Below are 143,636 nucleotides of genomic sequence, written 5' to 3' on the forward strand. Positions count from 1 at the left end.
ATTTTTAATCGTATTCTATAAAATCTTTTCCAACAATGTGAACTTCTTTTCCAAGTGAGTATTCTTTTTTATCATATAAGACAAGTATTCTGCCAGGCATGGTGGCTCACATCAGTAACCACAGCTCTCAGGAGGCTGAGACATAAGCTCCTTGAGTTTGATGCCAGCCTGAGCCACATAGTGAGTTCTAGGACAGCCTGGGGTGAGTGAGGCTATTTCAACAAGCAAAATGAACTAAAAACGCAAGTAAGTAATCTTCAAGTGCCCCTTTCAAGATGCAGGCATTCTGTTCTGTCCATGCTTCTAGCTTCCATTCGTCTTTTTAAATTTTTCTGTTTGTGTGTGTGCAAGTTTACATGCCTGTGTGTATTAGAGGGCTACAACTTTAGGTGTCATCCTTAGGAATGCCGAGACAGGATCTCTGATTGACCTGGAGGCACTAATTAGGTTAGATTGGCTGGACAGCAAACCCTTAGGCTCCTCATCTCTACCTCTCCAGCATCAGGACCACAAATGCACGCCACCATCCCAGACGTCTTTGCATGGGTCTGGAGATTGAACTCAGGTCCTCATGCTCGTGAAGTAGCACTTCACCATTGAGCCAGCCTCCTCATTCTATTGGAAACCATCTGATTTCTTGTTTCTTTGGTTTTGGGGAAATAATTGCAGGCCCATGCTAGCTTAACTCAGATCCTCCTGCTTCAGCTTTCAGAGTTCTGGGTTACAGACATGCCACCAAACTCAGACCTGATTCTGGTGACTGGTTCCAGAATCCATTTCGAGTATCAGCATCCACAGATGCTCCCTGTGCTGGCTCCAGTGTTCTCACATCATCTGTGGTCTACTTGTAATCCCTAATAGTATAAATGCTATGTAGTCATACTGTGTTAAGTACTAGTGACAGGAAAAGCCTACGTTAGGTGCAAATGAAAACTTTACCCAAATATTTTCAGCCCACAGGCATTGAACCCACAGACATGGATGAGTGGGTTCTGAATAGCAATTTAAATAAACTGATGTTCATTCTAGAGAAATTCTTCAAAGAAACTAAAATGAAATGACATAAATTTAATGGCAGCATAAAATAACTTAATCACTGTCTTGACAATTCTATAGTATGGAAGAAAATTATAGTTTAAGCAAATCTTCAAAAAAAATGAGCTGAGTTTCTCGGAACTGTCCTAGATTAGTGCCTACATAGACTTCCCAGAAACCAACACTAAATGCACAAATGGATTTATTTCATATTTAAAAAAAATAGTTAAATTTGCCACCTCTGATTACAGTCCCTTCATCTTGGCAGATGCTCCTTTAAAATTCCACTGCAGACCCTGTGTGAATGTTTTCTCTTCTGTAGGACTATAAGACCTACCTGGACTTTGTTCTTGCCTTAGAAAACAGAAAGGAGCCTGCAGCTCTGCAGTATATTTTCAAACTGCTGGACATTGAGAACAAGGGATATCTGAATGTCTTCTCCCTCAATTATTTCTTTAGGGTAAGTATGGTTTGGGCACAGGAGCATTGTTATCCTAAGATACATTAAACTATTTGGTTTAAATTACTTATTGACAGTTTTACCTAGCTTGATTATAAATTTAAAAGGATTCCTATAATAAATAGATTTAAAGTGGAAATCAAGTCTGTTTGTTTTGTTCCTTCTATGTTTAGGAAATATATAATAGTAAAGTCAAGCTGACTTTCTTACACATCTTTTCAGTATTCTCTTTTGGAAACAAATGTGAGGGCTGAGCTAGCCTTGGAAAATAGAAACTGCAGCCTGCAGCCTTAACCCTCCTTCCTCTGCCAAGTTCTCGATAGCTCGGTGTAAGCGTAGAAAGGGCCAGGGGTGTGTTGCCCCGTTACAGGCTGGAAGTGGAGCAGTCGGAGAGACGCTGAAGCTGAGACTTACAGTGTGGGACTGTGCAGGAACCGGGGGAGAAGGGGTGGGAATTATGGACTTCACTTTTCATTTATGGATTTATTTCCGTTAAATATAGGCCATACAAGAACTAATGAAAATCCATGGACAGGATCCTGTTTCATTTCAAGATGTCAAGGTTAGTCTTTTATTTATTTATATAACATCAGATAATATAACCATAATAATACTAAGTCATGTTTTATCCAGTTTTATATGAAAGTAATTTATGAACTAGGAAACACTATTCCAAGTCAGATTTTTGCTGTCACTTGTTTGGAACTGATTCTTAAATCATCAGAAATAGAGACAAATTTGGATTTACTGATTGATATAGTTGATAATTTCACTGTCCGTCTTGTGTTCTCATGGAAACATGCATTCATTTTATTTGAAGAGTGTCAGCTTGCATCCTTGAGCTCCTTTTCATTGTCCTCCACATCAACTGGAGGACTATTCAGATTCAAGACCTTTAGGTGCGCTGCCTCAAAGAGCCTGCATGCTTTGATCCATTCGATTTAAAGAAACGTCCACTTGCGATATGAAAACTCGGTACTGGGGCTGGAAGGCCGGCAAAGCCGTGAGAGCACCAGAGCCCTGCATTTTATCCCAGCACTCTGCAGGCCGATGCCGGCCGGTCACGACCATCTGTAACTCAGCTCCAGGGACCCGAGGCCCACACGGAGCATTCACACAGATACATAAACAGAGATCAGGAAAACCACCGTTACGTGAAACCCACACTGCTCCCTGGCACTTAGTCAGCAGTTCACCAGTTAGGAAGAAACATCCAGCAGGACCTTTTTGGTTTAGTTGAGTAACATAATAAAATACCCTAACCAATTTAACCAAGAGTAAGCCTGAAGGGACTGTTCTGAGACAGCACATGGGGGAAATTCCAAACTTTGTAACATGAATGTAAGAACCAACACTTGAATCTTCAACTAATCTGGAAAGAAGAATGCTCAGTTTAAAAGTTTATATTTTATGAACCTGAGTTACTCTATAAATTTGTTTAATGTAACTGTTTATAATGCTAACTACTAAATATTCTTGAGTAATTTTACGACACAGGATTAGAAAATGCCTGGTGGTGGTGGTGCACGCCTTTAATCCCAGCACTTGGGAGGCAGAGGCAGGCGGACCTCTGAGTTCGAGGCCAGCCTGGGCTACAAAGCAAGTTCCAGGACAGCCAGGGCTACACAGAGAAACCCTGTCTTAAGAAAAGAAAAAAAAATTAGAAAACATAGGTTATTGCCTTGCAAATATTTCTACTGTATATTTCATACCATAGACGAGGTTCTTCCATGAACTCTAGTTAAGTCTTGGCACAGTTTTGTTATTTTGCATGACTAATTTTTAATACGGATTTCCATTCTCCCCATACTGGGACTAGAGTAAAGGTGCTATGATTATTGAAGTGAAGTTTTGTCACTGTCTCTGAACCACTGGAATTTTTAATATGTAGCTCAGCTCTTACTTAAAAGGTGTGGTGACATAACTTAGTGGCAGAGTGCTTGCCTGGAGGGACATCTTAGGTTTGATTCCCAGCACGGGGGTGAGAAGGTTTTGCCCAGACTTTGCCCCACCATTAGAAGGCAATAAAAAGTAGAGCAGTTGGTTGCACTCAAAGAATACTGTAGTAGACGGCTCTGCCATTAACTAGCTGTGAGCTTGGATTCCACTCTGAGCCTGTTTTCGTCATCTCTGAAATGAGAGATAATTATCAGACAGCTAAGGAATTGCCCAAGAAAAGTCTGTGTTAAGGAGATGCCTATCAAGTGAAAAGACTGGAATAACAGTTGTACAAGAATTCAAAGTCCACCCTGAATTTTACATCACTGTGTGACAGAAATCACTTTGCCCAGCTTTTATTATCGCTTTCTCTTACAGGATGAAATCTTTGACATGGTAAAACCACAGGATCCTCTGAAAATCTCGCTTCAGGATTTAATCAACAGTAATCAAGGAGACACAGTCACTACCATTCTAATTGATCTGAATGGCTTCTGGACTTACGAGAACAGAGAAGCCCTTGTTGCAAATGACAATGAGAACTCTTCAGATCTCGATGACACATGAGCTCTGGAAGACTAGACCACCTTCCTAAAGATGCCTGAATGCTGCATGCAAAACCTTTGCCGCAGAATCCTTAGAAACATTCTAAATAAAACTCATCACATGCCTGTACGACACAGCAAACAGCTTGCTTACTAGAGTTTTGGTTGCAATGGGAACACTTTCCAGTTACTAGGACCAACTGCTTTTTTTTCTTTTCTTTCTTTTTTTATTTTTTTAAATGAAGTGGTAAGTTCTAGTTCTATTTAGCTCAGAAACAGAAAGGTTTGCTGTAGGTCGTTGTTGAGTTTATGGACTATTTCTGGTATTCATATAGGATTATAGTATTTGTTCTTCATGAATATCAAGGACTTTTCCATTAGAGTATCATTAGAGCAAACCCCTGCATTTCTGGATTCAAAAGCTTTAGATGTGACTTTTTTTAGACATGGTCCACTATGCAGCCCTGACTGACCTGGAATTTGCTTTGTGGACTAGATTGGCCTTGAACCTTGAACTCAGAGAGAGCCATCGCCTCTACCTCCCAAGTGCTGAGTTTAAAGGTGAGTGCCACCATGCCTTTTTTACGATTTCATTTATGTCCTGTGTGTGAACACCAGAGCACACATGGAGGTCAGTGGATTGGAGTCAAGTCTCTCCTTCCCCCACGGGGATTCCAGAGCTCAAAGTCAGGGTGTCAAGGTCGCCTGCAGCCACTGGACCCACTGTCATCCCCCCACCCAGTTCTTTTTTGTTAAGATGGTGCTTCAAAAAAAAAAGTATTCAAGCAAATATTTTGTTTTCATTAAAATCACAAGTATGAAATTTTGTCTAATTTTATTAACCATTATCAAGTTACATTTACAAAACTGTACCTTTTATTAAAGGTTTTTGTTAGAGAATTACTAATTTCTTATACTAACTCATGTGTTTATGGTTTTTTTGTTGAAGTATAAGGGTCTTGATCTGTAGTCTAGGCCAGCCTCCAACTCATGACCCTGCCTCAGCCTCCCTAGTGCTGGGAGTACAGACATGCTCCACCACACCTGCCTTGTGTTCAGTTTTCATGGAGATGAGAAGAAAGAAGAACGTCGTGGACTGTGATGCAGAGGGGAAAAGAATTCTACTGGGACTGGAAAGTAGGAAGAGGTGAGAGAGGCTGAAAAGAGACCGAAACATTTACCCCATTTATGATCATTTTATAGCTGCATAAACCAAAGCATACAAATGTAAGGCACAGTGAATCATAAATTAGCACACAAACCCAGCTGCCCGACAAGCAGGAAGTAAGCTGGGCAACCGCGGGGCTTTGCAGGTGCTCCCCTCCTTCTGCAATCAGAGGCTGTGGTCAAGTCTGAGGTGCAGCGCGTCGGGAGAGATGCCTCAGACCACCTGCCTTCACCTCCCAACAAGTTAGGGTCTGAGGTGGTGGCATGGTCTCAAAGTTTGTTAAAAACAAGCCAAGAGGCAGAGGTCAGGCCATATCAACTGAGACTGGTTTAGGAAGCTAACTGATGGTGTCACTAGTTACACAATCTCTAAGAACTAAGTCACATCATATGCAACCATGAAGGGAGCCACCTCACCAGCCCACGACTCCAAGGAAGACTCCATACTTGCTGAGCCTTACAAATTTCAGTCCAGCTGAAACTGACTCAAACTTTGAATATTCAGTTAAAAATCCAGCTTTCCGTTGAACTTACTGAGAGGTCCACTGGCAAGTCTCTACAATTATGCTCACCTGTCCATGTTTGAAATGTACACATTGAAGATGGAAAACGTCATGCTACTTAGAAGGCCAGTTTATAAGTGTTAATTTCTAAAAGCTATGAGAAGGCTTTTAAAAAAAAGATCAGCATCTAAAACATTGTCCACATTTCTCTTTATCCACATTTGGTTATAAATCAGAGTTATACATATAAAAGGTTCTGAACACATATGTAGGAATATTTCTCAAAATTTGCTTCATATTACACAACTTTGTAAAGGAATAACCTAGTAGAGAGAGGACCAAACCTGGTTCGCGTCAACTGCCCAGCTTACCACCGTGACTTCAGAACGGTGAACAAAAGTAGACGGAGCGGTTCATCCCCAGCGACCCTGCCTGATGCAGAGGACTGAGTGAGTCACACCCAAGGTGCCAGCCACGTGGGGGTCACGAGGGCCCAACACCTGAGGGAACTACAATTCACTCGGTAACTAGTGCTACTCTGTGACCAGAGCAAGTTATTAACTACTGAAAAATACAAGAGTGGCTTGTGGTGAAAATGAAACCCATCTTAAGATTCAGAGTAGCACATTCAACACTTCCCATAAAACCGTCTCAACAAAGGAAATCCAGTGCCTCCATCTTGCTCCCTTATCGCACACTCTGAACCATCCTAGTGGGAAATTAATGGGCAGGTATGTTAAATGCAAGGAAGGATTGCATGAGGCAATGTAGGGCACTTTAGTCTGAGGCTGTTAGGATTATTAGCTCCAAAGACAATTAGTCAATACTTACCCTTTTTTTTAAACAAATGCCCCAAAACCAGAAATCTCAAGGAACAAATTAACTCCCCTTTTAATGTGGAACACCTTTATTTTTTGGTTTTTTTGAGACAGGGTCTCATGGGCTAGGCTGGAGCTCATTATGTTGACCAGGTGGGCCTTGAACTCACACAGAACCACCAGCCCCTGCCTCTGTGTGCTAGGATTAAAGGTGTGTGTGATCCTGCCATGCTAAATGATGTCTTACCAAAGCACTGGGCTTAGCACTGGTCAGTGTATGTGAAAGAAGGGGGAGGGTGCAGGGCTAATTTAACTCATAATAAAAACATCCCAACTTCAGATCTGACTGTGATAGACAAAGCATAAGAACGAAGAAAGATTTCCCCTAATAATTTAAAATATAAATAGTTGTTTCAAGCCCCACTAAACAAGATGTCAAGAGTTCCTGATTGAGCTTTAGGGTGGCACTCTCTACACAGTCCTTTCGTTCTACGGTGGGACAGAGGCCGCCTGCTCTTTGCTCTCCTGGAGTCCTCCACAGCCCTCCTCCATTTCAAAGTTGATGTTCACAAACGAGCTGGCCACCACCGTCTCCGGTTGATCTGTCTGTACAGTGCAATCAGCCTGCATCTTGTTCTGCTGGTACTGTCTTTCTGCTTCTTCAGACATCCTATTTTCTTCCTCCTCCTCCTCCTCCTAAAAAAATGGGAAATGTCGGGAGTTAAAATACTAATGGCCACAAGGGAACAAATACTTCTCGCAGTAGCATCTTTTTCTTCACAAGCCAAACTTGAGTGTCATGTCTAATGTACACACTTCTGGGGGGGGGTGGCTCAGTGCACCCCTAACGTATATGAGGATCTAGGTTTGATCCCTAGTACCACACACGGGGCCAGAGGGGGTTGAGAGAGAGAACTACCACCCCCCAAACAAGCCTGTCCTCTCCCCTGTTCACAAAGTAAAATGGTTACTTTCAGAGGTGGACAGCCCAGCGCTCCTTCGCTTGGCTACCTTCACTTACCCAATAAAGTAATACATGAGCTACTGTGACCCTTTAATTATACGGTGTCATCCTGGTTAGTTAACAGGTTGGTTCATTCATTAAATGGTATAGCATGGTTAGTTTTTCCCTAAGCACCTAATCAAGGTGCAGATCATCGGGTTCCTGCCCTCAAGAACTCTGCAGTCTAGCAGGAAGCTGACGTAGAGAGGGTGATACAGAAGGCCGCCCTACGGAGCCAGCCAACCCTGGTTCAGACCTGTGCAGTTCTAGAGGAGGTGGCTCTGTATCTGGACCGAGACACAAGTCAGTACAGGAGTGACCTCTCGCGAGGATCATCTCATCTGAGGTGGGACGGACTTGAGAAGCTACTGAAGAGGGCTGACGGAGCTCAGGAGCCTCGAACATGGCTCGCGGTGTTTGCTTGTTTGTCTTTGGTTTTTAAAACCATGCGTGGAGCCACACGACAGAATAAAGGTGATCCTCCAAGGCTGGCCTCCGGGTTCAGCCTCCAAGAACAAAGCTGGTGGCCGTTCACTGGACCCACACCCTGTGTTCACGCCGCCTCTGGCTGTTCCTCCCCTGCTGCTCTTGAGTCACTTGAAGGGGAGTAATACACTCTGGTTTACTGTGTGCTTCCCGGTGTACACGAGGCGCTGTTCTGAGCATTTTATACACTAACCCTAAGGGAGATGCGGTTCTCATGCTGACAGGGACTTGAGGCTGGGGGGCTCGGTAACTACCTCACTACTTACACAGGCTGGCTGGTGTGTCTTCATTTTTAAATTAAAGCGAAAATACCAAAAGGTATCTAAAGATCAAATTAATACACACGAAACTACTCACTTAGCACTGGCAGACGAAACCTAGCTTAAGTTTTGTTGTTTTTTCGAGACAGGGTTTCTCTGTGTAGCTTTGGAACCTGTCCTGGATCTCACTTGGTAGCCCAGGCTGGCCCCGAACTCACAGAGATCCACCTGGCTCTGCCTCCCGAGTGCTGGGATTAAAGGCCTGCACCTCCACCGCCCAGCAATAAGTTTTACACATTTACCTTAGGAAATCTGAATTTTGAAGAATTCTAAAATATGTTAATTTAACAAACTAAATAAGCTATCTTCAGTGGTCGAGCCCTTGTCTGGGATGTGTAAGGTCCTGTGTTTGATGTCTGCCACTGCAAAGACCACAGGAGCTATCTTTTTGGCTCCCGGAGCATCCACACACTCATTATGGAGCTCATCAAGCCTCGGGCAAACCATCAATAAAGTGAAAAAAGGAGACACACCTCCTTCTTCATCCGGTAATACTCATCAATGGCATATTGGTATTTGGGGGTGCTGATGCCCAAAACAGATGCAATCTTCTCTCCAAGAAAGTCACACACTAAAGATACAAAAATTAAGAGACATACAATTCATAAACATCTCTTGAGCATTTTATGTAATACTAAGAATACAAGAGTTACTGTTTTATCCTTAAACCCAATAAATGTATTGCCCTGTCTCCTCACGTCTGTCCTGGACACCCAGTCTGCTCACATTCCTATTTGGGCATGTTTGTTTTGAGAACAGTCTCACTATGTAGCAAGTGTATTCAGAGTATTTAGTCAACGACCCCCGACCAGCCTCCACAGTGCTGGATCAGATGTGTGCTGGGCCAGCCACTGTTCGGCCTCACAGTTCTCACCAGGCACTGTAGTTATCAGTGAGGAGAAAAGGGAGGACGGTCCTGCCGCGGCCTCCCTCGGCTGTGAGAGCCAGAACAAGCCCCTCAGCTGCTTTTGCTGCGTGTTCTGCCCCACCAAGGTCAGCACCTAATACAGAAGGCTCCGGCAGGCAATGAGAGGTCAGGCTTACAAGACGTAAAGAAGTCGCCAAAGCAGATACAAGAGCTAACATTCTAATACAGAGCTGTATGTACCGCTTGTACTCTTCTGTCGCCAGCCATGACCACAATACATGCTCAGTAAATGTTAGCTCAAATACCAGCCACGATTTGCTCTAATAAGAGCAATTGACAGACGTTATCATGCAGTTAATTGGAAACAGTAAGCTTTAAAGATTTTTATTTATTTATTATGTATACAGTGTTCTGTCTGCATGTATGCTTGCAGGCCAGAAGAGGGCACCAGATCTCATTACAGATGGTTGTGAGCCACCATGGGGTTGCCAGGAATTGAACTCAAAACCTCTGGAAGAGCAGCCAGTGCGCTTAACCTCTGAGCCATCTCTCCAGCCCCAGAAACAGTTACATTTTATGGTTTAAAATTATTTGCATAATTGCATAAATTGATAATTTACTTCCTTCAAATATCGGTTACATTTCCATTTAAGAAGTGAAATATTGCTGGGACATAGCTCAGTGGAAGAGTTTTTGCCTAGGATGTACAGGGTAGGTTCAATCCTCAGCACCATAAAAAAAATTACATGGAGGAAACCATGAATCCCCATAGCTACATAACAAAGAATAAAATGGTAAGATGCTAGGAAGAAATTAAATTCTAATAAAAATTAAAATATGAATGGTTTATAATAAGGCTTTAGAATCAGCGAGGGACACAATGGGATTAACAGCAGTAGGAAACCAAATGGTGAGGTAACGGAATGGACGGTGACAAGGCTCAAAATACAACATCCTGTCCACGTTAACGGTGCCATGGTCCAGGGTAGTTTTTATTACTATACTCAGGGGGCCAAAACGGAGGTCAGAGGACAACTCGGTAGGAACGAGCTCTTCCTGATGGGGTTCCAGGGATCAAATCTGCTGGTCAGTTTGGTGGCAAGCACCTCTGCCTGCCTGGGCCAACTTGCTGGCCCTTGTTCATTTTTAACACAACTATAAACCGAAGAACATTTGTACAGGTAGAGTAATGGTTTCCAATGCTAGCTGGACACCTGGGGAGGGCAAAGTGGTTCCCTATCTTGTTTCTTCTTCAGTGGGGACATCCTGTTTGGGAACGTTCCTGTGTGCAGAACTTTCTAGAGCAATCATACACTAGTCAAACAGAAGAGCAATACCTGAGAGGGTTGACGTGGCAGCCCGGAGCATGTAAAACCACAAGTAGGGGCCCCAGGGAAGTTTTGTCTGCAACAAGAAGTCAGGTTAGCAACGTTCTTCTGATAGTCACTCTCTTCAGACCAGAGTAACTGGTCAAATTATTAGTACGCACAGAAGGCATTCCATAGGGAAGAATCCAGTCAGATAAAAACGTAAATACTGACGTCCAAATTCCACAAACACTTCATCTTATTCCATGTAATTACCACCACCTTTACCCATGGAAGGACCAAAACCAGAACAACAGAATGGCACTGTAACTCGGTCTCTGCTACCCACCACTTCTACAGCCTGCGTCCTGTCTTGCTTTTTTGTCTTCATAAGGACATCAAAGAAGGAGCACCATTAACAGAGAGAATGCTGTGGATATGCCTAGCCAATATATCCACAGGTTCTCAGGGTCCTGAAACTCACTCTGTAGACCAGGTTGGCCTCGAACTCAGAGAGATCCCCCTGCCTCTGCCTCCCGAGTGCTGGGACTAAAGGCGTGCGACATCAAGGCTGGATGCTTTGTTCTCTTAAAGGATAGAAATGGGATGAGTGTACACACCCAAGATCGTTCAGTGCATTTGGCAAGGAGCGCTGGCAGAATGCTCCCTGCGCAAACTAATCTTGGTTCTTGCTTGTGTGAAGGTTGCCTAAGATAACTGTGCTTTTATTGATAGAATTGACACTACAGGCATGCTTCACTGGATCAATATTTTTGTTTATATAGAGCCTGCATTTGGATACATTAATACTTGCTTTTAAATTTCTTTCAAGAAGAAAGAAAAATTTGTTTTCTTTTTTTGCAGATATATTCGTGATTTTTTTGTTTTGTTTTGTTTTGTTTTTCGAGACAGGGTTTCTCTGTTATAGTTTTGGTACCTATCCTGGATCTCGCCTTGTAGACCAGGCTGGCCTCGAACTCACAGAGATCCACATGGCTCTGCCTCCAGAGTGCTGGGATTAAAGGTGTGCGCCACCACCGCCCGGCTGATATATTCATGATTATAAAGGCATTAAAAAGCCAACCAGAACATCTATAAAGACTGAGTAAGCCAGATGTGCATACATATAATTTTAGCCCAGCACTTGGAAGGCACTGCAAGAATAATTACACTTTAAGTTTGAGGCAAGCCTAGTCTATCTATCAAGTTCCAAGCCAGCCTGAGCTACACAGAAGATGCCGTCTCCAAAAAGACTGAGTAGAGTCCATCTTGTGATGAAAAGTAGGTCTGCTGGGGTTGAGGAGATAACGCAGCTTGTGAAGTGCTCGCCATGCAAGCTGAGGACCTGAGTTCGATTCCCAGACCCCATGAAAGCAGCTCGGCCCAGTGGCCCGCACTTGTAATCCCAGTGATGGGGAGGGAGGCAGGAAGACTTCTGGGGCTCGCTGGCCAGCCAGCCTACCCTAGGTGGCAAGCTCCAGGTCCAGGGAGAAACCTTGACTCCTGAGAACAACACTGGAGGCTGATCTCCGGCCGCCGCCACCGCCGCCGCGTCCCCTCCCCCCATATGTTTACAAATGAGTTAACCCCGCCCCCACCCCACACAGAGTGTGCCAAGCACTGTGCTGGTTCAGATAAAAAACCCAAGGAGTCAGTGATGTTCTCACTCGGCTCTCCTGCAGTTGTTTCTAGAGACAGTAACTGCCAACACTAAAGCGAGGATTACCCAAGAACCCTGCTCCGGCTGAGGAGGCCGACCGTACCCGTCGTCACCCACAGTTACGTAGAAGGCCCTTAGCCAGCCCGTTATTTGGACACGGATACTGCTGACCCCAAATCACAGGGCCATGTCACCAAACCCAGCATCACTGCCGCCAACCGCCATCTAAAAGTACCCTCTGGGGCTGCACTGCGGGTCTTCAAGGATTTTTAGCTTACAGGTAAAACCCCAAAATTTCTTTTCTTCCAAAAATGTGTCTCTAGTCTTCCCTGTCAAGACTTTGATTTTAAAACAACTCTGTGGATAATAGTATGGCCATACTCCCTAAATCAGTGGCTCTCAACCTCCCTAATGCTGGGACCCTTTAATACAGTTCTTCGTGTTACAGTTGTGATCCCCAACCACAGAGTTATCTCATTGCTTCCCCCAACTGTAACTTGCTCATGTTATGAATCATAATATAAATAGCTAATATGTGACCCTTGTGAGGTTTACAATCTACAGGTTGAGAACCACTGCCCTCAACAGACCTAGAGATTCAACACAATGTCCACTACCTCCTCTTCAGAAATTGACAATCTAATTCTAAAAGTCACACAGTATTTAAAGGACCTAGAACAGTCGAAACAATCTAGAAAAGAGGAAAATACAAACAGGCCCAGGACTCAGATTTTCAAAATCTTCCAAATCTACAGGAGAACACACCTGTGCCCAGTGCTCCAGACATAGGAGAGCACACCTGTACTCAGGGCTCCAGGCACAAGAGAACACACCTGTGCCCAGTGCTCCAGACATATGAGAGCACACCTGTGCCCAGTGCTCTGGGCACGGGAGAACACACCTGTGCTCAGTGCTCTGGGCACGGGAGAACACACCTGTGCCCAGTGCTCCAGACATAGGAGAGCACACCTGTGCCCAGTGCTCTGGGCACGGGAGAACACACCTGTGCTCAGGGCTCCAGAAGATGAGAGGTGAGGAAGGGCCCTGGCACAAGAACAGATTCACAGACCTGGTGGAGGACTAAGTCCGGAATAAAACCAAATTCGATAGGCAAAGGACTCAACAAGGGCCCTGAGACCACGGGTGGCGGTTTGAACGAGAACGGCCCCCACAGGTCACAGATGTGAAGGCCTGGTCACCAGGGAGTGGCGCTATTTGAAAGAATTGGGAGGTGTCACCTTGATGGAGGAAGTGTGTCACTGGAGGTGAGCTCTGAGGTTTCAAAAGTCCAGTGTGAGTGAGTGAGTGAGTGAGTGTGTGTGTGTGTGTGTGTGTGTGTGTGTGTGTGTGTGTGTGTCTACCATCAGTTCAGGATGTAGCTCTCAGCTAATCCTCCAGCACCATGTCTGCCTATGAGCCGCCATGCTTCTCACCATGATTACAACGGACTAACCCTCTAAAACTAAAAGCAAGGCCTCAAATGAACGCTTTCCTTTGTAAGAGTTGCCATGGGAGTGCCCATCCTGGCCTGGATTGTTTCACTGGCCTTTTATTCTGCGAGAGGAATAACCCTAGCTAGGGAGTGGTCATGCACACGAAACCTCAACTCTCAGGAAGGAGAATCCTAAGTCTGAGGTCAGCCTGGTCTACATAGTAAGTTCCAGGGTAGTCAAGGCTACATAGTGAGACCCTGTCAAAAACAAAAAAAAAAAAAGGAAAAAGACAATAGATTCAGGTCTTCCAACTGTTAAAAAGTATGCTAAGGGGGTGGAGAGATAGCTCAGTGGTTAAGAGCACTGGCTGCTCTTCCAGAGGTCCTGAGTTCCCGGCACCCACATGGAGACTCAACACTGCCTGTAATTCTAGTTCCAGGAGTTCCTAGGCACTCATGTATGCATACTCCCACATAAGACAACATACACAATTAAAAAATAATACAAGTAATTTTTTTTTTGTTTTTCGAAACAGGGTTTCTCTGTGTAGCTTTTGCGCCTTTCCTGGAACTCACTTGGTAGCCCAGGCTGGCTCAAGTAAATATTTAAAAAAAAAAGAAAAAAAGAGTTGCCATGGTCATGGTGTCTCCTCACAGCACTGGGGCTAAGCCACCACTCAAGGCAGAAAGTCGACTTTACACTGTGAAGTCTGGAAATTCACATGGCGAGGTAGGAAGTGTGACCTGACCCACATCATACAGAAAACTAACTCAGAACAGACGTGGCTGCTTGCGACTGAGCACACTGTCATCTCGGCACTTAAGAGGCTAAGACGGGAGGACTCTTGGATTCTGGACAAGCCTGGGCTACAGGCTATCTCAAAACAAACACAGAACCAAGACCTGAATGTACAAACTCTACGCAGAACGCTTCACTATGCAGCCCGGGCTGGACTGAACCTCACTGTGGCCCCTAAGCTGGCCTTGAACTTGGGGCTTTCCTTGCCCAGGCTGATACTATAAAACTTTAAAAATAAACAGAAGAATTAAATCTCTAGCCAAGTGTGGTGGCAAACACCTTAAATCCCAGCACTCAGGAGACACCATGCACACATGGTACTTGAACATACATGCAGGCAGGCAAAACACCCGTCCATACAAAACAAAAATAAAAGTTAAAAAAAAAAATCAAGGGGCAGGAGCCATGGCTCAGAGGTTAAGAGCACTGACTGTTCTTCCAGAGGTCCTGAGTTCAATTCTCAGCACCCACATGGTGGCTCACAATCATCTGTAATGATACCTGATGTCCACGTCTAACATGCAGGTAAACATGCAGATAGAACACTGTATACATAATAAATAAATCTAAAAAAGAAAATTCTAAAAAGAATGAGAAATGGTGCAGCCATCATGAAAAGTGACTGGACAAAGTTCCTCAAATGTAACAGTTAACAAATCTACTCCTGGCTACAGACCCCAGACATAAAAATCACAGTGACACAAAAGCCTGTATTCATAGCGCAATAATCATATGAGCCAAATGGCATAAACAACCAGAGTTTCCATTAACCAACACAGGAATGAAAAAAATGCCGTGTATTCACACAATAGGGTATTATTTGGATACTGTGTAATATAATGCTACTATAAAAAGGAACAGAGTACCAACACATGCTATAACATGAATGAACCTTGAAAACATCACGCTAAATGAAAGAAGACAGTCAGAAAGAACACACGTCTGTTCATGATAGGGAAGCCTCTGTACGGACAGAAAGATGAGTGGCTGCTAGGAATGAGGTAGGACATGGAGGGAGAAAGTGAACTAAAGCTTTTCAAGACGACATAAACGTGCAAAAACTGACTGTGGCGGTGCATACCTGAGAACATGCTAACCACGACTACACTACACGGGTGGATTTGGGTGGTGTAGAGGCAGGGCGTTCAAGAAGCCCTTTTAAAGCCGGGCGGTGGTGGCGCACGCCTTTAATCCCAGCACTCGGGAGGCAGAGCCAGGTGGATCTCTGTGAGTTCGAGGCCAGCCTGGGCTACCAAGTGAGTCCCAGGAAAGGCGCAAAGCTACACAGAGAAACCCTGTCTCGAAAAACAAAAAAAAAAAAAAAAAAAAAAAAAAAAAAAGAAGCCCTTTTAAAAAGACTCAATCCACGGGTGCTAAGAATTATTCATGCTTTCTTTCTTTTTGGCTTTTTGAGACAGGGTTTCTCCATAAAACAGCCCTGGCTGTCCTGGAACTCGCTCTGTAAACCAGAGTGGTAATCCCAGCCCTCGGGAGGCAGAGACAGGTGTATCTCTGTGAGTTTGAGACCAGCCTGGTCTACAGAGCGAGATCCAGGACAGGCTCCAAAGCTACACAGAGAAACCCTGTCGGGGGGGGGGGGGGGGATATATATTCATGCTTTCTATGACAATGTACCACTCTTGTTTCTACAGATTAACTTTTGAGACAATGTTTTTTTGTTTTCCTCCTTTGAGACAGGGTCTTATGTAGCCCAGAACAGCCTCAAACTTGCTATGTAGCTGGTGGGACTGGTCCTGAACTCCTGATCCTCCTGCCTGTACCTCCTGCCACACCAGCTGACAATGACTTTTAAAAACATGGATATATACAAACATTTTAAAAGACAACTATAATCCCTTCAGAGTACTGGAAAAGGAAAACATTTATCCAAACAATCCTTCCACTAGATGAGGACCACTAATATTCAACATGCCTGGCTACTCTGATATTGTACAATCCTTTGAATATTTTCTGTACTAGAGATGTGGAATTTGGGGGCGTGGGTTGGGAGGATTTGAGACAGGGTTTCTCTGTGTAGCCTTGCCTGTCCTGGAACTCACTCTGTAGCCCAGACTGGCCTTGAATTCACAGAGATCCGCCTGCCTCTGCTTCTCAAGTGCCGGGATTAAGGGCGTGCACCACCACCACCCAGCTGGAATTGATTTTTTTTTAATAGCTGAAAAATTACTGAGCTAAACCTTATAAAAATTAGTATGTCTTAAATATAATTTTAATTCTCTAATTTGTTTCTACGTTTTATTTTATTTATAGCACTTTTGAGAGCCTGGTTAACCATAAAACATTTATTGGTTTATTGCCTATACCGCCATTAGCATATAGCTTATACAAGCCACTGCCCCATGACCAACCAGCATCTAAACCAGAACTTCTCGGGGGTGCCATTGTAAACACGGGACCAATGGACCTTGTTACCTTGAAGAACACTCCTTTAGGAACGGGAAGGGACTAGGATTCGAACACTGATAAAGAACGCTGATACGAAAGGAGCAGAACTGGTCTGGGCTATGGAAATGTTGGAAATATTTCCATCCATATTTGTAAAAAATAATGTTTTCTACCAGATGATAAGGAATGTGGTTGATTTAAGCTTCAAATGGTCCTTTCCACGCAGTGTGCAAGGAGCAAAAACTCACCAAGCCAAGCCAGCCCTCAGCACCCACGTACCGGGTCCACAGTGGGCAGCACCTCTTTCTTCTCCAGGCCGTCCACTTCGTCCTCATCGGTGCTGTACTCTTCCATGGTCTCGCCACTGACGAAGTGGATGACCCGCCTTGGAACTTTCTTCTTCTTGCCGATGACTCCCAGCTCGACATTCTCAAAGCCTCTTTCATTACTCATCTATTTGAATGAAAAATTAAGAAAACGAGTTTCGAGTGAGTCTTTCTCTCATTGCAAAGCTAACAGACATTTGCTTTATTTTTTAATTATTTATTTTTTATTTTATGTGCATTGGTGTTTTGCCTGCATGTATGTCTGTGTGAGGGTGTCGGATCTTGGAGTTACAGACAGTTATGAGCTGCCACGTGGGTGCTGGGAATTGAACCCGGTTCCGCTAGAAGGGCAGTCAGGGCTCTTAACCGCTGAGCCATCTCTCCAGCCCGTTTGCTTTATTTTAAAGACCAAAGAAACTAGACAAATCCTTCAGCAATTAAAAAAAAAAATGAGGCCGGGCAGTGGTGGCGCACGCCTTTAATCCCAGCACTGGGGAGGCAGAGCCAGGTGGATCTCTGTGAGTTCGAGGCCAGCCTGGTCTACCAAGTGAGTTCCAGGAAAGGCGCAAAGCTACAGAGAAACCCTGTCTTGAAAAACCAAAAAAATAAAAATTAAAAATTAAAAAATAAAAAAAATAAAAATAAATGATACAAACTTCAGGAATCCTAAATCCTTTTAAGGCCAAGAAGGTGCCAAATTCAGTAAGTCTCTACAGAGACGAAGGCTGCTGTGGAGAAGGCATTTATAATGGGGGAAACGTCTTTTTTAGACTTATTTTTATGTATATGAGTGTTTTGCCTGCATAATATGTATGTGCACTACATGTATGCCTGGCCCACACTGGACGCCCTGAACCGGGAGTTATGGATGGTTGTGAGCCACCATGTGGGTGCTATAACCAAATCCATGTTCTTTCTCCAGGAGCAACAAGCATTCCTAACTGCTAGCCATCCCTCCAGCCTTGGGGATTAGGGAGAATTTTAAACACTATGCAAATAAAATCTGAAAAGCCTTCAGTGTTCTATACCCGAATTTTCAGATAACTTAGTCATTAGTATATATGTGGCAACAGTTTTTTAACAAAGAGATCTACAAATTTCAAAACTACTTATAGGAGACTGGTGTGGCGGCGCATGCCTTTAATCTCAGCACTCTGGAGGTAGAGGCAGGAGGATCTCTATGAGTTCTGAGGCCAGTCTGGTCTACATAATGAGTTCCAGGATAGCCAGGGCTACATAGACCCTGTCTCAGAAACAAAATATAATACAAACAAACAAAAACTACTTATGTATGGAATTCTAAACACATCCAAGTTTCATTCTGAGGGAATTATTTACTCAGGTTTTGTTTTTGTTTTGTGTGTTTGGTCTGGGCTAATCTTGGACTTGTCATGTAGCTGAGTATAACTATGAACTTCTGATCCTTCTTTGTCTATCAACCAAATATTGGGATTATTCACAGTTTGGGAAATGCAGGGTGTGTGAGTGTGTGTGTGTGTGAGTGTGTGTGTGTGTGTGTGTGTGTGTGTGTGTGTGTGTGTGTGTGTGTCTGTGTTGGGGGTGGGGGTGATATATGTGTTTGGCACGAGGAACCAGAAGGTGTCATCCATCATTGTTATTTTTTAAGACAGGGTCTCTCATTGGCTCTGAACTCTCCAAGGAGGGCAGACTGGCCAGCAAGCCCTGTACCCAGCCGCCTCTGCCTCCCCAGAGCTGGGATTACAAGCTATTTTTAAAAGTATGCTCCAGAGATGGAGCTTAAGTTGTCATACTTGTCCTATCTAAGTCATAAGAACTAGCCCAAAATTTGTTAATCCTGACTTTTGCCAATTTTTAAAATCTACAAAAGAAAGCCTGAAACATGATTCACAAAGTTGTTTTGTTGTTTTTTGCAGTACCCAAAATACGAAAGTATAAAACCAAATTTTGAGTAACATTCTTGGTATGTAATGATTTTCAGTGGCATTGGACTTGTTCTAATGATCTCATTTCATATAAAAGATTTAGGACAGCTGTGGTAGTTAGTGCAAGCCTATAATCTCAATATTTTGGAGGGAGAGCCAGGAGGATCAGGAGTTCCGGGTCGGCCTCCACTACACAGTAACTCTGAGGCCAGCCTGAGCTACATGAGAGCCTATCTTACAGATCAGACAAAAGAGGAACATGGAGATGGCTCAACACTTGCTGCTCTTAAGAGGTTCTGGGTACACACATGAACTCCAGATCCCAGGACTCTGACACCCTCTTCTGGGCTCTCGGCAGCAAGCACACAGACATGCATTCAGGCAAAACACCCACACATGTAATAAAAATTAACCATTGTTTTTGACAAAGGAAATTGCAAATTTCAGGCCTATCATTTTAAGCAAACTTAAAGGCCAAGTAGTCAATGTCTTACGTTTTGCAGACCAGCTAGTGTCTTTCATAAGTGAACTCTGCAAAGCAGGCAAGAGGAAGCCACTCGTATGGACACTATATAATGGTCATGGCTGGATTCCAAAAACACTTATCACGGAAAGGAGGAGGGCCTGGATCTGGCTCCTGGCCTATGGCTCGTGAACCAGACTAGAAAGTAACAAGCCTATGAGAGACAATTCCTGACATGAGTGTGCTTCCAACCTGAACTTGGGGAGTGGGGTGGTGAAGGGAGGCATGACCAGGAAAAACCAGCCAAAAAATAACTTGGTACAAAATGTTCAGCAATTATAAATAAAAACTATTTTCTGACGATTGCAGACGTTTCATTTTTACAGATTCTAAACCTGCATAGGAGAATATTTTACTGGGGAGTGGGGGCAGGCTGGATCAACAGCTCGGCAAGGAAGAGCACGTGCTGTTCTTACACAGGGTCCACAGCATGCCTGACAACCCCCCATATCTCGACTCCCAGCACACATGTGGCACACATACATACATAAAGGCAAGACATTTATGCACATAGAATAAACCTTAACAAACATTTTACTGTCAGTTATACGAATTTCAAATTTCATTTTCAAACCATCCGAAGATCTGAAAACACAATTTTCTAACACGTCCATTAACCATACTTTATGGTTAACTAGACCGTAATCCTGAGTCTCAGGAGCTGTGGGGGGTTTTGTTGTTTTGTATTTAAGACAGAGTCGGTCAGTTGTCCTGGCTCTCCTGGAACTCCCTCTGTAGACCAGGCTGACTTCAACTCACAGAGAGAGCCCCTCAGGCCTCTGCATCCTGGTTACTGAGATTAAAGGCATGTGCCACCACACCTGGCCACAAGACCTGTTTCTAATAGAAATTGTCTTTTTGTAGATGCCCATAACACTCAGGCCTTCTTTTAAATAAATACAACACCTGGAATGACTCCATCCCCTTCCTCAACCAGGTTATTTAGCAACACAGGGCAGGCTCCATATCCTCTGGCCAACAAGCGTCCCTGGCGCACAGTAACAGCCGAGGCTCTGCCCAGTAACAGAGGCGCTAAATAAATGAAGGGCTGAAACCTGAGCTCCTCGGTAGCACTGAGGCTGAGATTCTGCTAAAAGTCTATTCAGAACAGAGTCTGTATAAAATGTCACATCAGATCCTAGGTGGCCTGGCCAACGCCTAACTGAGAACACTGAGGGAGTCTATGGTTTCTACTCCTGGCCGGCGTCATACTTCAGGCTGGCCTTTTCCTTTCTTTCTCTTTGGAGACAGGGTCTCACCCTGTAGCCAAGGCTACTCTACAATTCATTATGTAGACTGAGCTGGCCTCAGCTTCATAGCGATCCTTCAGCCTCAGACTCCCAAATGTGAGCATTGCAGGTTATGAATCCCCAGGCCGGGATGGAGTTTCTCTCCTGTGACAGCATGAGAAGGAAATATAAGAAAGATGTCGGCATCTTCCTCCTCCCGGCTCCCCACTGACCTCTTCCTCAAACTGGGCAAACCCCTGGACTTCCCAGAGGTGTTTTTACTTCAGGAATGTGAGTAAGATAAGGAAAAAAAAAAAAAAAACCCTGGTAAATTCCAGGAGTCTCTGTCCATGATGTGGGTCTATGTCAGCAAGGAAGCAGCGCAGTGCGTACACAGAAATACTTTCCTCATGTGTGGAGTGGTAACTTGAAGAAAAGCCTCAGGGGTATTCCTGTGAGGTTCGCCTTTTTCTCTACAGCCCTTACTGTTTAAATTATTATTATTATTATTATTATTATTATTATTATTATTATTTTGTTTTTCGAGACAGGGTTTCTCTGTGTAGCTTTGTACCTTTCCTGGATCTCACTTTGTAGCCCAGACTGGCCTCGAACTCACAGAGATCCGCCTGGCTCTGCCTCCCAAGTGCTGGGATTAAAGGTGTGCGCCACCATGGCCTGGCCTTTTTTTTTTTTTTTTTAAATTGAGACCATGAAAACTGGGGCTAGAGAGACAGACGGCTCAGCAGTTAAGAGCACTTGCACTCTTCAAAGGACCTGAGTTCAGTTCCCATCAACCATGTCAGGTGGCCCACCACTGCCTGAAACTCCAACACCAGGCATTCGACTCTACCTGGCCTCCTCAGGGACCCAAACACATGTGCATACACACACATATGAAAACACTGTGGTCTGGCACTTTTTTCCTCTGATGGTAACCAGATGCCATTTTGGAATGATGCTTAGCCCCAGCAACTAAAGAATAATACAGGGGTGGCCAGGTCAATGGATCTGTTGAAGGGAGGGTTGGGAAACCCTTAGCTAGAATTTCAGCTATCATTCTGTTCTCCCAGCGACCAAGTAATTCTGGGAGATTCAAGACTACACAGAAATAAAAGGTTGATTAAATGAGGGACTCCAAGAGATCACCACCCATGATGGGGTGGGACGTGATGGTGATGCAGCCGTCTGGGGTCACCCATGCTCCTGTGAGTAACCCATCCGTACTCTGTAAGAAAGCCCAATAAACTCATGGCCTCACCAAGATGGACCGTGGTGAACTTGTATTTCAGGGTGTCCTTGGTCACAATCTGGGGTGGTTGGAGGAGTGATTGTGCCTCCCCAGGAAAAGTTAGCACAACTTAGTATTCCTAAACCAAGCAGGAAGCCGCCCTGAAGTAACAGGCAAGTGGTCTGAGTATTGACAGGCTCCCTCTGCCACTGTGTGAGAGCAGCCGCGAAAGCAGGAGGGCAGCGGGATGCGCATCTGGACTGCACTCCTGAAGGGGGCAGTTCAAGCCAGCCGGGCAACAGTTCGAGTCTCCCCTCAACCATCATCAATCGCACTCTCATCACCGCAGCCCAGCCAGGTTGGCCTCACACAGGCACAATCCTCCTAAGTGTCCTACCGTTTCCAGCCGGAACTCTTCACCTGTTGCACCTTCCACATAGCGAGAAGGGGTGGAGTAAGACTCCACGGGAACGGCTCTGTAGAGCCGATTTTGTTAGCATGTTAAAACACAGAGTGACAAAGTCACAGTCGGACCACACTTCAGCAACCTGTAGTTTCGGAGAAGCGTCTGGCCAACATTCAAGTGCTTATTTTCAAAAATGAAGCTACCGGAAAAGCACCTTTCTTACATGAAGTAGAAGCAATTCAAAGTTTTGACTAGCCACCAGATACATACTCCCGAAGGAGGTTTTAAAGCCATCTCTTCTAAACCAGTGCTGAGTGAGACAACCACCACCAGTGGCTGATTTGCATTTACAGTGTGGCCAATCACAACTGTCCTCTGGACTTGGGACACTATGAAGAGAGGGATGGCTGCAGGAACTGCATTTGGCGCAACTGGCTGAGCGCCTCACACCCAATCATAAATAAAATTTAAAAAGAATGCAAAACACTTCATTAGTAATTTTTATACTTACATGGTGAAATGCTCTATACAAAGGATTAAATGTATTAAATACGACTGTCTTAAGGTAGCCGCCGACAAACTCTCCTTGGGATTCACAATTGCTGTTAGTTCACGTCTGTGTTGGGCTGTGCAGGTCGTCTCATCCGTGAACTGGGGCTAACACCCATCTCCAGACGTTAATGAGTGGATTAGGTGGAACTGAAGACTAGAAGTCTCAGCGAGGGGTTGTCCAGATCAGGCTACCTTAACTGATGCCCGAGAGTGAGCAGACGGCACAGTTTCCCCGAGTCTGGGCCCTGGGCTGGGTAAGAGTAGACAGAGCTAGCTCAACAGTGCACGCTCACAGAGCATCTGCTATTCACTAATCCCGGGTCCCTGGCCACGGCCAGGCCGACCCCGCAGCCCGAGCAGCCCAGGGTTGCCGCCCCTGAATTTCGGCGACTTTAAGGGCAGCCTTTCCGGGACACGCCTGTTTTCTCTCGCTCGCAACCGGTGGCAAGGAGCGTCACCCCGGAAAGCCCTGGCAGCGGAGGCCGCGGCGCCCCTCCTGGGCAGCCGCTCCCGGTCCGAGCAAAATGGGGACCCCGAGAAGAACCCCGGAACGTCCAGCGGAGGTCTGCACCGGAGGCAGCGGCTGCCGCTCGCCGCCAACCTACCTGCCGCGTCGCGTCTCCGAACGCCGCGGCGGCCGCCGCCTCCGTTTCTCCCGCCGCCGCCGCCGCCGCGCGGCCCGGCTCTCGGTCCATCGTCACGCCGGCCCGGGCAGCGGCCACACGGGGGGTGATCGGAGGGACGCTCCCCACCGCCCGCACGGAGGCTCGCACCGGTGCCCGCCGGGCCCGCAGCACACAGCCCACCCTCCCGGCGAAGGCGCGCCTGGACTGCGGGCCCGGGGCGGGGCCTCCGCCGCTTCCGCGGGCCCGGGGGCGGGGCCACCGCGGGGCGCCGCCCTACCTGCGCTGGCGGCGATCACCCCGGCCGCTGGCGGCAGCTGGCGCCCTGCAGCCGGGTACCGGGCGGAGACCAGACACACCGGTTTCTGAGCTGGTCACACCAGAAGTGCGTGCGTGCGTGAGATAGCTGAGGGGTGCGGGCTCTCGGGCTGTAAAAACGCACAGCTCGTGTTCCATCCCTCACGAAATGTACTTGAAATAAAAGCCCCCACGGGTGAATTACAGTATGCTGGAGAAGAGGGGTATTTTAATTAGAGGGCTGTGTTGTGTAAAGAGGTGCGGCGGACCCCCAAACTTTATTTTCCCTAGTGTCTAACCAAATTAAAGAAACCGTAATTGCAATAATTACTACAAGACCTCGTGTTTTTGCTTGCTCGTTTTTTTTATTTCTATTTTTTATTTTTTGGTTTTTTTCGAGACAGGGTTTCTCTGTGTAGTTTTGGAACCTGTCCTGGATCTCCCTCTGTAGACCAAGCTGGCCTCGAACTCACCGAGATCCGCCTGGCTCTGCCTCTGGAGTGCTGGGATTAAAGGCGTGCGCCACCACCGCCGGGTGTGGTTTTCTTTTTCTTTTTGAGACAAGGTCTCATGTAGCTCAGTCAGGCTGGCATCGAACTCCCTACATTGAGGGTGAACTTGAATTTACAATTCTAACCACGGGTCTTCACATGTAGCAAGAGCAGCTCTTTTAGCCACACCTCCTTCTCAGCTTTCGACACGCACTGGTTTTTTTCAAATGTCGCTCAGGCTGGCCTCAAACCCAGTATCTTCCCGTCTCTCAGCCTTGGGATTACAAACCTGGCTCATTTGATAGTTTTAAATTGTATTTTCAGCCGGGCGGTGGTGGCGCACGCCTTTAATCCCAGCACTTGGGAGGCAGAGGCAGGCGGATCTCTGTGAGTTCGAGGCCAGCCTGGGCTACCAAGTGAGTTCCAGGAAAGGCGCAAAGCTACACAGAGAAACCCTATCTCGAAAAACCAAAAAAAAAAAAAAAAAAAAAAAAAAAAAAAAAAAAAATAAATTGTATTTTCATGCCAGTCACAGTTCAGAAATATCCCCCGAAGTTATGGCCTGTCTGCTCCTCAGAACGGTAGCAGCAGGCCCCGAGGGCCAAACAGCCTCACGGGATAGTTCTCTACAGTGCACTCAATCTTCTTTCTCACGCTGCCTAATATTCTCCCCCTCTGTCAAAGGTGGGTCAACAATGTGCCCCCTTCATCCACTCCAGGGTTAATTGTGATGCTGTCCTCACAATTAATCCTGGATATAGTTGACTCTATCTAAAAACAGTGACAAAAACCTTTAAGCACAAAGCAATTCCTTAAATCTTCACTGAAACACTGGTTATAAATACAGCCAAACTAACTTGAAGTAAACAAGTTATTGCATGACCTGATTCGATATGGTGGCATAAACAAGGGACTGAAACCACTCAAAACATCAAAACAAAACTGTGACCAACTGGAAATAAGAGCCAATTGTTCCGTTCTGTGAATGACCTTATAAACAACACAGTTCTACACTGCGTGTATCCAAAATCTCTTCCCTATTACCGGCAAGAACCATGTTTACTGAAAATTCAAAATGAAAGTTATATTTCGATAAACTGGAAATATTTCCTTCAAATGGCAGATTTTTAACACACACAACTGAAGAGCAATTTAGTATAAATCAACGACGCAAAGCAACAGGAAATTGAAGAAATCCCAGTAGTTTATTTTGAGCATTTATAGTCATTTCCAAACTGTCATAGCTCAACAAAATGAAAGCAGGCAATGAAGCCACATGCCAAAATAGTTCTCCTTTCACACTGCCGTTTAAGGAAGCTGTAGCATAGATCAAAAAAACATACTTGTTCTTCAAACTTGGTGCACATAGAGCTATAAAGGTAAATTTGGACCAATCACTGTGTGAAACCAGGAAAATAAAGCTGAACAAAAACTGTAAACCAGGAATATTCATCAAACCCAATCTTCCTATGGCTTTGCACAGCTGTGTGTATGCATATGCTGTGTGTATGTGTGCATGTATATGTACATGTGTATGTATATGCATGTTTATATTAGCTGTGTGTATGTATATGTATATGCACGCTTATATTAGCTGTGTGAATGTATATGCATATGTTTACATTAGTTGGGGCTCTTTTTTCAGGTTATCCTATCCCTTAAGTAGAATTTTTTCTTAAGGTGGGTATGTTTTCATCAAATATAATATACAAGGTGGAGGGACATAGCTCGGTGGTAGAGCGCTTGCCTAGCATATGTCTGGGTTTAATCCCCAGCCCTACCACTGATAATGGAGGGGATGAAGCCCAAGAGAAACAGGACAACACATTTCTGCTGGTTTTTAGGCATAAAGAAAATCATTAAATAAATGCAGTGATTTCATTGTGGAGGCCAATATATCAGGAGCCCTGTTAAGGTCTTTTCCTGCAGCAATGCTTTTTTCTTAGAGAAACTCTGAAGCAGTACCTCATCCCCTTTGACAGATGAGAACAGATGACGCAGGTTAATTTTCTCAACAGCACAAGTGGTAAAGAGCAGACCAGGCACATGGCGCCCATCTATAGCGCCAGCTATGTAGAAGGATGAGGCAGGAGGGTCTTTTCAGTCTAGGAGTTCAAGACCAGTCTGGCAACATAGCAAGATCTTCTCTCTCAAAAACAGAATTCTTTCAAGGATTCTATTATTGATCTTTAAAAATCATAATCCAAAAGTCTTCTTGCTTCAGGGCAAGCTCATACACCATTTCTGTAACTACCATATATTATAAAATCAAGCATACATATCAACTAATGGAGCTCATTCTCCAATCTCCTATCATATGAAGTATCAAAAATGTGCAACTGTTTCTTGTAGCATTTCAGTAACAACTGAGATTACTACCCCTTAACAAAGTAAAGGCTAAAATCATATCTAACAATAATTCTCAATTCCTTTGTGTCTTTTAAGGAGCATGCCTCCTTTTCTACTTTTTGATATGACAATTTTTAAAGATTTATTTATTTATTATGTATACAATATTCTGCCTGCATATATCCCTGCAGGCCGGAAGAGGGCGCCAGATCTCATTACAGATGGTTGTGAGTCACCATGTGGTTGCTGGGAATTGAACTCAGGACCTTTGGAAGAGTAAGCAGTGCTCTTAACCTCTGAGCCATCTCTCCAGCCCAACCTTTTCTACTTTTTGAGACAGGATCTCACTATATAGCCTTGGCTGACCTGGAACTACGTAGACCAGACTGGCCTCAAATTCCGAGTTTCACTTGTCTCTGATTCCTGAGCGCTTCCATTAAAAGGCGTGCACCATTACACCCTAGCACTTAATACTAATGAAAGCTTAACAAGCAAGCATGCATAACTCTTAGAATGTGAAATTAGCAATCACTATACGTTTTCCTCACTTGACGCAGACCTGAGTTTATCTCTGGAAAACGGCGTATCTGAGGTGGGAGAGGTGGATCCATAGTTAAGGGCACATGCTGCTCTCCCAGAGGCCTGTTTCCAACAGCCACGGCCTGTAAATCTAGCGCCAGGTGATCCAATGCTCCTGGCCTTAGCAGGCACTGGTACTTACATACACAGACACAAACGTATGATGTAAGGGGGAAAAAGTATCTGGCTTAATAAAAATACACTGGGCTGAAGAAATGTCTCAGCTGCCTGGTGGTGGCGCACGCCTTTAATCCCAGCACTTGGGAGGCAGAGGCAGGCGGATCTCTGTGAGTTCAAGGCCAGCCTGATCTACAGAGCGAGATCCAGGACAGGCTCCAAAGCTACACAGAGAAACCCTGTCTCGAAAAAAACAAAACCATAACACCAAAAGTGTCAGGAATGTCAATTCTTTGTAATATTATTTAGTGTGTACGGGTGTCATGGCTGCATGTATTGTGGGCAGAAGAGGAGGTTAGATCCCCTAGAACTAGGGTTATGATGGTAGATAGCTGCCATGGGGTGGGAACTGAATCCAGAGCCCTTCAAAGAGCACTCGTTATTTTAACTGCTGACCCATCTCTTCGCCCTGATGGGGTATTGCTTTTTTTCTTTTCTTTCTTCCTTCCTCTTTTTTTTTTTTTTTAGTTTTTCGAGACAGGGTTTCTCTGTCTAGGTAGTCCTGGCTGTCCTGGAACTTGCTCCATAGCCCAGGCTGGCCTTGAACTCACAGAGATCTGCCTGCTTCTGCCTCCCCAGTGCTGGGATTAAAGGTGTGCGCCACCACCGCCCGGCTTTCTTTCTTTCCTTTTTCCGAGGTCTGATAACTTGTTATTCTTTACTTATTTTTGACTAAATCAGACTTAGACGTTCTCATGGAGGACAGCCTACATCTCTTGGCAGTCTGTTTCTGTTGATTCTTTTCCATCCTTCATTCTCTTGGTCAAAAGTTGAGCATAGTCCACAGCTTACTCATATCTCTTAGTGTTTTGAAGTACTACAATAGTGTTTGTGCTCACAGGACAAGTGAAGGAACAAGATGCTGAATCGTAAGTGCTCTGGGCACTTCTTAATGCCAGGCAAACCTCAATTATCCCTCTTAGCAGCAGGCACTACATGCAATTTCTTTTTTTTTTTTTAAAGATTTATTTATTTATTATGTATACAGAAGAGGGTGCCAGATCTCATTACAGATGGTTGTGAGCCACCATGTGGGTGCTGGGAATTGAACTCAGGACCTCTGGAAGAGCAGTCGGTGTTCTTAACCTCTGAGCCATCTCTCCAGCCCCCACTACATGCAATTTCTTAACTTTTATTTTTAATATTTATGATCCAACTAATACTAATAATTTCATTGTTTTAGGTTAATAAGACTCTCTTAAGCGAAATGAAGCTAAAATATATATTTAACTGGAGGAAAAGAAATGAGAATTGTCAAATATAAAATAGACATGTCAGCAGAATGCTACACACCTTTAATCCCAGCACTCAGGAGGCAGAATCAGGCAGATCTCTGTGAGTTTGAGGCCAATCTGGTCTACATAGTGAGTTCAAGAACAGCCAGGGCTACACCTACATAGTGAGGCCCTGTTTCAATAAAGAAAAAAAAAAATGCCCAAAAGAACTTACATGATAGGCTCATAGCAATAAAATATTAATAATTATAAATGCCTGATAAGGTGTAGTTTCACTCTAAAAACATAAAATTACCTAGATATCAATTCCCTGCTACAATGTAATAAGATATTTTCTGTCCCATCAGCCAGCTCCCAAATAATGACAAAGAAACTTTTTAATTGTGAAAGCTCGGCCTATAGCTTGGATTTGTTCCTAACTAGCTCTTACAGCTTAAATCAACCCATTTCTAGTAATCAATGTTTTACTATGTAGCCTTTACCTTTCTTTCATTCTGTATGTTGGACTCCACATGTCTAGTTGGTATCCCTCCTGAGCCAAGATTACCCCTCCTATACCTCCTGCCTAGCTATTGGCCGTTCAGATCTTTATTAAACTAATCACAGCAATATATCTTCATACAGTGTACAAATATCCCACAACACTACAGACTATATATAAGTCATTGCAGGGAATTAGCTTAAGCCCATAAGTGTGCAAGTACTCAACAGTAAGCATAGGTAAATGTCCTTCCTCCTTGCAAAACTTTGGGAGAATCCAGCACAAAACATTTACATACATCACCTAACTACTACAATAACATGCCACAGACTAGACAACTTAGTTAGAGGTAAAGTTTAAGCTAATTTCTTAGCAACTGAGATGCAAATTAACCACACCAATAACTTTCATTCCCAAAGCAGAGGACATTAAAATGACATTTGATAAAATATTATAATGGTCAAAATACTGTAATTGGAATTTAAAGCAAAATTGTAAGAAAATTAATTTGGGGACTGGAGAAAGGCCAGGGTTAAGGGGACTTGCTGCTCTTCAGTAAGACCACCTGGGTTTGGTTCTCCAGAAGTTTGAATGAGAAAGGCCCTCACAGGCTCATAAGCTTGAACACCTGGTCTGTTGATGGAACTGTTTGGGAAGGACCAGGTGGTATGGCCTTATTGAGATGATGTGCCTCTAGGGGCAGGCTTTGAGGTTTCAAAATCCTCTTCCCATTCCCAGTGTGTCTCTCTTTCTGCCTCCGACTTGCAGATAAAGATGTGAGCTCTCTGCTGCTCCCGCCATCACCTTTGCTCCACTGTACATGGATCCACGTGTATGTGGCACACGTACACTGGGGATAACCAACAGTTCTCTAATGGACTGGAAATTATGCCTGCTGTGGCTAGTGAAGTCACACATCTCGGAGGAGAACCTGCAACTACCATGTCACTAAACCGGCCTAACTCCTAACTACATCCTAAACATCTGTCCTATACCCACAGATAAACAGTCCTCATCCCCCATCAAAGAAACTTCTCCATGCAACAGATAGACCACTACAGAAAACAACGATCAATCAAAATGCGAAGTTGTGGACCACTGGCATTCCAGCCTACTTTTCCACGATTCCAGGATATACAGAGGACCAGCTGAGCAACTACGAGATTCTTGGACTTTCCATTCAGATAGACTGCAGCCTGTAAGTCATTCCAATAAATCTATATATACATACACACACATACATACATATATATATATATATATATATATATATATATATATATATATATATATATATATATATATGTAAGTTCTGTCACTCTAGAGAACATCACTAATATACTGACCCAGGGGCACCCTGAGCTTTAACTGTTCTTTTACCACTGTTTAGTTTTTGAAAAATAAATTAGAATCAGACAGAAAAATACCAAAACCCATGCAGAAGGAATTCAGCATGTTATGGCCAAAAGCTCATCTCATTTACCTTTATTTAATCAAAACAAAATACCCAGAAAACAGAAATCACTAACATGCACACCCAAAAAAGGTAGTGTGCAATTTAACTAGCATTTTCTCTAGTTTCAGATGTCTATAGCTACACCTTGCTGTGCCGATTCTGAAGAACACCAAATGTGTAATTTCTCTAGGATACGGTGCCCAGTTGGGAAATCCTGGTCCTCTACTGAACAATAATTATCTGTACCTAAGCACAACACAGAATCAGTTGCATTCTTTTTGTGACATTTTCGGTTTTTGAGACATGGTCTACATAATTTAGGTTGACCTCCAACTCACAATCTTCCTGCCTCACCTCCTAAATATTAGGATTTGCTAAGCACTACCAATCCCAGCTGAACTGCCTTCTTTATGAGAATACTTTTCAAAGAATGGTGATTTACTATAATTACTGCAATCCAAGGGCTGAAGCAGAAGACTTGGCACTGAGTTCCAGACCAGCCTTAGCCTTTCCCCCCAAACCAACCACAGGTAGACACAGTAGTAATGTAGTTCCATCCAGCACTTCTGCAGCAAAATGGAAGGTGGACACTAGAGAATCCCCAGAAGCTTGAAAGCCAAATAACCTGGCTACACAGAAACAAACAGGAGAGCCCTCTCAAACAGTGGAGAAGGCTAGGACTAGCACCTCACGTTGTTCTGACTTCCAATAATGTGTACCCTGGCCTGTGCACACATCAACTTGAACACACACACACACACACACACACACACACACACACACACACACACACAGGGGCCTACGACATGGCTCTGTGGGTGAAGGCACTTGGTTCCAAGTGTGACTGACCTGAGTTCAATCCCTAGACCCACATGGTGAAATGAGAACTGACTTCTGCCAAGTTGTCCTCTGAAGCCTAGTGTGGTGACTCATACCTTTAATTCCAGCACTGGGAAGGCAGAGGCAGGGGATCTCTGTGTGTTTGAGGCCAGCCTGGGCTACATAGTGAGTTCCAGAACAGCCAGAGCTACATAGTAAGACCCTGTGTCCAAAAAAAAAAAAAGGCCAGGCAGTGGAGGCACATGACTTTAATCCCAGTACTTGGGAGGCAGAGACAGGCGGATCTTTGTGAGTTCAAGGCCAGCCTAGTCTACAAAGCGAGATCCAGGACAGGCACCAAAACTACATAGAGAAACCCTGTCTCGACACACCGCAGGGTAAAAAAAAAGGTTGCCCTCTCAGCTCCACACATGGGCTACACCACAAGAGCACCCACACAGACACATGCAGCCATAGTTAGCAACAATCCAACCAACTCTGTCATGGCCTTATTTTTTTTTTAATATACAAAACCGTAGCCTAATAATTTAATATTACTTGCCCATTAGAAAATTTATGTATTATCTATTATCAAAACATATAATTTTTCAATAGTATATAAGAAACATAAAAATGGCTTTAAAAATAGTCAAAGACTACAGGACTCCAAAAAACATGTAAAAAATTGGATACATATGTTATGAACTGTAACCAAATTCTTGATTTCAATTTAAATAGCAAAGCGGAGGGGATTTTTTTGTAATAAAGTTATTTTATCCTAAAGTAAATAATATTTCCTAATAGTCATGAATAAATGATTCTCCCATATCTCCCTTTAAATGTACCTGGCTTTTTGTCTACTAACTGAGCATGTTAAACCATAAAGAAAGTTAACGACCCTTTAACTTATCACTTGAAGTTTATTTTGCAGCACTTTCCTTCAATATCATGTAATTTACTGATCGGGACTGTTTATAAATGTGACGCTTGGCTTTTGAGACGATTAAAAATCTTTAAGTACTAAAATTTTACATCATGATTTGTTTAACTTAGGAAGTGTTATGACGGTCAAACTACAGAAGATCTGAAGCAGAAATAGGATGACTTCTGAAACACCAGCCACTCCTTCCTCCCATCAGAAGAGAAGGCAGACAAAAGGAAATAGGCAGGACTAGAGAATGAGAGGGGACAGGCAAGAAACGTCTCCCCACTTGCAAAGGGGGAGACACTGAGGCCTAAGGAGGTAAGATAACCATCCACGTCAGTCTATAGGAAGGCGTCTTCTTCACATGTTATTGAATCCCATCATGCCTTTCATGTTGCCGGCAGCACCCTGTTGAAACTGTCTCATCATGGACTGAAGTCCTGCCATGCCCCCTAGAGAGAGACCAGAGGAAAACAGGTCATGACCACGCGGCCTCGAAGTGGTTATTGCTTTCACCTAACAAGTACTTTAACCTCTAAAAAGCAGTGCTTTGACAGCAATTTCGTCAGTAGCCAATTAAAATGTGTTATTGCTTTATTTTCATCTAAAAAAGAAAATGGAAAATGTGCTTCATGAAGTTACCAAGGGGAATAAGGTAAAACACAAAAAGATCTTGGAATAGATCTGTCCACAATCAAGAAGTCTAAAGAGAGCATTTTCTATGTCAAGACTAAGTCTTTTAGTAACGAGAATTAGTTTTATAAAAACTGGTCAATTCGGGATAGGAGCTATGTTTCAAAGGACTTACAGAAAAAAAGAATTTACCATTTGTTAAGCACTTACTATACGGCCAGAACTACACTAAATGCTTCCACACACATTTGCTCATCTATTTGTCACAGTCTCCTGATGAGGTATTATGTAAGATTCAACCAGCCAGGATTCAGAGGGTCCTCTTCCTTCCACACACAGGCTTTCATATACACCACAGATTGTCATAATCACTACAAAAGGCTTACCATTCAACTACAGCTTTATAAATGTAACTGTATGTTACAGTTGGCCAAGGATTTTATATTTACCCATGTGATGAAGAACTCGGGGATCCATCATTTTGGCCATTTGTTGATTCAATTTTGCCATCTGTGACTGACTCACATTCTTAGACATATCACCCCCTGATAAAACAAAAATTTTTAGTTAGTATATGGTGTGGTATAGAATATCACACAGCTTACTAATGCTTTTCTCAATTACATTTTTTGAGGACAAACACAAGAAATTCTATATATAGGATCATTGTTGTTCCATTGTTGTTCCTGCATTTGCCCTGGCTACACTAGAGTTTACTATGTAAGCCAGTAAGGGGATCAAAGGCATGACCCACCATGCCTAGCTACAAGTTTTTCTGTGGGGTTTTTTTCTTTCTTTTTTTTTTTTTTTTTTTTTTTTGAGACAGGGTTTCTCTGTGTAGCTTTGGTGCCTGACCTGGATCTCACTTTGTAGACCAGGCTGGCCTCGAACTCACAGAGATTCTCCTGGCTCTGCCTCCCAAGTGCTGGGATCAAAGGCAGAGGCACCATACAAGTATTTCTTAAAGCTACGATTTTGATTTTCCCCCTAATATAACTAGGCAGCCCCTGCTAGGGAGCCTGATGAGATAGACAGGAAGCTGGGAGGACCACCACAAGGAGAGAACCAAAGGACACAGCAAGGCAGCTTTGCCTGTGCTGGCATATGCTCAGAGAACTCCAAAAGACCAAACAGGGCATGGTGCTCCTGGAATGCCCTGGGTGTGTCCTTGACCATTCTGGAAAGAAATATCAATCTCCTCAAATAACACAGGAGACACAAAATCTTCACTAATCATGTGGTACTTGAAGTGGATATCTATGTAGTGTTTGTTTGCCAGAAGTAATTTCATTAAAAAATAATAGCTTAAAATTAAAAATATGGCTGTGGCTAGAGCTCAGTGGTCCACTGACTGCCTAGCACACAGGAGGCCCTAGCTCCAATACCCAGCATGGGGGAGGGCGCAGAACAGTGACAGAAGAGGCTGAACAAAAAGTTGGAGTTACTGATAAGGACTAACTGGGGGAGACTGAATAACTGTTAAATGAACATGCAAACCAGGATTTCTCTGTGCAACCCTGGTTGTCCTGGAACTCAGGACTGTCTCTGCTTCCCAGGTGCTGAGATCAAAGGACTTTGCTATCACCACCTGGCATATGATCTCAAAGATGTTTGTTGTATGTCCTTTTTTTTTTTTTTTTTTTTTTTGAGAAAGAGTATTACTGTGTAGCTGTCCTGAGATTCATTATGCAGACCAGACTAACCTCAAACTCATAGCTATCTACCTGCCTCTGCCTCCCAAGTGCTGGAATTAAAGGAGTGCACCACCACTGCATAGTTCAGTTTAAGTGTTTTTACATTATAGAAACTAAATCAAAAGAAGGCTTTTGAATAAATTCTTCAGAAAAACAATATATTTTATACTATACATAGCAAAATAAATTCCAGCAGGAATAAAAAGACAGAAAATAAATCTGGCCAAGTGATAAAGCTTGGTGGTATAGAGCCTACGCAGCATGCGTGAGATTCTGAGTTGGATCCCAGTCCCACCAAACCAATCAAATGAAAATGAGGAGGAGGAGAAGACACTCAGCTGGTTACTGTGGTCTCAACCCGGGGAAGGCCGCCAGAGTGAAGATCAAAGGAAAAGACCAACAATAAACAGGTGTGGCTTACAGAAAAACGGTTTTGTTTGATTGATCGATTGACTGAGACAGGGTCTCTATGTAACTTTGGCTGTCCTAGAACTCTCTTTATAAACCAGACTGGCCTCTGCCACCCTGAGTGCTGGGATCAAAGGGGGCACCACTACTCCAGCTGTGTATTACTTTTTGAGGTAAGGTCTTACTACGTAGCCCTAGCTGGTGTTGAACTTGAGGATATCCTCTGCCTCCTAAATGCTGGGATTATAGACACTGTGCCCACTTGAAACTTTGGAGAGGGGTTGGTGGACTATGGATCAAACTCAGAGCCTCAAGCATGCAAGCCAAGCATTCTACCTCTGAGTTACACCTCCAGCCCTAAAACTAGAAATAAAGTAAAATGAAAAGCTTGGGACAGTCTGCAAATGAAAAGCAAGGCTGTTAAGACGTTATTACAGAGCAATGGGGAGAAACATTGAGGGGTGACCCACGACCGAACTCCAATCAGTAGATACACATTAGAAAACTTACTCAGTGTCTACTATATTTCTAACCAAAGAGGAAAACGGACTCCATGGAACTGCCTAGAAGCTGACTGGACCAACAGCAGACGAGTCAGCTAAGATCTAGACACAAGCAGGGCTGAAACAGGAGGAGGCAATGATGAGATAGAGAGAAAGAGTCTTGAGTTTTGCTGGGGTTCTGACACCAGGTCTAGCTTTTAAGGAATCGCAGGGGATCAGGCCGGCAATGCCCTGCTGCTTTTCTTGTCTCAAAAAAGCCGGGAGTGTAAGCATGTGATACCCATCTGGTAATATGGAAAAATAATCAGCAGTTTTATCGACTTTTGTCTCCACAGGATTTGTGGGATTCTCTGAGGGATGAAAGAGAGTTCAATTTTTTATACTCTTACATTCTCTAAATATTCTCTAAATAGTATGTATGTTGATAGAAATAAAGTCATTTTCAATATTAATGTCTACAATCTGGATTCTAAAAACAGGTAAATCGTGTATCACATGATAAATCCTGGTGGACTTGACTGTAACATTAAGTTCAGACTGTCTCTCTTCTTCAGTGCTGGGACGAAACCAGGGACTCGGACAGGCCCTACCACTGAGCAGAGCCCCAGGCCCCACAACATGAAATACAGCAGCGCCTTTTCCAGTCATGTTTCGTCTCTTCACGTCATTCTTTGCCTCACCTTTGAAAAGTCCTTTGATGCCTCCCATCTTCTTGACCATCTGCGCAAACTTGGTGTACTGCGTCAGAAGTTCCTGCACATCTCTTGTGGACACACCTGAGCCCCGGGCGACTCTCTGGATCCTGCCTGGCTGCTTACTAAAGACCTTGGCGCCGTCTGTGCTGTCCAGTTCTGCAGACAAGGACCAAATGACATCATTTACATCAGAGCATCACTCACTATCACAGGAGCCCAGCACTCGGCCTCGGAGTTACACCTCCAGGCCTAAAATGGAAATGCATTTATTAGGGGAAAAGGGGCGGGGGCGGGATTAGAGAGATGGCTCAGCAGTTAAAAACAGGACTGCTCTTCCAGGACTCAGGTTCAATTCCCAGCACCCACATGGCAGCTAACAACTGTCTCTAACTCCAAAATCTGGCACCCTCACACAGACATACATGCAGGCAAAATACCAATGTAAATGAAATAAAAAGAAATAAATTATAAAAAAGAAAACAGAAATAAAGCCAAATGAAAAACTTGGACCTGAACAAGGAAGAAGTGAACACAGAGGAAATTCAAATCAGCAATATATAACCCTCAGAGGGTTGTACAGATACGTTTTTATTTTTCAGAGACAGGGTCTCATGCATCCCTAGTTAGCCTCAAAATCTCTATGAAGGCTAGGATGACCTTGAATTTTTTTTTTCCTGCTTCCATTTCTTGAGTGCTGGGATTACAGTGTTTGATACCACATCTGGTTTACTGGGTCCTAACAGAGGGATGCCTGTAGGCTAGGCAAGCACCCCACCAACCCTCAGATGGGGAGGAGGGTGTGTGTTTGTGTACTGACGTGCATGTGTGTACAAATGAGTCCTCTCCCAAATTATCTGTCTGACAGAGGGTCTCTCGGTGAACCTACAGCTTGCTGTTTTGAGTAGGCTCTGGTTGTCTCCACTCCTCAGCACCAGAGTCAGAGGGATGGAGAGCCATGCATGGCTTCTGACCATGGCTTCTGGGGGGCTGGAATCCAGGCCTCACAGTGAGTGCTGTCACCTCTGAGCCACTCCCCACCTTGTGTCTCCACAGAGAGAAAATGTCACTGCTCTGTCTGTATACTATAAAATATCTATCTCATACACAGAACAAGACATGCAGAGGTCAAACCACAAAACAGATTGAATAAATGTTACTGTTTGTCGTGTTTGCTTCTAACTTAAAATCTTAAAGTAGAATATAATAAAAATATTTATAGCATTAGAGTAAAAAGAACAAAGCAAACATATGTATACTCTATCTACAATTTAAACAGAACATTCTGAGAACAAACAGGCATGGTGGCATATACCTTTAACCCCAGGACCCAGGAGGCAGAAGCAGGAGGATCTCTGTAAGTCTGAGGCCAGTGTGGTCTACAGAGCAAGTTCCAGACCAGCTAGGACTAAATGTAAGACCTGGCTTCAAAAGGAAAAAAGAAAAATCTGAGGACTTCTGAAACTCTGTATCTATCACTCTGTATTTCACATATCCATCCTTTCTATGTCCTCCACAAATCACAATATGGTGTATTTCAAAAACAACAGAAGCACTCACCTTGATTCTACTCTATTAAACAGCTGTTAAGTTCTAATCCACAAATTTAGATCTCCTAAGCAAGAAGACATTTTTAAAAATGTCATAAAAAAAGAAGGGAGGAAAAAGAAAAAAACTCTATAATGTAACTGTCTCAAAACAATACAAAACAGAAACAAAGTAAAACAAACAGCGCCAGAATGCAGACATAAGAGAAAATACCTCTCAGTCTCTTTTTCACTGTATCTCGGGCTGAGCTCAAACTTGTGATCTTCTTGTCTTGGCCTCTTGAGCGACAGGATTACAGGGATATAATATGCCTAGACCAACATTCTCTTTATAACATCCCGCTTGTTGCCAAGCCTGATAACCTGAATTCAATCCCTGAAATTCTCATAGTAGAATTTCCCCCAATTGTCCTCTGACCTCTACACACCTATACCAAGTCCTCCCACACCCCTAGCAATAAGTAACTAAAGTTTTTATAAAAGGGAGTGTGGGTGGGGGCTGGGTGGTGGTGGCATATAGCTTTAATCATAGCACACAGGAGGCAAAGGCAGAGAATCTATGACTCTGAAGCCAGCCTGGTCTACAGAGCAAGTTTCAGTATAGCCAGGGCTACATAGAGAAACCTTGCCTCCAAAATAAATAAATAAGTAAGTAAGTGAGTGAGTGAGTGAGTGAGTGAGTGAGTGAGTGAATGAATGAATGAATGAACGAACAAACAAATAAGAAATAAACAAATAAATAAATGAAAATGATAAAAAATGAATGAAATAAAATGGGAGTAGGAGTACCTCCATGGTTAAGAGCACTGGCTGATCTTCCAGAAAATTGGGGTTTGCTTCCCAGCACCACACAGTGGTTCTCACCTGTCTGTAACTCCAGTTTCAAAGAACCCCACGCCCTCTGACCTCCCCAGGCACAGCACACACATTCTGAACAGACATACATGCAGACAAAACACCCATACACGTAAAGTAATAATTTAAAAAATCAGTTTCCTTTATTAGAAACATAGGTGGCCTCAGTCTTAGCGACCCCAGTGATTGGCTAACAGCACAGGAAATATAAGATTGCAGTTTCTAGAATCAGTCCAAGTACAGAATGATCCAGGCCTGGTGGCACATGCTTTTGATCCTAGCACTCAGAGGCAGAAACAGATCTCTTTTGAATTTGAAGCCAGTTTGGTCTACATAACAAGTTACAGGTCAGCTGAGTCTCCCTAGTGAGACTGTCTCAAAAAACAACCAACACTACGGAACAGATGCACAAAGTCGAAAAACCGAATCTAGCAGAACAAATGCAGCCCTGTAAACACTGGTTTCTGCAAAGAACGGCAGCAAAGACCATCAAGTCAGACTGTCCTCACTAGACACAGCTGGGTCAGCTGTCTCCTCCAGACACAAACTCTCACTTACTGATGCAGGAATGCAAACAAGCAGGAAGGTTTCTAGAAGACAGCAGTCAGAGTATCTTAGGACTCTGGGGGGGACTTTGTCTTGAGATTCAGTTACATCAGACATCTCAACTTCTCAAAATGTTTTGGCTAACCTTGAGCTTTTCCTATTTTAGACTGTTTTTGCTTAGTCTGAAACCAAGAGCTGCTACTCAGCTGTTGTTGGCCTTGTACTTGCTCCATCACCAGGCCAGCCTCCAGCTCACTCATGGTACTCCTGCCTCAGTGCTAGGATTACATGCTGTGTTTATATATCTGCCCAGTCTTGGCATTTTCCATCTTGATTAAGTTTCAGAATCACTATTACCATTGCTACAAACATGAAAAGGAAGATTTTTATTTAGACTTTTATTTATTTATTAGTATTTTTTGTTTTTTGATTGTTTCATGTAGCTCAATCTGGCTTCAACCTTGCCTTAATGCTCAAGAATGACCTTGAATTCCTGTTCCTCGTGCCTCCACCTCCCAAGTAGGGATCATAAGTGTGCATGGACTTGCCTAGAGACTGGGATTTTATTGAAACTATAAATAAACTTGTGGGAACTGAATAACTATGTAAGGAAGTATGTCATTCGGCTATAACTCCAACTACAGAATTTTTGTTGCCTAGCATTTCCATATATACACCCCTGCCAGGCATAAAAAGAAGAGTTTCGATAACAAACAGATAAACAAATAAATACAAACATGATTTCAAAAGAAAAAAAAAAAAAGAAGGCTTTCAGATGTGGGAGAGCCATCATGTACCCTACAGAGAGACTGAGGACAGACTCCCAAGAAAAATGTTTAGGTTGGACCCCGCCTCTCTACTGTCCAGTGACCTTGAATATCTTTACTCAGTATGATTATACCTCAGTTTTTTTCACCCAGAAAAGATAGATAATAGTGAACTACCTCCCTTAAGAACTATGATGATTAAATGGTTTATATTTGAAAGGTACACATTAAGTATTGAAGAGACAATAAAAGAAACACTGAATTTACTTGATTATTAATTTATAAATAGCTTCTCTTTTATTTAAAAATTTACTTATTTCTGTACTTTATGTATATGGGTGTTTTATCTGTATGTACAGTTGCACACCAGAAGAGGACATCAGATCCCATGGTACTACAGTTATAAATGGTTGTGAGGCACCATGTAGACTGGGAATTGAACTCAGAACCTCTGGAAGAACAGCCAGTGCTCTTAACTGCTGAGCCATCCCTCCAGCCCCTGATTATTTATATTGAGACAGGATCTCACCATGTATCTCTGACTAGCCTGGAACTTGCTATGTAGACCAGGCTGGCTTCAAACTCAGAGATCCACCTGCCTCTGCCTCTCAAATGCCTGGATTAAAGGAGTGCACCAACATACCCAGCCAACATTTAATTTTTTTAAACCCAGGATTCTCAACACTAACTATAATTTTCCCCATTCATTTCTATCAACTTGATGAAAACATACAATTCTTTCTTTAGAGCTCATTTAGAGAAGTGTTATACATGAAACTCAAAACTTGCTGCTATCCAGAATATTGGCCCTCAGTCAAGTCACTTGCTCTCTTACCTTGATCATTCATACTATCCATTATTGTCATCAGCTTCTTGAGCCTTGCCATTGACTCCTGTTCATTTCCTTTGCTCATAAAATCTGTTCCAAAACCTGGAATCATCCCCTAAAACAGATGGAAACATAGTCATCAGTGACTTAATACTGCTCAAAATGTCAATATTTAAACACTAGTCTTGAAACTAATTATTAAACAAACCATTTTACCCAAATGATTTATGCAAGTATAACTGTTCTTAGAAATTACAATGAAAAGTGCATCATATGAACTCATGAAGATGTCACAACAAAACCCACAATTTTACACAACTGATACCCGCGAATTAGGCAGGCGGCTCTTCTGTTACAGCCATGCCTGCCACACTACAGTGTATTAAGTTGCTTTCTTTGTACAAATAAAATGAACACAAAAACATATAAAGAATTTTAGAAACATTTAAAGATAACTAACCAAGATCTGACTGAATGGGCCCATTTTCATGATATTCTGAAACTGTTCATACATGTCTCGCAATGTAAACTGACCTGAAATGCAATATAAATAATTCAGATATAGCAGAAAATGTACATTTCCATTCAATAAAACTAGTATTTTCCTTAATCATGAATTCATCTTGAATCATATTATCCAATCAATAAACATTCATTGCACAGTTACTGTGTGGAAGACAGGATGAATGCTGGAAGGAGTAATAAGCACATGGACAGACTGTATCACAGAGAAGCTTACTATTCTAGCACATTAGATAGACATACGCAACTACAAGAAACTTAGAAACAAGGGAAACTACATCTACTAAAATGGCTACAATTAAAAGGCTTGAATATAGCAAAAACTAAAGAGAATATAGAACATGTAAAATTTCTATGCATTACGGGCAAGAATATAAAATAGTGAAAATGATTTATAAGATTTGAAATGTCTTCATAGCTTAGCTATCCAAGGTTAGGAAAATGGACAGACTGAGGACAAAACAGTACTCAAATAATGCCAGGAGTGATGACACACGCCTTTAATCCCAGCAGAGTCATCTGAATCCTCTGAGTTTGAGGACAGCCTGGTCTACATAGAGTTTTAGGACAGCCAAGGCTACAGAGTCCCTGTATGAAAAAACTAGAGTTTCACTGACGATTATAAAAAACTTCATTGGTGATTATAAAAATATTTTGCTGATGGGCCTGATGGCTCACACCTGTATTCTCTACACTCAAGAGGCTGAGGAGATAAGATTCCAAGTTTATAGTCAGCCAGGACTAAGAAAGGAAGATTCTGAATCCTGTAACTCGGGGAATTGACATAAAACCCAAGCCTTCTGCCAGAGGCTGACCCGGGGCCCAGCTGCTGATCCTGTGAAGCCCAACAATGCGGAGGTGCTGGTGAGATTTCCCTGTTGATCAACCTGTTAGCTGAGATCTATTCAGGAGAGGTTTCAGAAGCCTGCAGCCTGCAGTCTGAGGAAACAAGATCAGCTGAGGAGTGGGCGAGCGACCCGAGAACACAAGAGTAGGAGCCGTCCAGCCACTGAACCAGATCACCAGAGTCATACGCCATTCTTACACCGACTGGGAACAGGTAAGGCCCCATCTCTGGACCTGCAGCCCAGGTCTCTAGCCCCTAGGCCCTAGCATTGGAGCCCCAGGGACCAGGCAGCTCCCTTTCCCTGCTTCCTCGCCAGCCCCTGCAAACCCAACAACCACCGGAGTCATAAGCCCAACCTCCGCCCACTGGGAACAACTGCTCCCCGAGACAGAAGCCACTAACACTGATTGGACGAAGCTGCTCCCAGAGAAACAGAGCCCAACACAACTGATTCAACCAAGAACCCCTAGTGGACCAAGACTAACAATTAGAACAAGAGAGGCATCTTCAGACACAGACACCACCTGCACCGAGCGGAGGAAGAGATGAGTAGACGCCAGTGCAAAAATACAGGCAACAACATAAAAACCTATGACACCATCAGAACCTAGCGATTCTACACCTGCCAGACCTGAAAATACATACCAAGGCAGAAGAAGAAATCAACCCTAAAAATGACTTTAAGATGATAGAGGCCCTTAAAGAAGAAATAAAAAACTCCCTTAAAGAAATGGAAGAAAAAAACAAACAAAAAATTGGAAGAAATCAAAGAAAGCCAAGAAAAAGCAATTAAACAGATGAAGGAAACAGTTCAAGATTTGAAAATTGAAATCACGAGACAATAAAGAAGACACAAACTGAGGGAATGCTGGAAATAGAAAATCTGACTAAACGATCAGGAACTACAGATGCAAGCATAACCAACCGATTGCAAGAGATGGAAGAGAGAATCTCTGACGATGAAGACACAATAGAGAAAATAGATTCGTCAGTCAAAGAAAGGAAGATTCTGTCTCAAAACCAAAAGCAAATTATATGGGCTGGTCAGATGGCTCAGTGGATGAGGTACTTGCCAGGCAAACTGATGACCTGAGTCCAATCCCTGGAAACCACACAAGGTGGAGGTAGAGAACTATTTCAGTGCCCTCTGATCGCCATATACATGCCACAGTGTGCTCACCCACACACACAATGATAACAACAATAATAAATTAAGGAAGAGAGAAATCATGTATGAAATAAACTGGTTGAGGGAAAAATGGACACAATAAAAATGGACACAGAACTGGGCTGGAGAGATGGTTTAGCGACTAAAAGTACTTGCTGTTTTGTTATAAGGACCAGTGTTTAGATTCTAGAATAATCCACTTTGGCCATTCACAAAGAAAGAAGTGGAACCAGCTAGATGGCTCAGTGGGTAAAGATGTTTGCCACCAAGCCTAATGAGCTGAGTTTGATCCCCAGAACCCACATAAAGGTAGGAGAAGAAACTCCAGCAAGTTATCCTCTGAATTAAGTACTTGTCCACATGGAGTATAAAGAGAGGATGTATGTCACAGACAGAGGGACAAACAAAAAATGTGAGCAACTTACACTGGAGAAATTCAAAGCTCAGCATGGCTGGCACAGAATGCTAAATATAGCCGAGTCAAAGCCTTATGTAGAAGACAGGAACTAGATTATGGGATGTTTTACAAGCACTCTAAGGACAATGGGAAGCTGACGGAGGATTTTAGATTGATGGAATCATAGCAGAATTTCTGAAAACTCTTATTTTCTGAATAAAGATCAGCCAGGCTTAGTGACATACACCTGTAACTCCATCAATCCAGAGACTGAAGCAAGAGGCTCTCAAGTTCAAGGACGGTTTGGATGTGGTGGTTTGAATGATAAGGGTCCCCGCTGGAGCATATTGGTGGACTGGTTAGGAATGACTGGAAGGTGCGGCCTGGCTGGAGAAGTTTCAAAGCCCATGCCATTCCCGGCTATGCTTCCTTGGTGTTGTACCCGTGAATCACACATAAGCTCTCAGCTAGCACTCCAGCGCCATGCCTGCCTGTGTGCTGCCAAGCTCCCTACTGTGACGATCACGGACTCACCGCCTGCCTGTGGCCATGGCCCCTACCAAGATGGTCATGGACTCACTCTCTGCATCTGTAAGCGAGCCCCCAATTAAACACTTTCTTTATACACAATTGAGGTACGAGATAAAAGAGCCTGGCTGCAGAAGAGCTGAGAGACTGGTCGGTAACCTGGAGGTGTTCAGGAGGTGAAAGCACCAAGACCAGAAGAAAAATGGCTTATGCAGGGACGCTTGGCTCAGTCTGGGAGGAGGGGACTGGACCTGCCTGGACTGAGTCTACCAGGTTGATCGCAGTCCTCGGGGGAGGCTTAGCCCTGGAGGAGGTGGGAATGGGGGGGGGGGGCTGGGGGGGAGGGGAGGGCGTGGGAGGGGGGAGAATAGGGGAACCCATGGCTGATATGTAGAACTGAATGGTATTGTAAAATAAAATAAATTAAAAAAAAAAAAAAAAAGAAAAGAAAAATGGCGAAGGCGAAGGACGTAGCTCGGAGGCGGACTGTGTGCCTAGCATGCACAAGACCCTGCGTCCAATCCCAAGTCCTGGAGGCCAGAAAAGGTATCAGTAAGCCGGCGGTGGTGGCACATGCCCTAGTCTCAGCACTCGGGAGGCAGAGGCAGGCGGATCTCTGTGAGTCCAAGGCCAGCCTGGTCTACAAAGCAAGTTCCAGGACAGGCTCCAAAGCTATACAGAGGAACCCTGTCTCTAAACCAACCGCCCCCCCCCCCCCCAAAAAAAAAAGTATCAGTAAATACTTTCTGACTCCAGACACAGGCAAATGTTGTTAACACTCACTGATAAAAATGGTGGTGTGAGCTAGGCAGTGGCGATGCACATCTTTAATCCCAGCACTTGGGAGGCAGAGGCAAGCGGATCTCTGAGTTAAGGCCAGCCTGGTCTACAAAGCAGATTCCAGGAAAGACGCAAAGCTACACAGAGAAACCCTGTCTCAAAAAATAAATAAACAAACAAAAAGGGAAGTGTTCAAGAGTAGGGTGGAAGATAACAATATGTTGAATGTGAGGTATTATGGAACTTATCAGTGGAAAGATGGTTTAGTAAACATACAGATTAATAAGGTTGAAGCTTGAAAGAAAGAGGTGGCCTCCAATGATGCCTAAAAAAAAAAAAAACACCAACATTTGAGAGGCAAACACAGGAGTACAAAATGAAGGAGAAGGAAGGGAAAGGCAGAATAGTACACAAACACAGGAATTAACAAAAAAGGTCTGAGAAAAGCCAGGATGGTCATTCCTCACTTGTTAAGTGTTCATGTAACTCTTGCTATGTGATCGTCATAACCACATCAGTACCATCACCTACTTTTTATAGATAAAGCTGAAGTTCCATAGTGAAAGAATCTGAGTCTTGAACAGTGATACGGAAGTGGTCTTCCACTCGAATGATGTGAAGAAAGGGTCTATATATGTGTTCTTAATCTCATCCTTTTAAACTTCCTTTTACACAGTTTATTATATACACACATAATTGGGAAGACAGATTAAAAAAGATATATTCTATAGATCAGGTATGGTGCACCGTGCAGCCTTCTAACCCCAGAGGGCAGAGGGAAGAAGAGAACTGCCACAAATGAAGACCAGTTTGGTCTACATAGTGAGTTCTAGTCTGGCTAGGGCTGTACAGCAAGACCTCCTCTCAAAACCACCAAAAACCCAGGCAATGGTAACACACACCTTTAATCCCAGCACATAGGAGGCAAAGACAGGCAGATCTCTGTGAGTTCAAAGATAGCCTGCCTGGTCTACACAGAGAAACCCTGTCTTGAAAAACTATACACAGACACACACACACACACACAGACACACACACACACACAGAGACACACACACACACACACACACACACACACACACACACACACACACGGCCAAGTGTGACAGCACACCTGTAATCTCAGTACTTGAAAGGCAGCAGCAAAAGCAAACGGTATTTCAGACCAACCCAGGATACAAAACCCTGTGTCAATATATATATATATATAAAGTATATTCTGAATTCTCAGCTGTTTTTGTTTCAAGAATGAAAATAAAAGCTTCTATTTCAACTTTCAGCTAATTTGATTATAAGATAACAAAACTAGCCGGGCGGTGGTGGTGCACGCCTTTAATCCCAGCACTCGGGAGGCAGAGCCAGGCGGATCTCTGTGAGTTCGAGGCCAGCCTGGGCTACCAAGTGAGCTCCAGGAAAGGCGCAAAGCTACGCAGAGAAACCCTGTCTCGAAAAACCAAAAAAAAAAAAAAAAAAAAAAAAAAAAAAACTAATTCAGTAGCTGCCCAGATGCCCAAGAATTAAAATGATTTGCATATAAATCATCTAAAACAAGATTTGACCTCTTTTTTTTGGAGACAGAGTCCCACTATGCAGCCCTGCATAGCCTGGAACTCACTTTGTAGACCAGGCTAGCCTGGAACACAAAGAGATTAAAGGCATATGTCACTATGCCCAGCTTCAAAGAAGGATTTAAAAAGTTGACTCTAATTACAGGCATCATCGTTTCTAATGAATGAATAGTAAATGTATCAAAAGACGGCTGGGAAGACAGCTCAGTGGATAAAGGTGCACGTCCTGCAAACCCAGTGAACCAAGGTCAACCCTGGAACCCATGTAAAGGTGGAAAGGAACAAACTTCATCTACAAAGTCATCCTCTAACCTTTTCATGAGTGCTGTGGGACATGTACAAACTGACTCTCCTCACATCCAACTTTTTAAAAAGAAAAGAAAAAGAAATCAAGACCAAGTTCAATAGCGCACGCCTATAACCCAAGTAGAAGCAGGCGGCTCAGAAGTCCGAAGCCAGCTTCAGGTACACAGTAAGACGTCTCTCCGAAAAGCAATGGTTGGGAGGTAGAGAGCTGTAGAGCACTTCTAGCATGCACAAAGCCCTGGGTTCAACCCTCAGCACCACAAAAGGGAAGGAAGACAGAAGGAAGGAAGCACACTTGAGATGACATGCTTGCTTGTCGGCTACAGTATACCATGCTTCAGCTTCTCTATGAGCGCCTCGTTGTCGTCCAGCTTCAGCTCGTTGACTTTGTCTATCAGTCCTTCAATGTCACCCATACCTACAAGACACCCAACGGAAAATGAACAGCTGACAACACGCTCACCTGCACATGATGCAGAGTACACTGACACACGGAACAGTTTGCAAGGCTGGTCCAATAATCTACTATACTTTACATGAAAGAAACTGAAGCTGAGGAGGAAGCAAAGGTGTAGATGAGGGAAAGCAGTCCAGGGGTGACCTCCTAACTCCACGCTCACTAACTATACCACTTTAAGAGGACAGAAAAGTTTTGCTATCATTACAACTTCTATTACTCTAACTACGTGTTTCTGTAGAATGTGCTCCAACTCCTCCAAAAAGCTCTGCATCCAGTAACTCACTTTACCATTCTAACCACAGGAAAGAGGAGGACAGAGGGCTGGGGATGCAGCGCAGCAGCACACCGGTCCCCAGCCCTTTAAAGAAACAAGGAATGAAAAGTAAGACAGAGGTTGGAACGGTCAGTCACAGAAGGAAATCTCTGTCTTGAGCTAGTTAGTAAGCACAGGGTTAAAACTCTAATTTGCTCTAAGATCCATACTATCTGAGATGGTTCTATAATTCCACACTGAACTTACCAAGAAGTTTGCTGATAAAAGGTTGTGTTTTGAAAGGTTCAAAGTCATCTATATGTTCCCCTGTACCAATGAAAATAATTGGACTTTTTGTGGCAGCAACTCTACACAGAAAAAAAAAAATAATAATAACCTCAAAAAAGAAAACAAACATCCAGAAGATTTTTCAAAGATAACAGACAAAAGGTATAAAATTCAAGTTTCTTTTCACTAGTTAGAACTATATCAGACAGGCTCCAAAATTGTTTCCACTTAAATCTCTTTTATGCATCATATCAACTCATTACTAAGATAGTCTTAAAAGCAGAGGAAGAAACTCATAAATACACACACATACACACATGATCCCGGGGCATAGATCAAATGATTTACAGGGCAAAGGGTTTAACCACCACAACAGTGAAGCTTCAACCGATACTCACGCACTCAGAGCACCGCCTCCTTTTGCGTGACCATCAAGTTTTGTCACTATTACTGAAGCTACATCTACTTTATCTTTAAAAGCCTTCGCCTGGGCCTCACAAGCCTGTCCAATGGATGCATCCATCACATAAACAATGTTATCCGGTTGCTAGAGAGAATGAATAAAAAAAGACTTGTTTATACTGGTGTTAATTAAAGGTCACCATGAGCATGTATAGAATGCTTACTATAAATATTATTTAATAAATACTGAGTGAGGGAGGGAGCACCGTGACTTAAGTGGCATATAGGGCTTGATAAAGAGATAGTAAGAAGAGCTTTGAGTCCATGATATATAGAAGAAAATATGGTAACATCTTCAGAAATTATTCTGAGCTGAGGCCTGAATAAAGAAGAAAAGCTGCCTGGAGGTGGTGGCACACGCCGCCTTTAATCCCAGTACTTGGGAGGCAGAGGCAGGTGGATCTTTGTGAGTTCAAGGCCAGCCTGGTCTACAGAGTGAGTTCCAGGACAGCCAGGGCTACCTGGGGTCTGTTTCAAAAATAAAGAAAAAGAAAAGAAAGGAGAAAGGAGGAAGAGAAGAACTAGAAGAGGAGGAGGAATTTATGCAAACACCTTTAGATACTGAAGGCAAAGGAAAAGTAAAAGTAAATCAGAAAAAGTACAAAGCGGAAGGGTGTATTCAGAAAACAATCAGTGACAGACTGAGGACATGTCCCTTATCTGTTCCCATTTGTCAATGTAACAGAAGCACTAAAAAGACACTAATTAGTACCAATCACTAACCAAAGAGTTATTGACAACATCCCGACAACCAAACATGAATTTCTAATGTATGCAACAGGTGTTGAGCTGCTTCTTACCTCTACATTATTTTCATAATTTTATTTTTGTGTTAGCGTGGAGGTTTCAGTAAGAATGGCCCCCAAAGCCTCACTTATTTGAATACTTTGCCATAGGGAATGGCACTACTTGAGAAGGATTAGTAGGTGTGGCCATGTTGGAGTAGGTACAGCCTTGTTGGAGGAAGTGTGTCACTGGGAGTGGGCTTTAAATTTCAAAAGCCCAGGCCAGGCCCAGAGGCTTGCTTTCTTCTGCAGCCTGAAGATCTAGATGTAGAATCCTCAGCTCCTTCTCCAGCACCATGTCAGCCTGTGTGCCACCATATCCCCACCATGATGGTAATGGACCCTGAAATTGTAAGCCAGTTCCAATTATGTTCTCCTTTATAAGAGCTGCCTTAATCATGGTGTCTCTTTCACAGCAACAGAACAGTGACTGACACACAGGGTCCCACTGTGTAGCCTTGGCTGGATAGCCTAGAGCTAGATAAAGTTATCAGGCTGGCTTTGAACTCACAGAGATCCATCTGTGCTTCCCAAGTACTAGGATAAAAGGCATGTGCCACCACGCTCAGCTCCATCTTTCAGGAGCTTGAAAGGAGACACTAAATGACAATGTTAATGCTTCATTTTGAAAAATCTTCAAAATAATTGTTTCTACTGAATTTAGGTAATGAGAAAAAAAATCAACAACTATTTAAGGTTAATTCTTAATTTTTCATTATATTTTTCTATACTAAAGACCAAGAATGATGACATTGTCCTTATCACAGAGTTATAGGTCCCCAAAACAGAAATAAATTACTTAATAGATGTCTTATAGGCAAGGAGTAACTTATATTCACCAAAAACTCAATCAGGCTTCATAGTTAAATTGAAGTCCTTTAAGTGGTGTTCCATGGAAAGCTACTTACTATAGCATTAGAAACTTGAAGCATTTCTTCAAACAAAGAATCTTCTTGTTTGTGCCGACCACTTGTATCAACAATAATGATTTCAAAATGTTCATTTTTGAACTTCTCCACTCCCTCAGATGCAATGATGACAGGATCCATTTCTGTGTAGCTGAGAACACGAACAACTGATTTAACAACATTAGGATGGGAAAACAGCCAAATGCTATTTACCTGGGAATTGTAAGTGTATTTTAATCTAGTCTGAAAAAGCAAAAATACTGTATATTCAATTTAGAAGAAGATATTCCTAACAAGTAACAAAACCAGAAGCCATTTCTTTGGCATCAGGAGGCACCACTGAACTTTCCTACAAAAGTCTACATAATTCCAATGCATGTTTTTCTGAATTGCTTCCTTAAGCATTTTTAAACCTTCTTTGATAAGTGAAGTCATGCTACAAAGCATATTATATCTGCTTTTCCATTAATAACATTTTGTTAACATTTTATGAACTTATTAAATAGTCCTGTGAAACAATATTTTTAGATTGCACAGCACCCCACCATGATGACATCATCATCTACTCTACAGATGGAGGTTGAACATTCAAGGTTTATCTGGTATGTTCGTATTAAACACACCTGAAACAAAATAAATACTTCTTTTAAAAAAAGAAAAAGAACAGGAACTGGAGAAATAGCACAGCAGTTAAGAGCACTGGCTGCTCTTCCAGAGGATCCAGGTTCAATTCCCAGCACCCACAAAGCATGGTTCACACAACCATGTTTACCTCCAGTTCCAAGGGATCTAACACCCTCTTCTAGCCTGTAAGGGCACCAGGCAGGCACACATGTACTACACAAACATATATGCAAGCAAAACACCCCCACACAGAGAATAAATGTATTAAAATCAAAATGACAGCTATCAGCATTACTAGACATTATTTAATTAGTCAATTAATTATTTTTAAAATAAGGTTTCACTATGCAGCCCTGGCTAACCTGGTATCAGCTATATAGCTCTGAATAGTCTAAAACTCATGATAATTCTCACCTCAGCATCCCCCCCCACCCTTTTTTTTTTTTTTTTTGGTTTTTTTTTTTTTTTTTGGTTTTTTGAGACAAGGTTTTTCTAACAGCCCTGGCTGTCCTAGAACTTGCTTTGTAGACCAGGCTGGCCTTGAACTCACAGAGTTCTGCCTGCCTCTGCCTCTTGAGTGCTAGGATTAAAGGCGTGTGCCAATACCAGCTGGCTATAACCTCAGCATCTTAAATACTAAGATTATAGCCATACAACTAAAATTTGTAAATGTATAAGGAAACATGATCAAAGATGTTTCTTCATAGAAAATGACAATGAGCTGGCAGTGGTGGCGCATGCCTTTAATCCCAGCCCTTGGGAGAGAGGCAGGCAGATCTCTGTGAGTTCATGGCCAGCCTGCTCTACAAATTGAGTTCTAGAACAGCCAATGTTCAAAGAACCCAAGAGAACGTGACAATGACTACATATATACAGATAGGATGTTACATAAAAAATTGCAGTAATTATCATCTAAAACTCAATTCTTCTTTCTAACAAATGATACAATAAAGTGTGCCACTGTATTCAGATTTTGTTATTGTATCTACTTATTTAATCTTCTCTATGTGTATGTGTATAAGCATGACTAAACCACGGTGCACCTGTGGAGTCACAGGACAGCTCGAAGGAACAGGTGCTCTTTCCACCATCAAGGTCCCGGAGATGGAACTCGGGTTGCCAGTCTTGCTGAAGTGCTGTTACCCCCCAAGCCATCTCGTCAGTCCCCACTGTGTTCATTCTAGTGAGAATTGCTTCTTTTTTTTTTTTTTTTTTGGTGGGGGGGAAACCTAGGTATTAAACTCTGGGCCTTGTATATCCTAAGCAAGTACTCATACCATAAGCTACATGCCCAGTCCCCATTTGATGAGTTTTGACAAATTTATGCAATCCATTTAGCCACTGCTGTAGGAATCGATGTACAAAGCAGTTGTGCTGGCTACTTTTATGTCAACTTGACACAAGCTAGAGTTATTAAGAGAACCTCAACTGAGAAAATGCCTGCCTAAGATCACTGGGCTGGTGGGTCTGGGTTCTATGAAAGCAGGCTGAAGAGCCAGCAGCAGCACCCTCCATGGTCTCCTGCCTCCAGGTTCCCGCCCTTCTGAGCTCCTGCCTGACTTCCTTCACTGATGGACTAGGATTTGGAAGGGCAAGCCAAATAAACACTTTCTCCTCCCAAGTTGCCTTTGGTCATGGTGTTTCATCACAGAAACAGCAACCCTAACTAAGACAGCTGTCAAGACTCATTTTAATGTAAAATAATCCATCTTCCTATAAAAATCTTTATGGTAGACGATAATAAAAACATTAAAAGTGCTAATTAGGTGTGTTACTTACTATACACCTCATTTTAGTCACTTAAAGATATATTTCCGGCCGGGCGGTGGTGGCACACGCCTTTAATCCCAGCACTCGGGAGGCAGAGCCAGGCGGATCTCTGTGAGTTCGAGGCCAGCCTGGGCTACCAAGTGAGTCCCAGGAAAGGCGCAAAGCTACACAGAGAAACCCTGTCTCGAAAAACCAAAAAAAAAAAAAAAGAAGATATATTTCCGTAGGTGTGTGTGCACGCACGTACACGTGAGCACACCCACCCATAGATGTGCCACAGGACATATGTGGAGGTCAAAGGGCAACCTTAGAAGTTGGTTCTCTCCTTCCACCATGCTTCCTGGAGTCAAACTCAGGTTGTCAGGCCCTGACTACATACTGTTAAATGATGAAGAATTAAAAAGGAAGCCACATATGGTGGCACACACCTGTGAGCCCAGCACCCAGAAGACTGAGACAAAAGGATTACAATTGTAATTACAAGGATTACAAAAGGATTACCTGGACTGCTAGTTTTCCAGGTCAGACTGAACTAAAACTGAGACTGAGTCTCAAAAAGCCAAAAAACCAAAAATAAAAATGATAGTAACCTACCTTCCATAGAATGGAATTCTTGCTTTTGTGGCGTTCTGTTTTAGCTGGTCAAAAGCTCCTAAGAGATAAAGAATTAATGAAGCCTCAAATGTGACAATAAAAAATACAAAAGAAGAAGAAAAATTTAATTTCAACATCCTACCTGCTCTGAATGTGTCTGCACATATCAAACAGGTCTTCCAACCCTTTCTCTGATAATAATATGCTAACTGGGAAAGGAAGATTAAAGATAAAGTATCAGAAAACAAATCATTTTGTATATAACTTTTGTTTAATCTTATTTATCTAAGAAGTAAAGTAAAACTGCTCATAATTCTCTTAAATGTAATATTAAATATTTTGAGGTATAGCAAAGAGTTTAAATCCTAATTCTCATTCGATAAATGTAAGGTAATAGGGCAGCAATAATCACTGTTAAACAACCATCACCCCCTGCCCTTCAACTACAACATGGCTGACACTTGTGGGGACCCAATCATAGACAAGAGGGTCATATAAGAAACGACAAATTAACATAAGGATATGTAAGATAAAAGGCAGTATCATAAACAATGGGACACTCAAAGGGAAATTTTGTGTCACAAGGGAAAGTCAATTCCCTAGTTTTCTTCAATTAAAAAAAAAAAATCACTGTGTGCACGCGAGCTCTCTTGTCCTACACCCTCCTCTCTTTCTCTCCGGTAGCTGTGGCTGGCCTGGAAATAACTACAGAACAGGCTGGCCTCAACACAAAGATCCACCCGCCTTCCTCCACTACATCTGGCCATACTCACATTCCTTAAGGACAGGAGTTGCCTTTTCTTTTTTCAAAAGAACCAGAATTAACATTATTTTTCGCTGTTTGTTCTGAGGTGGTCTCATATAGTTCAGGCTGACCTCCAACTCACTATGTAGCTGAGGATGATCTTCAACTCCTGATCCTCCCACCTCCACAACAGTCTGGGACTACAGGTGAGCATCTCCACACCTGGCTTACAAGTCTAACATTCTGACAAATATCACAGGAGACTACAGGAGTCTACTCTATGTCCTACGAAAATATTACAAAAGCCGAGAAGACACACCACATAACAAAACTATGAACAACAACAGACAGCTTGGCCTGAAAACGAAACTGTACAAACACTTCTTACACAGACACTCTTCAGTGCTTACCTTTGAACATGTAGTTGTCTTACCGCTCCCTTGCAAGCCAACGAACATGATCACATTCTGTTTTCCTTTAGTCGGGGTCCATGCTTTAACTCCAGGGTCTACAAGCTGGAGACCAAAGATAAAAATGTCGGACGAACACGGGACATTCAAAAATCCTACGATGTTATAAAAAGCACCATAACCCCAACACTCTTAGACAAACAACTCCACCAGCCCCCTTCATGCAGAGGGAAACTGAAGACTTTTATAAAATACTGTAGTGTTGAAGTCATACTCAAGCCTTTCACATCAAAACAATTTAGAGGTAAGGAATTCATCTACATCACAATCTGTATCACAACTACATAAATGTAAAACAAATGTACCTGTGGACGCCATATAAACTTCAAATTTGGGGGTCAGTGGAATGACTCAACAGGCAAAGGTAACAATAACAATCTGAGTTCAATCGTAAGGAACCACATGATGGAAGGAAACAGCCAACTCCCTACACAGACAGACTCACACATATACACACACACCAAAAAAAAAAAAAAAAAAAATTAAAGAAAGAAAGAAAGGAAGGAAGGAAAGAAGGAAGGAAGAACCCAGATGATGGAGGGAAACAGCCAACTCCCTACACAGACAGACACACACACACACAAAATAAATAAAGGACCCACATAATGGAGGGAATCAGCCTTAAACTGCTGAACATGGTATACATGTTCAACATGCCAGACACAGACACACACACAATGAATGAATGAATGAATGAATGAAGTTTTGAGGGCTTTTCGTAGTATATAAAATAATAAAATATTTTATTATTTAGCCTGATACATTTTTATTTCCCAAATGTTATCATTTCAGCATGTAATCTATATGAGATATTTCATATTTCTTTTTTTTTTTTTTTTTTTTTTTTGGTTTTTCGAGACAGGGTTTCTCTGTGTAGCTTTTGCGCCTTTCCTGGAACTCACTTTGGAGACCAGGCTGGCCTCGAACTCACAGAGATCCGCCTGGCTCTGCCTCCCGAGTGCTGGGATTAAAGGCGTGCGCCACCACCGCCCGGCTCATATTTCTTTTCTCATATACCAAGTCTTCAATTCCAGCCAGTGTATACTTTTTAAATTTGTCTTTCCTTTTAAATGAAAAAGAAAAAGTTGCCTGGCAGTGGTGGAACACGCCTTTAACCCCAGCACTCAGGAAGCAGAGGCAAGCAGACTTCTGTGAGTTCAAGGCCAGCCTGGTCTACAGACTGAGCTCCAGGACAGCCAGAGCAACACAGAGAACCCTGTCTCAAAAGAAAGAAAGAAAAGAAAAGTTTAATTAATTAAAGCTAACTTTGGTCGGGATAGAGCTAGGGACTCACATAGCAAGGCATGCACTTTGCCATTTCTGTTTATCACCATCTCCCTCTTTGTATTTAAATTAGTGTGTATTTCCTGCTCAAATAACTTTACAGTTTAGCTAGACACATTACAAGTGCTCAATAACCATGTGTCTAGAAGCTTCCATACTGGTATTTATGTTCAATTTCACAAATGTATATATGAAGCAAAATGATAAATGGCACATGAAGACACCTTCTAATTCAAACAGTAAAGTTTCTAATGCCGAAAGATCTATAAAACTATTTCCTAAAGGAAGCAGGGGTGAAAAAGAGAATTTTATAGCAATGGGTCAGTGGGAAAGAGTCACACAGGACAGTCCCCAAACAAACACAGGGCTCCTGTTTCATTTTTCCGAGTCACATGTTACCTAGACCTCACTATGTAGCTGAGGCTAGCCAAATACTCCTGATCCTCCTCCTCCTATCTCTTGAAATCCTAGAATTATACTATTATTGTTGCTGTTGTTACAGGCACACACTACCATGCTTTCCAAGCACAAGGCATTCTAAAAGTTTGTTCAAAAACATAATTCAAATTTAAGTCTATTCGGAGCCTGAAATACTTATCTGTACATGATAACTCCATAATCATAGTTAATATTAGATATTATTATTAATACTAGACCAGAGGCTTACAAACTAAATTATTACCATTATTACTGTTATTATTTGGCTTAAACAAGCTCTCATTCTGTAGCCCAGGCTGCTCTAGAACCGCTGCTGCAGCTCCTGATTGCTCAGATTACAGGGTGAACCGTCAAACCTGGGCTGAAATAAACCTCTAGTGGAACACAGCTATGTGCACTCATTACTGTCTTTGCATTTCAAACGCAGAGCTGAAAAACTGCAACAGACACTGCGTGGTTCAGGATATCTAAACCCTTATGAGGACGTCTGCCACACTCATCCAGACAGTACCATCCAGGTATTACACATGAGTTTCAGGGAAGACTGGTAAAGAGAAGGGAAAAGAAATCACAACACACTTTCTATCCCTTTTCCAAACATCTACACAACTCTGGAACAACTTCTAAAATGGGCAAAACCTGTCTTACACCAAACCCACTTCGCTTTCTCCCATTATCTTCTCAGTACAGAAGGGCTGCCGCCCTACGCTCACCTCTGCTCTATATAGCTCACGGCAGCGTAACTCAGCTGTCTATTATTGCTGAACATTTTAGAAATCTATCTTCTCTTCCTCCTACACTCTGAAACAAGTCTCCAACCTTTTAGTATGAAAATCCTTTATGAACACACTCATTTTTAAGGGTGAACTGCAATGTGTAATCTAAAACCATATAAACCTCCAATCTCCTGTACTGAAACTGACCTTACCCTATACTTAGCACAGGTATTATCCATCCTAGTGCATGATTCTCTAACACCATGCATTTAGTCACTTAAAACACTAGTTTACTGAGTTATGTAAACCTCACATTATTACTCATTTAACATTAAAAACCTTGACTTAATATCAGTACTAATTTCATCAAAAAAAGGTCATATATTTTCACATATAATTTTATCTTGAATTTTACCACCAGCTATAATATTGTCAGTTGTTTTCCTTAAAGTGACAAGTTCACTTCACTTTGGAAAATAATTCTGCCAAATTAAATCCAGGTCAGAATAACCAGATTATATGCTAATTGCTCATTTACATAAAATGGTGTTCTCTGCAGGCAGCAGAGACTTCAGTTTGCAACTGAGCTGAGCTTTAAGAGGCTTTGAGAGTACAGCAGAGAACATATACTTCCCATTTCATCCACAGAACCTTAAAAAGACATACACAAAGTCAACAGTCACAATGTAATACAATCACTATCTACAACTTTATGAAGGACTTAAATAAAAGCTGGCATTTTAAGTGTTTGCTGGTAAAGTGTACAGTCACTAGTAATACAGTTCAGTTGGTATTACTGTCTTTTTGTTTGTTGTATGAGACAGTCTCAATATGTAGGCTGACTAACCTCAATTTCATAGAAATGCACCTGCCTCTGCCTTCCTGTTTTAGTATGTGGGAGGAAGAGAAGATTTCGAAATTATTCAGTAAAAACAGACAGTTGACTGATTCTGCCATGATATACAGAGAATGGAGGAGAATGTAGAGAAAGATGGAGGGAGGAAGTAAGGGGATTAAGGGCACGCGCCACCGGGTTCAGCTGCTGTTACTGTCTTGATTCATGATAGCAAGCTATCATGTTGCAGGATATCTGATCACACTGTGAACCCCAAATTTCATTATTTACTGCAAAAACCTGTTTCTACTTGTGATGCGGTTCAGTCCTAGCACACACCACCTTTAATCCAAAGGCTTTCTGCTTAAATATTATAAACAGGATTAAATAAAGTCATCCATAGGTTAAGAGGCAGAGCCAGCAACGAGTTAACAGGAAGTGAACACAGGGTTAAGAAAGACGTAGAGAGTAAGGGAGAGTCAGGAGGCCTGAGAGGCACAGGAAGTAGAAGGGAGGGACATCTGTTTGGAGATGTGAGACAGCGGCTGAGGAGGAAGGTCACACTGCTGCTTTCTCTGCCTCTCTGAGCGAGTAGACTTTCACCCCAGCAGCTGGCTCCAGAGTTTTCACTGGTAAAATCAAACCATTGAAATTTTGTTTAAAACAACATTGTCAGGCTGTGTAAAAAAGGCAGAGTGGGAGCTAGAGGTATAATTCAATGACGGAGCATGTGCTTAACATGTGTGAGTTCCTAGGCTCACTCCCCAGCAGGACACACTAAAGAATGCTTTAGTATGACTACGAAGCAGTTTTCACTTTGCTTGTATACATTGTTCTAGACTATAAGCTTCTCTGAGATAAGACCAGTACATTCTCTGCTGTCCACCCGACAAACTGCCTAGAATAAAGAAGCTACTCAACAAATGCTTCCCAGTCAAGTTCTTGATGCTCCTGAGTTTAGGATAACTCTTACAAAGGACCCAATTTCACCTCCCAGCACCTACATCAGGTAACTCACAACCACTTGTACCTCCAGCTCCAGGGAAATCCAAAGCCTGTGACAGATACCCAACTACAGGCACCAGAAACACATGCACATATCCAGACAGACACACACATACATACAAATATGGTTTTTCAAACAATTTTTATCTATTTTGTTTTGTCATTAATTTTTTTGTTTTGTTTTGTTTTAAAACATTATTTCTCTGCATAGCCCTAGCTGTCCTCAAAGCCAGAGATCCGCCTACCTCTGCTTCCCGAATGCTGGGATTAAAGGTGTGCACCACCGCCTCCCAGCTCTTGTATTAATTTTTTATATTATTCATTTTATGTGTGTTTTGCCTGCATGTATGTATATACCATGTGGTGCCTGTGGCAACCAGAAGAGGGCATCAGATCCCCTGGAGTTATGAATGGTTGTGAACCACTGTGTGGGTGCTAGGAATGGAACCCAGGTCCTCTGCAAGAGCAACAAGTGCTCTTAACTGCTGAACCATCTCACCAGACCCACACACAAATGTTATGTGAAAGTCAGGGAAGAGCTAGAGGAGCTGGTCCTCTCCGTCCACACACAGGTTCCAGGGTCAACCTCAGGCTGTCAGTCTTAGAAGCAGACACCTCTGCCAGCTCACTGAAATTTATATTTCAGTACAGATGAACTGTCCATAAAATATGTTAGAAGGGACTCAAAAGCTGTGTTCGATGGGATCATACTCTTGATACACTTTTACCTTTACAAGTTCTTTAAATACAGCATGCTGAATCATTTTTCTTTTGTTCAGACCAGATGCCATCTCTTCAAGATCAATTGCAGACCTTCATAACAATGACAATTGGGGTAAGAAGAAAAGTCCGTTAAGGTAATCTGAAAGTATTTCTACCTCACAGAACATAAGCGTACTCAATCATTCATATTAATAATCTAATTGACACTCATATAATTATAACAGATTCATAAGACTATACCACAAAGAATTATATCATAAAATACTAGATGTAAAACTTTGGTAGTTTTTCAAGGCTGTCAGTTCAATGCATAAGTAGTCATTTCTCTGGCTATAACTACAAATATTAATTTTATTTTTCTTGAAGCTTATAAACTTTATACACAGAGACTTTCTAGTTCTAAGTTCTTAAATGCTCGTAGTTCTGTACCCTCCCAGACTATCAACGCAAAGAAGGAATGCTAGCACTGGGATTCAGGAAGTTATCAGAGCTGCCTAGATGCTCTAGATGCCCATCCACACGCCTCTCCCCAAGACCACACAGTACTCCTTCAAACAAGGACAGAGAAACCACAATGGAGAACAAAAGAGAATATGATTCTTTCATCATGAAGAAGGCTGACTCAGGTAATCTTACCACAATTTCATGAAAAAAACCTGAATTGTTAAAAAGCCTTTACGTTAGAGTTGTATCCCATTTAGCTATAGTAAATGACTGAACCCACCAAATACAGAAGACAGAAGAAAATCTACAACGAGATGAAGTTATCCTTGTTCACTGAACCACCATTATGGAAATACAGTCCTTCTTCTTCCCTTCATCTCAATCTTTCAGCCAAGGCTGACCTGAGACTCATATATAACTAAAGCTGGCTGGACTCAGAACTTCTCTTGCCTGTCCCCCAGGCATGAGCCATCACACCCTGTCCCCAGGCATGAGCCATCACACCCTGTTCCCCGGGCAGTTTTCTGACACACGAGTACTGCATCATTCCAGTGCTGTGTAACAGTATTTCATAACAAAGCAAGCTTTCCTAGTCACCTCCTCAATCCCAGGAAACCAAACGTGGTTTGTCCTGTTTTTTTACACAAATTAATTCAACTTACTTAACATTTTCTCTCAGTTGCTTCACTAGTTTAATGTTAACATCTGCTTCCAATAATGCTGTACATACTTCTTTTAGCATAGCATTTAATACCTGAAAATAAATAAAATTGAAATATGTTTAATGTTTTACTTCAGCAACATAAAAACAATGGTTGATCAGGTATCATATACTACTGTAGCTTAATAAAGATATAGCTATACCACACTATTGGAGATGAGAAAAGATTTTTAATTACCTTTGGAGAGAAAATATTAAATGTTCAGTCATTCTATCAAAATAAGGCATGACATTTAGTTTTGCACAAGTATTAATAACCAAGTATTAATCATAACAATTTCATTCTTTTGTTTTTGGATTTTTTTGAGACAGGGTTTCTCTGTATAGTTTTGGTGCCTGTTGTTATTCAGAAAGCTCTTGTTTTAGTCATTATGGATTGTAAGATTAAGCAACAACTTAAATTGTGATTTAATATTAGTAAGAATTATTAGAGAAACCTTCATGGAGGAAATTAGAGGAAAAGATTCTCTTCCAGTAAAAAAAAAAAATCTGAACTAACTTTCCATTTCTGTTAAATAGTCTAAGTAATTTCTAAGTAAGACAGTCTTAAAATTATTTCATTAGGTTTTTTTTTAAGGTTTATTTATTATGTATACAGTGTTCTGCCTGCACGCCAGAAGAGGGCGCCAGATCTCATTGTAGATGGTTGTGAGCCACCTTGTGGTTGCTGGGAATTGAACTCAGGACCTCTGGAAGAACAAGCAGTGTGCTGAACCATTGAGCCATCTCTCCAGCCCCATTTCATTAGTTTTTAAAAATACTGATTATTAAATTCTGTATTAGAATCTTTCCTGAAACTTCAAATACAGAAAACTTTTGGTAGTGAGCTTAGTCTTTAATGGATGAGCCATCTCTCCAACTCAACTTAGAATAGTTTTGATGTATTAGTTCATTTAATTAAAAAAATTCTTAAAGTAAATGCCACTTTCACATTTTGTACATTAAAGGGTCCACTCACATTTCGATCACACAACTATGAAACGGCTAATGTGGGACCTTTAGCCAGGGATTCTAACGTGAAACTCAGAACTCTTTCTTCTTTCTTTTTCTTTCTTTCTTCCTTTCTTTCTTTCTTTCCTTTTTTTTTTAATGGTTTTTCAAGACAGGGTTTCTCTGTGTAGCTTTGCGCCTTTCCTGGATCTCACTCTGTAGCCCAGGCTGGACTCAAACTCACAGATTCACCTGGCTCTGCCTCCTGAGTGATTAAAGGCATGCGCCACCACTGCCCGGCTAAACTTAAAACTTCTGCATTGTTACTACAAACTAGAAAGAATACCATGGACTATAATCATCTGCCTTCAAATAACAAATCATTAAGATACAATAGCAACAAGCCATTGAGTAGATAGGAGAGTGAGAGACACAATATCTTCAACTTAAAAACTATTAATACCACTGAACTGGAGAGCTAGCTCTGTTGCTAAGAGTACTTTCTGCTCTTCCAAAGGATCCAAGTTCAGTTCTGTGGCTCATATATTGAATGTCTGGTTCCCAGTTGGTGGGCTATGGGCTGTTTAGGGGGTGTGGCCTTGTTGGAGGAGGTGTGGCCTTGTGGAGGAGCTACGAAGGCCCACAGCAGGCCGTCTGACTCTGCTTTATACCTCTGAATTAGATGTAGCTCTCAGCTACTGCTCCAGTGCATGCCTCCCTGACTGCCATGCTCCCCACCATGATGGTCAGAACTGTGAGCCCCATATTAAACTTTCCTTCTTTTTTGTTTTTTTGAGACAGGTTTTTTTGTGTACTCCTGGCTGTCCTAGAACTCACTCTGTAGTCCAGGCTAGCCTTGAACAGAGATCCACCCATCTCTGCCTCCTGAGTGCTGGGATTAAAGACGTGTGCTACTATCACGCAGCTAAACACTTTCTTTTTTAAGAAAGTTACTTTGGTCAGCAATAGACAAGTAACTAAGACAGGTTCCCAGCACCAACATGGTGGCTCACAATCATCCATAACCCCAGTTCCAGGGGATCCAATACCCTCTTCTGACCCTTGTGCATCAGGCACATACATGCTACATAGACATACAAACAGGCAAAACACTTATAAAATTAAAAACACACAAAAGTATAAAAAACACATAAAATTAAATAAATAAATCTAGAAAACCCCTATAAATCCAGAAAGACTATTTCAGATATGATCATGGTTTCAGTTATGATTTGTCATCAGAATCAGCAGAAAAACCTTCTCTGAGGAAGTAAGGGAGAAAAGCTCTTCCTCCCTGGCTTGACCTGCCTCAGCCTCCCTGCGGTAATGCCGCCATATTAAGGCAAAAGTGCTCCTCTTTTATATGAAGAATGCTGAATGAAAGACACAGAAAACACAGGTAAGCACATGTCTACCAAGGAGAAAGAAGCCCAAGAAGTATAAGGTCTATGTTGAGACAGAGCAGCAAACTACATTTCCAGATTCAAGTATTTCAAAAGCTACACCCTTTTGTTTGGGTTTGGTTTATGTTTGTTTGTGTGTGTGTGTGTGTGTGTGTGTGTGTGTGTGTGTGTGTGTGTGTGTGTGTGTTAGGGTTTTTTCCGCTGTTTAAGTTCTGACTAGTAAGATGAAATAAAGGCAGGAGGGAGGGTTCAGCGGTTAAGAACCCTTGCTGCCCTTCCAGAGGACCCAGGTTTGAGTCCTAGCACTTGGGCAGCTCACAACCCCTGAAACTTGAGCTCCCAGACCCAGCTTCTTCTGGCCTCCCTGGGCACCTACACTGGTATGCATACAACCTCACTCAGACACACACATAATTAAAAATAAATTTCAGTTAAAAAAAAAAAGGTAAGACAACAGGGTAGTTGATTTTTCAATAAAAAGCTCTCCTTACTGTTATAGCGTGTTTACAGTATTAAATCTACATCAAATGCACTCCTTACTGTTATAGCGTGTTTACAATGTTAAATCTACATCAAATTCAATCACAACTCTAAAGATCATCATTTAGTCCAGCTCTCTAACCCCAGTAACAATATACCAGCAAATGTATCTTACACTGCATTTTCATACCTCTTCATTGATAATGGTGGCATTGCTCAATGAGCGTAATGCTGACGTTATTTTTCTTCCAAGATCTGCTAGAACCATCTTGAAGGCTTTAAGATGTACTTATGAGAACTCTAGGAAAGAAAAGAAAACATTAACTGAAAACTATTTTCTCATTAACTCCTAACTGAAGAAAAAAGAATATTTAATTCAAAGTAAAGTACTTTCAATTTCTATCGCCAACCTGCAACTTTAATACATGCATGTTCGAAAGGTAAAATGGCTATTTGGTTATGATTTAAATATCTTCCATTTAATGTTTAAATTTAAAATTAGAGAATTCTATTTAAATATTGTCCATTTAATGGGTGATATTTAATTTCATTTAATTCCATTTAAATATCTAGTTACAGAATCTTAGACGTAAGTGGTCAGATTTAAAATGCCAATATCTGTTATCTTTAATGAATCTTGTTCTCTTTTTGGCACATGCTCATGAATATGAGTAACTGAATGACGCACTGTGTCTACTGGTAAATAAAAGGGGACGTAAACTCTCCAGAAATGGTCTTAATTCCCACATCACAGAACTCCAGGCTATTCTGAATCTTACTCTTAAGCAAAAAAGAAAAAGGAAAAGGAAAACTTACCTTAATTCATAAATAACTTAACTTTTCTAGCACAAAACATATCAACTGATGAACCAAATTAATTACATGACAGTCACCCATTAAATTACTCCACTGGCACAAACCTTTAATTCCAGTCCTTGGGAGTTCAGAACAGACCTCTATGAGTTAGAAGTCAGTCTGGTCTATAAAGAGTTCCACACCAAGCCGGGTGGTGGTGGTGGCGCACGCCTTTAATCCCAGCACTCGGGAGGCAGAGCCAGGCAGATCTCTGTGAGTTCGAGGACAGCCTGGGCTACCAAGTGAGTTCCAGGAAAAGGCGCAAAGCTACGCAGAGAAACCCTGTCTCGAAAAACCAAAAAAAAAAAAAAAAAAAGAGTTCCAGACCAGCCAAGGCTACACAGTCACATTACTTCATTTTATTCCCCTAACCAGCAAGGAAACAATTGTTCTCTCCATTCTAAAGTGATTTCCTAATTTCTTTTTTCTCCAAGACAGGGTTTTTCTGTGTAGCCCTGGCTGCCCTGGAACTCGCTCTGTAGACCAGGCTGGCCTCTAGCTCCCAAGTGCTGGGATTAAAGGTCCACCCGGCTGATTTCCTGATTTCTTAACTCCAAAATACAGTAACCTCAAAAATCCTTTCTCTTAAGCCAGGTATGGGACTTCTGAAGTCCTAGCACTTGAAAACGGGAGCAGGAGGAACAGGAATGAGTTGGAGGCCAGACTGAGTTACATGGGACAGTCTTGAGGGAAAAAAAAAAAAAGGTATAGCTTTAATAAAGTATACGGATATACTGCTACATGTAAGGATGATAGAACTCCTTAAGTAAATATAATTGTACTGCCTGCCTCAACATGCTTCACTTACTAGCTGGTAAGGCAAGGTATATAAATGAACAGCAGAATAAATGCCAAAACAAATTCCTCTGGCCTAACTACAAAGTAGACAATGAGCTCCCGAGTCTGATTTTCAGCCTGTCATGTTAGCCTTTGGACTGCAACTACTGCATTAGCCTGCAACTACTGCATGAGTCTGCAACTTGCCAACAACTCCTGCCCACCTTTAGACTTGTCAGCATCCATAACTGTCTGAGCTAATTCCTACAATAAATACCTGTCTCTACACACATAGTAATAATAGTAATAATAAATAAATTGGTCCATTTCTTTGGAGAATCCTGACAAATGACTAGTGAAGTAAACCTAGCAATAAGGGGTCACAGTAATCACAGAAGGAAAAACAAAATTAAGCTAAGCTAAACAAGATAGGCTTCATCAAAATTTGACTGTGAAATATCGGCAAACTAAACAGGTGGGAAAGAAGGCAAAAGGGAATTTGATAAGTGTGAAAGAGAAGAGCAGAAATGCAACATGGGAAAGCCACAGGGGTGGTGACAAGGCATTCTAGTCAGGAGCCAGCACGATACAGAAGGAATAGAAGTTTTAGAGGCTTGAAGACAGTCCAATATAAACTATATTGGCCAAAAGAGAACTGCTCAAAATAATTATCCCTGCTGTGGATAACACTTTCATACACTGGTTTAATAAAACACTGATTGGCCAGTAGCCAGGCAGGAAGTATAGGTGGGATAAGCAGACAAGGTGAATTCTGGGAAGAGGAAGGCTGAGTCAGGAGACACCGGCCCATCATCCAGGGAGCAAAATGTAATGACACACAGTCAAAGCCATGTAACACGTGGTGACATATAGATTAACAGAAATGGGCTGAGTTTAAATGTAAGAGCAAGTTAGTGGTAAGCCTGAGCTAATGGCCAAGCAGTTCTAATTAATATAGGCCTCTGTGTATTTACTTGGGTCTGAGCGCCTGCGGACTGGACAGGACACAGGAAAACTTCCAACTACACAGCCCTTTTGAGATTATCTAGACTTGATACCATTTTTGAGGAGTATACAAGATACTAGAAATAAAACAAAAAGAAGCTGGGCATAGTGGCCCATGTCTAAATCCCAGGACTCCAGAGGCAGAGGCTCTGTGAGTTCAAGGCCAGTCTGTCTACATAAGTTTTCCAGGACAGGCAGGGCTAAAGAGACCTAATATCAAAAAAGAAAGAGAGAGAGAGACAGAGAGAGAAAGAGAGAAGGAGGGGAGGAAGGATGGAGGGAGGAAAAGACGAAAAAGAAAAACCGGCTGGAGAGATGGTTCTGCAATTAAAACTTACTGCTCTTCCAGAGGACTTGAGTTCAATTCCCAGTTCACACTTAAAGCAGCTCACAACTGCTTGTAAAGCCAGTTCCAAGGGAATCAGGCACCCTCTTGTGACCCCCACACACACACACCAGTACTCACACAAATGGCAAACATTCACACAGATTCATACATATAAATAATAAAAATAAATCCTTTAAAAAAAAAAAAACAAGGAGCTGAAGAGATGGCTCAGTAGGTAAGAGCACTAAACATTATTTCAGAGGACCCGGGTTCAAGTCCTAGTTCCCACATGGCAGCTCACACCTGCCTGTAATTCCAGTCCTAGGGAATCTGAGGCCCTCTCCTGGCACCCGGCATGCATGTGGTGCACAGGCATACATGTAGGCAAAAAAACCATAAACATAAAAAATGGAATAAAAAAGTTAATTCAAAAGGAAAACAGTAAGAAAATAACTAAGGTATCTGCCACAGGGAGACTTAAGAGACTGAGCTTAGGGGAGTTAAAGATGTAGAAAGGGAAAATAAACTCAGGATCTAATAATAGAAAGGCAATATCTCAGGCTAAGTAATTAGTAAACATTATATTCCAACTCAAGCAAAATTTAATAATTTACAAGTTAAAAATAATTATTATTTCCAGGTGTGGTGGTGCACACCTTCAATCCCAGCACTTGGGAAACAGGACAGGAGATCACTGAAACACTATCTAGATTTTGAAAATAATTAAAAAAATTAAAGCTGGACATGGTGGTACAGACCTTTAATCCAGCAGAGGAGACAGAGATAGATGGGTCTCTGTGAGTTGACGGTCAGCCAGGGTGATACAGTGAGACCCTGTCTTAAAAAAAATTAAAAACTACAGGGCGGTGGTGGCACACGCCTTTAATCCCAGCACTCGGGAGGCAGAGGCAGGCAGATCTTTGTGAGTTAGAGGCCAGCCCGGGCTACAGAGTGAGAGCCAGGAAAGGCACCAAAGCTACACAGAGAAACCCTGTCTTGAAAAAAAAACAAAAAAAATAAAAATTTAAATTAAAATTTTAAATTACTGCTGCCATGATGAAAATGAAAAAAGTTTTACTTACCTTAACCAAGGTTTTTGTTTTGTTTTGTTTTTTAACAGTTACATGGTTGTTTAACCTCAAAGAGCAACTACTTCATGGAAGAGTCAAGATTTCTTATCCCATATCCAGTAAGCTAAATCAATGAAGTAAGTACTTTCCATGGAAGAAATGGGTGTTTCAGTTTTCTCTTTTCATCACTGCCACCAGCAGAGACACAGTCCATCTGTGACACCACAGTGACTTGTTTAAGTGACATCATAAAAAGTTAAAAATGAATCTAGGGGGCTGGAGAGACAGCTCACAGGTGAAGAACTCTTGCTCTTCCAGTGGATCTGGGTTTGATTCCCAGCACTCACATGGTGCTTCACAACTATCTGTAACTCCAGGTCCATGGGATCCATATCCTCTTCCAACCTCTGCAAGGTACCAGGCACACATGCGGTACACATACATACATGCAAGTAAAACACTCAAGTACACACAAAATAAAAAATAATTTTTTTCAATGAATCTAGATGGACATGATGGTGCACACCCTTAATCCCAGCACTTGGGAGGCAAAGGCAGGTGGGTATCTGTGAGTTTAAGGCCAGCCTGGTCTACATAACAAATTCTAGGACAGGCAAGGATGTATTTTTTAAAAAAATCCAATTTCTTGTATTGTAGCTCGTTTTTTGTTTTTGAGACAGTCTCTCTACATAGGTGTGGCTGGGATTAAAGGTGCACACCACCATGGAGGAGAAGGAGGAAGAAGGAGGAGGAGGAAGAGGAGGAAGGAAGGAAGGAGAAGAAACATGTGACATTTTCTGACACACCCTTCTTTATATAAGTATTTTTCTTTTTTAAAAAAATATTTATTATTTATCTTAAGGCAGGTTTCATGTATGGCTGCCTTGAACTTGTGAAGTCAAGGATGATCTTGAACTTCTGATCTGCCTCCCTCCACCTCCCAAGAACAAAGATTACATGGTGCTGGAAATTGAACTCAGGGATTCCCGCAGCCCAGATAAATGTTTACTCTACTAACTGAACATGCCCAGCTTACCCACCTACCTTTAGCAGCACACTTTACAAATATTTTCTTTATAAAAATCTGGACTTCAGGAGAATCATGAATTACAGGCAGCCTAGGCTAATAGCAAGTTCCAGGCCAATCTCAGTTAGTGAGCCATGGTTCCAAAAGTAAAATAATAAAATTCAATTAAAAAAAAAAAAGTGGCCAGGTGGCAGTGGTGCAGGCCTTTAATCTCAGCACTTGAGAGGCAGAGCCAGGCAGATCTCTGTGAGTTTGAGGCCAGCCTGGTCTACAGAGCTAGATCCAGGACAGGCACCAAAGCTACACAGAGAAACCCTGTCTCGAAGAAAAAAAAAAAAAAAGAAGTGGTGCATGCCTTTAATCCCAGCACTTGGGAGGCAGAAGGTCTCAGGTCTCTGACTTTGAGGACAGCTAGGGCTATGTAGAGAGAAAGAAAAAACCCTGAAATTCTTCTCCAACGTATTTATACAAAAGAAAACAAGATATATGTAAAAACAAAACATGATCAGTCACAACATCATTATTCATAATAGTTAAAAAATAGAAACAACCCAAATATCCCCTCAATTGATGAATGGCTAAATAAAATGTGGGGGAGCCATAGACCAGGCTATTAATAGACAATAAAAAGAAATGAAGTACAGAACATGCCACAACACGGATAACTCTTGAACACATTATGTATAGATGGTGACATCAGTCACAGAAGACCTGATACTATCATTGCCCTTACAAAACACCTACAGTAGGCACATCTACAAAAACAGTGTAGATCCACAGTGGCTCAGGCAAACAAAATGGGAAGGGACTGCAAGTGGGTATGGTGTTTGGGGGGATGGAAATGTTCTAGAACTGATTATGGTGGTGGTTACACAATGCTGCAGATTCATCGGAAGCCTGATTCGAATTGGACATTTCAGGTAAACTGATTGGGATAAGAATCATAGTTAAGGCTGGCAGATGACTCAGTTGGAAATGGATTTCAGTGAGGGGCTGAGTTTTGAACTATAAATGCACACCACAACACACCACTTTTTGTTGTCTGGCTAGTTCTTTTTGAGGCAGCCTTTAATGTATCCAAGGTTGGTCTGGAGCCCATTATGTACCTAAAGACCTTGAACTCCTGATCTCCTGGCCCAACTCCTAACTGTTGGGATTACAGGTATGCACCACCACACCTGGCAGTGAGTATACATTTTTCAGATGTATTTATTTTAATTTTATGTGTAGAGGGTTTGTTTGCCCACATGTATACTTAGTGCACACTTACACATTTTATTTTTTAAGTCAAGAAGAAAACTTTTCCAATACACTTCTTTGTAAAATACAGAGCTTATACTATTAGTTATATAAGCTAGGAATCCAGCTAGGTGTAATTTGTACTCATTCATCCATTCATTAAACACCTACTAATGCTCCATGAATTGTACAAGCATAAAAATGTCTTCATTCCAAATCAATATATTAACATCAGATTAATACAGACAAAACTCTCTTGTTAATTTCAGAAGATAAATTACCTATCATACCACCACAAAGTCCTGCTTTTGTTTTTTTTTTTTTGAGACAGAATCTCACTCACTATACAGTCCTGGCTGGCCTAGAACTCACTATGTAAACCAGGATGGCCTGGATCTTGGAACAATCCTCACACCTCTACCTGCATACAGCTGTGTGCCACCACACCTAGCTAAAATAACTGGTTTTCAGGGGTTTTTGTTTTTGTTTTGTTGTTGTTGTTGTTTGTTTTGTTTTTTGTTGTTTTGTTTTGTTTTTCGAGACAGGGTTTCTCTGTGTAGCTTTGGAGTCTGTCCTGGATCTTGCTCTGTAGCCCAGGCTGGCCTCGGACTCACAGAGATCTGCCTGCCTCTGCCTCCCGAGTGCTGGGATTAAAGGCCTGTGTCACTACCCCCCTGCAGTTTTTAGGGTTTTTCAAAGTTTCAAATCTTAACATTAAAGTTAACACCGTAAGCCAAGTGTGGTGATGCATGCTTTTAACCCTAGCACAGAGGCAGGTGAGTCTCTGCAGACTCAAGGCCAGCCAGGGTACACAGTGAGACCATCTCAAAAACAACATCAAAACCATAGCAACACTTCATAGCTGTGTGTGTATGTACATGTGAATGTGGTCATACGTGTGTGTGCATACATACAGAGAGCAGAGGTACCTCATGTGTCATTACTCAGAAGCTGTGCACCTTGTTTTTTGAGATGGGGTCTCTCACTGGCCTGGCACTGGCCAAGTAGGATAAGCTGGCCGGGAGCCCCAGGGCCAGGGCCTGTTTCCATGTCCCCACGAGATTACACGTTTGTGCAGCCTGGCTCTTTTATGAGGGACTCTGGAATGAAATCAGGTCATTGTGCACATAAGGGACTTTAGTGACTGAACTATCTCCCTGGCTCCCTTAGACAACTTTAGTAAGTCAGAGTGTTCTGGCTGGACATAAAGATTACAACAACATCTCCACCATTCCTGATTCTTGGCTATGTTACCCAGAGTTTTAAACTACGAGAGGGTTTGAACTCAAGTCCTCACTCTCAAATGGCAAGCATGTAACCGCCCCCCAGCTGTCTCCCCAGCCCCGACCTCACAGTCTGATGGAGGAAAGGGAGAGAAACTTCCATTAGGGTAGGCATGGTACAGCACACCTGGAACTCCAGCGTTCAGAAGACCGAGGCAGAAGGATCATGAGTTTTAGGCCAACCTGGGCTACCGAACAGGCTTTATTTTAAAAGAGAAGGGTATTCCTCCCTCAGACCCCTTCTCATCCTCTGGAGTTTCCTCACTTTTCCTTAATAAATCCCCATCTGCTCTGAAAGTAAATATAATTGTAAACGATAATGAGGTGCCGGGAAACGGCTCAAAGCCTCCTCCTGTGCACGCGTGAGGACCCATGTAAAAGCTGTGCGGGCCTGTACACCAGCACTGAGGGGTAGATCCAGGGAGCCCAGTGGCCGGCCAGCTAGTCGAGATGGTGGGCTTCGGGTTTAGTTAGAGTCCCAGTCTCAACCGCCACATGTTCCCGCTCATCCAAGGCTCATGACTCCAAAGCTTCAGATGAGCACGCAGCCTAGAGTGACCGAGAACCCAGGAAGGTGAAAAGGGCCCCACCATGGCTGGGGTGGGGAAGCAGCAGACAGGGGTGTGTCAGAGAACAAGTGATCTGATGGAGAGAAGAGGAAAACTAGAGCAGGGCTCTAACTAGGGAGTGGGGAGGGAGGCAAATACAGACAAAGGACAGGAGGGTAAGACAACCATAAATAAGAGTGCTTGAAAAGAAATCACACTATTAACAAGCTAGCTAAAAACAAAACAAAAACTATAATATAATTAAGTCTGTATATAAATATACATATATAATTTAAATCAAGTTTTCTCATCTGGGCTCACAATGTTCCCTCCAAGAACCAAAAACCACCTAATAAAGACCCAATACCAAGCAGGAGAAGTCTTCTTTTGAGTTGTTTGTCAGGGTTGTCCAAGAGACTCCCAAAACATTTATAGGCTGTTGCTATCAGCCTTGGTTGCTCTCCCACCCCCTAGAGGTGGAAAGCAAGCTCCTGTTAATGAAAACACCATGTACTTCAGACACAGGGCCCCAACTGACCAGAAAGCCCCTCCCTGAAGACTCGCTTTCTTGGTACCATAAGGCAGCATGCCTTATGGAGTCTGTCCTGGAACTCGCTCTGTAGCCCAGGCTGGCCTCGGACTCACAGAGATCTGCCTGCCTCTGCCTCCCGAGTGCTGGGATTAAAGGCCTGTGTCACTACCCCCCTGCAGTTTTTAGGCCCGCACAGCTTTTACATGGGTCCTCACGCGTGCACAGGAGGAGGCTTTGAGCCGTTTCCCGGCACCTCATTATCGTTTACAATTATATTTACTTTCAGAGCAGATGGGGATTTATTAAGGAAAAGTGAGGAAACTCCAGAGGATGAGAAGGGTTCCAAGGGAGGAATACCCTTCTCTTTTAAAATAAAGCCTGTTCGGTAGCCCAGATTGGCCTAAAACTCATGATTTTTAAAACTCCCTTCCAGAGGAGGGGAGCAACCACCAGCTCTGACCTAACATTATAAACCACATCAACTGGTACAGTACACATCAATGGTACAGTGACACAGTCAGGGTGAAATAGTGGCGCACACACCCTGGCAGTGACCAACAGCTCTCCAGGGGGCCTCAACCTGAAGGAACAATTACAGGAAACTGGGGAGTGCTAAGAGCAGGAGAAACAGTCAGCCCTGATAACCACCTACACACCAATGGTCGGCCCTGAAAACCACCTACACACCAATGGTCGGCCCTGAAAACCACCTACACACCAATGGTCAACCCTGAAAACAACCTACACACCAATGGTCGGCCCTGAAAACAACCTACACACCAATGGTCGGCCCTGAAAACCTACACACAAGTCACATACAGAATGAGCAGGGTGTGTTTATGTATTTAGGAATGTGTGTGTGTGTGTGTGTGTGTGTGTGTGTGTATGTAACAATTAATGAAAAAGAGCCATAAATTTGAAAGTGCACAAGGATATATAAGAGGGTGTTTATTGGGAGGAAAAGAAAGGGGGAAATTATGAAATTATTTTATAATCTCAAAAAATAAAAAAAATAAAAACTTAAAAAATTTTACAATAAAAAAAGAAAAAATGGCCCTGTTAGGTAGGGGTTAGGCAGAGCAGGATAGAACATATCCAACATTCTCGCCTAGCTTCCTCCTCAGACCTGCAGCCACGTAGACACTTGCTCAAACACATACATGTGCACAAACATACATACACCTCCTCCGCTCCCCACACCACACCTAATAAGCAATAGTAACTAAAAAACAAGGAGGGGTATAGTACTGCACGGCTTTTATTTTGGAAGGGAGACTTCTAGACCTGTGAGGCCAGCATGGTCTACATAGCATGTTCCAGGCCAACCAAGGCTACATAATAAGATCCTGTGAAAAAAGAAAAAGGCAAAGGAGAGAGAGAAAAAAAAAAGGGGGGAGTGGGAAGGAAGGAAGGAAAAGAAGAAAGCAAACCAAAACCTACAAGGGTCCTTTCCTAAAATACTGTCTGGCTGTCAGGTCAGTCATAAAAAGAATCTTTACACAAAATATTGCCAAGAAGAAAACTGAAAAGAAAAAAATCCTTGACAATAGTTGCTTTTGAAACTAAAAAGAGCACTGATGGGAAAAATGGAAAAGGGGAGGAAGGCAGAAGCCCAAGCAATGTTACATTAGTTACATTTATACAACGCCTATCAGCTCAAAATAAAACCCTCAGTCAGAATCCCCAGGGACAATAACGTGGTGGGGGAGGGGGAGAGTACTTGTCTAAATTCTTGATTAGAAAAGCAAAGCAAGCCATTACAGACCCTGACGTGCAGTCAGGTCAGAAATCATTGCACGCAGCAGCATCCTGCAAATCAAACACAAGAATGGAAAACTGTCCTCAACTTTTTGTTTGTTTGTTTTGTTTTCCAAGACAGGGTTTCTCTGTGTAGCCCTGGCTGTTCTGGAACTCACTTTGTAGACCAGGCTGGCCTCGAACTCACAGAGATCCACTTGCCTCAGCCTCCTGAGTGCTGGGATTAAAGGCATGCACCACAGCCCAGGATGTCCTCAACTTTTAAAGTCTCTTAGGCAGAGGTCCATTACAGGTATGTTTTATGTGGGAGGTTGAGGCAAGAAGATCCCTTGAGGCCATGGCTCCAAGGTCAGCCAAGGCAACATATTACGATCCTGTCTCAAAAAGGGAAACAAAAACTGTACGTACACACATAAACATACATAACCATATATACAGAATAAGAACTCCTTTAGACAACAGCAAATGCATCAAATAGAGAAAAATCCAAGAGTCAGAAGTCTACAAATACTAGCCACAATCCAAACATTTTGACAAGAAAAGCACTTCTGAACAACAACAAATAAATGAGACAAAGTCTACAGGACTGAATGTCCAAATGGCTGTAAAAAGAAGAGGAACTAGTCAAAAACTATTCCTGTGTTTCCAGTCTGAATGGCCAAGTGGCTAATGATGTCACTAACAGATGAATGAAAAGCAAAAGGGAAGCTGATTTGAAAGTTAGGAAAATCAATTCAGAAAAAAAATTCAAGTCTTAGTTACTCAATGGTCTACAACCTAAGTAGAATGTCTGCGTACGTGTTCCTTTTATTACACTGTTTTGTTGTGCATTTTAGGAACGGGGTATTGATAATGATGCCCAGGCTCACCTCCAGTTCCTGTGCCCCAGTAACTTCCCCATCCCCACCCCCAGCCTACAAAGTAGCCAGGCACATGTGGCTGAGTCTTTCTTAAAATACACACAGCACGCTCAACAATAAGGGTCAAAACTCAAAAACACACCGCTTCTATACACTTCAACATATAACACTACACAGCCTGGTGGGAAATGGGAGGTGGAAGGAGCTCATTTGCCTTCGGCCTATTGAGTCCTGCAGAAAGTGCCGAACTCTCAAAATGAAGGCTAGAAAGAGATGCGTGGAGAGAGATGGCCGGCCTATGGGAACAATGCATGGAAGGGACACATGTGGGTGAGAACGCTCAGGGGAAATCTATGGGAGAGCGTGTGTTCTAGCAGTAAGGGCCAAATGAAAGACAGATCAACCAGACTGATCCCCAAGAGACTGTAGTTTTACTCATCTTCCCCTCCTCCAAAAGCACACTGGGGGAAAAAAAAAAGTCTATCTTTAAGAGAAAGAAAAGCTACATTCCAGTAGTAGGCGCAGAAAGTTACAGGAGTACTCCTTGTCTAGTATTCTTTATTTATTAAGTCAGAAAATACTAATCAGCCATATCAAGCACAGCTGAGGTAAAGGGAACTGTCTCCCTCCTCCATAGCACGCCTGCTCTGTCACAGGTACTGTACCAAAGGTGTTACCCAGCCCTCTTCATCCTCACAAGCCTGTCAGGAAATTAGTGCTGGATTTCAGCAGCAAGTAGTTCAGACAGATCTCTTAGGGGGCACACTAACTTTCATCTCTGTTATCCTAGACCGCTTTATGCCTCACCAGAGTTTCTCATTATTCATCAGGCTAGAATAAGTATTTGTGGGCTTTTTTTTTCTCCTCTGTACTGCTGGCCTCTCCATGTTGGGGCTTGTGTCCTTCACTACTTTATCATTACAGCTTTAAAAAAAAAAAAAAAGAAAGAAAGCCCCGTAAACATTTTGTTCAAATGAGTATCTAACAACTAAGTGAAGACTGGCAACAAGAAAAGCGATAGCAGCTGATTAAAGGTGGAGCCTTTAATCTCAGCAGTGGCAGAGGCAGAGGCAGGCGGATCTCTGTGACTTCGAAGGCAGCCTGGCCTACAAAGCGAGTTCCAGGACAGCCAGGGTTGTTACATAGAGAAAACCTGTCTAGAAAAAGAAAAAAAAAAGTCGATACAAGAATTTAAAAAAAAAAATGCATTGTCGATAGCGTCAACTGATAAACAACAAAGTCGTCAGTGTATCTTACCCCTGTCACTGAACTATCTTATTAATTTAGCCAAGATCTACTCCAGGCAGAAAGAACCTTATGTTCAGCACTGAAAGATAGGAAGATAAAATCAGAAGGTTTGGGGCAAGCAGCCTCATCTAAAATCGCTCGGGAAAGCCATCCATGAGTCAAGACTACAGATGCTTACATCGTGTTTGGCTCGGGTAAACCTGAAGGCACATTCAAAGGGTAAACAGCGCATCCTTTACTAAAACTTGCGCTGGCGGACGAGAGGTAACAGTGTCCGGCCACCCCCGCCCCGGCGATCACAGCCTGCGGCGACCAGGGAAGACTCCCGCAGGGGCGTCTGGCCCACACCGGGGGTCCGGCTGCCCGAGGCTCCCTTCTCAGTCGCGCCGAGGGAGGAGAAGCCCCACACTCACCGCAAAAAGTCACCCCTCGATCCGCGGCCCCTCGGGGCCGGCGAGTCCTTGGCGAGGCCCCACGCCGCGGACGGAGACCCGGGAAACGCCGGAAGCAGGAGGAACAGGGGCGACCCCGCAGCCCAACTCCCCAGCTACACACGCTAGGGGCCCAGCGCCCGGCACCGTGAAGCCAACTCCCACCAGCTGGAACACCGACGACTGCCACCGAACCTTCCGCCCAATGGGGAGACGTCATCACTCAGCGTGGTCCAGCCCTCCGCCAAGAAAACATACTTCCGCTTCCGGGGCGCCAAGCCGCCGCTCGGCGGGCTCGCCTCCGCTCAGGGTTTATACGGGGTGTCGCTGGGCTGGAGCTGACCTTTGACCCTAGTGTGCTACCCGGACGTCCCTGCGGCGGCGGCACCGGCCCTGCCCGGGGTGCAATCTCGAGGGGAGACGTCAGGAGTCCCCCCTTGAGAAAAAGCAAGCAGGCGTCAGCGTGCAGGAGGACTGGGGGGGGGGGGGGCCGGGGGCTTCTGCAGCCGCGAGAGGCGGGATCTCCCCCCCCGAAGGGGCGGGGCTTAGCGGCTCGGGCCCCCGTGAGTGGAGGCTCCGCGGGGCGGGGGCGGGGTCTGGCTGCGCGTGCTCAGTGCGATCCCGTCCCTGTCCCGCCTGCCCGCTGCGCCATGGACTTTGGCTCCGCTCGGCGAGCCGTGCTTCAGCTGCTCGGGACCACGGCTCCAGCAGATGTCCCGGCGCTGCTCCACTGGATGCGAACTACCCGTAAGCGGTCACAAGCGGGAGCCCGGCGGTTTGCTGCGGGCTTTGATCTTTCAGGACGCGGTGGGGCTGGGCGCCGAGTCTCTAAGGCAGCTCCTGAGCGCCGCACACCTCGCGCCTGCTCATCCCAGCAGCATTTTAGGATTGGACGCCTGAGAACCAACTTGAGGTGGTTTTGTGATTGATTCCCCTGCCGACTTTAGACAGGCTTCTAGAACCTCGTTGTTCAGTTACTCGCTTAGGCGGATTCTGCCTGGAATGGCAATGTTCAAAAAAGGGTTTTGGCTGTAGAGTTATCTTCAAGGTTTAAAAGCAAAAAATATGTAGCTAGTACATTTTTTTATACATGCCAAAAGAGACCATTTGATAATAATCTTTCGGGGGGTAAAATGTAAAAAAGACTTCTTTTAAGCTGTTAATAGTAAAAGTGAAAAGTCACAAATTAGAATGGAGGAAATGTGATTAGATCTAGTTATTGGATAAAATTGATCTTTTCTAGCAGAGGAGAGCCTGCTGAAAGCACTGTCTTATTTATATGCTCTCCCCTTTTTGAGAACTGTACCAGTGTGTGCTGTCCTTCCATACTGCAAAACGTTAATTCCCAAGATTGCTTTCATTCAGACCGATTACTTGAAATATCCTTATTTGGTGGTGACCTCCAATGTCTTGTTGTTTTTTGAGGCAAGGTCTCTTGTAGGACTACTTAGAACTTCTGGTCCTCCGACATCATCTCCCTGTGCTGGGGGTCAAACCCAGGCCCTTGTGCTTGCTAAGAACGCGGTCCACACCTTCTGATCTACACCCTCAACCCCAGCTTCCAGCTTGAGACCTTCCACCTTGACCTGTTTGGGAAAAGCGTTTTTTGGTGTAGAGACAGTTAATACCTTTAGGTATTATAATAATGATTGTTAAACATTTTGAGAGATCATTTTAAGTGAGACACCAAACTAAAGTTGGCTTGAGGCAGCATCTATCTGATGGCAAAGCTTATCCTGGAAAATACAGGAAACCAAAGATACCACTTATATACACATACAAGAAGAGTGTTTCAAGGTAAGAATTCACAAAATATGCTTCTCTTGAGACAGGGTCTCACTATGAACATGTTGTCTGTCTTCTACCACTCCATTAAGCCCTAACTTGCCTGTTTCATCCACCGACACCCAGTTATTTGTGACAACACCAATTTCCTTCTAGGTTATTTTTTTTTTTTTTTTTTTGGTTTTTTTGGTTTTTTGGTTTGGTTTGGTTTGGTTTTTCGAAACAGAGTTTCTCTGTGTATCTTTGCGCCTTTCCTGGAACTTGCTTTGGAGACCAGGCTGGCCTCGAACTCACAGAGATCCACCTGCCTCTGCCTTCTGAGTGCTGGGATTAAAGGCGTGCGCCGCCGTCACCGCCACCACCACCACTACCCTCCTTCTAGTTTTTCTACATATTTCAGTATCTGGTCATTTATTCCGAAAGCGTTATTGATTACAAAAATACAGTGTTGGAACTGAAGAGGTGGCTTATTGGTTAAAGGTTCAGGCTCACACCAAAAATGTATCATATGCTAAAGCGATAGCTCAGTAAAGTATAGGGGTCTCTGCAAGTACCAGAGCCAGCAGAGTAATGATCCTAGTGAGACAAGAAGAAAATTCAGTTCAACATGACTCATTCGCCAGTGTTGGTTTGAGCTTCTAGAATCTAACACTGGGCAGTTTGTTTTAGGTGTATTTAAGTATAGTACAATTTGGAAAAAAGCTTCCTGGTGTAACACAATCCTGTGTGCATAAGGAGGCATAATTATTTGGAAACTCTTCTCAAAGTGCATGTCACTTCTTCCATGAAGATGGGTTCTAAAGATGAGCTACATGTGTTATCTTAAGGGTCTGGGGGAGGATCTGGTGTGATCTTGGTCATACAGGTAGCACAGAGGTCATCTGGTTCAGCTTAAGGGAACTTGGTATGGCCTGGCCCAACAGACAGCACCAGGGTCACCTAGTGCAGGTGTTCCTAATGCTGCAACCCCTTAATACAGTTCCTCATGTGGTGGTGACCCCCAACCATAAGATTTTTTTGTTGCTACTTCTTAACTGTAATTTTGCTGCTGTTGTGAATCATAATGTAAATATCTGATATGCAGAATATCCATATGCGATCCCTGTGAAAGGGTCCAAGACCCACAGATTGAGAACTACTGACCTAGGCTATTAGCTACTTCCAGTCTCAGACTTCTGAGAAGAAAATCAGGTTATACATCTTTTCCCTTTGTCTTCATTAGGTTTTCTATTGCTGTGATGAGACACCATGACCATGGCAACTCTTATAAAGGAAAACATTTAATTGGGGCTGGCTTACAGTTTCAGAGGTTTAGTCCATGATCATCGTGGTGGGAATCATGGCTGTGTGCCATCAGACATGGTGCTGGAGAAGGAGCTGAAGTTCAACATCTGGATCCACAGGCTGAGAGCTGACTTGAGTTTCTGAAACCTCAAAGCCTATCCTCTACCTATTCCTCTACCAAAGCCACACCTACTCCTACGACACCACACCTCCTAACACTCCTAACAATGCCACTCCCTACGGACCAAGTATTCAAACACCTGGGTCTGTGGGGACCGGTCCTCCTCAAACCACCACACCCTTGAAAAGACAGCCTCGCGCTCGCCTTTAACATTCCTGGTTTCCCTAGTGCTGTTTGTGAGTGCAAGGACCTTTGGGCTCCTGACCACAAAGTACTTAATGCACAACCATGAGGACCTGAGTTCCATCTCTACCTCTCTTCACCTCCAAACTGCTGGGATTACAGCCTGGCTGTGTTATATCCTAAACCCTAAGTGTATTAATGTAAAAAGTCACATAAAAAAGCCTGACAGTGGCACAGCAATGTGACCCTAGCACATGGAATCCCAGCTCCAGAGAAAAAGAGACATACAAGTTCCTGGGGGTCCCTAATCAGCCAGCCTAGCCTAATTAGTGAGTGCCAGGTCCCGGTAAGAGACCGTGTCTCAAAAACAATGTAGAGGGCCTGAGAAATGGTTCATAGGTTAAGAGTACTGGCTACTCTTGTAGAGGTCCTGAGTTCAATTCCCAGGAATCACAAGGTGGCTCACAACCATCTGTAATAAGATGGTGTGTGCAGATCCTCTGGCATGCAGACATATATGCAGGCAGAACACTATGCATAATAAATAAATCTTTAAAAATTTTTTTAAAATGTGAAGGCACCTGAGGAAGACAGACACTGAGGTCCTCCTCTGGCATCCACATGCATGCATACAACACACAAATGCACTGGTGTCTTTCTCTGGTACTTGCAGAGTTACTAAAATAACTTCCCCCTTAGCCTTGTTGAATTATCTGTAATTGAAATCCCCATGTTTAGAAGCATCAATTGAGACTCTTGTTCAAAATTGGATTGACTTTAAAGTCTGTTCTGGATGTTAATTTAGTAAAAACGTAGTCCCAATATCACTGAATAAGAAGTATGTTTTTACTTTTATTTTTAAGTTTTGCTTGTATGGGGGTGTGGCAGGATTAGCTTGCCACAGTGTGCATGTGAAAATCAGGACAACTTGGGAAAATTGGTTCTCTCTCTACCATGTGCATTCCTGGTATCAAACTCACACTGTCAGGCTTGGCAGCAAGGGCCTATGCCCACTGAGCCATCCCACCACTTCTGTTTTTTTCTTTTTAAAATTTATTTTTATTGATGTATCTGTGTGAGTGAGTGCCACATGTGTGCAAGAGCTGCAGCGGCCAGAAAAGGGCATTGAATCTCTTGGAACTGGGGTTCCCGGCAGTTGTGAGCCACCTGGTGCAAGCGCCCAGATCCCCTGCAAGAGCAGCTGCAGCAAGGGACCCTAAGCACTGAGCCCTCTCTCCAGCCACCGCCCACCCCTTTTTTAAAGGGACTTTTATGCCATTCTGCAGCCCAGCTTCCACTCTGGAAGTCTGTAATTAGAAAACAACTTGAGTTTAAACCGGGCGGCAGTGGCGCACGCCTTTAATCCCAGCACTCTCAGGCACAGGCAGGCGGATCTCTGAGTTTGAGGCCAGCCTGGGCTACAGAGCCAGATCCAGGACAAGCACCAAAACTACACAGAGAAATCCTGTCTTGAAAAGGGGGGGGGGCGCCCCCCCAAAAGAAAAGAAAAGAAATTAGATTACTTGAAGGAGTGTTTTGTTTTTGCCTGGTTGGGTTTTTTGTTTGGTTGGTTTTTTTGGGGGGTGGGGGTTGTTTTTGATTTTTGAGGTTTTTGTTGTTGATTGGGGTTTTTTTTGTTTGTTTGTTTTTTGTTTTTTGTTTTTTCTCTCTTTTTTTGGTTTTTCAAGACAGTGTTTCTTTGTGTAGCCCTAGCTGCCCTGGAACTATCTCTTAGAACTACCTCTGCCTCCCAAGTGCTGGAATTAAAACATGTGCCACCACTGCCCACTTTGTTCTGGTTTTTTATTTTATTTATTTATTTATTTATTTATTTATTTATTTATTTATTTGGTTTTTCGAGACAGGGTTTCTCTGTGTAGCTTTGCTCCTTTCCTGGAACTCACTTTGTAGACCAGGCTGGCCTCGAACTAACAGAGATCCTCCTGGCTCTGCCTCCCAGAGCTGGGATTAAAGGCTTGTGCCACCACCGCCCGGCTTGTTCTGGTTTTTTAAATGAGTCCCATGCTGTAGCCCAGGTTAGCCTTGAACTGGGGATCCTCCAAGTTCTCTCTGCCTCCAGAGTATTGGGATAACAGATGTGCCATCTGTACCTGCCTGTATAGTCGACCAAAATAAGGAGTATATTGTTAGACCTGTTTATTCACGTGATACATAACACCAAATTTCAACATTTACATTTCAACACGGAAGTGGTTTTGTTTGTTTGTTTTGGTTTGTTTCATTTTGGCAGACTCTGGTCCAGCCCCAACTATCCTTGGATTCCTTGATTGGCCCAGGATGACCTTGAACTCCTGATGCCCCTGCTTCCACTTCCCGGCTGCTGGGATTTCAGGCCTTCTCCGCCTGCTTGGGTTGTGCAGGCCTGAGGGCAGAACCCAGAGCTTCATGCATACTAGGCAAACATTCTACCCACAGAATTACTTCTGAACCCATTTCGTGATTTCATTTCTCTTTATGGTTAAATAAAAGTCCATTGCATGTATGTGCCCCCTTTTCTTTATCTATTCATCCTTTGAAGGACATCTCTACCGAGTCCATTTCTTTTTTTTTTTTTTATCCTTTTTTTTTTTAATTTTTATTTTTTAAATTACATTCATGATATTCATTAATTACACTCATGATATTAATCACATTTGTGGTAGTCATAGATTACATTCGCAGTATTCATTCATTGAATTATATATATATGTATGTATATATATATATATATATGTATGTGTATATATATATTTTTTTTTTTTTTAAATGCCAAATGTCATTTATTGAAGGAGGGAGGAGGTCTTAAATACAGGCTTACACTGAGTCCATCCATTTCTTAGCTATTGTGAGTAGGGTAGAACTGAATGTGAGTCTACCTCTGTCTCTGTGGTTTGTTGATGTAGAGTCCTTTGGTTGTATACTTGGGGGTGGTATAGCTGGGTCATTGATAGTTCTATTTGTACTTTTCTGAGGCACCTCCATACTGATTTCTGTAGAGGCTAAACCAGTTTCCATTCCCATCAGTGTATGTAAGAATTCCTTTTTCGACGTGTCCCCACAAACATTTGTTGTGGTTTGTTGCCATGGTAGCCATCCTGTGGGATGGTTGGAATCTCAGCAGTTTTCATTTGCATTTCCCTGATAGCTAAGAATGGTGAACACTTCCAATGTTAGTCATTTCTGTTTCTTCTTTTGAAAAGTGTCTGTTCAGTTCGTTCACCCATTTACTGACAGAATGGCTTCGTTTTGGTGTTTAGCTGTCTGAAGTTCTTAATGTAGTCTAGATATTTATTCCCTCTAATATATAGTTGGGAAGGCTTTTTCTCCATTGTGTAGCCTGTCTTTTTGAGACAGGGTCTCACTGTGTGTCCTGGAACTCTCAATGCAACCCAGGCTGGCCTCACACTCGCAGAGATCCACCTGCCTCTGCCTCCAGTGTTCTAGGATTAAAGATGTAGGCTACTATGCCCAGCCTAGCGTTAGCTGTGGCCTTTTACCATTCCAGCAGCAAAGTGAATAATCCAGGTTCTCCAGATTTTTGCCAGCACTTGATTACTAGTATTTTCAAATATTTAGTATGAGATCAATAAGACTGGGGCTTACAAAGGATTACAAAGAGAGATGAAGGCCAGTTTTCAATGTCATGTTTAATTTATGTTGAAACTTCAAACAATGTTAAAGGAGACTGTGGATTCAACAAGAAGTTGAGAATTCTGGGGACTCTTTGAGTTCGAGGACAGCCAGGGCTACACAGAGAAGCCCTGTCTGGAAAACAAAACAAAACAAAAAACACTTCTTAAGATGTTTGAGAAAATTGCAGCATTTTTTGGAAATATGGCATGTTTGATATGTTGTGTTCCGGTCTATTTGTATGCATGCTTTCTAAAATTAGGTTTTCTTGGATTTCTTTCATTATATAGGTCCTACCCATGCTTTGTTAAATATATGTAAATATTTATTTTTCTTTGGAACTATTATAAATTGTGGAGATTTTTTAATATGTTAAATGTTTAATATGTGATGTTCTTTTATTATTGTTATTATTATTGTGTATATGGGTGTTTTGCCTGTGTGTGTGTCTCCAGCACCACGTGTGTGCCTGGTGTCTGCAGAGATCAGAAGAGGGTTACAGATGGTTGTGAGTGAACTGCCGTGTGGGTGCCAGGAATTGATCCTGGGTCCTCTGGAAGAAAACCAGTGATCTTAACCACTCAGCCATCTGACCAACCCATAAATTGTGCTTTTAATTTCCGTTTCTCCATATAAAGGTGAAGTTAATTGTTCATCATTGATTTTGTAACCTGTGACCTTGTTGAAATGACTGGTGTTAGGAATTTTTCTGTACTCTTTAGTACTTTCTGCACGGATAATCATGTCATCTCCATATAGGCATGATTTCCTCGTTAATGTTTTTATTTTTTGAATATGTCTTTCCTTTTCCCCAACTCTTCCTTTTCCTCAACTCCTCCCATATCCCCCCCACACACACACACTTCATGTTCTTTCTCTCAGAAGAAAACCAAACCAAAAATATGGAAGGCTTCGTGAATTCTCCTCTGTAGCGGCCGTAGGCACACGTGATTTCTCTTCTTTCCCCCTCCTCTTGTTCTCCCCAAAGTGCATGAGTTTTCCTGTCTTGCCACGCCGGCTAGTACTACTGCCTTTCCTATATCGAGTAAGAATGCCGAGGCTGGACAGCCTCTCCTTCCCTGGCCTTCCGTCGCCGTCCAGTGTGTTAGCTGTAGAGGTTTCTTTGTAGGTACCTGGGACGTTCCTTTCTTCTTCCTGTTCACTCAGCCTTCTCTACAGGAGCGGAAGCCGCTTTCCTGGGTCATCTTGCTAGACTGCCTTTCACTGTTGTGCTCTCTGCTACTGGGCAGAAAGTCAGGGCATCGATGGCCAGGAGACAGCGGGCTCCACTGATGGTCTGCCGGCCACTACTGCCCTGTGTGGGGTGCGGGCGGGGGCTCCCTAGTAGAAACAAGCAAGTGGAAATGTCCTGTCTGGGACCAGAAGTCTCCTTAATTTGAGTGATAGGGCTGCATAATAGTACCATATAACCTAGTACTTACTAGGGGGGAGGATGTAGGTCATAGAGTTGAAAGGAGCAGTGTATATATAGGAAGTAACATGAAACAATGCATCTCGAGCAAAACTCTTAGGGAATAGTGAGAGTAGAAACTGACCTCACACCTCTGTTATCAGAAAGGCCAGAAATGACAAGTGTTGGCAGAAATGTGAAGAAAAGGGGTATTGCTGTATAGTGTTGATAGGAATGTAAATTAAATTAGTATAGCCATTTTGGAAAGTGGTATTGGGAGAGGTCCTCTAAACACTAAAAATAGAATTAAAATATTCAGCAATTCTATCTCTGACTATATATCCAAAGGAATTAAAATTGGTATAGCAAGGCTGCCTGTATTATTTCAGCATTATTCACAGTGTCTACAATATGGGAAAAAGTACCCATCAACAGGTGAGTGGAGTTCTAACATTGAATATACACAATAGGATATTATTCAGCCTTTGATATTTGTTTGCTTGCTTGCCCGCCCGCCTGCCCGCCTGCCTGCCTGCTTGAGTGGTGGCATTGAACCTAGGGCCTCCCACTTGCTAAGCACACAGTTTTGCACTAACCTAAGCCTCAGCCAATAAGCCAGGCACAGAAAGACAAATACTCTGTTATCTCACCTTGTTAGTTACTTTTCTCATCCCTGTGGACCAAATAACCTCACAGGAGGTAACTTAAGGGACCCAGGAACGCATAGTGGTGGGAGCTGGTTACTCATCTCCACAGTCAACCAGGAAGCCAAGACCATGGACCGAACCAGGGGCTTTTATCCCTCTAGCCCCTCCCTACAGTCCTATCTCTCTGCCTGTAGCCCGAATCCTAATTGGTCTTAATAATTAAAAACCCAGAGTTAGGTATCAGGGTAAAAGCAGAAAGATCAGAGAAGCAGAGCAGCCAGCCACTAGAGAGACTTCTTACCTCTACCGAATCCTCAGACTGAAAAGGGCTGAGCTCCTGTCTCTTCCCGCCTTACATTCCTCTCTCTGCCCAGCCATATCACTTCCTGTCTTCACCTCCCAAGTGTTGGGATCAAAGGTGTGTACTACCACCTCTTGTCTCTATTTCTCTTTTAGACTGGATCAATCTTGTGTAGCCCAGGGTGGCCTTGAACTCACGGAGATCTGTCTGCCTCTGCCTCCTGAGTACTGGGATTAAAGGTGTGCACCACTGCCTGGCCTCTATGGCTAACTAGTGGCTTTATTTGTTAGATCACAAAACAACACTCTGATCTTCAGGCAAGCTTTGTAAGATCACAAACAAAATATCACCACATCTGCCAGCTAGGCCCTTTGCCCACAAAGCTCCACAGCATCCCAAAACAGCACTACTAACTTAAGATCGAGTGTTCAAATACATTCAAGGGCTAGTACGCACATGTAGAGTAGGAAATTGCCAAACTTAGAGAACCATAGAGTTGAGTGGTAGTCATTACATGTAGTGTAAGGAATGGAGTTGAGAAGGGGGAGATGTTGATCGCTGGATACAAAATTTATTTCAGAATTTTATTTATCCATTTATTTATTTAGCTTTTTGGAAGCAGATTTCTCCATACAGCTATTTCAGAATTATTAAAAGCAGATTTTTAGCCAAGCAGTGGTGGCTCAAGCCTTTAATCCCAGCACTCAGGAGACAAAAAGGCAGGCCAATCTCTGTGAGTTCAAGGCCAGCCCGGTCTGCAAAGTGAGTCCCAGGACAGCCAGGGCTATTGCACAAAGAAACCCTGTCTGGGGGGTTTGGGGGGAAGCAGATTTTTTTTAATGTTCTTTCCAATAAGAAATACATATGTGAGGGGAAAGATATAATAGTGGACTGATTTGATTCTTCTCTGAAATATACGTTGTACCCCAGAAAAAATATACAATGATTATTTGTTAATTCAAGATTATATTGAAAGAAAAAGGATAGTTAGAGCCTGGTGATATAAAGGCTTTAAAAGGGGGCTGGAGAGATGGCTCAGCGGTTAAGAGCACTGACTGCTCTTCCAGAGGTCCTGAGTTCAATTCCCAGCACCCACATGGTGGCTCACAATCATCTGTAATGAGACCTGGTGCCCTCTTCTGCCCTACAGGGATACATGCTGTATACATAATAAATAAATAAATAAATAAATAAATAAATAAATAAATAAATAAATAAATAAATAAATAAATAAATAAATCTTTAAAAAAATAAAAATAAAGGCTTTAAAAGTCTAGGATTGATTGATTGATTGATTGATTTTGGAGCTGAGGATCGAACACAGGGCCTTGTGCTTGCTAGGCAAGCGCTCTACCACTGAGCTAAATCCCCAACCCCTAGAATGAATTTCCGTATGTTGAGAAATAGGAAATCATCCAAAAATTGTAGGGAGGGAAAACGGCAGTGAGATTAAAGCCGAAAGTTGGCTTATAGCAGGCATGTGAGGTCTGTTCCACTGAGGAACTAGTTAGACGGGAACGCTTGTCAGGAGGTGATCACCCTCTCTACGAGTTAGTTAAAGTGAGACAAAGGAAATCAGCTTCAAAAAAAAAAAAAAAAACTACCAATGGCAGGATTACATAGGACATTGGAAAAGTGGGATTTGAAAATATTTGTTACTACCTCAGTTTGTGTGCACACTAGTGCTACAAGCATGCATGTGGCGGCAGAACACAGCTCTGTGGAGTCCGTCTCCTGCCGCCTCTGTGTGGGTTCTGGCGACCGAACTTGGACAGGCCTGCAACACTGTTGCCTTGACCGGCTGAACGCCTCTCACCCAAGTGAGGTTTGGCTCTCAGGCTGTCAGCCTTGACCGTGTTTCTTCCCCGTATATTTAATTAAATGTAAGCAGAAACTTCCAAAGGATTTATGTCGTCCTTTAGAGAAGCTCTTCCTTCCCTCTCTTCCTGCCTTCTTCTATATAATTTGAGAAAATCTCAACTGTCCTTGGGCAGCCAATTGACACGTCTTTAATCTTTTTCCAAAAGGGTAAAGTTTCCGAGGGACTGTTACCACACCTTCTGAAATAGCTGTCATACAGTTAAGAGACATTTGGTCTAATAATTGCATATAAATGCAAATTAAAACAACCAACTTTGTTTTTATGAGTACATCCAGTGCTTCGGCAGTTTGATGAAGTGTGTTTACCCCAGGTTCTCCTAGAATCTGTGATCACCATACCCAGAGCCACCCATTCTTTTGTTTTTTTTGTTTTGTTTTGTTTTGTTTTTGTTTGTTTGTTTGTTTGTTTGTTTGTTTTCGAGACAGGGTTTCTCAGTGTAGTTTTTGGTGCCTTTCCTGGAACTCACTCTGTAGACCAGGCTGGCCTCGAACTCATAGAGATCCTCCTGGCTCTTCCTCCCAAGCTGAGATTAAAGGCGTGAGCCGCCGCCGCTGCCGCCGCCGCCGCCGCCGCCGCCGCCGCCGCCACCGCCACCACCACCACCACCGCCACCACCACCACCACCCGGCCATCACCCATTCTTATTCATATCTATCAGAGCAAGTTAGTATAATCATTCAGGAAATTGGAAAGTATGTTGGAGAAGCCTTCACCGTGTCTGAGTTCTCCAGTAAGGAGTCCATGCATGCCCAAATGTAAATCATGGTGTTCCTAGGTTTTCACAACTAGAGCTGTTTCTAACTGTCCAAAGGTCCTCGGGGAGCTGGGGAGATGGCTCAGCAGTTAGGAATGCTCACTGCTCTCCCGGAGGACCTGAGTTCAGTTCCCAGCACCTCTAGACTGCTGCTGACAACTGTCTGTCCTTCCAGCTCCAGGGACCGTGACAGCTCTGGCTTCTGAATGCACCCACAGACACGTGCACACACCACACACGTGTAATTTAAAAAGAGTAAATGCTTGGATTAGGTGTGGTGACACTCGACTTTAATCCCAGAATGTGGGAGGCAGAGGTGGGAGGACCTCTGTGAGTTCGAGGGCAGCCTGGACTACCAAGTGAGTTCCAGGAAAGGCGCAAAGCTACACAGAGAAACCCTGTCTCGAAAAACCAAAAAAAAAAAAAACCTACATATAGAGACCCTGTCTCAAACAACAAACAAAAAATAAAAATAATAAGTAATAAAAGGTAAATGCTTAGAAATTACATAGATGCAACAAATTAAAATGGCAGTGGCCTTGAGACATATTTTTTCAGGGCCAATGAGATGGCTCTGTAGGTAAAGGCGTCTGCTACCAAGCCTAGTTTGACCTGAGTTCAGTCCTCGGAACCCAAAGAAGGAGGAAGAGAATCAACTCCTGCAGTTCCCCTGTGCCTGTGCGCTGTGGCACACGTGCCCACACAAGGACATACACAGACACACACACATGTGCAAATAAAATGTCTTTTTCTTTTAAGCTGAGCATGGTGGCGCACACCTTTAATCTCAGCACGAGAAGGCAGAGGCAGGCCGATCTCTGAGTTCAAGGCCAGCCTGGTCTACATAGTTCCCTTTTTTGTTTGTTTTTGGTTTTCGAGACAGAGTTTCTCTAGATAGCCCTGGCTGTCCTGGAATAAAGTGAATTCCAGTTTTATACACTTCCATAATGTATCAGCTTTTGATATTGTCATAGCCATTATTAGGGAAAAATAATTTCCCAGTTAGTTCTGTGCCAACCACCATAAATAATATTAATTTTATTCACCTTGGCTAAAAATTTCCTTTTGAAGTTTGAAAGTTCCTGTTAACAATTATGAATCAGGGGCAGTTGAACCAAGAAAACACTTGGAATAGAATAAGAGTATTTAGGAATATACATAAATGAAACTATAGCTTATCAAAATAATCAAATTGCACCAGGTGGTGGTGGTGCATGCTTTTAATCCCAGCACTGGGGAGGCAGAGCCAGGCAGATCTCTGTGAGTTCGAGGCCAGCCTGGTCTACAGAGTAAGTTCCAGGAAAGGCACAAAGTTATACAGAGAAACCCTGTCTTGGAAAAAAAAAAAAAAAAAGATCAAATTGGGCAAGTTTTCACCTTGATCATGAAATTAGTAAATTTCTAAATTACTTTCAGATGTGTGGGAGGAGATGTTATATGCATTTGAGTTTGGGCCCTGGTAGAAGCTCAGGGCTTGGGGTGTGGGAACTAAACTTGGGTCTATGCAAGAACAATACATGCTCTTAACCACCAAGGCATCTTTCCAGCCCAGAGAATCCTCAAAGCAAACGAGCTTCTTGAATGATGGTTGTGCCTGATTATAATCCCAAACACTATTTTTATTATAATTATTTGTATGTAGTATGTGTCTGTATGAATATGTGTGGGCATGTGTGTGGAGATCAAAATACAACGTGTAGGTGTGAAACTGGGGATCAAGCTCAGGTCATTGGGCTTGCTAGCAGGCACCTCTACTCACTGAGCCATCTGACCAGCCCCCTAAGGCGTTTTATGTTCCCATTAACACACACACACACACACACACACACACACACACACACACACACACACCCAACAGCCTTTTGATGTGGGTGATTATTTCCATTTTATAGACAAGGCAGCTGAGACTCAGAGAGTTGAGTAACTCTAATAATGAGTTGGTGTGCGCAGGAATCAGGTTCAAGCAGTCTAACTCCAAAACTCACTGTCAGTCTCTGTTCAGGGTCTCTAGAGATAGTGTTCTGGTCTAGACCAGAGGTAAAGCCGGGTGAGTGAAGGGTTGACTCCTAACTACTTATGATCTTTACTTAGAACCAGCACCAAGAAGTCTGCAGTTACTAAAGAAATCCTCTTATGCCTTTGAATGCAGTCAAATCGGAGCTCTCAGATTTTGGGTTTTGCTTTTTTTTTTTTTTTTTTTTTTTTTTTAAGAGAAAAAAATGTTATTTGTACAGTGTATAGGGTTCTCGGATGTAAATGACTGTGCTAGGAAACTTGCACAGTCCAGTATGCTTTGAGTGTTCATCCAGTAAATATATAGCTTTAAAGGTAACGATACCATTTAAGCTGAAAGAGAAAACCGATTCAGAGTTACAGAGAGGCAGATTCTAACTCAGATGAACAAAGAAATCCTGTCCTTGACTGTGTCCATCCCTTAGCAACTGCACATGGTAGTCTACCACATGGTGAGAGGGCACAGTGAGCTTCTGAGAGCCTTTAGTTATAGAGGGTAAACTCACAGCAAGCCTTTGTTAACATGATTGTAACTAAACCCAAAGAAACTGGGCCTCAAAATATTTTCATTTAATATAATGAAGTTTGTGGTTTTCTTTAAGAGTTACTGATGTGCCAGGAGGTGGTGGCACACGCCTTTAATCCCAGCACTTGGGAGGCAGAGGCAGGTGAATCTCTCTGAGTTCAAGACCAGCCTGGTCTACAGAGTGAGTTCCAGGACAGGCTCCAAAGCCACACAGAGAAACCCTGTCTCAGAAAACCAGGGGGGAAAAAGTTACTGATGTAAGTGACTTAAATTTGAGTCATACAAGTTATCACACTTTTATCTGTAGAAAGCAACTAAGCAGGTATTCTAGGTATTAATTAACACCTTGGGAAATTCTAATTCGATTTTAGGAATATGGTGGGAAAAGCCATTATTGAGGGAGAACCAGGGCATCTAAGACACTATTTATGTTCTACCTAAAACAATGTGAGGTATATGTCAATACTATTTTGTTTTATTATAAGGTATAATCTCCCTCTTCTGGAGCTTATATGAATCAGTAACTGAGAATATTAAACTAGATATGCAAGGGAAGAAACAAAAAGGCCTTTGCACATCAGTTCAGAGCCAAGTAGTCTATTTTGGTGTTAATCACCCTCCTCAAGTTACGCAAAGAAAGACTGTTCTGTGCAGACAGCGGTGCTTTAGAAAGGAAGGACGCCTCTCTTATGAGCATGACCAAAGTTCATGTTCTGCTACCAGTCTGCTGTGTGCCATCTGCCATTCAGTTAGACATCAAAGACTTAGTGTCCTACTCTGTAAATGCAGGCCAGCTCTCTCTTCTTCGGGTTGGTCTGTGTCAGCTAGCTGACTTTGTGTTTGTGGTTATTTATGACGTGAATATGTTATTCTAAACAAATAAAATGTATCCCGAAAGCTGGGCATGGTGGGCTCACACCTCTGATCCCAGCACTCAAGAGGCAGAGGTAGATAGATGTCTGTGAGTCTGAGGACAGCCTGGTCTACATTGTGTATTCAAAGCCAGCCAAGTCTACATAGAGACCTCGTCTCCAGAAAAGAAAGAAGCCGGAGGCCAGCAGGACCGCTCAGTGAGTCAGCCTGACGGCCGAGTTTGCTCCCAGGAAATACTTACTTGGTGTGTGCGGGAAGGCACCGACTCCTGAAAACTGTCGCTGACCACTGCACACACAAAGTAAGTGGTTTCAGAAAGTGGTCAGAGAAGTGTGGAGGTGCTCACCTATAACCCTAGCGTTTGAAAGGTTGGGCAGGAGAATCAGGAGTTCAAGGCCCAGTCTGGGCAATATGGAGCCTGACTCGATAGAAGATTTTAAAAAGGGGGCTGGAGAGATGGCTCAGCGGCTAAGAGCACTGGCTATTCTTCCAAAGGTCCTGAGTTCAATTCCCAGCAACCACATGGTAGCTCCCAACCATCTGTAATGAGGTCTGGTGCCCTCTTCTGGCCTGCAGGCAAACATGCTGGCAGAACACTGTAAACATAATAAATAAATCTTTAAAAAAAAAAAAAAAAAAAAAAGATTTTTAAAAAGGAAGCTGGGCATTATGGTGCACACCTTTAATTCCAGCACTCAGGAGGCTTAGTCAGGTGGATCTCAGTGAGTTCAAGGCCAGCCAAGGCTATAAAGTGAGACCCTGTCTTAAAAGAACAAAAAGAAAGGAGATAGTTGTGTGTTATTGCTCAATAAGCTGGCTCTAGATAATAATGACATACTTTTCAAAAGCTAGAATAGGGGACTTGAAATGTTTTTCACCATAAAGAAATGTCACATGAATAGGAGATATTTCTGACCTGATTTAAATATTAGATGATATAGTCATGCATCAGAACATCTCACTACTTCATATATAATACAGTTTTATGTATTACTTTTTTTTTTTGTATGAGTACAACTTTATTTACAAAAGCAAGTGGTGGTAACATTCTTTAATGGAATTTTTTATTTCCTCTTTAAGGGAGTTTTTCATTTCCTCTTTAAGGGCCTCTATCATCTTCTTCTTAAAGCCATTTTTAGCATTGATTTCTTCTTCTGCCTTGGTATGTATGTTCCGGTCTTGCAGGTGTAGAATCGCTAGGTTCTGATGGTGTCATATAGGTCTTTATGTTGTTGCCTGTATTTTTGCACTGGCGTCTACTCATCTCTTCCTCCACTCAGTGCAGGCGATGTCTGTGTCTGAAGGTGCCTCTCTTGTTCTAATTGTTAGTCTTGGTCCACTAGGGGTTCTTGGTTGGTGCTGTTGGGCTCTGTTTCTCAGGGAGCAGTTGTTCCCAATTGGTGCTGGTTGGGCTTATGACTCCAGTGGTTGTTGGGTTCGCAGAGCCTGTTTTTTGTTGTTGTTGTTGTTGTTGTTGTTGTTGTTTGGTTGGTTGGTTGGTTTGGTTTGGTTTGGTGAGGGAGCAGGGAAAGGTAGCTGCCTGGTCCCTGGGGCTCTGATGGCTGGGGCCTAAGGGCTAGAGACCTGGTCTGCCGGTCTGGAGATGGGGCCTGACCTGTTCCCAGTCAGTGTAGGGTGGGCCTGTGATTCTGGTGATCTGGTTTGGTGGCTGGGCAGCTCCTTCCTTTGTGTTCTCAGGTGGCATTTTGCTCGCTCATCAACTCTTCAGCTGATCGTGTTTCCTCAGACTGCAGGCTGTAGGCTTCTGAAACCTCTCCCGAATGGGTCTCAACTGAGCAGGTTGATCAGTATGGCAATCTCACCAACGCCTCCAAGTTTCTGGCAACTGTAGAGAGTCTGGTGGGGCCAGCAAGGGTGATGCAGGCCTGGGGTGGAAGGTAGTGCAGAGATGTGACAGGTGGGAGAGGTCCTGACACTACAGGCCCAGTTCCCCAATTCCCCAGCCTGTTTGCTCAAACTGAAAGCTTCTGAGTTCTCACCCGAATGGATCTCAGCTGAACTTGCTTAATGTTTTTGATGTTTGTTAGTTTTATTTTGCTTTGTGTTTTTGAGACTGTATCTCACTGTAAATTTCTTTTTTTTAGAAGCATAACTATTTATTTGTAACAAAGGAGTTTGTGTACAGTGTTGAGAATCTACAACTTCTTGTTAAATTCACATTTGCACTTCACTTTTTTTGTTTTTCTGAGATAGGGTCTCTCTGTGTAGTTTTGGTGCCTGTCCCAGATCTCGCTCTGTAGACCAGGCTGGCCTCGAACTCACAGAGATCCACCTGCCTCTGCCTCCCGATTAAAGGTGTACACCACCACTGCCCAGCTGCACTTCACCTTTTTAAACAAACATTTATACTCCTTATTTTATACAGATATAGATATGTAAACACAACCTATGTGTTACTTATACGTTACATTTTAGTGTTTTGACCGTAGTACCGGGCAGACGGCTGGGTGGCAGAGTGCTTGCAAGCGTGGGAACCTGAGTTTCGACCCCCAGCAGCCTCCATGGCAGCAGGTACCTACTGTATAACCCCAGCACTGGGCAGCGGAGACAAGAGGCTCCCTGGGACTTGCTGGCGGCCAGTCTAGCTGAATTGACAAGCTCCAGGTTCAGTGAGAGATTTAGCTCAGTGGTAGAGCGCTTGCTAGACAAGGCCCTGGATTCAGTCCTCAGCTGGGGGGTGGGGGATAACAAAAATTGAGGTAGAAGGTGATTGAGAAAGACACTCAGCATTTACATCAGGCTTCCCACATAGGTGCATACATATGTGCATGCACATACACACACAAAAGAAAAAAATCACAATCTTAAAAATAACCAGAATTTGGGGAGATGAGGAAATGGATGGCATTCCCTTCAAGGTGTCCAGGGCTGCACAGAGAAGCCCTGTCTCAGTGGGGGATGGGGAGAGAACTCATGATAGTCTTTTCAGAGAAAGGTAAAATGCTTCGTTTTCTAATCTACCATTTCACTCATAGTCTTCTCCAGTCAACATTTAGCATCCTAGAGGGCAGCAGACCTCTGAGAGTGCTTCATTTCCAGATAATTGTATTCTGTTTTAGATTATTTATGAACTACTTACAAATGATACAGTTTAACCCACAGAAAGTGGAAACTGCAGAAAAATGGATGCCATTTTGTACCTTTACCTGGATTGGTCTGCTGTTAACCTCCTGTCTTTGCCACCTTTATTTCCGCCCTCCTACCAGACCATCAGGTGTTTAAAATGTGCCGTTTGATTCCTGGAGAGATGGCTCAGAGGTTGAGAGCGTTTGTTGCACTTTCAGAAGACCTGGGCTCGGTTCCCAGCACCCACATGGCAGCTCACAACCCTAACTCCAGTTCCAGGGAATTTCATGCCTCTTCTGACTTCTTCAGGCACCAGACACACACACACATGTGTACACACACACACACACACACACACACACACACACACACTGCTCACACATACTTGCCTGTAAAACACTCATATAAAAGTAACTTTTTTCGAAAAAAAAATTTTAAGGAAATATCCTATTTTAACCAGGCAGTTTAACACATGCCTCTAATCACACTTCAGGAGGCTGAAAAGAGGGTCGCTGTGAGGTCAAGGCCTGTTTGGGCTTCAGGATAGATCTTGTCTCTAAACAAATAATTGTGTGTGTGTGTGTGTGTGTGTGTGTGTGTGTGTATTCTTCATCTTTTGCTGTGGTGCATCAGGACAGCATGATTTCAAATAGATTATGTAGTTGGTGCCAATATTACTCTTGTTTACTTGATGTTTCTAAGACTAGGTCTTATGTAGCCCAGGCTAGCCTCAAACTCGCTGTGTAGCCAGTGATAACCTCAAGCTATGATCTTCCTGCCTCTTGGAGTTACAGGCATGTGGTACCACATTTGGTTTATGCATTGCTGAGAACAAACGGGGCCTGGAACAAGTAGACAAGCATTCCACCCCCGGGACACAGCATCCGCCCCGCGCCCCACCCAGCATCCGCAGCCCTGTTACTTTCAAGACCTGGAGATATACAGTGGATATAGATATAGATTTGGAGTCAAGATATTCAGATTAAAGCTGTCTATCCTCCAAGTAATCCTTGAACAATGCCTCCTGAATTTCTAAGATTCATATGGTCAAAGATAAAATATTTTATTATTTATTAGGGAGTTTAATACCCTGAAAACTAAAGGAGTTCTATTCATAAATATAAAGAAAGCCGTTTAATTACTACATGTTTTCTTGAGTTGCTTTGCTTTTATTTAATGAGTAGTTGGAAGAAAAAAATGGGGGTGGGGTCGCGGGGTTGTGGGGGGCGCTCCTGGGAATTGGAATTGCACGTGCAGAGACCGAAGACAGGTTGTGGGGTGGTTCCCTCCGACCATGTGGGTCCCAGGGATAGAGGGTTTTTGTTTTTTTTTTTTTAAGAAGTGTCTTTACCCACTGGGCCGTCTTGACAGCCTGAAAAATTCACCATTTTAGACGGAGCTCGGGTTAGCATCTCATGTCAGTGTCTGGAAGACTTCTTACAAATTGACGCTGTCTGGTGGGGAGTGTGTCGTCTGCAATCATTTAGTTAGGTCTGGCTGCTGGAGCCGGAGCGATTTCTCTTTCCTCTTGCTCTTTTCCAGGCGATTTTGATGAGCTCACTCGAGATAACCGCGACGCCGTGTTGAAGAACGTGGCCGACGACCTCCGCTGCCGCCTGCCCCCAGAGGCCGTGCTGGGCTCGGAACAGCGAGCCCTGCAGAAGGTGAGCGTGTGGAGCGGGACTCGTTTCCCTGTGCGCCCCTCCAGAAGTCTCTGCTTCCCTAGCCCCAGACTGTGTGGTCAGCTTTAAGCAGTTTTCACTTAGCATTTCAGGCACCTCCCCTTTCTCTTGAGACTTTGGATTGCCCAGTACTGTTTTACTCAACAAATTTTTTTAAGAGAATCCATTTACCAGCCTATCTTAAAAAAAAATCAAGAGTTAACAGTCTGGGCCTTTCCATCTACAAACACCTGTGCAGAGGAATTAATTCCTGTGTTGTTGTTTTGGGGGGCTGTGGGGGGGGGGCATTGGAGAGTATTGTTTGTTTGGTTATTTGATGGGTGAATGGGGTTTTTTTGCTCAGGTCTTGCTCTGTAATGCTGCTGGCCTCAGAATCGAGGCCTCAGCCTCCCGAGCTGGGGTCACAGGCGTGTGTCACCTGATGCAGCCCACCATTTCTACAGTACCTGAGTACTGTGAACACTGAACGTCTTAGAAAGTGCTCAGTCCTTCACATGGCTCTCAGAAGAGCGAAGTACAAGGTCGTGAGACTTTGGAATACAGTCTGGGGTGGTGTTGGTACTAAGTGTGTAGTGAGGTTGGGGTGCTGTTAATGTTCTTATCAACACTGTGCTGTAATATAATATGTTAAATAAGGGAAAATGTTCACTTATTAATAATTAACCTATAGCCTTTAAGAAGATGCTGTGAAAGTTTTTAAAAGGAAAATAGAGATGAACATGATAACATAAGCTTGTAATTCAAGCATTTGAGAGGCTATGGCAGGAAGATTGCTGGGTAAGGGGCACCTGGGGCTCGGTTTTTATATTACTGGTATATGTGTAATTATATATGTAACGGGTATTATATACGTGTGTGTGTATAATGGGTATTAGTTATATTTGAGGCAGTTTCACTGTAACCTTGACTGGCCTAGAACTTGCTGTGTAGACCAGGCTGCTCTCAAACTCACACAGGTATCCACCTGCCTCTGCCTCCCGAGTGCTGGGCTCAAGGCATTCACCGCCATGCCCAGCCTGTTTTGATTTTTGATCCAGGCTGTGATCCAGGCTGGCCTTGAATTTACTACATGACCCAGGCTGGCCTCAGACTCCTGCCTCAATCTTCCAAATGCTGGTATTATAAATGGAAACTATCATGGCCACATATATAGGCTTGAAGTTTTAATAGTATTTTAGCAACTTGACAACTTGACTTTCTGAACAAAGTTGACTTGTCCGGTATTTTGATGGTCATTGACATGAAAGACTCAAAAGTTCGATCTCAGCCGTGTCCGGTGTCCTTCCCGGTTAAAGAGAAAGCTGCTGTCAGTGTCTCGGTGAAGACAGTGAGGGAGGAACAGTAAACAGAATTGAATCAGCAGCGGCGTCTTTCTGCGCCTTCTTCTCAGGACTTAGAACAGCTGCTGCTGTTTCGCCTTATTTAGCAATAAAAAGAAGTTCCTTTGTATTTCACTTCCTTTGATGTGTTTCTCCAGATACGACAGCAGCCAGAACCCACAGTTCACGTTGATGCATTCCTTTATGATGAAGACGTCATTGATTCATTGTGTGAGGAAGGAAAAATGAGCAGAAACTTCTGTACTGTGTGTGGCTCTCACCGGACGGCACCTTTGGGTAGGCATTCCGGTTTGCAAAGCTGTTACTTGGGTGTGGCTTTTGTTTTTTTGTTTTTCCATGTCGTGAGTGTGTAAATTTGTAATCAGACTATTGGACATTTTTAAAAATAAAAGCTAACCTCTAGCATAGCTGTTACCAAAATTAAAAGTAGGGAGACTCCATAGAAATACTTTCTAAGGGCCAGCAGGATGGCTCGGAGGGCTGTTGCTAGAGTTTTCCGCCTTGCCCACAGTCAGGACAAATTTTTGTCACCCGCCAGTCCCACAGCCGCTCAGACCCAACCAAGTAAACACAGAGAGACTTATTTTGCTTACAAACTGTATGGCCGTGGCAGGCTTCTTGCTAACTGTGCTTATAGCTTAAATTAATCCATTTCCATAAATCTATACCTTCCCTCATGGCTGGTGGCCCACCGGCATCTTCACATGCTGCTGGTCATGGCGGCGGCTGCAGTCAGTCCTTCTGCCTTCCTGTCCTTTTATTTCTCCTCTCTGTTAGTCCCGCCTATCCTTCCTGCCTAGCCACGGCCGATCAGGTTTTATTTATTAACCAATCAGAGCAACTTGACATACAGACCATCCCCCAGCACAGCCAAGTGCAGACCATCTCAGACACCTGCACTCAGGCCCATGGTCCTAATCATCCTCTATGCGGACCTGCTGGGTAATGCCACAAAGAACCCAAGAAGGGCTCCCACAGGACACACAGAACACCCCACAGCAGAGGGCAGAAGCGCTTACTGTCAACCCTGATGACCTGAGTTTGCTGACCGGGGGCCCACGTGGTTGGAGGGGAGAACCAGCCTCCTCAGGTTGTCCTCTGAGTGCCACATGCACACGGAGGCATGCACATCCGTGCGCTCTCACACTCACAACCAAATAGATAAGTGAGTGGGTGGGTAGCTGCAGTGTGCTAGAGCATGGAGGTTGGTTTACGTGGGGTCCTAGCCAGCCCTGTGTGAGCAGGGATAGCTCCTCAGCCTGGTCAGACTGGACAGAAGACAGAGAGCCTGCCTCCTACTTCACCTGCTCAACAGGGGTTGACACACAGACCACATGCTGGCTTCCTTCCCATGAGAAGGGTAACTTCCAGAGCGTCTGAAGGAGTCTCCATGCCTAGCAAGTCTGAGAGCAATAAAATATTCCTGGGTGGGTTTAGGCAGAGCTGAGGGTCCCGAGGAAAGTTTATGTGGGCTTTTGTTTTGACCAAGTGACACACCTCTAAAGAAGACATTCACGGGATAGAAAAAGATGTGGCTAAGAGCTAGAGGAAGCTGGGCGGTGGTGGTGCACGCCTTTAATCCCAGCACTCGGGAGGCAGAGGCAGGCAGATCTTTGTGAGTTCGAGGCCAGCCTGGTCTCCAGAGCGAGATCCAGGAAAGGCGCAAAGCTACACGGAGAAACCCTGTCTTGAAGAAAAAAAAAAAAGAAAAAAAAAAAACTAGAGGAATAACTGAAATACCATCTACCAAACCGCTGGTTTGTGAACATTTCTAGAGCTAGGTTTGACAAAGGAAAACCTGAAGGTTGGGCTGTGTCTCCCCATGTGATCAGTTATAAATGACGAGTGGACACCCGGAGCTGCTCCGATAACTGGTGAATGTGAGATGGTTGTCACCCTGAGTGACTGTGACAGGTACTCAGAAGATGGGTTTGTCGCTTTGGGATTCCCTAGAAGCAGCACTGGTGTGTGAGGGACTGTGAGGATGAAGATCCACGGGAGATGAGGATGTGGTGGCCCAGCCCCTCCCACCGCTGAGCTGGGTGACTGGGACACAGGCACAGCCTGTGTGCTGTCCCGGAGACTGGTCCGCCTGCTTCCATTCGGTTACCATCTTCTGTTGGTTGTTGGTTTTTTATGACCAAATTATCTCCCCTTCCTGACAGTTAAACTCTGTAAGACATGATGCTGTGAGTCTTTGAGTGTCCTCCGGGTCAGAGGAAAACCAGAATCAGGCTGTCAATGAAACTACAGGGAGAAACTTGGAGGACGAGGAGGAGAGAAGCAGCTAGCCAGGCTCTAATCCCAGCACTCCCGACATGGAGCGGGCAGATCTCTCTGAGTTCCAGACCAGCCAGAGCTACGCAGTGAGACCCTGTCTCAGAACAAACGAAGACAACCGCCCTAACGTGATGCTCACTCTCTCTTTCTCCAGGATTTATTTCTCATTCCTTCTCCCTCATGGAGCTGAAGTTCATCTATCTCCATGTACTGCCCGACCTGTCAGGGAAGCTCTTGGTTGACATTGGCTCCAGACTTGGCACAGTGCTCTATGGGGTAAAGTCCAGCTTGTGGACATACTCAACGTGCGGAAAATACTTTCTTCTGCTAGCCACAGCTTTGCCTGCCACCATCCAAGGTGACAGCTTGGCTTTATTCTTAAAGTAACAGGATAAGGTCAAAATAGGATCCATTGGCAGGCTCCTAAACTCGGCTGGAGGGTAATAATTGGGTTTGGAATTTCAAAGACCAGCTGCCCAAGTTCCTCTCCTGGTTTGTATCCACAACACCATGACAAATAGAAACAGACTAGACCATGTGACTGACTGACACTCCTTCTCGCTCTCCCCTCCCCTCCCCCTCCCACTAGCCCCTCTGTTTTTTGTTTTGTTTTGTTTTAGGGTGGGGATTTGGGGGTTGCTTTTCATGTGACCCAGGCTGGCTCACACTTAACTATGTAGGTGAGGATAACCCTGAACTCCTGATCCTCCTGCCTCAGCCCACTAAGCACTGTGATTACAGGCTTGTCTCCATGCCTGGTTTCTTTTTCTTTGTGCTATATTAAAATAAAGTAGTATACTGGGCTTTGATAAGAACCCATAAAAGTAACAAATTATGGCTGGAGAGGTGGCTCAGTGGTTAAGAGCGCTTATTAGTGTTCTTGCAGAGGACCTGAGTTCAATTCCCAGTACTCAGGTCAGGAAACTCACAACCACCTGTAACTCGAGCTCCAGGAGATCTGATGCCCTCTTCTGGATTTGGACTCCACAGATACCTGTACACACATACATATAGTTAAAAATAAAATAAAATCTGAACGTTCAGAGCCAACCTGGGCTACATGAGCCCTGTCTCAAATCAATTAGTCAAGTTAGCTGACCTTTCCTTCCATATTATTTCTGTCACTCTGCAACAGAGTGACATCCCCAGGTCCCATCCCCAGCGGTTCCCCACGTCCTTGTTAACTGAGTTGTCCGTCACCCTCCTTCCTAGTTAGAAGTGGGGTGTGGTCGCCAGTGCATTCCCTACAGGTCAACTCTGTCTTCTCTGCCATGGTGTCGCTTCCCCAGAAATGACCAAGGCCGAATAGACCCTACAGAGGTTGGGAATGTGGTCACTTTCATCCTTTCCAACTCTGCTGAATGCCCAGGCTATCAGGAACGTTTAGAGATCGGTCTTTAAAAATGTAGCTAACTGATAGGAATTAACAGACTCCAATCAAGACCTTGATGAGTAAAGTTCTGAACGTTGTAAGTTTTGTGACAGTTTGAGCTTTTAATTCAAGCGGCTGTAAACCTCTACTTGAAAGCTAACTGGTTTACACCATGCCTGTCTTCCTGTTTTAGGGCTATCTCTACAGCTCAGCGGCACAGCTCTGCGGAGTAGAACTGAATGGAGAATTTTGCCAGTTGCAGGAAATGATCATTAAAAAATACCAGTTCGGGGACAGAATAAAGGTACCTTTACAGTATGTTCTCTGTTACCTTTAAGGACTCTTCCCTAACTGCTTCCATGTTCTAACCTATTGCTGCTGTTGTGGAGAAACAGGGTGAGTGGACCTGCTGTTTTGTTAGCGTTTTTTCCTTCTCTTTCTCTGTATCAGACAGAGCTTGGGTAGCAGAACTGTAGCGCTCCAGAGGGTGGCTGCCAGTGCATTGTATTAACTGAAAATGAAAGGGCTTGTGCTGCTCACGATCATTTATCTTCTTATAAACGGGGAGATACTGTAAATGTCACAGGATCGTGGTTATTAGGGAAGGATGTCTGTGTTAGGCTAGGACAGGTTTCCTGTCTTTCCTATGAGAAGAAAAATAAGACAAAAGACTTGGAGGGGTTTTGGTTTTTTGGAGGGGGTCTGTTTAATGCAGTAATCTTTGAAATTTCGATAAGGTTCTTCTCATGACCATACAGGGAATATTAACAATCTCTGGTATTAAGTTACTGTCCTTCAACATTGACAGACTCAGTGAGTTAAAGATCAGGGCATTGGAGAGACGGCCCAGCAGTTAAGAGCACTTGCTGCTCTTGAAGAGGACCCAGGGGTTCCCGTAGCCTACATCCAGTGTTCACAGTTGCTTGTCATGTCAGCTGCATGTGATCCAGCACGCTCTTCTGGTCCCCACAGGCACCTGCATACACATGGTTTACATACAAATAAGGAGGCACACACATACATGCATAAATAGCAATAAATAAAATTTGTAAAGATTAAGATCAAACCTTCGCCTTTTTTATAAAGGTAATTATTTTGTTCCCTCACCTAACTTCTTTTCCTACTCTCATCTTAGAAATATAGGGATAAGTGATCAGAGTGAATTCATTGTCTAGTAGTAACAGATATTATTAGAATATTAGTAATTATAGATATTAATAGAATTCATAGGAGTAGGGGTAATGCTCAGTGGTAGAGTACTTGCCTTCCATGTACAAAACCTGGATTCGGTCCCTGGAACTGCAAAAGATCAATTCATGAGTTTTCTTTTTTTTTTCAGCCCTGGCTGGCTTAGAACTTACTGTGTATACCAGACTGACCTCAGTCTGCTCTTATGTAATAATCACATAGCTAACAAGAATATCTGTTCAGTTGAAATTAAGTCTCCTTTTAAAAATTACAGCCTCTAAAGAATCAAGTAACAAACAAATAATCAAGTTCTTGCTTTTGTTTTTAAATATAGTGATAAAGGCATATTAAAATGTTTATATTTTTATGAAATGTCCATCACTTTTCAAAATATTCTGATACACTCTTATGTGTTTTATCCTAGCTTGTAGCTTCTGTGGCCACCATCAGTAACTTTATGATAAAAAAAAAAAACAACAACAACAACAACTTGATTTTTCTTTTTATCCAGTGAGGGGGGAAAAAAGCCCAGGGCCTTATATGTGGGACAAGCATTCTTTAACATCCCTAACTCCTAACTTAAAGCCTTTCATACAACCTTATGACTTTTGGAAATCTTAATCATTTCCCTCCTTGAAGCTGTAGATAAACACTGTATTGAAGGGTCTTAAAACCACCAAAAACAGTTCCTGTAACTATTTTTGATAGCGCCTGTTGACACCCATCTGCCCTTTCAGGCTCATTCTTTGCTTTTAGGTTTTTTGTTTTGTTTTGTTTTTCAGTCTGTTTTGCCTGCATGTATGTGTGTGTACCATGTGAGTACCATGTGTGTACCATGCCTTGACCTACAGAGTCTGTTGTTTTACTCTCCCGTTCCCTTCCTCCAGGCCGGCACTAAACCTTCCCTCTTTCCCGTCATTGCTCTTGGCTCATCCATCCCTTTGCTGCACTGGGGAGTCGCATCAGCTGACTTTTTCCCTCACGTTACTACAGCATGCCACACTTGGGCACAGAGGCTGCGTCTCCTCTAACCTGCTTTGTCTCCCTGCACAGTAGCTCGCAGACAAGAGGGAACCACTAAGTACTGGTTGAGTTTGGTTGTCGAATGCCTTCTGTGCTGCCAGAGGTCCAGAGTCTGCCCCGAGCATCCCTTAGGGTTCTCCTGGAGCCCCGAGAGCGTTTCTTTTGGCTCCCATGATTAATTGATCCTTCTGGGTCTTCTTTCTGACTAGATCATTGTAGAATGGGGGAAGAAAAAATAAAAAAGTGAAGATAGATGAGAAAGAAAAGGGAGGAACTAAGGATAAGAAGAGAGGATGAAGAGAAATCGACCGATTGGTTTACATATCTGTTGCGTAGCTAAGCTACGTGTTTATAATGTCTGAAATTATTAACTGGCTTGTTTGTGACAAGAGCCTCACCCTCCTAACTGGCTCTCTCTACTGAAGATTGTCAAAGCTGTGCTCAAAGGTTCTAGGCCAAATGAATTAAAACTTTTGTAGAATGTTTATTATTTAAGAAACAAAGAATGTTTTTTCAAACCGGACCACACAACACCTTACATATCATGTATTTGTAAGGCTTGAGTACCTCTTTGACAATAACTCACATAACGCAAGGGAAAGGCTTTTCTCTTCCTTTTAAAGTAAAATCTTTGCTTTTCTCCAGAGCAAATAAGTGTGTTTCCTTGTTACCGCGCCTGTGGTCGGCAAAGCCTTAATTATGGCTTAAGGTTTTGAGGTATATGACTTTTTAAAAATTTACTATTTTACGTGTCTGAGTGTTTTGCCTGTATGTGTGTCTGTACTTCGTATGTGGTGCCTGGTGACCACAGAGATTAGAAGAAGGAATCGGTTCCCCGAGATTGGAGTTACAGCAGGTGGTTAGCCACCATGTGGGTGCTGGGAACCAAACCCCAGTTCTCTTCAGGAGCAGTAAATGCTCTTCACCATTGAGCCATCATTCCAGCCCCTGGAGGGTTTGGGTTTGTTTTTGTTTTTGTTTTCGTAGCTACCTTTCAATTTTTATATTGTGTAATAAGGACTGATAATCACTATGAAACACTCCTTACCTGAGAATACAAATCTAGTTGGGCAGAGCCATAGTCCCACCCAGAGCCTTTGACTGTGTACCCAACAGTGTAATTATAATGGAAAAATCTCTGAATTCGGTTAAAAGAAAATAATTATGAATCAGGGGGACACAATTGTAACAAAACAAATAATTCCATTCAAAGCAGATCTTCTTTACAAGCTTCCGGGTTTACTAGATACTAAGAACTGTCTGTGGTCTGCACAGCGTCCCGAGCCATTAGGCATCTCTCACGCAGCTACGGGATGCGGTTGGGTTGAAGCATCTCTTACGTGGCTGCAGGATGCGGTTGAGGCATCTCCCACGTGGCTGCGGGATGCAGTGTTCTCCCTGTCTTACACGAGCTCATCCTTCTGCAGGTGCTTCATGCAGACATCTGCACCCAAGGCCCCCTTCTGCAAAGTGCCGATGTCATTGTGATGAACAATGTCTTCGAATATTTTCTTACTGAGGCTGAACAGGCCAGGTATGTTATTTACTGAAGCAAGAAGTCTGTTATTAAAATAATATCCAGCAAGGTGTGAAAAGGGACTAGTGAGGTGGAAATGTTTTCATGCTGACTTTAAAACTCAACTTGTTTTTTTTAATAATTTTTACTTATTCTTTGACCGTTTCATACATGATATCAACTTATTTTAATAAGGAAACATTAAAATGCAAAATTTTGAAAAACGTGATTTTTGTAAAATGTATTTATTCTTTTTTTAAAGTTTACATGTATTTATTTATTTATTGGTGTGTGCAAAGCCTTCCTCTCCCCCCTGTGCAGATGTTAATAGTGTGTAGGAAATGACCACCATAGCTTTCTCCCCCTGGATGTTTACCGCCTGGAGACTGCTCCCCTGCAGAGACCGCCGGCTCCTCGCGAGATTAGCCTGCTTCCCTGTCCGCTGTGCGCCAGAAGCCTGGCTCCTTGCTCAGCTGCATGCGATATCCCGTTCAAGTGTCCGTAATAAACACTGAGCTCCAGGGGCTGCGACTTCTCCATCCGAGAGCACCGCCCACCCAGCCCGTCTTCCTGTACACGAGTCTGCGTGTCTCCTTACTTCATCCCCTCGCTGCCCCTAGTCAGGGATCTGGGACCCAAGCCGTACGAAGATGCAGCTCTTCTGTAGTACTCTGTGGCAGTGAAGTCAGCTAAATAGCTAGTTGAGGGCATCCTGAGCTCTGGGAGACTTGTCTCAGATAAAAAAAATCGTACTAAAAAAGATCGTACTAATATAATAACTTTAGTCTTGTATTATACATCATTTTTAGGAATCACATCACAGTAAAAAAAAATAGCCCTAGCTAAAATAGTGGCATTTATTATTGAATGTTGCTATGTGATATTATACCCATCCAGGAAAAAAGAACCCTGTTTGTCTCGTAAGTAGTTTCTGAAACTTAGGAAACCTACTAGCCATAGCCTCAACCAAAAATAAGTGCAAATGATAGACACCACTACCCACCCACCTCCCCCATCTCACTGCAGGGCTGTGTTCCCCTGTATTGTCTCACTGGCGCCCCCCACTGGTGTGGGGAACTGTCAAGATCATACATAGTGTAGGCGTCCGGTGCTTATTAACCCCGAGAGTTAAACAGAACTGGTCAGAGGTACACTGCACTCTGAAATGCATCAGCAGGTTCCATTTCGTTATCCTTTAGAACTGACTGGTCCCACCAAACCTTGCAGGTGCCTTGTGATAGTGGGATTCCACCCCAAAATACTACAGACAGCCAAATGAGGTCTGGTTTCGCTCTTGGTGTGAGTGTGAAGAGATGTACTCCACACATCTGCAGTCATTCTCGGTTCCTGGCCTCTGTGCCCTCTGCTTTCCCAGGACTCTTCATCTCCCTCAGTCCCTAGCAACCTGAGCCCTGGCTTCCGTCCGAAGGACTGATTCTCAGGTGCCTCATGGAGGAACTACAAAGCTTTGACGCTGGTCCCGCCTGACTTGTGTGACTCTGAAAACTCCGTTTCTTCTTATTCAGAAACTTTCCAATAGCCCACATCCCCATCTTGTTAATCTCAGAACTCTAACCTCGTAACTCGGCCAACACCCTCAGGAACTGGAAAATTTGCCAATTTCTACTGTGTTGCTATAGTTCTGTTTCCTGTGGGTAAACATTTTGCCCATCTAGATCTCTAGATACTGTCTGCATTTTCTTTTGTCATCCTTATTCAGAAAAAAAATCCAGTGTCGAGTAAAAGCTAACATGTCAGGTTTTTGCTTTGCTTTTCTTAGTGAAGTTTTGAGTTCTCAGCAAAAGTGTAAAAAGATGCCGGGCGGTGGTGGCACACGCCTTTAATCCCAGCACTCGGGAGGTAGAGGCAGGTGGATCTCTGTGAGTTCGAGGCCAGCCTGGGCTACCAAGTGAGTTCCAGGAAAGGCGCAAAGCTACACAGAGAAACCCTGTCTCAAAAAACCAAAAAAAAAAAAAGTGTAAAAAGATAAAGATTTCCTGTACGCTCTACCCCCGCACCTACAGAATCTGCCATTATCATTCTTCCCATCAGAACAGTATGTTTATTATGATGGATCAGCCTTAAAACATGGACAATAGTTCATGGCCCTAAAAATCCCCTGCTCAGCCCTTCGTCCTGTCCTCCAGCCTCCCCCTTGGCAGCCACCAATCCTTTCACCGTAGCTTTCGGTTTCCAGCATGAGGTAACTAGACTCGTACAATCCAGAGCCCATACAATCCAGGTTCTTTCTCTAGCAATAGGCATTTGAGGTTCCTCTGTGTCTGTGACTTGAGCACACATTTTCTTTAGTGCTGAACAATATGCAGTTGTCTTCATATATCACAATTTATCCATTCCCCTGGAAGGACATCTTGGTTGCTTCCAGGGTGGGCAATTATGACTAAAACTACAGTAAATATCCATGTACAGATCTTTTTTTGTAAATACATGTTTTCAGCTTTGTGTAAATAGCAAAGTGTACAGTTGCTGGATTGTATGTTAAAGACTATACCCAGGGTTTTGTTTTTCGTTGTTGTTTTGCTGAGATGGTGTTTAACTTTGTAGCCAAGGCTGGTTCCCTGAAGGTCCCTGTGTTCTCCAGGCCCCCCCCCCCCCCCCCCCCCCGTTTCCTCAGTGCTAGGACTCCAGGTGTGTTCCACCAGACTTGGTTGGGGCTGTAACTTAGAGGCAGAGTAGATTGCTCAGCATGCTTGAGGCTCTCTTTCTCTCCCCAGCATAAGAGAAAAAGATGAGACATTGGACGAGAGCGCCATCTCTTCTGACTAATATGTAATATTATCTTCCTGTTGTTTGATTGTATGAGTTTTTAATGTGTTCTAGGGCCTGGAACTACATCATCCAAAATGTAAGGAAACAAGGGTCACTGTTAGTGACAGTACCGAGTCTCCAAGATTCTCTCGTAGGTCTTGAGGTACGTAACCACTGTTCCTTCTGTTGATTGCTTGGTCAGTTTTGGTCGTGGTGGGAATTAAAACTAGGGCTCCTTAGCTGGGCAGGTGGGTCTCTGAGTTCGAGGCCAGCCTGGTCTATAGAAAGAAAACTCCTGTCTTGAAAAAAACAAACAGAAAAAAATCCCTAGGGCTACTGCATGCTAGGTAAGCACTGTGCTGATCCATAGATCACCGGCCCTTCAACCTTTTTCTTGTCACAACTTGGCTTTTTTCTGGTAACTGTTATAACATTCTAGAAATAGCAAGACAGTGTTGCTAAATTTCTACTTTGTGGTTTATTTTTCTGCCCTCAAAACATTGAAATGCAATTCATATCTGGATATAGATTCCCTTATTTCTCTACACAGTTTTTAATAGCTGTGAGGTCATAGTTGTAGGTTAATAAACACTAGTGAATGTCAGTAAGACACTAACCCCCACATCATAGCTGAAGGGGAAGGGGAACCCAGCCACATGGGAGGCTGAGACAGGAAGATCACATGAACCCACTGAATGAGACCAACCTGGGCAACAGAACCCCCTTCTCCAAAACTAAACTGGAAAAATGAGTGCCCGAATCATAATACTGATCATTAGAACAGAAGGAATGGATGATGAGTGCAATTTTAGGTCAGTCAGGCTGCATATTGATTCTCATACAAAATAAAGGGGCTGCCGTGGGGTCAAAGTTGTCCAAGGATTTCCAGTAGAGTGGAAGACTGTGTTCTTCGTGCAGCTTGATTTCCCAGGTCAATTTGAAATCTGCCACCCAGGCTGGTCTACTTCAATGTGACGGTGGATATTAATAGTCAGTCCCAGAGAATCTGGAATCACTGGGATCCGAACTCGGGTCCTCATGAGTGTGCAGCAGGCGTGCTTGAACCCGGAACCATCTCTCCTGCCCTAATTCTGCTTGTTACAGCATAGGAAGTAACGGAGAAATGTGTAAAGAAAGACAGTAATCCTGATTGCCAGCTTCATTTCCTCCCTGTGAGAGCCTGCCCGTCAGTAATGAGATCTGTCATAGTTTTCTCATAGAAACGTCCTTTTAAATATATTGTCAGTCAGGCACAATGGCACACGCCTTTAATCCCAGCACTTGGGAGGCAGAGGCAGGAGAATGTCTGAGTTTAAAGCCAATCTGATCTACATAGTGAGTTCCTGCCCAGCCAGACCCTGTTTCCAAAAAAAAAAAAAAAAAAAAAAATTCTTTCTAAATTTCTCGTTTATAATATTTCTATTTATGAGCCAATTTAGTGATTTTTTTTCACTTACCAAAATAACAGCTTTTTAGAGATTTATTTGTGTGTATAGCTGCTTTGCCTGTGTATATATATGTGCACCACAGGTTTGCTTGGTGCCCATATTGGTCATAAAAGAGCATCAGATCCCTGGAACCGGACGTAGGAATGGTTGTGAGCCACCGTGTGGGTGCTGGGAACCAAATCTGAGTCCTCTGCAAGAGCAGTACGTGCTCCTAACTGCAGAAACATCTCCCCAGTCCCACAAATATCGGCTTCATTGACTGTGCACATGAATCTGCCCAAACAGCCATTGACACCTGTAATTCCGGCAATCCGGAGGCATCGATGAGGAAGTTCATGAATGACCTCAAGGCCGTCCTGGCCTATATCAAAAACTCTGGTCTCAGAAAACCAACACATGAGGTCTAGAGAGATGGCGTGTACCCAATACATGAGTAGACATGCATACAAAAAATAAATACAATGATTTGTTAAAATTTTTTAAAAGTTAAACATATTGGTGCAAGTCTATAGTCCCAGTACGTGGGAGACTGAGGCATGAAGATGGTAGACATTGGTGCAAGTCTATATAATCCCAGGATGTGGAAGGCTGAGGCATGAAAATTGTAGACATTGGTACAAGACTGTAATCCCAGCATGTGGGAGGCTGAGGCATGAAGATTGAAAGTTGCCTGGAGGCCAGCCTGTCCAAAAAATTAAAAGTTCATAAAATAGATCTTATTCATAAGCTGATGACTTTGTTGTTTTCTTACTTAAGAAAACAACTTTAAGCCGGGCGGCGGCGGCACACGCCTTTAATCCCAGCACTCGGGAGGCAGAGGCAGGCGAATCTCTGTGAGTTCGAGGCCAGCCTGGACTACAAAGTGAGTTCCAGGAAAGGCGCAAAGCTGCACAGAGAAACCCTGTCTCGAAAAACCAAAAAAAGAAAAAGAAAACAACTTTGAGGCCAATGTGGTGACTCGGCAGGTAACAGCCCTTGCTGCTGAGGCCTGGCCACCTGGTTCAATCCCCAGCTTCCACATGAAGAAAACTGACTCCGGAGGGTTGTCCTGAATATCCACATGTGCCTGTGTGACAGTGGCTGACCTTGTTTAAACAGAAAACTCCCTGACAGAGATGTGTGCGGTCGGAGCTCCAGAGTGTGGAGGGTTTTGGGTACAGCTGACGCAGGTCGTGGAGAGAGGTTGCTCCTCACCGGTGCTGTGGGAGGAGGGAGAACAGCTTTCCATGTGTTCCTGCTGCTTCCATCTTCGATTGTTTGAACCTTATGATCATTACTACACTACTTACATCCAAAGAATTATTCTAGGGGCTGGAGAGGTGGCTCAGCTGTTGACAGCACTTACTGTTCTTGCCGAGGAGCTGGGTTCATTTCCCAGCACCCACATGGTGGCTCACAGCCATTCAGAACTCCAGTTCCAGGAAAATCCCCTTTCTGAACTCCATGGGCACCAGGCACACATAGGTGATGCACAGTCTACACACAAGCAAGACACTCATAGACATAAAATAAATAAATCTAAAAACATTTTATTTAAAAAAAATCTTTTTAAAAATTTTTTTCAAGTTCCAAAATCAGAGTAAAATAAATCTCCAAACCCACAAATTGAGAACAACAAAGATTATCCGTATGGTACTATATTACCATGAACAGTACTATATACCATTCACGGTAATAAAAATCCTGTGGTGTGGGAGCCGGAGAGATGGTTCAGCAGTTAAGAGCAGTTACTGCCTGCAGAGGACCTGGATTCAGATCCCAGCACCCATGTGGCAGCTCACAACTGTCTGTAACTCCAGTTTCAGGAAATCTGACACCTTCTTGTGGCCTTTTTGGGGATCAGGCACAGACATGGTACATGTACATGCATGCAAACATTAATAAATATAAAATAAAATTAATTCCTTTAAAAAAAATCTGTTGTGTAAGTTAGGGTGATACTGTGAAATTCCAAATAATAGGATCGTTCTGAAATTTTCATATTGTTTATGCTATTTTTCTCATAGATTAATGTGCAGCTGTCCTCCTGGGTGGAAGAGATACCACTGGACCTCGATGTGTACCCAGAAAGGGACATTGACAGAGAAGCTCTGGAACAAATTCATTTATATAAGGTTCTCTAGCACTGAAGCAACATCTCTAGTGTGGTGTTAACCCATCTGCTTTGTGTATTCATTTCAAGTTTTATATGTATGATTATGTGCCTGTAAATAGTTGCATATGATTATCCATATACACTAGTTGTATATGGATATAAGTAAACTGTAATTAGATAATTAAATATTTATCTGAAATGTTTTGTTTGCCCTTTTATTCTGTTACAGACATAAGTGTACTTGTTTATTTTACATGCCACCTCCACTAGTTTGTTGGTGGTGGTGGTTTTAGTTTTTGAGACAGGGTTTCTCTGTGTAGCTCTGATTGTCCTAGATCTCACTCTGTAGACCAGGCTGGCCTCGAACTCACAGAGATCCTCTTGCCTCTGCTTCCTGAGTGCTGGGATTAAAGGCGTGCGCCACCACCACCCGACTATTACATGCCACCTCCAAATGTGACCTCCAGGAAGTCCGAGAGTGGCTTCCCTCATGTGAAGGAGAAGGCAGATCCCACTGTGTCTCTGTCCGGGAAGACTTCTTTAGACAGCTTTGTCTGAAGAGCCTAATGTAGGACTCACTTCTAGACAGAGCCCCCAATACTGTGTGGACACTTGGTTAGAACGTCAAGTTAAAACCGCCTGAGGTTCTTCCCTGTGCTTTCCTTTATTCCCTACCTCCCCCACCTTTTAAGACAGGGTCTCCTTGTGTAGACCAGGAGACCCTCGAACTCGCAATCCTCCTCATATGCCCTGGAATAACACTTGAGCTTTTCAAAAGCAACTAAAGCAAAAAGGAAAAGACAAGTCCTGCCGATAAACCATCACTCTGAAACACTGGCTGAGCATTTAGTCTCCCTCTTCGTTCATTTTTCTTTGCCAAGCAGACATTTTTATTTAGGGCGAACTGCAAGGTGCAGATAGAGCTGTGCTTTCTGTCTGCAGACGGAGCACAGACTCAGGAAATACCTAACCCAGTCCGTCCGCTCCCAGAAAGAAGCTACGTGAGGCATTCTGGAAACCCGCCTGCCCGGGCACTGCAGGGCCCTTGAATGGAGCACAGACTTAGAAAATACACTCACCCAGTCTGTCTGCTCCCAGAAAGAAACGACTCGAGTAACTCTGGAAACCCGCCTGCCTCGGGCACTGCAGGGCCCTTGGTTTCTAGTACACTATGAAGCTTGAGAAGGACTTTGTGGTGATATATTGTGTATCAAATAAAGCTTGCCAGAGGATCAGAGGACAAAGCCAGTCACTAGATTAAACATAGAAGCCAGGCAGTGGTGGCACACACCTTTAATCCCAGCACTCAGGAGGCAGAGATCAGTCTGGATCTCTGTGAGTTCAAAGCCACCTGGACTATATTCGAATGATTCAGTCTAGGAGAGAAACAAAGCCAGGCAGTGGTGACACACACCTTTAATCCCAGTACTTGGGAGTCACAAGCCTTTAATCCCAGCACTTGAGATCTCATACCTTTGCTACCAGTATTTGGGAAGCACACATCTTTAATCTCAGTACTAGGAAGGAAGTAAAATGGCTGGACAGAGAAAGATATATAAGGTGTGAGGAGACAGGCAAAAGAGCCTTTTCAGCTGAGGACTCAGAGGCTTCCTTCCAGTCAGAGGGTTTGTGGAGACAGGATCTCTCCTTCCATTCAGCCTGAGGATTTGGTAGTGGTGAGAAGTCTCTCTGGTGGCTTGTTCCTTTGTCCCTCTGATCTTTCAACATTTACCCCAATATCTGGCTCCGGGTTTTCATTATAAGACCATTTAGATTTCATGCAGCAGGACGTAGCATGATGAGTCCTTCTGGACTCATCCTACCCTGGGACATCCTACTCTCCTGGTAGAACACTAAGTGGTTTGGGTGGTTTGGAAAAGTCGGGCAGCTCCTCACAGTGCTGAAGGAAGAGTTGCTGTGTGACCTAGCAGTTCCGCTCCTAGTAGCAGTTCCGCTCCTAGAAACACAGCCAGGAGAAGTGGAAATCGTGTACAAACGTTCATATCACCAGTACCAACCTAATGTGAGGTGTGGTGGTGGCACTTGTGTGAGCCCAGCACTCGGGAGCCTGAGATAAGATTGCCAGTTCAAGACCATCCTTAGCTACATGACAACCGTATTTTAAAAAAATGGGGTGCGGGGGTGGTGGTGGGGGGCTGTATACTCATGATTCTTAGAGAAGGTATTAAGAATTATACAGGTTTCATTGGGTTCATCAGGAACCAGGATGATTGTTGGCACTATCACTTTTGTGTGTAGGCATAAAGCCTAACTGGAATCTAACCCGACGGTCTTCTCTGTGTTCCCTGGGGACCTGGCTGGATGTCCACCGTATCCATGGTTGTCATCCATTTATAGCACTAGGTATAAATTTTACTTTATGAATGATTGTACACATGAAACAAGGTGAAACTTGCTGACCAAAATGGAAGAGACAAAGCAGGATGCCCCCAGGTCAATAAGGCATGGGGTCTAAAACCAGTGGGGTAGGCTAGCCTTTTTTCCATACTTAATAAGAGTTTGCTGGGGATATTGACAGATTAGTAGTGAGGCCAGTGTATACATTTATATTCAAAACTGAAGGATCAGGGGTGGGTTATGGTGATACCCACTTGTAGCCCTGCACTTAGAAGGTAAAGTGGACGCAGAATGATAACTTCAAGGTCATCCTCCACTACCTAGGAGGTTCAAAGTCTGCCTGGGCTATATGAGACCAAAAGTATATGCCTCCAGAATGACTCCTTGCAAGAAAAGAGGTGGTTGTGATCAAATACATATTTACAAGGCTCTATGTACACTTGGAATTCTAACTAGTTCTTAGTACTGCATCTGCTGTTGGTGTTGTGCATGGTTTTACTGAAATGACTTCATGATCATGGCGTGGCCACAGTACAATATGTTTATTATGATGGATCTTTGGTACTAAAAGCTTTCCATGGTGAAAACTGCTCATCTCCATCCTTCCAAGTTTCCTCTTGTGTGTCTGTCATCCATCCCGCCCTTATCTTCTACCCAGGCAAATGTTGATCAGGGTTCTCTCGTGAGAGTTTAGTTTTTGTTTGTTTGTTTGGTTGGTGGGTTGGTTTTTCGAGACAGGTTTCCTCTGTGTAGTTTTGGTGCCTGTTCTGGATCTTGCTCTGTAGCCCAGGCTGGCCTCGAACTCACAGAGATCCACCTGGCTCTGCCTCCCGAGTGCTGGGATTAAAGGTGTGTGCCACCATGCTAAGATCTATTATAACTTTAAAAAGTAATTGTGCTCTTTTTTTTTTATTAGAAATATATTTTTGGAACTAGAAAATATCATCCTGAGTGAGGTAACCCAGACTCAGAAAGACAAACGTAAGTGGATACTAGATGTAAAACAAAGAATAACCAGACTACAACTCACAACTCCAGGGAGGCTACCTAGTAAAGAGGACCCTAAGAAAGACACAGGGATTACCCAACGACAGAGAAGTGGATGCGATCTACATGAGCAAACTGGGGGTGAGGGGGGGTAATGGAGGGCAAGGGTCAGAGGAAAGAGAGCTTAGGGGAGTGGGAGGTCCTAGCTGGATCAAGAACAGAGAGGGAGAACAAGGAAAGAGAGACCATGATAAATGAAGATCCCATTGGAATAGGAAGAAACAGAGTGCTAGAGAGGTCCCCAGAAACCCACAAAGATGACTCCAATATAGACTACTGGCAGTGGTCGAGAGGGTGCCTGAGCTGACCTACTCTGGTGATCAAATGGCCGAACACCCAGTCATGATAGAACCCTCATCCAGTGATTGATGGAAGCAGATGCAGAGATCCATGGCCAAGTCACAGGTGGAACTCCAGAAGTCCAATTGATGAGAGAGAGGAGGGATTATATGAGCAAGAGATATCGAGACCATGATTGGAAAAAGTACAGAGACAACTAGCCAAACTAGTGGAAACACATGAACTGTGGACCAATAGCTGAGGAGCCCCCATGGTACTGGACTAGGCCCTCTGGATAAGTGAGACAGTTGTTTAGCTTGAACTGTTTAGGGGGCCCCCAGGCAGTGGGACCGGGACCTGTTCTTGGTGCATGAGCTGGCTTTTTAGAACCTAGGGCCTATGCTGAGATTTTGCGTAGCCTTTGTGCAGGGAGGATGGGATTGAACCTTTCTCAGCTGAGTCTACCAGGCTGAGCTGAATCCCCAAGGGAGACCTTGCCTTGGAGGAGGTGGGAATGGGGGGTGGATTAGGGGAGAAGGCTGGGGGGTCGGGGAGGGAGGACGGGAATCCGTGGTTAATATGTAAAATGAATAGAAAGTCTCTTAACTAAAAAAAAAAAAAGAAAGAAAAGAAAAGAAAAAAGAAAAAAAGAAAAAGAAATATATTTCATACAGTATATTCTGATTATGGTTTCTCTCCCCCAGTTGCTCCCAGATCCTCTCCACCTCCTCTCCCATCCACATCTACCGGCCTTTCTTTTTCTCTCTCCTTATAAAACAAACAGGCATCTAAAATAATAATAATAATAATAATAAAATAAAACAAAAACAAACTGAAATAGGACAAAACAGAAAAAAAGAGACGCAAATAAAAAGCACAAGAAGCACATACGGATGGAGACATACACATGCTCACACACAGAAATCTCATAAAAACACAAAACTGGAAACCATTTATATATATCATATATATCATGTTTATATATATCATATATATATCATATATATATATGGAAAAGACCTGTAAGGGGAAAAAATAAAGGACCAACAAAGCATTATGAGACAAAGAACCTCCAAAACGCCATTGAGATCATTTTGTGCAGGCCATCTACCGCTGGACGTGGGGCCTGCCCTTAAGAGTGGTTTGCATACCCAGTGAGAGGCCTGCGGTTCAGAAGGCCGTGTTCCCTTGGTGCCCTCCACCCCCACTGGCTCTGACACTCTTTCTGCCTCCTCTGTGGAGTTCCCTGAGCCAGGGGGAGGGATCTGATGGAGACATCTCATTTAGGACTGAGTGCTCCGACGTCTCTCATTCCCTGCAGACTGTCCAGCTGCAGGTCTGTATCTGTCCCCATCTACTGCAGGAGGAAGCTTCTCTGATGAGGGCTGAGTAAGGCACTGCTCGGAGCACAACAGAATGTCATTAATAGTCATTTTATTGCTGTGTTCCTTAACACAGTGGTTCTCAACCTGTGAGTCATGACCCCCTTTGGGGGTCGAATGACCCTTTCACTGGGGTCACCTATGAGCATCGGAAAACACATTTACATTATGATTCATAGCAGTAGCAAAATCACAGTTATGAAATAGCAACAAAAATAACTGTATGGTTGGGGGTCACCATAACACGAGGACCCGTATTAAGGGGTCGCAGGTTAGGAAGGTTGAGAACCATTGCTTTAATGAACATTAGTATTTGGTGTCACCCAGGTCCCTGGACTATCTAGCCTCAGGGTTTTGACTTCTCAAGCAGGGTTGGGGCTGGGTTCCATCTCGTGGAGTGGGTCTTAAAGCCAATCAGCTGTTACCCCCACAAGCTTGGGCCACATTGCACCAGCACATCTGTCTGGATGGGAAGGTTTGCAGCTGGATCAGTGTTCACCTGTCTCCTTCAGTAGCATGCTGAGTGTCTTCCAGTTCCATGAACACCGGTCAGCAGGGGGAAGGCTCTGGGTAGGCACCAGACTGCCTTCTCTGTGTTCAGTGAGTTGTGTGGGTGTGTGTGGGGGGGTGCTGTCTGCAGCCATGGGGCCTTGCTGTCAGTTTGTAGAGAACAACCAAATTCCTGCTTTCTCATTGTGCTCTTAAAATGAAACCAGTAGGGTGGATAACGGCGCTTGCCACCAACCCTAAAAACCTAAAGATTCCCACATGAAAGGAGAGAACCTGCCCCCACATCCACACACGTATGTGCTCATGTGTGTGGAAAGTCCCCCTTTGGCCCCATGGGCTCTTGATTCCTCTCGTCAGAGACCCTGTAGCACGAATCTTAAAAGGTCTTATTAATAAAAACAAACCTAGAGCCAGGTATTGGGGTGAATGCTGAAAGATCAGAGAAGCAGAACAAGCTACAGCTTCCTCACCTTGCCAGTTCCTCAGCTGATCCTGTTTCCTCAGACTGGAAGCCTCTGTGTCCTCATCTGAATGGCTCTCAGCTGAACTGCTGCTCAAAAGCCTGAAAGCTTAACCAGGCTGTAGTTCCTAATCTTCACACCTTTTATACCTTTCTTCTTCCTGGGATTAAAGGCATGAGTCACCATGCCTGGCTGTTTCCAGTGTGGCTTTGAACTCACAGAAATCCAAATGGATCTCTGCCTCCTGAATGCTAGGATTAAAGGTGTGAGTGCCACCACTGTCTGGCCTCTATATCTAGTGGCTGTTCTGTTCTCTGACCCCAGATAAGTTTATTAGGGTGCACAATATACTGGGTGACACAATATCACCACAAGACCCCACCATACAGTCTGTCTGTCTCTGGTGCTGAAGCCAAACTCTCCTAGGGCCCCTGTCATGTTGTTGTCTGTCTGTCCATGGCATAAGAACTCTTCCAATAAATGCCCTACCCCCAGCAGTCCGTTCCAGTGGCCCTCTTGGCGCCCCACCTGAGGCCGTTCAGTTGTTTCACAACTATTTTGGGCTTCCCATGGTCACGAGTCAAACAGTGAGGGATGTGACTGACTCCAAAGTTTTCTTTATTGAAAAAGCAAAATAGCGTTTTAGCAAAAGTTCTGAAGATACATTTTTAATGGGTTGTATTGGAGTCAGACAAACCTATGTGGCTTTGAATTACTTGAAAAATTCATGTCTTAGAGAACTATGTAGGGTTTTTTTTTTTTTCTTTTTAAAATATGATCTCTCTTTGGAATTTGTTGGGTACTCAGGATGGCCTCAAATTGGTGATTCTCCTGCCTCAGCATGCACTAACACAGCTGTCTTAGTTTTTTGTTTTTGTTTTTCTTTTGTTTGTTTTTTGAGACAGGCTTTCTCAGTGTAGTTTTTGTTCCTGTCCTGGAGCTCACTTGGTAGCCCAGGCTGGCCTCGAACTCACAGAGATCCGCCTGGCTCTGCCTCCAGAGTGCTGGGATTAAAAGCATGGTCTGTCTTTTTTTTTTTAACGTGTAAATCACTTAGTAGTAGCAGCTGTGAGTGTGTTTCTGCAGCCTCCTGCTGCTGCTGAGACATCCTACTCTCCCTGGTTTGCAGACCCTACAATCTGTTTTGTTTGTTTGTGAAATAGAGCCTCAAAAATCATCCTTCTTTGGTGTCCCAAGGCTCAGGAAACAGACTTAGCAACAGCATGTTCCAGTTACATTTCTTGTCTTACTGCCTGGGTTGACTCAACACAAAAATCTGCACATTCACTTCAAATCATCGTCAAGGAATAGCGATATAATTCTTGTAGATACAAATCCATATGCAGTGGTAGTAGATGCTATCTTCTAATGTTCTGATATAAGTGCATTTAAAAAATTGTGTACGGCCGGGCGGTGGTGGCGCACGCCTTTAATCCCAGCACTTGGGAGGCAGAGGCAGGCGGATCTCTGTGAGTTCGAGGCCAGCCTGGGCCACCAAGTGAGTTCCAAGAAAGGCGCAAAGCTGCACAGAGAAACCCTGTCTCGAAAAACCAAAAAAAAAAAAAAAAAAAATTTGTGTACCTGTTTTAGGTATATGGGCTTTGTCTGCATGTATGTCTGCACACCAGAAGAGGGCATCAGATCCCATGTGACTGCAGTTATAGACAGTTCTGAGCTGCCATGTGGGTGCTGAGGATTGAACTCAGGACCTCTGGGAGAGCAGCCAGTGCTCTTAACTGCTGAGCCATCTCTCCAGCCCATGTAATTGCTAATTGCATTTGTAAGGTTTATTTATTTGTGAGAGTGTGTATGCAGTGCCCTCAGAAGCCAGAATAGGGTGTGGGATCCCCTGGAGCTGGAGTTATAGATGCTGTGAGCTGCCCAATGTGGCTGCTAGGAACTGAATCGGGGTCCTCTGGAAGAGCAGTAGGTGCTTTTAAACACTGAGCCATCTCCCCAGCCCCTAATAGCGTATTTGAAATATTAACAGGAAGAATGTTTTCCTGATTTACATATCACCTTTTACAGTAACTGTTCATTCAGATAATAGTTTGTAAGGTGATATTTAAGATTGGCAGTGGTGTTTGTGGTAAAGCGTTCACCTGCCGTGGACAAGGCTAGGCTCAGCCCCACCACTGCCATAAAATAAAATATTGGTAACCAATTGAACTAAGTGTTTTCTTTCTTTCTTTCTTTTTTTAAAGATTTATTTATTATGCATACATTGCTCTGTCTGCATGTATGCCTGCAGTCCAGAAGAGGGCGCCAGATCTCACTACAGATGGTTGTGAGCCACCATGTGGGTGTTGGGAATTGAACTCAGGACCTCTGGAAGAACAGTCAGTGCTCTTAACCACTGAGCCATCTCTCCAGCCCCCAAACTAAGTGTTTTCAACATAAAGTTTTGTTTTAGGGTCTAAGCTATAACTCGGTTGGTAGAGTGCTTGCCAAGCACCCACGAAGCCCTGGGTTTGGGCCTCAGCATCTTACCAACTAACACATGCCATGGGCTAGATAGCTCTAGAAGAGAACGGATACTCTATCCCATAATTTTCAGAGTCATAGCTCCTGGACATGTATTTATCTCTATTTAAATATGTTTAATAAGGAAATGACAAGCATGCAAATTGAAAATGTATAGCCTTACCATCTAGCAATACACAATGGCAACATTTTGACTTTTAATTTTTTAATGAAAGTAATATAAGCACACTGTACCAAAACAAACAAACAAACAAACAAAATTTGTCAAACACAGAAGGCAGAAAAGGCGAGGCATGATAGTTCACAGCTTTTTTTTTTTTTTAAGATTTATTTATTTATTATGTATACAGTGTTCTGCCTTCATGAATGCTTGCAGGCCAGAAGAGGGCACAAGATCTCATTACGGATGGTTGTGAGCCACCATGTGATTGCTGGGAATTGAACTCATGACCTCTGGAAGAGCAGCCAATGCTCTTAACCGCTGAGCCATCCCTCCGCCCTGATAGTTCACAGCTTTAATCCAGCACACCGGAGGCACAAGCAGGAAGACCTCTGTGAATCTGGGACCAGCCTGGTCTACATGGTGAAATCCAAACTAGTCAAGACTGCTTAATGATACCCTGTCTCAAAGATTATAAATAAAGGGGGCAGAGAGTAATAGAAAGAATACTTCACATGCTTAGCACATAGTAAGTACTAAAAAATTTTATTGAAAATAATGAATGAGTTCATGAACATAGAAAGGAAGGTTCCCCAAGGAGACGGTGGGGGGATTATTCTCTTTTATTTCTGAAATTATGGGTGTATGCCACTATTCCCCACTGATTTTTTTTTTTTAATTTCCTCCTTCTTTTGACTTAAGGGTGTAGAACACAATACAAGAGCTTGTTTCCTGGAACCAGGGAGTCGGAAGCTCTGGCTGCTCTTCCTGCTCTTCCAGGGGCCTCCGTTCAGTTCTCATCATCCATCTGCAGCCCACACGTACATGCAGTTCCAGTTCCGAGAACCCAGTGCTCACTTCTGGCCTCCACCAGCACCAGGCACAGACGTAGTACACAGACCTATGTGCAGGCAAAACACCCACACACATGAAATAAAAAGAAATGTTTTTAAAACAAAAATAAATAAATAGCTTTCAAGACTTCTATTTCCACGCTTTATAAATCTTGCCCCGGACTAATTGAGAATAAATGTTGTCTTGTATGCCTCTGATACAATACAAAGTAAGTGTTCAATAAATTCTTCCTGATGATGGAGGCCTCCCAAAATTCAGGGTGGGCAGGGGGACGGTTTTCTGATTTGGTTTTCAAGTTTTGAGACTCAAGTCCAAGAAGCCTCAACCTGGGACTCCTCCACCCCAGTGCTAGGATTACAAGTGTCCATCACATGCCTGGCCCGTAGTTCTTTTTGAATTGTAAATCTCAGAACCGCTTTGCTGTCTTGGGGTGGGGTGGGGTGCCGTTTGTACAGTCACAAACAGCCGCAAACTACAAACAGGGAACAACAGTTTAAAATCATCAAACCATCTTTGTTTTCGTGGAAAGTGTCTCACTTAGCTCTCTTTCCATTCCTGACCACAGAGTCACAAAGGGATCATTATCAATCACACCATCTCTGCGCATGAAAGCTATTCCTTCATGATGACGCCTGCTGAGCTGGGTTCTTACTCAGTGATTGCCTTATTTTTCCTGTTCCTGCCATGGGCTGCTTCGACCCCATCTGCTGGTTTCACATCTCCTGATGGGCTAGAACTTTTTTTTTTTTTAATTTTGATTTTTCGAGAGAGGGTTTCTCTGTGTAGCTTTGGGCCTTTCCTGGATCTCGCTCTGTAGACCAGGCTGGCCTCGAACTCACAAAGATCCACCTGGCTCTGCCTCCCAAGTGCTGGGAAAAAAAGGTGTGCGCTGCTGCTGCTGCCGCCGCCGCCACCACCACCACCTGGCTAGAACTTGTTTTTTAATGTGTAAAATACGGCAACATGGATAGAATGCCCTGTCTGAGGTCAGAATAACGAAGACTTGACCATCCATGGACTCGCATTCTCTTAGGCTCTCTCTCACTTGCTCAGTCTGATGAGGGAAACTGCCATGAAGTGTGGGACCCACTGGGTAGGTTCATAAGGCAAAACCAAGGTCAATAGTGAGCCCAGTGAGCAGTGCACACCTGTAATCCCAGCACTCACGAGGCAGGGGCAAGAGGGTCAGAAGTTCAAGGCCAGCCTCAGCTACATGGTAATTTGAGATAACCTGGGCTATATGTGATTCTGTTTCAAAAAAAAAAAAAAAACAGTAGAGACATAAGGCCATCACTACCACATTCTGGAAGAAAATAATCCTCTCCAGTACACACTTTGGAAACCACCCCCAAGGTGACTTTGGAGCAGCCAAACCCTTGCATGCAGCCTGTGTGGAAACTCAAAGCCAAACGCTATGCCCAGCCACTCAGAGACCATGGAAGAAGACCACAATGGTTTATCGCCCTCTTACACTTCTGAGATGTTAGCATTGCAGGCATGGGACATCATGCTTAGCTTTACTTAAAAACTTATATTTATTTTTATGTCTGTATATCTGTATTCTACATGTGTGTCAGTACCTGCGGAGGCCAGGAACAGTGTTAGAGCCCCTGGAGCTGGGTTACAGGTGGTTTTGAACTACAGGATATGGATGCTAGGAATTGAACTCCAGTCCTCTGGAAAAGAGCAGTGAGTGCCCTTACAACCATCTACCAGCTCCATGTTGTTTTTTGTTTGTTTGTTTGTTTTGTTTTTTGAGACAGAGTTTCTCTGTGTAGCTTTGCACCTTTCCTGGAACTTGCTTTGGAGACCAGGCTGGCCTCGAACTCACAAAGATCCACCTGCCTCTGCCTCCCAAGTGCTGGGATTAAAGGTGTGCGCCACCACCACCGCCCGGCTCAGCTCCATGTTTTATCTAATTTTTTGGAGTCATTTGTTACACATAAATCAGTAACTAATCCATCCAGTTATGATCATACATGCATTAATCCCCTAACTCAGGAGGTAGAGGCAGGAGGATTCAGAAGTTCAAGACCAGCCTCAGCTACATAATGAGTTCAAGGCTATTCTGGGCTACAAGGAAACCTGTCTCAAAAAATAAGATGGGTGAGATGGGTCAGCAGGTTAAAGTAGTTGCCGAGCAAGCCCGGTGACCTGAATTCAATCCCTGAGTCCCACAGTGGGAGGGGAGCACACTCCTGAAAGTTCCCGCTGACCTCTACATGCAAACCACAGTTTCAGTGCACTGGAAGTCACACACACACACACACACACACACACACACACACACACACCATCACCACCATCATCATTTTTAATTAAAAGAAGTAAAACTAAAAAGAATAGATTGCTAATGCAATTTCTGTTGGATACTGCATTAACTTATGTCTAAATTTTACTCGTTTATGAAAACTGTTTGCCTGGCCTGTATTAAGTCATGAGTTTGATCCTCAGCACCCATCATACACACATACCCAACCAAAGAGAACAAATAGCTATGTGTAGTTGGAAATTTCCTGTGTCCTGCCCGGTCCCTCAGCCACTCAGAGCCAAATAAACACACAGAGCTTATATTATTTTCAAACTATGGCCATGGCAGGCTTCTTGCTAGCTAACTCTTATATCTTAAATTAACCCATTTCTATAAATCTATACCTTGCCACGTGACTTGTGGCTTTCCAGTACTTTACATCTTGCTTCTCCTGGTGGCAGCTAGCAGTGTCTCCTGACTCAGCCTTCCTCTTCCCACAGTTCTCCTTGTCTGCTTATCCCACCTACACTATACTTCCTGCCTGGCTACTGGCCAATCAGCATTTTATTTATCAACCAATCAGAGCAACACAAATTCACAGCATATAGAACGATATTCCACAGCACTTCCCCTTTTCCATCTAATCAAAAAGGAAGGTTTTAACTTTAACATAGTAAATTTACATATAATAGAACAGTTATCAAGTAAGAATTACAGTTACAATATCTAGTCTATTTGTATTTGGCAAAAATAAAGAAAATATTCTATCTTATATTTGAGTCTAAAGTTTCATATCTAATTTATCTTTTATCATAACCAAGGAAAATTATAACTATTTAGTCTTCAGCTACATCAAAGACCCCAGAAGGATATAACATTACCTAAGTAAACAGGAAATGCATTGTAAGCAACTTCTAAAATTCTGGAAATGACAGAGACAGCTGCCTGCCTGGACCATCATCCAAAGTTACTCTGCAATGTTGGAGCATCCATCTTCAGCCTATAGGTCTAGAGTTTTTTTAGTTGCTTCTCTGTGTGTCCTGTAGAATATCTGACAGTCTCCTCTGCAAAGCAGAAGCCTGAAGGACCATCTCGTCTTGCAGAGTTCAGTGGTCACCTTCTTATGAGCCCTGCATGTCCAGTTTATACAATATTTTGCCAAGCAGTCCAGGCAAGAACAGTTTCTTGCCCAAATGGCTAGCTTTTGCCATAAGAAAAGCAAACTCCATATGGAGTACCTTTGATGCCCATCATCTTCTTTGAAGTAAATTGGTGCTGCCAGGAGCAGACATGTCTCACTGTCCAGAAAGTCTTAAGTTTTTAAAACATTTTAGATGCCATATTCTGTAGGTCTTTGAAGTGTTTGAAGATTACCTACCTAATTTAAATATATCCATGTATACCTAGAAAACTTAACTAACATGACTATAAGTGTGATTATCATAAATGACTAATTATTGATCTGTATTTCTTAATTATAGACTACAATTTCAAATGAGTTGCACAAACAAAATACTTTAAACAAGAGTAGAAATATACATACAGTATAACAAAATTAATGTTAAATTTGTATCAATAAACAAAAATCCATAGCAATGTAAAACATTTTTAAACAAGTTGTTGCTCTTTAAAAGTAGGTTCAATAATCTACCCTTTCATTTTATCATATCTATACTATCCCCTTTTCTTCTTTAGACAAAGATTGCATTTATAATCAACCCCCTTTAAATAAAAATAAACATAAACAATATTTTGGGAATTTGGGCATAGCTTCTCATACTACTTCCTGCTGGTTTAGGGCACTGGCTATCTTATGAGGATCCTGAGAAAATTAAGAATTATGGTCAAATCCTGACTGAAATAGTCTGTGAGGCTGCATTGTCTGAGCCAGTTGCCTTGAAGTCATTCTGAATGTTGGATCATCTGGGCCATGGTGTCATCAGAGACCTTTGGGCCAAATGTAGTTGGAAGTTTTCCTGTGTCCCAGCTGGCTTGCAGTCAGGACAAATCTCTCCCACTCATGTCCCCCAAGTAAGCACAAAGACTTATATTAATTAAAACTATTCGGCCATTAGCTCAGGCTTATTATTGACTAGCTCTTACACTTAAATTAACCCATCATTCTTATCTATGTTTAGCCACGTGGTTTGGTGCCTTTTCTCAGTTCTGCCTTGTCATCTTGCTTCCTCTGTGTCTGGCTGGCGACTCCTGACTCAGCCTTCCTCTTCCCAGAATTCTCCTCTTCTGCTTGTCCCGCCTATACTTCCTGTCTGGCTACTGGCCAATCAGCCTTTTATTTATCAACCCATCAGAGCAACACACATTCACAGCATACAGAATGACATCCCATAGTAGCTATGTATGATAAAAAGCTAATTCCTCACCCAATCAAGGTACTTATTGTCCAAAAAAAGGCTTCTATGCTAGCAAATGACTATATCATACTTTTGATTCTAAGTTTGTAAGTAAGGAATGTGGTCATGTTTTTTCACTTAGAAACAAGGTGAGGTTTTTTTTGTTTTGTTTTGTTGTTGTTGTTTTGTTTTGTTTTTGTTTTTTTGAGACAGGGTTTCTTCGTGTAACAGCTCTGGCTGTCCTAGAACCTTTGTAGACCAGGCTGGCCTCAAACTTAGAGCTCCACCTTGCCAAGATGTTTGTCTGTTTTTATAAGTTGCAAGTCCCTAATTATTTCTCCATTACCTTGGAATAGAATATAGTCCTAATTTGTGAGTAACTCTGACCAATTCTGGAAACAAGGACCCTTTAGTACAAATGGTCAGAGCCTTGAGATTTGATTGCACATGTCTATTGAATACCTCAGCCACCATGGTATGAGAGCTGGAATACAATCACCCTGGTAATTCTCATTATTGACTTAAAAACATATTCTTTGAGCCAGGTGATGATGGTGCACACCTTTAATGCCAGCACTCAGGAGGCAGAGGCAGGAGGTCTCTGAGTTTGAAGTCAGTCTGATCTACAATGTGAGTTCCAGCATAGCCAGAATGTTACACAGAGAAACCCTGTCTTGAAAAACAAAAACAAACAAACAAAAAAAAAAAAAACCTGTATTGAGGGTAGTTACTTTTTGTTTGGTTTTATTTGCAAGTTTTTAAGTAATAAAGTTTATAAAAAGTTTTATAATGTAAATAAATAAATGAAACAAGCAGACCTGCCTGGTAGCTCAGGCTGTAATTTCAGTACTTGAAAGACTGAGGCAGGAGGATCACTGGAATTTGAGGCCAGCCTGGGCTACATAGTGAGTTCTGGGACAGCCCGAACTATGTAGAGTGAGATTCTAAGAAAAATAGACTTAACCAACTAAATAACCAATCAACTGAAATAAGCTTTCTTCCCTTGTTCTAAATTTCAAAATTTGATGAAACATTGAAGCTCTGGGGGCTGGAGAGATGGGTCCGTGGTTAAGAACTCCCTGCCCATGCAGAACACCCAAGTTTGTCCTAGTACAGTGGCAAGGGCCTGTAAGTCCAGCGGTAACTAACACCCTGAAACTCCAGCTCCAGGAGAGCCAGTGCTTCTGGCATTTTGAGGCACCCACACGCCACTCCCTGCCCTCAACAAACATACACATATGCATAACTGAAAATAATTTTTTAAAGTTCAAGCTTTGAAAAGCTGTAGATAATAATAATAATAATAATGAGCTTTTCTTTCATTTAAAAATGTTATTTATTTGTTTCCTTTATGTGTTATCCGTGTTTTCCCAGCATGCACATCTGTGAACCACAGGCATGGCTGGTGCCTGCAGATGCCATGAGGTTGCGTCAGGTCCCCTGGAACAGATGACTGTGAACCACCATGTGAATGCTGAGTGAGCCTTGAACCTGGGTCCTCTGGAAGAGCAGCAAGGGCTCTAACCATTGAGCTATCTCTTCAGTTCTAGGGGCTTTTTCTTACCTTCCATTAAACCTATTTATACACGTCAGCCAATTCTGCTAAAATTGTGCGTTACCTTTCTCCTACTAACAGTTACTTCAATTCTGAAGCGTTAATCGATCCTTTGGTTTGGAGCGATAAAGGATAAAGAAACAAAATTAAAGAGAGGCCCACAAATGAGCTGACGGCTCAGCAGATAACAGCGTTTGGCGCCCAGCCTGACAACTCAGCTCCACCGTCCTCAGAACCCACAGGGTTGAAGGGAGCACTCACTCCTGAAAGCCGTCCTCTGGCCTCACGTGTGACAGTCGTTGGTGGACACAAACACACAAAAGTACAGCACAAAGGACTGGAAGATGGTTCAGCAGTTAAGAGCGCTGGCTGATCTTCCAGAGGCTGGATATCAAAAACTCGCAGCTCACAACTGTTTGTAAGTCCAGTTCCAGGGGTTCCAACACTCTCTTCTGGCCTCTAAGAACATCAGGCATGCACGTACTGCACACACATACATGCAGGCAAAATATCATCCATAAACATAAAAAATAATAAAATAAATGTAATACAACTGATCTTTACTAATTTTTTTTTTCATATAGAGTCTCTCTACATAGTCCTGACCTATAATTCAATATATAGTAGACCAGGCTGGGCTCAAACTCAGAGATCCTCCTGCCTCTGCCTCCCAAGTGCAGGGACTAAAGGCGTGTGCCACTATGACTGGCTAAAATTTAAAAAGGAAACATCATGCCGGGCTGTGGTGGCACACACCTTTAATTCCAACACTCAGGAGGCAGAGGCAGGTGGATCTCTGTGAGTGTTTGAGGCCAGTCTGAACTACAGAGCGAGATCCAGGAAAGGCACAAAGCTACACAGAGAAACCCTGTCCCAAAAAATTAAAAAAAAAAAAAAAAAAAAAAAAAAAGGAAACAACAAAAAAAACAAATTGTAATAATGTTTTTGTTTGTTGTTTGTTTTTTTGTTTTTTCAAGACAGGATTTCTCTGTGTAACAGCCCTGGTCCTCCTGGAACTCACCCTGTAGCCCAGGCTGGCCTGGAACTCACAGAGATCTGCCTGGCTCTGCCTCCTGAGTGCTGGGATCAAAGGCATGCGCCACCACCACCTGGCTGTAATAAAAATTCTTAAGAGAAAAGCCCACACAATGGGAAAACAAGCCTGCTCCTTCATCCTTGTTCATCCTCTGTAGGCTTACGCATCTGCCCACAGAAATTGATTCCTCAAACGCTTAGTCAGACACCAAAGGCTACCTTTGACTCTGCATCACAAATCTCCCTTCTTACTCAGCGCTGAACTCTAGTAATTACTTTTATTGTCCAATTACATCATCCAGTAAGCTAGTAATGCACTTCAAAGTTGGGACGTAGAATAATTTGAAACTCTGAATGAATCTGACTTATTTTAGAATGGGGGGAAGCTTCTAGAACTTTATTGTGTCTTATAAACCCAACGCTCTTTGTTTTCTTTTTTAAAACTTTTTGTTTGTTTGTTTTTGATTTTTCAAGACAGGGTTTCACTGTGTAGTTTTGGTGCCTGTCCTGGAACTTGCTATGTAAAGTAGACTGGCCTCGAACTCACAGAGATCCACCTGCCTCTGCCTCCCTAGTGCTGGGATTAAAGGCTTCCGCCACCGCCACCGCCACCGCCACCGCCGCTGCCACCGCCACCACCACCCGGCCCTTTTAAAAACTTTTTAAAGAGTGAAGTATATGCAGAGTATGTGTATGTGTGTGCACATTTTATGTGTTTGGGCATTTGGAGGAGCAGATGTGTGTGCAGGTACATAAGCATGTAGCTATTAGAGGTTGACTTGAGATAGATTTTTTGTTTTCTCTCTACCTTATATAGATAGGCAGGGTCACTCACCGGAACCTGGAACTCTAGCGAGTCAGCTTGCCCTGGGAATCTCATCTCTTCTGAATGCTGGGGTCACTACCAGGCTGCCATGACTGCCTGTCATTTACATGTAGCAGGGATGCAAACCCTGGCCTTCACACTTGCATGTTTGACTCAGTCAACGTGTATTTACATACTCTGATTTTACTATTTGAGTCAGACCGTTGAGGATATCAGTACAATTATAAACAAACAAACAAACAAACAAAAACAAGCTAAAATCTGTGTCTGTAATAACAAAAACAGAAACAACACACAGACCCCTCAGAGCTCTGAAGCCCAATTCTACTTGGCAGGAGGGTGGAAATAGAGACGTTAGAGAGGGAAGTAAATCACCAAGTATAATTTGGTTCAATGCTACATGGCCTATTAAATGTAACTATATATCTTCGGGTACAGGTATGTAATAAAGTGGAACAGACCACTCGGAGTCCCTTTTCTGGGTATACATTAACAGGTTCAACCACACAACTAATGATATCCATCTAGCATATAATTAACATAGAACTCTAGTAAGTAATAGCTTTTTCTCAATGATAGCTTACACTGCACTAAAAATACACACTGCTATGCATTAAAAGAGGCTACAGGCGTGATACAGTCATACATTATGTACATTTTTGTTTTGTGGTGCCAGGAATCCTCCAGGCCTAATGTATATCAGGTAAGCATTCTACCCCTCAGAGTCCCCACACCAACCAACCAACCAACCAACCAACCAACCAACCAACCAACCAACCTCTCCCCCCCCTCTCCCTCCCTCCCTCCCTCTCTCTCTCCCTCCCCCCTCTCTCTCTTCCTTCTCTTTCTCTCTCTCCCTTCTCTCTCTCTCTCTCTCCCTCTTTCCCTCCCTCCCTCTCTCTCCCCCTCCCTCCCCCCCCTCTTCTTCTTCTTCTTCTTCTTCTTCTTCTTCTTCTTCTTCTTCTTCTTCTTCTTCTCTCTCTCTCTCTCTCTCTCTCTCTCTCTCTCTCTCTCTCTCTCTCAAGACAAGATCTCTCTACACAGCCCTGGCTGTCCAGGAACTTACCACATAAACCACATTGGCCATGAACTCACAGATATCCACCTGCCTCCAAAGTGCTGGGATTAAAGATAGGTGCCACCCACGCCCAGCCTTCCTTCCTTTTAAAATAAAGTTAATATCGTTAATGGCTGAGTGCGGTGGTGCACACCTTTAACCCAGTCACTCAGGAGGCAGAGGCAAGTGGGTCTCTATGAGTTCAAGGCCAGCCTGGTCTACATAGGGAGTTCCAGGTATTTTTTTTTTCTCCCTAGCTTAAAAGTTTTGATATTCCAAGCATGTTACTGAGTATTTATTCTCCAGGCAAATGCAATACCAAAAAAATCAAGACTAAGAATAAGGGTGGATTCCCCTGAGGTACTAATAAAGCTAGGATACTTTATAGATAGAAAATGAAAATTTTAAAATGCGCCTTTGTGGAAAGAATTACTAAAAGGATGAAGACAAAATAAAACAAACAAAGCCCCACAAAAGCTGCCCTGCCTGCTCAGGAGAACCCACGAGTAGGAAGAATTACATACATTCACAGTGTGGGGTTGGCTGTGCTGCCATCCCCAACCACCAAAGAAAAAGGAAGACACAATCCAATGGCAGACAGATGTCATCTACACTGAGACACCTGTACCTGGGACTTTGGCGGCCAGCGGGCTAGCAGTGACAGGAGCAAGTCTGAAGTCAGGAACAAAAGACCGAAAGCTACCAATTCCACCTCCTTCTGTTCTGTGCTGTGCCTTCCAGCAAGTCACATGGTCACTGAACTTTCTTTCATTTAAACATCTGGGTATTTCTTTCCCACATTACGAGTGTCTTCCCCAAATACAGTTAACACAATACCACACTTGGGTGCCTTTGGTTATGAATAATCTCAAATTGGCAGTTTTAATTAATTCTACGACTAGAATGAGAAAGGTAGACTCATGTGTTCCAATCCTCTAGCTCTCCATTACGTCTGAACAGGAAGTTTCCAGTCCTCTGGCTCTTCAATACAACCAAACAGGAAGTTTCCGAGCCCACCCCACTTCTCAGGAAGTTTAGATCAACCCAAGTGTGTGCACCCTGTCCCGTATAGCCTTAAATTCTTCTTTCCATTCTAGATACAATTTGGATTAAAATATTTGAGCAATTGTTCCTGAAGTTGTTATGTATATCTAAGTAACAAATAGACTCCTTCTATGACAAATAATAATAACAATAATAATTTTTTTGTTATTTTTTTTATTTTTATTTTATTTTACAATACAATCCAGTTCTACGTATCAGCCACGGATTCCCTTGTTCTCCCCCCTCCCGCACCCTCCTCTTCCCCCCAGTCCACCCCCCATTCCCACCTCCTCCAGGGCAAAGACTCCCCCCATAGGACTGAGATCAACCTGGTAGACTCAGTCCAGGCAGGTCCAGTCCCCTCCTCCCAGGCTGAGCCAAGTGTCCCTGCATAAGCCCCAGATTTCAAACAGCTAACTCATGCAATGAACACAGGACCCAGTACCACTGCCTGGATGACTCCCAAACAGATCAAGCCAATCAACTGTCGCACCCACTCAGAGGGCCTGATCCAGTTGGGGGCCCCTCAGCCATTGGCTCATAGTTCATGTGTTTCCATTCGTTTGGCAATTTGTCCATGTGCTTTTTCCAACCTTGGTTTCAACAATTCTTGCTCATATAAACCTTCCTCTTTCTCGCTAATTAGACTCCTGAAGCTCCCCCCCCCCTCCCCCGGGGCCTAGCTGTGGATCTCTGCATCCAGATCCCTCAGTCGTTGGATAGGGTTTCTAGCATGACAATTAGGGTTATTATTATTGTCCTTCTATGACAAATAATAATAACAATATTTTTTTAAAAAAGTTAAGGATTTTCTTTTTTTGACCATAAGTGCTTGTAATATAATTTATTTGTTTTTTGTTTGTTTGTTTCAAGACAGAGTTTCTCTGTGTAGCTATGGCTGTCCTGGAACTCACTCTGTAGACCAGGCTGGCCGTGAACTCACAGAGATCTGCCTGCCTTTGCCTCTCAAGTGCTGGGATTAAAGGCATGCGCCACCACCGCCCGGCTTGTTAACTGTGTTCTGATTCACTAATTGTGTAGCCAGTACAACCTGAGACAAGTGAACATACTCCTGTCTGGTGCATCCTGACGCCTCCCTGGAGAGATGCCTCATGGCGCAGAAGCGGGGAGGTGAGTGGCGCAGGGGAGGGTGGCAGCTGGTTGTGTGACTCTGACTAAGTCACTTACCCTGCAGTTCCCTGTCTTGAAAATAGGGGCTAAATGAGTTTTGTCACACCTGTGTTTTTCCTATGGGGTGGTGGTGCCAGTCTTTATCACAGATGTTATAAAGTCACACTGCTTAAGCTACAAAGCAAGCACAGGGCTGAGGGGAATGGAACGGTTCGGTGGTTACAGGCAAAACACCCAGACACATAAATAAAACGAAACAGTTTCAAAACATCAGATACCGAATCCAGTGGCTGGAGAGATGGCTCCGTGGTTAAGAACATACTGCTTATGAAAATCATGTGTGCCTTTCCCAATTGACTTTTCCCTAAGAAGGGCTAACAGTGTAGACTGATCAGTCTCTGAACATACACATTCCAGGTATTTGGAGAACAGCCTCAGGAAAGGCTTTCTCTGGAATCAGAAATGGCCACTTTCAAGGACTAGCAGTAATAACAGTCCACATGCAAGTCTCCTGATTTAAGGTAAATTCCACAATTTACTGCTTAGGTCAGGTGGACATTAAGTAATAGCTTTACACAATTTAGCTCGGACCCTCCTTTCTTACATCCTTACTAATTTTATAGACCTCTAACTCCTTACCTAACCACTTCTAGGAATATTTAGATAACCTTCTCCGCTGACAGCTATGCTCAGCCAGAACTCCAGTTCAAGCCTCCCTATAATTATCATTAGCAGCATCCGGCCAGGTCCATCCCCAGATGGAGGAAAGTACCTTATCAGAGATACCTCCGTACTTTCTAAGAACAGACTTAAGCATCCAGGCTACCTGTTTGAGAAGGCCTGGCGGATGTGCCAATTAAGCTTTACTTCCTGCTTTCCCAAACCTTACCTCTAGTTAGTTCCAGATCTCCCTTTAACTATCACCAGAGGCATCTAGCTGTACACAGGTTGCCTAGCGATTGAGCACACTTTCCCCCACCCTGCAGAAAAATGGCAGTTAGCTTGGACAGATAGGAGCTACAGGAAAAAAGAAGACAGTTTTATTTTCTCCCATTGACCTAGCAACTTATAGATTCTTAACATTTTCTACCAATCACGTTTAAGACTATATTCGAGCACATAAGAGCCCTCTTCTTAGATATTACCTGAATTTAGCCTTTAGGTAATTCATTTCCCCATTGGTCACTTCCCTTTGGGGTTGCAAATGATAATTAACAGTTACTGCCTCCCTATGTGATTCTTATCACCCCTCCGTTTGACCCTGGAAGCCTGGCTTTGCACTGCTAATGGAATACTGCTTGTAAGTGTATATATACCAGGACTTCCAGGGCACATGGAGGACGGAGAAGAAAAAAGAGAATGGAAGAACTAGACAGGTAAGAACTTGAGAGGAACAAACTGAGATGGAGAAGAACTAGATTGAAGGGCTAGAAGAGAGTACTAGAGGAACGAGATGGAAGATGAGGAAGAGCCAGATGGGGAAGCCCTAGCTAGGTAAGAACAAGGTGAAAAGGACCTACATGAGGCAAAATTAAGACAAGAGAATTAAGATAGAACTTAAGAGGGAGCAGTAGATAAACAGAGAGAAATCAGGCAAGAAAGGAGCTAGGCAGGAGAACAGAACTGAAGCTGTGTATATAGGATGTTATGCCAGAGGAATTAAAGCAACTGGACTATAGAGCTCGGTGTACTGAGATTCTATTTCCTGAAAATAGTCCTCACCATTCGTAGTTCTCTCTCCTGAGCCCCTGGGATGTCTAATATTAAGGCTGGTCCCTCTAATATTATACAAGAGCCATGGTCTGTGCCATCCAGAATCTTAATGAAGGACTTGGCAGGTGAAGTTGCTCTCCTCGATGTGGTATCAGACAAACTCAAGGGAGACATGTTGGATCCCCAGCGTGGCAGCCCTTTCCTTGAGACACCAAAAAACTGTCTCTGGCAAAGACTATAGGATGACTGCAAACTCCAAGCTGGCCCTTACCACAACTGGGCATATCAAAAAGAAGAAAAGAGCCGCCTAAATTTGGTCTAGCATTACATGAACATCTTTTTTCCCTCCAGTTACAGAACAGGAAAGGAATTCCTTTATTGGTGCCTGGAAAGAACTAAAATATCCAAAGTCCAAAAGATATTCTTGATGGACTCACAGTAGAGTAGGTCCCATCTAGTAGATGTTTCTCTGTGACCTCTATGGATGGTCTCCAGAGTGTTGAACCCACAATCAGCTTTCTCACTCTTCATTAGTCAAAAGTCAGCATGAAACCTTTCCCATGTGGCTCCGGAGAGGGAGAGAAGAGGCATTTAGCATCATTTAATTTGGGGCTTAAAACAATCATGGGCCTGTCTTCCTTGGATGTGGGCAGGTGCTCAGGGAGCCAAGTCCTGTCATCTCACATCTGGGCAAAGTCCTTTTACCAAGAAGAAAATATCAGCGACATTGGTCGTCTAAATAACACCTCGTATAGACTTGCATCTAATGTCCATGGAGTGCGAGCCTTTGGGGAGTTACCGATTCTCTCGGTCTTTTCTTAAACGTTACTTCTGGACGAAGACAGTTAAAATTAACCTTTCTTTCTGTGCAGTCAAGGCCAGTGGGGCAACTAGTCCTCAGGGGTCACTTGGGCTTGAGAGGAACCTCAGACTCTTCTAGCCTTTCTTTTACCGGTCGTCCATCGACGTGAGGATGAGTCAAAGGCTTTGCTGTATGCACTGTGGCTTCCTTTGAAGCCTCGAGGAAATCTTCCCCACATTGAGCCTCCTTTTGTAGACTGGACAGTGTTTCAAATTCACTGAGTGGGGTCTCCATGAACACAACAACAAATGTTCAATGGCCTTAGTCCCTGGGACCTCATTGACTTTGTAGGGTAAGGGGAGAAATAGTCGCCCTTTTAGTCCCTCTAACCACATTAGAATTGCCTCCAAGAATGATTATAAACGCCCAGGAGATCAATTTTACACCAGTTTGGTATTGTAACTACTGTATAATATTTCTTTTTTATTTTTTTCCATTTCATTTATTTATTTTTTCTATTATAAGCTTGATATAGTACAAATTCTTATCCTAATAGTGAAATGTTTCACTGAGGCTTGCCCAGTGATTGAGTAAACCAAAACTTATTAGAAGCCACAGTCATCATAGGTACATGAACATCTTTAAGTCTATTATTCCTAAGGTTATGAAGTTCAGTCCAAATTGCAAGTTGCTGGCTGTTTCTTAACGAGTATCTATCTACCTATCTTGACTTCTGTGGCTTTCCCCAAAACTGCGTTATTGGAAGTGGTTTGGATGTGGATTTAGCCTGATTCCTTATCTGACTGAGGAAATGCTGGGCATTCATCCTTTAAGCTGTGAGGGATGAGTCCTTGTGGGGCTTGGAGACGCCAGGGTGTCCGTGTGGAAAGAATGTGCTGGTGCCTCCCAAGGAATTTGCACCCAGAACTGGGCACTGATGCAGGAAAGAAACAGTGGAAAGAGGCTGACAAGCAGGTGGTTGCCAGTGACAGCAAGGTGATCCAGCTGAAAGGCTGCCCACCCTGGACCACTGGAGTTTCTGGGGCAGATTTGGCGGGAAGTAAAATGAAGGATCTTAGGTAGGTATGTCCAGTCTCTGCTATGATTAATAGCGGTCTTCCTTAGTGCTCTGTGCTTCTTGGAAAAAAAAAAAAAAAAAAAACCAGACCCTTGTGTTGAGAAGATGACTGACTCCTGATGGAGAGACTTGAGGAAGGGTGCAGACAGACAGACTTCAGGAGGACCCAGAAACAGCCGCCACTCCAAGTCTTCTAATGTCACACGATGCCCCTGCCTAGGCTGCCGTAGAATTTCTGTTGGAGGTCAGGCATGTCCTTTTGTGGTCTGATCTGTGATAGGTGCAGTTGTATGGTGACGTCGGGGGATGGACCTCAGTTTCCCACACTTAGAAACCCTTACAGCTGGACATGGCTACTGAGTGGCGCTCGGGCGGTGCTACACAGGTCCGTGTCAGGAGTCCCCACTCCTGAGACGCCAACTCTGCACTGGCCCTAGCCGCCCTTCAAACCCGATGCGTCTCGTAGCGCTACATCACTTCTCCAAGCGTGCCTGCTCCAGTTTCCCCCGTCAGTCACTTCCTGGGCTCAAGAGTATACATACATCACTGCACGCTGTGTGCAGGACTGCTCTCGAGTGTGTGTGTGTGTGTGTGTATCAGTACTGTACACGGTTATAGAATGTAAAGAGAGAAATCTGTGTGTGAACAATGCAACCAGCTACCCAAGTGTCATGCCAGCGCTAACACCAAATAAACTTTAAACACAGGGGAGGGGTTTGATAAGTATTTAAAAATATGTAAGCAGAGAAGTGTCTCATAGAACCCAGATGCAAATGAAACTGGACATAAGGAGCCCGGGAATGCTGAATGGACATGCCTTCTTTTGTCTCCTCTCTCTTTATAGACGGGCTTCTCTCCATCTACTGACAATCAGGCTCTTTCCTTTTAAATTACATTTTTTTTTTATTTATTGTGGTGTGTGTGTGTGTGTGGTGCCACACTGTGCCATACATGAATGTGGAGGTCAGAAGGCAACATGTGGGAATCAATTCTCTCTATTCACCACAGGATCCACCTCAGGCTGGTGGCAAGAGTCTCTAACCAATGAGCCATCTCCATGGGGTTGGTCTGCCTCTCTAACCACAGGATACCCTAACAGCTCTCAAATTAAAAACTAACTGGGGCCGGGCGGTGGTGGCGCACGCCTTTAATCCCAGCACTCGGGAGGCAGAGCCAGGCGGATCTCTGTGAGTTCGAGGCCAGCCCGGACTACCAAGTGAGCTCCAGGAAAGGCGCAAAGCTACACAGAGAAACCCTGTCTCGAAAAACCAAAAAAAAAAAAAAAAACTAACTGGGCATGGTGGCGCTCAAGGGGCAGGAGCAAGCAGGTCTTTGGGAGTTCAAGGCCAGCCTGGTCTACACTGTGAGTTTGGGCCACCCAAAGCTACACGGTGAGGCCCTGTCACTAATTAATTTATTAGAAATTAAATAATAAACAAAAAGAGGTGTTTCTTTTTCAGTCCCTAGTGAAAGGCTCCAACTGGCCACAATGGAGAGATGTCACACTAGACTAATCAATTGTCATTTAGGTGTGGGACAACACTAAACACAGCAATCTTCACCCAAGTCCTTAGGAAGGAGGCCATCTCTTGATGACAGCTACAAGTGCCAGGCAGTGGTGGCGCACGCCTTTAATCCCAGCACTTGGGAGGCAGAGCTAGGTGGATCTCTGTGAGTTCATGGTCAGCCTTGGCTACAGAGTGAGATCCAGGAAAGGCGCAAAGCTACACAGAGAAACCCTGTCTCAACCACCCCCCCCAAAAAAAAAAGAAAAGAAAAAATAAAAAGAATTGTTTCCCTTAAATTACACTTCCTTAAAATTATCTCTAATTGTATTCCTCATAACAAAAGTTAAAATAGCTAATATCTGGACAAGATATGCATGTCTCCAATCATCCCTTTCAAGCCTAGACCGAGCTCAGTAAAATAATAAACTATAAACATGAATTAAAATTGTAGGGACCCACAGCATATGCAGTGTGAACTCCGGGGGCAAGCGTCCTGGGCTGCATGAGGAACTGTGACAAGCTGGCTAACCTCTGCTGTATCATTCTCAGTTGTCCTCAAACTACAGATAAATAACTCCTCTCATGGGGTGACTGCAAAGATTTTTTTATATATACAAGTAAAATGCTTAGAATGGTGATTACACAGACCAACTAGTCAGGAAACATCAGATTTTTTTTTTTTTTTTTTAAAGATAGTGAGGATCATGGAAAACTCTTGGTCATCAAGCCATTGGAGTTTTCAGAATGCATTTACTTGTGTACAGAATCTGACTCAGAGATGACATCCGTGCTTTTCCCCCGGGGCAGTCTGACTCATCTAAGTTCTTTGTCTGGTCTAGGAAAGCATCTTTTTGGTATCTTCATTCCTGACTCATGTCAGTCCTAACGTGATTGGCCCTGACATCTCAGTGACATGCCCCTCACCCTTCTTCTCCTTCCTCCCCTCCCTTCCTGCTGCAGCAGCTTGGGCCACCTGTCCCTCCAGACACAGGCAGACTCAGACAGGCTGGTCCTCTCTATTGTCTTCGCCTTTCACAGGCACATTCCAGTTCTCTCTCTCCATGGCTCCAACAAACAAGTTGTTACCAAAGGGGTAAAATTGCTGGGGTTGGTGACCTGTAATCCCAGCACTAGAGGGACTGAGGTAGGGGGATCAGGAGACCCTTTCATAAAACTCGGAGCAGAACATGGTGGCACACATCTTTAGTCCCAGAACTTAGCAGGCAGAGGCAGGTGGCTCTCAGTGAATTCCAAGCCAGCCAGAGCTATACAGTATAAATCAACAAACAACAAAAACAAGCAAACAAACCAAGTTAAGATTGCGTAAGGGACTTTGTCTTGTGTGTTGTTTTGTTTGTTGTTTTGTTTTTCGAGACAAGGTTTCTGTGTAGCTCTGGCTGTCTTGGAACTTGCTCTGTAGACTAGGCTGGCCTTGAACTCAGAGATCTGCCTGCCTCTGCCTCCTGAGTGCTGGGATTAAAGGCATGTGCCACCACCGCCCAGCTTGTCTTTGTGTTCTTATAAATTATATTAAATGTGGTATCAGATCAACACATGCTGATTAGGGAGGTTATGTTTTATAGGGCTTGAATATTCTTTTTTTATCCTGCGTACTAAAGACTGAACCTGCCTTGTGCACACTACAAACACTCTACTATTGACCTACTTCCCTAGCTTTGAATATTCTTTTACAAAAAAAATATATTTTTGAGTGAAGATCTCTGTGGTGGTTTGAATGTAATTGTGCCACTCCCATAATCTCATAGGGAGTGTCACTCTTGGGAGGCGTGGCTTTGTTAGAGTAGGTGTGACCTTGTTGGAGGAAGTGTGTCACTGTGGGGGCGGGCTTTGAGGTCTCATATATGCTCAAGCCATGCCCAGTGTTTCAGACCACTTCCTGTTGCCTGTGAGTCAAGATGTAAGAACTCTCAGGCCCTTCTCCAGCACCATGTCTGCCTGCATGCCGCCATGCTTTGATAATAAGATGATGGACTAAACCTTTGAACTGTAAGTGGGCCACTCCAATTGAATGTTTTCCTTTGTAAGAGTTGCCGTGGACACGGTGTCTCTCCGCAGCAATAGAAACCCTAAGACAGTCTCCCAATGTAGTCCAGGCTGACCTTGATCTCTTGGCAGTCATCTATGCCTCTATGTTTGACTCTAATGTTCTTTATTAATATTAATATTAGTATTGTCAGAGGCGGAGGGCATGTGCCATGACCCATGCGTGGAAGCTGAAGGACAATATTTTTTTTTTTTTTTTTTTTTTTTTTTGGTTTTTCGAGACAGGGTTTCTCTGTGTAGCTTTGCGCCTTTTCCTGGAGCTCACTTGGTAGCCCAGGCTGGCCTCGAACTCACAGAGATCCGCCTGGCTCTGCCTCCCGAGTGCTGGGATTAAAGGCGTGCGCCACCAACGCCCGGCCGAAGGACAATATTTTTGTGGAGTCCATTTTTCTCCTTCTACCTTTACGTGGGGGTAGGAAGATCAGAGTCAGGTCATCGGGCTTGTGTGGCAAGTACCTTTATCCATCAAGACATCTCAATGGCTCCTGAATGTTCTTTATAGAGAAACAGACACGATTCTTAAAATTACTTAAGACTTAATACATCTTTATCTTCTTCCCCAAGTTAGAGAATAGACTGGATAGTAAGCACACCCATCCAAACTGAAAGCAGCCACCACCATTCAGTTGGTAGTTAGTATCTAAATTATAATGGCTTATAGAAAATAACATTTTTTCATGAGGTTGCACTGACCAAAATTAATTCTATAACCAGGTAATAACATAGACACTTAAAATGGTGGCCAGTTACAAATAAAGCAAAGGAAATTGTCATTTTACTATAAAGATTAAAAATACAAATAAGCTGTTAAAGAGCCGGGTGGTGGTGGCACACACCTTTGATCCCAGCACCCGGGAGGCAGAGCCAGGCGGATCTCTGTGAGTTCGAGGCCAGCCTGGGCTACAGAGTGAGATCTAGGACAGCCAGGGCTACACAGAGAAACCCTGTCTCGGAAAACAAACAAACAAAATAAATAAATAGATAAATATAAATAAAAAATAAACTGTTAAAGGAATACATGGCCACAAAGGGGTGACTTTTAAGAAATATTTGCTGACTTTCACTTAGGTGTTTTGCCTGCCCCTGTGTCTCTGTGCCATTTGAATGCATTGCTCGGGGTTGTGAGCAGCCATGTGGGGTGCTGGGAATCCAACCCTCTGCAGGAGCAGCAGCCCCAGGGCAAATGTACCGGACAAATTTGTTTTAAAGTTAACAAATACCACTCCACAATATATTTATCCTACACTTAGGGTCAGTTACTTCAAAAGACAAAGGACCAGCACTTGTTCTGAATCCAAGCCCTCGGCTTCTTCCTATGTATCACGACCTCTCCCCACTGCTTGGGCTACGTGTAAGCATCTAGAAAAATTAGCTTTACAGATATTCACTGAAAGCATACATATTACGTAATTTTAACTTGCCTGAAAGAGACTTCAGGCATAAAAATCCTTGGAGGTTCCTTTCTGCTTTTTTTTTTTTCAACTATCACCAATCAGCTAAGCCGGAATATTTAGCCACCAGCGCATACTGACCGAGGTGGCCTCTGCCGTCTTGGAATGCACCAATCAGGAGTCAGCATTTGCATAAATGACAGGAGAGGGTATTTGTCCCTCTGGGTCGTTAACCCGCTGACTAGGCCTAACCTCAGAGGCTGGGCCTGTAAACATTTCCGGGTCCTCCCCGTGTCCCCAGCTCAGCGAGGAGCTCCTCTGTCCGCCCCAGTTTACCCTCCGGAAGGGGTGAGAATCACTGGGATGGGAAAAGCAGAATTAGATCTCCCCGCAAAGCGTTGATTTGAGTTGGCAGGAGTCATTCCAAATGTTTCCTGCAGGGAGGACGGCAAGGCAGCCCGGCGGCCCCCGTGGAGCCAGGAGGACGGCAGCCAAGGATGCAGGCATGCAGATGGGAAGGATGTCCGTGGTGCCTGCCCGAGAGTGGCGGCAGCTTTGAGGTCCCACGGGTTAACTCCGGGGAGAAAACGAAAATGACTTACAGTAAGCCGCCAAGAAAACCCTTATTCCACGTGATTATCAGACTGTGCTTTTAGATTCAGTTTCGTTTTTTGTTTTTTGTCGTTGTTGTTTAGTTTTCTTTGTTTTTGTTTTTCGAGACAATGTTTCTCTGTGTAGCCCTGGCTGCCCCCAGAGAAACACCTGCTCTACCTCCCGAGTGCTGGGATTCAAGGTGTGCGCATCTGCCACCCGGCTTGAACTACCATTTTATTTATTTACATATTTATTTTAATTTTTGGTTTTTCGAGACAGGATTTCTTCTGTGTAGCCCTTGCTGTCCTGGAACTCGCTCTGTAGACCAAGCTGGCCTCGAATTCAGAGAACTGCCTGCTTCCCAGTGCTAGGATTAAGGACGTATGCCACCACCATGTCTGGCTTAGATTCAGTTTCTAATTATAAAGACTTTAATGGCACAAGCCACGATCTTAGTCAAGCACACACTAATTTTTATTTATTTATTTATTTATTTATTTATTTATTTATTTATTTATTTATTTATTTATTTATTTATTTATTTTTTGGTTTTTTGAGATAGGGTTTCTTTGGAGCCTGTCCTGGAACTCACTCTATAGCCCAGGCTGGCCTTGAACTCACAGAGATCCACCTGCCTCTGCCTCCCGAGTGCTGGGATTACAGGCATGCGCCACCACTGCCTGGCTAATTTTTTTTTTTTTAATGTTTTATCTAACAATCACTTTCACTGCTTCGTTTTAAAATACGGCTTCTAGTGTTCTCTTTCACCACAAAGCTGATACTTTTATAAGCAGCTAAGATATTGGTGGTGCAATTTATACTCACTCTATATAGTCTACAGACACAGTCTTACTGAGTTAAAAATCTCTCCCTTTCAACAGCCCACATCATAAGTTTACTAACAATTTAATGCACAAAATGTTTTTTTATCTCTACATGAAAGTTTTCAATGAAAATATAGGGTGCAGTTATTACAAACGTAAATATGTGACAAAAAATAAATATATGCACATGGGAATATAAAGGCTAGGGATACAAAGTACATGGATATTTAAATGCATAAGAATGAAGTTGGACCTTTAACCTACACTTTACTACAAAAATTAACCCAAGGTGGCCAGGTGTGGTGGTACACACTTCAATCCCAGCACTCCGGAGGGAGGCAGAGGCAGACAGATTTCTGTGAGTTCGAGACCAGCCTGGGTCTACAGAGCAAGTTCCAGGACAAACATGGCTATTACACAGAGAAATCCAGTCAAGAGAGAAAGAGAGAGAGAGAGAGAGAGAGAGAGAGAGAGAGAGAGAGAGAGAGAGAGAGAGAGCTCTTAGAAGGAAATTTCAGAAGAAATTTGGCACTAGGTTTGCTTAGGACACCTCAGATATGACATGAAAAGTATAGCCAAAAGAACTTCATCAAAATTAAAACTTTGTGCTAGTGAAGGCTTTTAATCTCAGCACTCAAGAGTACAGAAGCGGATGGATCTCTGTGAGTTGGAGGCCAGCCTGGTCTACAAAGTGAGTTCTAGGACAGCCAGGATTACATAGTGAGACTCCTATCTCAAAAAACAAAAGCAGACAAATAAAATGAAGACCTTAGGGCTGGGGCTGTAGCGCATGAAGCTCACACAGTGCATAAGATCCTGACGCTCCCCAGCAGCCCATGGTGAGACAGATGACCGGAGCCTTCCAAAGAGGCCACCAAGAGGCCTGCCACAGGACAGAAGAAGGTATTTGAGAATAATGCCTTTGACAAGGATGGCTGTGGTGGCACAGGCCTTGGATCCCAGCCTTGCGGGTGGGGGACACTCCACTGAGGTAGCTGGATCTCTGTGAGTTCCAGACTAGCCTGGTCCACCTAGCCAGCTCTAAGGATGCCGGGGCTATGTAGTGAGAGCGTGTTCTGAGGGAGGGAGAGAGAGAGAGGGAAAGAGAGAGAGAGAGAGTTGACACTTCCCTGTTTCTGTTCCAAAGGGGTAAGATCAGCCACCACATCATGGGACCAGACATACAAGTGGGAGTTAGGTAAGGGATTGTGTGTTTGTGTGGAGACAACGGGTGTTTTGTCTGCACTAGACAGGACTATTCTTCTGACTAGTCTTCCAGAAGCTTCAGGCCTCGGCTCCCTTTCTGCAGGATGCTGCGCCTTGGTTGGTGGAGATGGAGGTGGAAAGGAACTTGGCCGTCATATTTCAAATAATCCCCTTCAACTCTCAATCCAGAGACTGGTTGGCTGGGGGAAGGTGAAAGA

General features: G+C 43.4%; 4 protein-coding genes, 1 long non-coding RNA gene and 1 pseudogene across 9 annotated transcripts in view; 4 read left to right on the forward strand and 2 right to left on the reverse strand.

Moving 5' to 3' along the window:
* Ppp2r3c (protein phosphatase 2 regulatory subunit B''gamma) overlaps positions 1-4,108 on the forward strand; it is a 22,329-nt gene extending 18,221 nt beyond the window's left edge. Inside the window, exons 11-13 of the mRNA XM_042260614.2 lie at positions 1,358-1,495; positions 1,998-2,057; positions 3,812-4,108. Coding sequence (XP_042116548.1) covers positions 1,358-1,495; positions 1,998-2,057; positions 3,812-4,000 — 387 coding nt within the window. The 3' untranslated portion in view covers positions 4,001-4,108. The remainder of the gene's footprint in view (positions 1-1,357; positions 1,496-1,997; positions 2,058-3,811) is intronic.
* A 1,733-nt stretch (positions 4,109-5,841) lies between these two features.
* Positions 5,842-23,758, reverse strand: Fam177a1 (family with sequence similarity 177 member A1). 2 transcript variants are annotated; one of them, XM_076550651.1, is made up of 6 exons: positions 23,524-23,747; positions 22,878-23,168; positions 17,027-17,200; positions 10,481-10,547; positions 8,749-8,846; positions 5,842-7,162 (listed from the first exon to the last, which is right to left on the reverse strand). In XM_076550651.1, exons 3-6 carry the CDS (start codon positions 17,198-17,200, stop codon positions 6,956-6,958), a joined length of 546 nt encoding a protein of 181 aa, XP_076406766.1. In that variant the 5' UTR covers positions 22,878-23,168; positions 23,524-23,747; the 3' UTR covers positions 5,842-6,955. The 2 variants fall into 2 exon arrangements, with proteins under 2 accessions (XP_076406766.1, XP_076406765.1); XM_076550650.1 differs by lacking the exon at positions 22,878-23,168 and having other exon boundaries at positions 23,524-23,758.
* Positions 23,759-32,325: 8,567 nt separating this feature from the next.
* Positions 32,326-76,752, reverse strand: Srp54 (signal recognition particle 54). 3 transcript variants are annotated; one of them, XM_042260611.2, is made up of 16 exons: positions 76,222-76,752; positions 63,469-63,578; positions 60,407-60,498; positions 59,306-59,390; positions 54,240-54,344; positions 53,227-53,293; positions 53,085-53,142; positions 50,097-50,247; positions 48,340-48,488; positions 47,921-48,021; positions 47,272-47,358; positions 41,285-41,358; positions 40,831-40,939; positions 36,269-36,439; positions 33,433-33,528; positions 32,326-32,802 (listed from the first exon to the last, which is right to left on the reverse strand). In XM_042260611.2, exons 2-16 carry the CDS (start codon positions 63,544-63,546, stop codon positions 32,711-32,713), a joined length of 1,515 nt encoding a protein of 504 aa, XP_042116545.1. In that variant the 5' UTR covers positions 63,547-63,578; positions 76,222-76,752; the 3' UTR covers positions 32,326-32,710. The 3 variants fall into 3 exon arrangements, with proteins under 3 accessions (XP_042116545.1, XP_076406762.1, XP_042116546.1); XM_076550647.1 differs by having other exon boundaries at positions 76,583-76,751; XM_042260612.2 differs by lacking the exon at positions 76,222-76,752 and adding an exon at positions 67,326-67,532.
* A 101-nt stretch (positions 76,753-76,853) lies between these two features.
* LOC102926838 (uncharacterized) lies at positions 76,854-111,648 on the forward strand. Of its 2 annotated transcripts, none has more exons than XM_076550648.1 (8): positions 76,854-76,986; positions 96,279-96,400; positions 97,896-98,034; positions 100,193-100,314; positions 101,604-101,714; positions 105,049-105,155; positions 107,979-108,069; positions 111,361-111,648. In XM_076550648.1, the coding sequence occupies exons 1-8, from the start codon at positions 76,890-76,892 to the stop codon at positions 111,475-111,477; spliced, it is 906 nt and encodes a 301-aa protein (XP_076406763.1). In that variant the 5' UTR covers positions 76,854-76,889; the 3' UTR covers positions 111,478-111,648. The 2 variants fall into 2 exon arrangements, with proteins under 2 accessions (XP_076406763.1, XP_076406764.1); XM_076550649.1 differs by lacking the exon at positions 76,854-76,986 and adding an exon at positions 77,147-78,036.
* A 20,571-nt stretch (positions 111,649-132,219) lies between these two features.
* On the forward strand, positions 132,220-135,836 carry LOC102904729 (L-lactate dehydrogenase A chain pseudogene; annotated as a pseudogene).
* Positions 135,837-141,058: 5,222 nt separating this feature from the next.
* LOC143268416 (uncharacterized) overlaps positions 141,059-143,636 on the forward strand; it is a 5,798-nt gene continuing 3,220 nt past the window's right edge. The window contains exons 1-2 of the long non-coding RNA XR_013044292.1: positions 141,059-141,142; positions 141,235-143,636. The exon at positions 141,235-143,636 is cut by the window's right edge and continues 3,220 nt beyond it. This is a non-coding gene — a long non-coding RNA (uncharacterized LOC143268416). The remainder of the gene's footprint in view (positions 141,143-141,234) is intronic.

This window comes from Peromyscus maniculatus, chromosome 14 (assembly GCF_049852395.1).
Source record: "Peromyscus maniculatus bairdii isolate BWxNUB_F1_BW_parent chromosome 14, HU_Pman_BW_mat_3.1, whole genome shotgun sequence".
Lineage (NCBI taxonomy): Eukaryota > Metazoa > Chordata > Mammalia > Rodentia > Cricetidae > Peromyscus > Peromyscus maniculatus.

What these genes read in the sequence shown, in the direction of transcription:
- Fam177a1 (XM_076550650.1), bottom strand. Translation starts at nt 23,613, where the DNA reads ATGGACCGAGAGCCGGGCCGCGCGGCGGCGGCGGCGGCGGGAGAAACG. An exon ending in TGCCACGTCAACCCTCTCAG is followed by an intron (nt 8,847 to 10,480) that starts GTATTGCTCTTC and finishes TTGTATCTTTAG; the next exon opens with TGTGTGACTTTCTTGGAGAG. An exon ending in ATTACCGGATGAAGAAGGAG is followed by an intron (nt 7,163 to 8,748) that starts GTGTGTCTCCTT and finishes CCATTTTTTTAG; the next exon opens with GAGGAGGAGGAGGAGGAAGA.
- Srp54 (XM_042260611.2), bottom strand. Translation starts at nt 63,546, where the DNA reads ATGGTTCTAGCAGATCTTGGAAGAAAAATAACGTCAGCATTACGCTCA. An exon ending in GGAGGCGGTGCTCTGAGTGC is followed by an intron (nt 48,022 to 48,339) that starts GTGAGTATCGGT and finishes TTTTCTGTGTAG; the next exon opens with AGTTGCTGCCACAAAAAGTC. An exon ending in GCCCATTCAGTCAGATCTTG is followed by an intron (nt 40,940 to 41,284) that starts GTTAGTTATCTT and finishes CATCTGTTTTAG; the next exon opens with GGGATGATTCCAGGTTTTGG.
- LOC102926838 (XM_076550648.1), top strand. Translation starts at nt 76,890, where the DNA reads ATGGACTTTGGCTCCGCTCGGCGAGCCGTGCTTCAGCTGCTCGGGACC. An exon ending in AGTTCGGGGACAGAATAAAG is followed by an intron (nt 101,715 to 105,048) that starts GTACCTTTACAG and finishes ATCCTTCTGCAG; the next exon opens with GTGCTTCATGCAGACATCTG. An exon ending in ACTGAGGCTGAACAGGCCAG is followed by an intron (nt 105,156 to 107,978) that starts GTATGTTATTTA and finishes AATGTGTTCTAG; the next exon opens with GGCCTGGAACTACATCATCC.